General features: G+C 33.6%; 4 protein-coding genes and 1 long non-coding RNA gene across 6 annotated transcripts; 2 read left to right on the top strand and 3 right to left on the bottom strand.

Moving 5' to 3' along the window:
• Positions 1–6,072: 6,072 nt before the first annotated feature.
• LOC7494405 (SCY1-like protein 2 B) lies at positions 6,073–18,734 on the top strand. Its single transcript, XM_002319860.4, has 14 exons — positions 6,073–6,773; positions 7,717–7,821; positions 8,215–8,325; positions 9,124–9,306; positions 10,633–10,759; positions 11,537–11,598; positions 11,741–11,827; positions 12,158–12,244; positions 12,939–13,052; positions 14,057–14,185; positions 16,486–16,548; positions 16,833–16,994; positions 17,099–17,217; positions 17,414–18,734. Exons 1-14 carry the CDS (start codon positions 6,279–6,281, stop codon positions 18,363–18,365), a joined length of 2,796 nt encoding a protein of 931 aa, XP_002319896.3. The 5' UTR covers positions 6,073–6,278; the 3' UTR covers positions 18,366–18,734.
• A 7,222-nt stretch (positions 18,735–25,956) lies between these two features.
• On the bottom strand, positions 25,957–113,875 carry LOC18104369 (TMV resistance protein N). Its single transcript, XM_052446414.1, is given in 8 exon segments — positions 25,957–26,149; positions 26,331–27,295; positions 27,384–28,421; positions 37,104–37,373; positions 37,478–38,570; positions 112,846–113,200; positions 113,203–113,419; positions 113,548–113,875. Coding segments are annotated over 7 exon segments (4,008 nt in total). The 5' UTR covers positions 113,348–113,419; positions 113,548–113,875; the 3' UTR covers positions 25,957–26,007.
• LOC112323764 (uncharacterized) lies at positions 47,547–49,580 on the top strand. The gene is made up of 2 exons (XR_002977222.2): positions 47,547–47,749; positions 49,345–49,580. It is a non-coding gene; the product is annotated as an uncharacterized LOC112323764 (long non-coding RNA).
• LOC18104367 (uncharacterized) lies at positions 57,349–105,699 on the bottom strand. Of its 2 annotated transcripts, none has more exons than XR_008057097.1 (3): positions 105,342–105,699; positions 87,013–87,069; positions 57,349–57,365 (listed from the first exon to the last, which is right to left on the bottom strand). XR_008057097.1 is itself a non-coding variant. In XM_052446418.1 (3 exons), the coding sequence occupies exons 1-3, from the start codon at positions 105,491–105,493 to the stop codon at positions 85,564–85,566; spliced, it is 252 nt and encodes an 83-aa protein (XP_052302378.1). In that variant the 5' UTR covers positions 105,494–105,699; the 3' UTR covers positions 85,444–85,563. The 2 variants fall into 2 exon arrangements, 1 of the variants encoding a protein (XP_052302378.1); XM_052446418.1 differs by lacking the exon at positions 57,349–57,365 and adding an exon at positions 85,444–85,606.
• A 3,253-nt stretch (positions 113,876–117,128) lies between the features above and the next one.
• On the bottom strand, positions 117,129–122,158 carry LOC18110815 (TMV resistance protein N). Its single transcript, XM_052446419.1, is given in 6 exon segments — positions 117,129–117,605; positions 117,691–118,710; positions 118,812–119,087; positions 119,200–120,292; positions 121,154–121,784; positions 121,941–122,158. Coding segments are annotated over 5 exon segments (3,381 nt in total). The 5' UTR covers positions 121,684–121,784; positions 121,941–122,158; the 3' UTR covers positions 117,129–117,143.
• Positions 122,159–133,275: the final 11,117 nt, after the last annotated feature.

Here is a 133,275-nt window from a genome sequence, read left to right as displayed (position 1 = left end):
TAAACATCAAGAGGGGGTTGATTTTAAAGTGGTGAGTGCATTGGAGGAAGGATTTTAAAGGGTTTCAAGAGGGAGAAGAAGAAAACTTGATTTTTCTTGCATTCTTCCCTTAAATCCTTATCAAAGTGAGGTAAATAACATGCTTCAAATGATTAATTCCTTTGATTTTATGTTTGATGAAGGATTATGCAAAATTATGATTATGTGAAGTTGTGGATTTTTGTTATAATTTATAGGAATAATGCAAATTATGTTTGAACCATGTTAGAAAGCATGAATTATAATTGGGTAAGTGTTTAATTTTAAATAAAAGAAACAAAAATTATTTTTCTCCATTTTAATTGAATATTTGGCCAAAAGAGGAATAATTTAGGGGATTTGAGGTTTAATACAATTGTTTAGAAAATATGGAAAGATGAAGGTTTATAAGTGTTATTATATGAATGGAGTAAGTTCAAAGAGAAAAGAAAAATCTTCACTTCCTTCTCTAGGTTGTTTTTGGCTAAATGGAGAAGAAAAATTAGAGAATGAAATTTAAATGATATTATTGAGGAGTTAATTATTGAGGAATCTTAATAAATTGAAGACAATTGATGTTGATAGGTTAAATTGAATAAGGATTTTTGTGAAAAAAATAAGTAAATGTTTCAAAAAAGAGGGTTTTATCCTCCTTGAATTAAAAGTCAATTAAACTTAATTAAGGGTGTTGTATTTAATCAAATAATATGTAATGGGTATTAGAATTTTACCGGTTCGAATGAATGAACAATGACAAAGTAATTTTTTTGGTACAAAGGAGGACGCATGACCTAATCAGCAACAAGGGACCTCTTCCCACGCATATACACCAGGTAGGTGTTCGACACCTTGGAGTAATTAATTAGTTTATATTTTTTTTTATTGTATAAGGAATTTTAGAGATTGTAAATTCTAGTGTTGGTTACTGGAAATAATGCCCTGGTAAATGGGCAAGCCTTGAAAATTATTTCCTGGTTACTAGAAATAATGCCCTGGTGAATGGGCAGTTACTGGAAATAATGCCTTGGTGAATGGGCAAGTCTGGAAGATTATTTCATGGTTACTGGAAATAATGCCTTGTTGAATGGGCAAGCCTTAAAGATCATTTCCTGATTACTGGAATTTATGCCTGGTTGAATGGCTATGTTAAGAAAATTAATTTACAAATTAATGGGATAATCATTCGATGTAAAATAGATTAATTGTAGAACTTTGAAGTTAAATATGCTGGTTTGTGGGAGACACTCTTGATATTTTTATTTTAGTAGATTTATCCCTATGTCTAGAAAATAATTTATGAAATTAGAAATTTCAAAAAAGAAAATAACACAATTTATTGTATGATATGAAAGTCACTTTAATGTATATGAGTAATTAGTCCTTAATTAATTACTTATTGAAATGTGAAATTTTTTTAATCATGTTTAATGCAATTATGTTTTTAGGTACATCGCACCCTCGATCTGGAAAGTAGATGCCTGGATAAATAATTTTGTTATGTGATTAATGTAATTGGAAGAACTAATATTTTGTTGTAATATACTTCCATATCTAAAATTGTAATGCTTAACTTATTATCTTGTGTATGATGTAATTTATAATGTTATTATTATTATTAAGTTGAATTATGGTTGGTTGTATATATATTTGAGCACAAATACTTAAAAAAAAAGGAGAGATGATGCATGTTAAGAATTTATTAGTTTTATTATAGTGTTCTATTGAAAATAGAATTGAGATATTGAAATATGCTTGAGTTTTGGAAGTCCAAATGATGGGACGAATATTGTGATTGATGTTATAGGTTGAGAAATGATTGAGTCGATAACTTGGTATCTAAAGAATACAAAGGAAACTCTGCCGAAATTTCAGGAATATATATATATTTATTTATTTTGGTAACTATGAATATATATCATTTATTTTGAGTTTACAAGTTGAGACTGTTACAGTTAGTATCAGAGCCCTGGCTTGGGTTCAGGAGTGGAAAAAAAAGTTTAATAAATTTTTGACTTGTACCAGGATGGTTCGCACAAGGAAGGGTACAATGATTGGAGAAGGGTTTGAGGAGAGACAAGGAGAGGATCCATTGGAGGATACTGCCTCTTATATGCCCCTAGAGTCTCAGCAGTCAAGATTGGGAGAGTCGACTGGACTCATTCGTGACACCGACTTGAGACAGATTGAGGGGTTACAACTCGAGGGTTCAGACCAGCAGAGACAGGAAGTCGTGCCTCCAGTTATGGCTCCAGCTACGACTCCAGCACCTGCAGCAGTTCCTACACTACATGTCGATCCTTTGTTCATAGCTTAGATAGTGAGTTGCAGGTTTTACATGTTAATTTAGTTGACTCAATTTTCTTTTCTTTTATTTTTAATTGATTTTTCCCCAATTTCATCATTTAATATTGTGTTTGATTGATAATTGAGTTTAATAATTTTTTTATGTCTTTTTTTAATTAAAAAATTAACAAATTTCATCGTTCAACATTGTGCCCGACAGTTCCTTAACCAGAGTCTCATATTTGAAAAGTTAATCCGAGTTAAATCGTGTTATTTTTTTTTATTTTTTCTATGAAGTCATCTCGATCTCATAACTCGGGTCATGAGTTTGATCGATTTTCTTGAGTCATTTTTCTGTTTTTTAATTGAATTCTTTTTTAGTTTCATCATTCAACATTGAACTGTTTGAGAATTGATATATTTGTCACATTTTTAGATTTTTTTAATTGATTTTTTTTTCAATTTCATCATTCATTATTAGGTTGATTGAGAATTAAACTTTATAATTTATTTTGATTTGTCTTCTGTAGGGTTATCATAGTCTCATAACATGGATCAAATATTCGACATGTTAACATGGGTTGACCTAGGTCAATCCAATGTTAACTCGTCAAACTATATTTTTATGGATCGTCCAAGTTTTTTTGGACCCGTAAAATCAAACGGGTCACATCAAATCAACCGTATAAATATTTTTCCACTAAAAAAGCATTAACAATATCTTAACATGTTTTTACGTTTAAGAAAATTTTGACCCAACCTGTAATGTAACGTGGGTCAATAATGTAGTATTAACAAATACTCTAAAATGTATGGGGAAAGTACTGTAGCTTTCCCTACATGTTTTTTTTGTTTTAATTTTTTTTAATTTTTTTTGTTTTTTTTGTCTTTCTTTTTTTCCCTTTTTTTGGGTTTTACATGTATTTTTTGTTTTTTTTCTTTTCTTCCCAAGATTGTCTTCTTTTTTTTTCTTTTTTCTTTTTGTGTTTTTTTTTCAAAATTATCTTTGTCGATTTGTTTTTTGATATTGAACTTGTTGAAAATTTAGTTCTGTAGTTTTTTTTCTTTAAAACATTATGGAATACTACGATGTTTCCCTACATGGTTAATTTTTTTTATGAATTTTTTTCTTTGTTTTTTTTTTCCAAAATAGTCTTTGTCGATTTTTTTTATATATATTGAGCTGGTTGAGAATTGTGCTTTGTAGTTTTTTTCTTTAAAACACTGTGGATTGTTATAATGTTTCCCCACATGGTTTTTGTTTTGCTACAGTGTTTCCCCATATGTTTTTTTTTAAATTATCTTTGTCGTATTATTTTTTTAATATTGATCTGGTTGAGAATTTAGCTTTAACTTTCTCCACATGTTTTTTTTTCCATTTTTTTCCGCAAAATTGTCTTCATTTTTTTCATTTTTTTGTGTTTTTTTTTTCCAGAATCGTTTTTGTTGATTTTTTTTTAATATGGAGTTGGTTGAGAATTTAGATTTGTAGTTTTTTTTCTCTTTAAAACACTGTAGATTGCTACAGTGTTTCCCCACATGGTTTTTTTCACCCTTTTTTTATGATTTGTTTTGTTTTTTTTTCCAGAATTGTCTTTGTCGATTTTTTTTTTCATATGGAGCTGGTTGAGAATTTAGTTTTGTAGTTTTTTTTTCTTTAAAACATTGTGGATTGCTATAGTGTTCCCCCACATGATTTTTTTTTTGTTATGAATTTTTTCAAAATTGTCTTTATCGATTTTATTATTTTTAATATTTAAGAATTACAACTGTAAATTACCTCATGAAATACTATAGATTGCTATAATGTTTTCCTGCATAGTTTTTTTCCTTTTGTTTTTTTTGTTATGATTTTTTCCAAAATTTTCTTTGTTCATTTTATTTTTTAAATATTAAACTGGTTAAGAATTTAGTTTTGTAGTTTTTTGCTTGAAAACATTGTGGATGACAATAGTTTTTCTCCATATAATTTTTATTTTTTTTATTTTTTCCACAAATCTACGACAACACACAAGCATGCCACAAGCCCGCGCATCGCGCGGGCATTACATCTAGTATAAAACTAAAACACTTGGTTTTTTTATTGTTCATAAAAATATTGTTTACCCTCTCACATTTTACTATGGATTACAATAGTGCAATTTTTAAAAATTTTCCATTTGGTCCCTAAACTTTTTTTTTGCACAATTAAACCCTTTTGAGACAAAATTAGAGTCCAATTGCATGTTGTTTTGTAAGGGAGGGTTGGATTGAAAGAAAGAGGACTAAAATAACAAAACAGGTAATATAGGTGGTGGATTGAAAATTTCTGTCAAAAATTCATTCAAGTCCCTCATCTTTTTTATCTATTAGGTTATTGGTCCTTAGACTTTTACAAAATTTAATTTTGGTACTGAATTTTATTTTACTGATTTTCAGTTTTTTTTATTGGAGGAGAGATAGGAGGTCACCAGATTCTGGCTTAGACAGAAAAACTGTCTGTTGGTGAGGAATCCAACCACCAAAACGGTTGTTTTTTTTTGTGTCAAATAGTTTCATATGAGAGGGTTAAGATTAAATATTTTTTTTTACATGGAAACACCTAAAAAAAATCATATCTGAGCTCGAAAAGTTTTTTTTTGGTTTATGGTTAACCAGTTCATAAGTTTGACGAGTTCATCCATTTACTAGATATGATTTTATGGTTTTTGATCTGTTAATTGTTTTTAATAGTTTTTCTTGATTTTATCATTTAATATTGGATTAGTTATGAGATAAAATACATGCTTTATTTCTTTTTTGCTTTCTTTATGATTATCACCGTCTCAAATAAGTTTTTATTTTTAAGATGATGCTCAATTTTGTGACCATATATTTTTATTATATAATTAAAAAAATATTTTATAAAAAAATTTATTAAACTCAATGGAGTTCATGACACAATTTACTTGGAGACTAAAATCGATCTAATATGTCATTGTCTTAATAGTTTTTGTAAAAGAAGTTATCATCTTGAAGCTTTGTTAAAACGTAAGCCATGTTTTTATAATTCGAGCTAACTTCTACACGATTTAGTTTGAAACTCGAGTTAGGTAAAAAACTAGATTGTGAGATTTTAAAATTGACCCATTAAATCAGGTTTAATAATAACATAATCAAAAATTTGTTTTGCACATTTAATATTTTTTACATTTTAAAACATTTATGTAATCTACGATGGAGTGCAGCTAATAGACTAATACCTATGCATTTTAGAATTTCGTTAAATAGTTAACAGATTCTGTAAAAATACAAGTCTCACGCACAAAAATTCTGTAGAAAAAAAATTATAACTAGATATCACTTAAACAGGGGAAAAATATAAAATATAAAAAATAAAAAGAAATTTCGATTTAGTTTGAGAATAATATAGTAGTTATATTTTAAAATGTTTTTTATTTAAAAATATATTAAAATAATATTTTTTTATTTAAAAATTATTTTTAATAATAACATATCAAAACAAAAAAACAAAATAAACGAATTTTAAATAAAAAATTTAATTTTTTAAACAATGCAGCTTCAACAGTGTATCCAAACAATTCCTTATCCAAGTCATTTTGTTTACAGTTTTGACTTTTGAGAGTGAAAAAAATAATAAAAATAAATAATTAAGAAACACACAAGACAGATATGAGAATGAATCCAACTAATTCGAAATAATTCAATTATTCAAATTAATAAAAGCACGAAAAACAGCTAATTAACCAAGGAAAAAAAATATATATAAAGAGGTCAAAAATACAAAGAGAAAACAATCAAAACATTTTTCTTGGAGACCTAAACCACCACCTGACTTCACCACCACCACCACCACCACCACCACTACCACGTCTCCTCTCCCTCCACCGACAAATCCAAAAACACAACCGGATGTTGAAAAATCCACAGATAAAAACTGCGTGTATAATAAAATTTGATTGATTGATTAGAAAAACTAGTCAATTCACGAAAACAAAATGTCTCTCAACATGAAAACATTTACACAGGCGCTAGCCAAAACGGCAGCGGTCATTGAAAAAACCGTACAAACCACCGTCCAAGAAGTAACCGGTCCCAAACCCTTGCAAGACTACGATCTCCTTCACCAGATCGGCTCAGCTGGACCCGGTCTCGCTTGGAAGCTCTATTCTGCCAAGGCAGCGCGTGAGTCAACGCGCACACACCAGTACCCGACGGTTTGCGTGTGGGTTCTGGATAAGAAGGCGTTGTCGGAAGCACGAGCGCGTGCGGGTTTAACGAAGGTGGCGGAGGATACGTTCTTGGACGTGATTCGAGCGGATGCTGCGAGGTTGGTTAGGATTAGGCATCCGGGAGTGGTTCATGTTGTGCAGGCTTTGGATGAGAATAAGAATGCGATGGCGATGGTGACGGAACCGCTTTTCGCGTCGGTGGCGAATGCGATTGGGAATTTGGAGAATGTGGGGAAAGTGCCTAAGGAGCTCAAGGGAATGGTGAGCTTTGATAATGAATTGTTTATTTTTGTTAATTGGAACTCCATTTTGTTAAAAATAATGTGCATAGTGGAGTGATTAGAAATAGGCTTAGGTTGTGGGTATCCCTAATAGGATTGATTGCATTACCTTTCGGATAGAAGATGAAGTTTAAGGTTGCACATGAAGGCATTTGTAAGGTTAATTTGCATTTTTGCTACCAAAACAGTTAAAGAATACCTCTCGAATATGATTTTAAGTGCCTCCACTCCCTTTTGACTTACTACAGGCTGGGATGCAATTGATGTAGGTTACTTGGAAAATAATATTAATGACTTTGAATGGTTTGTGCAATAGCTTTGTATTGTGATTAGAACTTTAAAGCTGAAATGAATTAGTCATGGAATTCACTAAAATATTAAAAGCAAGTGTTAAGAGAAGTGGATAGTGGAGAAAGGACAGTTAAATCTCATTAAAAGCTTGTCCGCTATGACATGGTAGAAATGCATTATGAGATGTTACCATGAAATCTAGGAACTCCTTCAGTAAAATGCTAGCCTCATCATGAAGGAAATCAAACTAGACTCTATAAAGTTTGGAAGTCTCTCTAGGTACAATTGCTGGGGCATCATCTCTTCTTCCTTACCATTTCAAAAGTTTCAATGACTTAAACTGTTAGACTCTTCCAAGTTGGTATGGTTCCAAAGGAAAAGACTTTGGTGGGAAAATAATTTCTTATGGTACATCAGCCTATATCTTCATCTTGTTTAGACCAATGGAATTTATATATTCAAAGATCTTGTTATCATCTTATGAGCAGTGCTTGCTTTTGGGCTCTTTATACATTCAAAGATCTCGTTATCATCCTATGAGCAGCGCATGCTTTTGGGCTCTAACTCATCATTCTACTGTTCCTATCAATATAGGTGGTAAGCATTGCATTACGAAAGTTTTTGTTTTGTAGGAAATGGGCTTGTTAGAGGTGAAGCATGGCTTGCTACAAATTGCAGAATCCTTGGACTTCCTCCATAACAATGCACATCTCATTCACAGGGCTATATCTCCTGAGGTAACTTCTCATTTTGCTGGCCCCCTTCTCCTCCCCCTCCCCATCACATAAAGGTTTTTTAAAGTGATAGTCCATGTAAACATAAAGTTTTTTTTTGAAGGGATGGGCCATGTAACATGACTTCAGTATGATAATACGTTTTGTGTAATCCCTTTACTTTTCTCAAACTTCTCTTGGTATGATAAAAAAAACTTGGGAATTTCTTGAAATATCTTCTCAACTTGGAAATTGTTGTCTGGAAATTGAAAGCTCTTGTTTTTATGAACACCCAACCGTAAGTTTTCAATTTCACAATCAAGATAACAAATACATTTTTGACTATCTTAATTGAACCTGTCACTAATCCTTGTGATTAGGGGTTAATGTATCTAACAATAGATTTATAACTTGCAGAATATTCTAATTACTTCAAGTGGAGCGTGGAAGCTTGGTGGATTTGGTTTCGCAATAACAACAGATCAGGCTTCAGGCGATTTGGCTAGTTCCCAGGCCTTTCATTATGCTGTATGTTGAATTTTTCGTTAGGTTATGTTGCAAGAATTATTTTTATTTTGCTCCTGCTTGCCCTTCCCCAAATAAAGACAATTTAGGTTTTCCTCTAAATCATTTTGGCCACCTATTTAAAGGTGTTTTGCACATGACACAGCCATCTTAGATTGACCTATCCTCAATTTTCAACTTCGTGTTTTTCAAATAGGCTTATTCCTTGTCGTGCCATTTCCTCTATTATCACTCATTTAGACACCATCCTTTTCCAACCATGGTTATTTTATGAACATTTTATCCATACAGCTGGCCCTATCTCCATCCTATGTACTTCACATGGTCTACTTATTGATTACTATGACCAGCCTACAAATCGCACCTCTTTCCTCTTTCATATCCCACCATATTGGCTCTTAAATAATGGTTACTGGTGGCAACTTAAAAGGTAAAGCCACTTCTCTAAACTCCCTTGAAGCAGTGTAAAAAGAAAGACAAGTTCCACAGCAACTGCTTTTAGAGGGATGAATTGTTAAAGTTCTTGCCTTTTGCCCCTCCATCCAAGTGTCCCAGATCACTTCAAAAATAGCCCATTTTCATATCATATCGAGATCCTTCTTCCCTAATACCCACGAAAAATGTGAGCAGAAATCCTCTATCCTCACCAGGGGCCAACCACTGCTCATCATCAAAGGCAAAGAACCTGTTTCCCATATGCCCCTTTTCTGAAGTTCTTTATTCAGTTTCCTTGTGGAGTATCAGAAAACATACTTTAAGCGGAGATTTACCTGTTATTTCATGTTTTACCTGGATTTCCAGGAATATGATGATGAGGACTCTATGCTGCCCCTTCAGCCATCGCTGAATTACATTGCACCTGAACTAGTTAGGAGCAAAGCACCTTCAGCTGGATGCTCTTCTGATATTTTTAGTTTTGGATGCCTTGCCTACCAACTGATTGCTCACAAGCCTTTGTTTGACTGCCACAACAATGTGAAGATGGTAATTTAAATATTTTACTTTCTCCGAGTTATTGACATTGAATGTATCTAAATGTGCTTCTATTTTCTCTAGAAACAAAGAAAAACGTTTTAAGTTATATGCTTATCTAATCTAAAGGAGAGTTCCCCTCCAACTTATTGCTTGATCAATGGACTCTATATGACCTTAGCAAGTGCATTGGATTTTATTATTTCTTAAAAGAATGTAACAGTGCCTGTAACAAATTGGTCATTGATATGCATTTCCACCGAACTAGCCAGTTGAACCATTGATACTGCGACCCCTTGGTTGCTTTGTCTTGTGATATCTAAGGCATTAGAAACACACATACATCCTTCTATGATCCTGTAAACTAAGCTGCCCCTTGGTTGGTTTGTCTTGTGATATCTAAGGCATTAGAAACACACATACATCCTTCTATGATCCTGTAAACTAAGCTACATCAGTATAAAAAAGCCCGCATTAGTCCCCTTATGCAGTTTCTTTTTGTCCTGAAGTTGTCCCCTTTTGAGTTGAAGTCATTGAAGTGCAATTTGAACATGCAGCTTAAAAATGTTCTGATTTCTTTTCCAAGGTTGGAAAGCATGGAAACAACTGATATGGGACCTAATGAAAGCAAAGCTTGTCCTAGTGAGGAAATAGGCGTATTAGGTGTCATGTTGCCCAAGTCCTTGTTAATGACTGTCACCTTTAACAATAACACTTCTACCTTCGCATTTATCATTTTTTTTTCCTGGCGGGGTGTGGGTTCTTTTATTTTTCTCTTCTTGTGAAATTAACTCTTATAAGGGATGTTCTATGGAGAATGTCCATTACATTTTTTTATTTTATTTTAGAATGTCTTGGGAAGCATATGTTTGTTTTCTCTGGTGGGATATGATTTGGGAAAACAATTAGGATGCAAAGCACTTCATGGTCAGGCACTTTGTGGGTTTCTATTAAGAGAAAATGGAGGCATAGCTAACTGGAAGATAAGATTTTTTTCCTGCAAAACATGAGAACCTGGAACCAAAACAAAGAAGAAAACTAGAATATCAATGCTCTCCAATCTCTCTTCAGTCCTTTTGGATTTGTTCTTAATTTGTTCTATTCCATATTGTTGTAACAAAGGTGACACAGAACACAGGTTTGAGAACAGGAAGATTTCAATTAGTCTTTAGGACTGGAGCATCGGACAGTCATAAACTGTTTTTAACGTCATCATCCACATTATATCCACATTATTTTTGTGCTATTGGACCCCATTTCAGTTTCAGATTATATTTTATCAACTCTGTCACAAGCAAAGATAATGGATTTTAATTATTTTTGTTTCCTTTTCTGCAGTACATGAATACCTTGAATTACTTATCCAGTGCAGCTTTCTCCTCTATTCCACCAGAATTAGTTCCTGACCTGCAGAAGATGCTCTCTGCAAATGAATCTTTCAGGCCAACAGCTATGGATTTTACAGGTAAAACATGAGCCTTTAGGATTCTGTCATTTGTGTATATGCATATCTATCTGTCTATATATAGAGTATCTCTTTTCACACATTAATGTTCAAGCTTTGGTGGGGAATGTAATAACATGCTAGAACAAATTGATGTGTACGAAAGAAACAGAAAGTTGGAGAGATGTGGAGTGTAGTTTAATGTAGTCTGCTGTTCCTTTCTGTTAGTAAATTTTCATGAGAACCCATAACAAAAGTATTAAGGATTTAAATCCTCTCAAACCTATATGTTCGATTCAGCAAATCTTTGAATTAGTTAAGATATGTCATATAAATACAATTCCACTTAGATGCTCATGGATGGATTGTTTTTGTCCACATAGTTAAATTGAATGATATGGTGATTACTATTTATATAATTCTGGTATGCGCTTGCCTTTTTTAAAAGTCCAAGGCACTTGTCGATCATCCATATCAATTTTCTGCTGCCATTTCTTGTTTTCTCATTCTATATCATTCCACTTTCCACTTTCTTGTAAATCTTTCAAGTTTTAACGGAACATGGGGAATTCTCTGCATTAGAATTAACAATATATAGTGTTGAGTATAATTTTTTTTTTATCCAATGGACTGGATGGAATGTTAACCATTTTTGAGTGGCTGTCTCAACCCCTGCAACATGATAACATTGCAGTTTGTGTCAGTTATTAGAAGTTTTTTGTAAAGAAAGAGTTTACCTTTCTTAATTTTTCTTGCTTATTTCATATTGTTCTTAAGATCTATGTTCTCTTGTTGCAGGTTCTCCTTTTTTCCGGAATGACACGAGGCTGCGTGCTCTTCGCTTCCTAGACCACATGCTTGTATGCATTAAAATTTTTTCTTGAGTAGCACTTATTCTGGGATAAATTTTTCCTTGGGGATGCCAAGCTTGAGAATAATTAAATTTCATTGAGAACATGTGTGGAAATTATATACTTCTCTGACTGATCCTATTTCTTACAGGAAAGAGATAACATGCAGAAGTCTGAGTTCTTAAAAGCATTATCAGATATGTGGAAAGACTTTGACACCCGTGTGCTGCGATATAAGGTTATAGTTTTTGTTATCTACTCATATTATCTCTTGTTCAATTTTCTAGTTGGGTTATATAGCTATATTTTTGAGGTTATATGTTCAGTATAAACATTACTTTTGTACTCAAGGAAGCCCATTGAAAATTTTAACCACTCACAGATTTTTATATGAACATTGCTTTGTTTTTACCTGCATGCGTATAAACATCCATGTTTTCAATCACGTGGTTGAGCAATGCTAATTTTAGGATGCTGGATTTATGCTTTACTTCGATCTTTTATTTCATTCTGGTATTTCTTTTGTCACAACAAGAGGTCAAGTTCACTAAAAAAGATTTTCATGCAGGTTCTTCCACCCTTATGTGCTGAACTTAGGAATATGGTCATGCAACCAATGATTCTCCCCATGGTTCTCACCATTGCAGAGTCCCAGGTACTGCTCATAATCCCTAAAGTAGGGAGGTGGTGGTAATGGTTTGGGGCAAGATGGTTTGGTGATGGTATAGACAAACATTTGATGGCCAAATTACAGTCTTAGGTGGCAATATTGTGTGCACATTGATAGAGGCATACTGCCTACTAGTATAAAGAGATATAATGCCTACATTTCTAATTGTAAATGATGTTCCATTGTTACTTCTGTTGGTTCTGAGAAAAATATTCTAATTGGTGTTATTTTGGTAGAGGTAATAGCTCTCTCTCCTCCTGTCCTCCTCACCTTCTTTAGCTTTTTATGCTTTACAAAGTACAAATACATCTGAAGTAGAGGTTGTGTAAATCTTGTACTGGAATTTTTTTGTCATGTTGATATGGCATTTGCTTGAATGGCTGAGTCTGAAATAACTTTTATATTAGTTTCTTTGTTGAGAATGTTATGCTAATTTAAATTTTTACTTTGGCAAGTTTCATTAGCTTTCCAGACAATATTAATTTCCAGTCATCCATTCTCTCTGATATGGAAGTAAAACAAGGGATTGTTCTTCATACAATATATATATATATATATATATATATATATATATATATATATATATATATATTTTTTTTTTTATCTTCCAGTTATTATTAAGATTCACTAATGTCTTACAAGCTGGAAAAGCAATTTGATTTCTTAATATCTATTGTAGGATAAAATTGACTTTGAGCTATCAACACTTCCAGCTCTCATTCCTGTCCTCAGTACTGCTGCAGGCGAGACACTACTGCTGCTTGTGAAGCATGCTGAACTTGTTATCAACAAGGTAACTATATGTGCTGTTCTTGTGCATGGTGGATTGAAGGATGTGTTGCATATGGTGTTAAGTTGCTTCTAGTGCTCAAAGTATTTTGATTTTATCTATATTTTATTGGGTTCAGGAAAATGAAAAAATTGCCAAATTGAAAGGTTTATAATCATCTTCATGTTCACCTAGTAATTGCGCGGAGTGCCCAAGAATAGTATTTAGTTCATTAGACCTGCTCATATGACTTTAGAGGTTTGTTTTGGAAGGATTTATTAGTTGGTCATATGATATTTATTGGAAGGATTTATTCATATTTTTTTCCTGTCCAATTAGTTTCTTTTATCTAGTAAGAAAATCATTAAGCAAAAACTTCCTGTTCTTGTGGTTATCTCCTTGCAAAATGCAAGGGGATTGTGGGGTTATGGTCTCAGGTTCAAGTCCAAAGTGCAGGTGGGGCAGCACATGGGTATCTCTCAATGGAAAAAGGAGCAGATTTATTTGAATGATGAAAAGCTTCTTGTTGAACAAGTCTCAACAAATTATTGTTCTAAGTTCTGTTACTCTTTAGCCACTTATTTTCAGTGTCGTACTTTTTCTTAGTTGAAAGGGGTTAGCAGTACCTAGAGCACTAGGTACCTAAAAAATTTGATCCTCTCAACTAGCTAGTTAAGAAATGTATATGTAATTCTCATTCATGGGGTTGGAAACTTTAATTGAAACCTTTATAAAACACTCACTTGTTGATGCTTTTATCTTTTATTTTATTTTTTTATAAATGAAAAACACCAAAATCGTTTTGAGAAGAATCTGAATTTTAGTTAGGCATGGTGCTAAAATTTCTTGATAGAAACTTCAATCAGAGTATTGAGTTTCCTTCTCCCTTTATGGCCTTAGCCCATTCCTTATAGCCTTTTTGGTTTTTGGTTTTTTAAACACATGACATTGAGAGCCATTGTTAAAATACCTTGCTTATTTCAATAAAATATTTGATACTAATATTGTTTGTTATGCAATTATTGTAGACTAGTCAGGATAACTTAATATCCCATGTTCTGCCCTTGCTCGTTCGAGCTTATGATGATACGGATCCGCGCATTCAAGAGGAAGTTTTGAGAAAATCATCCTTTCTTGCCAAGCAACTAGATGTTCAGGTGACTGCCATCTGTATGAAATTATGAATGTGCACACCCACACACACCATATGTGGCATTTATATACTTTCATTTTCATTTGATAATCATTCTTATGGAGTCTTTTATTTTTTATTCTTTTTCCTGTAACCATTCTTTTACTTTGGAGTTGTTTTCACTTCACACATATGTTCTCTTTCAAGTATGCCTTTCTTGCTTAATATAATGTATGCCATCCTTTCCTAGGAAAACATAAATTTTGTTCGTTTTATTGGTAGAAGTTTTCTGATACCAAATTACTTGATGTATTAGACTGTTATAACCCAAAACACATGCAGGTTGAGGAGGGCAGGTCCAACTAGGAGAGCATGTGAAATATAATAAATTCATGAACATCTAAATTTTTGTTGGCCATTTAAACTCTGCAATTCATTAAGCCCATATTCAATTTGTGAGGAGTTCTTCTGTATCATTTTGTTCTTGTTTCCAATAGCTATCATTGTTGTTACTGGTAATTGTGATTGAGGATCACCACAATGTTATTGAGAAACTCTATTTTTCCTTCCTTCTCTCTCTCTCTTAGTAATTTAAAGTGTTTTGACATCAGTTATAGATTGTTTCCAGCCATAACCATAGAAAAGTTGCTTTAAATTTGCATTTTAAGAAAAATACTTAAATTGAATAGAACGTTTGGTGACAATGTTATAGAATTCATCAAGCCACTCTTTCTCTGTATTTTCTAAATTCTGTAAACCATCAAATCAAAATGAATAATTGAAAGATAGTTTTGACTTTTGAATAAAGCAAAATTTCACTTTAATCAAAGACTATTTCAAGGATTTAAGTAAAAAAGAAGTCCAACCAAACAATTTTCAAGTGATTGCAATTTTTCTCTGGGTCAAACATCAAAAACCAACTTAAATCATATGTTGTCAACACTCTTAGTTTAGTAGGACAAATTTATAAGTTGCTTGAGGCTACTAACAGTGGTTCACCTATAAGAAATATTGTTAAGGATTGAAATGGAGAAAAAATATGTACAAAACAACTGATAGTTGTTATAGAGTTCAACAAATAAAAAAATTCAAACTGATATGGATGGACTGCTAGAACAAAGCTGAATGTGGATTTTTGCCTCTTTAGCTGATATGACAGGTTAATTGAGTTGTATAAGCTGGTATAGTTTGGAATGGCTCATGTTATCAAAGATGATGATTATGAAGTTGGATCTGTTATGTGCTTTCTCTAGGTTTGACTAATGGTTATATTTTGAGCTCCACACTGAAAGATAGAATTTTATCCACTGCTGATATTAATGACTTGCATCCTTGTTTAGCTTACATAATACCCTCGTGCAAATAGATTATGGAAGAACCCCATGCTTCTTATCACCTCTCTCTCTCTCTCTTTTGTGACACGTGTGTGTGTGTGTGGCGTGCTAAACATGGAATCTCTATTAGTATGTGTGTGCATCTGTCTTGTCTGCTATAATAAGTGTGGTTTTTGTGTTTTGTCTGTTAATTAATTCTAGATATTGTAGTTTGGTCAGGATGCCCTGGAAGGTTTTCTTCTTCTTTAGGTTAAACACAGAATGTTAATAATAAGTTTCATTGACAACTGGTTGGTTTATCTGATAAAGAAGTTCCTCGGTGCAAATTAGGGGGAAATGGGAGAGTCTGGCAGGCAGTCTAATAAGAGGGAGTGGTTCACTTTATTTTTTTTGAACATCTTGCTTACTCTATTAGAGAAAGGTGTATATTTTATTACTCTCACATGCATGCCTTGAACCAGCCTCATGGCAAGTTCAACACATGGAACTGATAATTTTTAAGAAATCTTGTGGATAGCTTATTTTCTCCAGAAGCTTAAGCTGTGGCTTTATTTTGCTTCATTAATTTAATATGATATTTCTTTATTTATTAAAACACCAGTTTATGCCAACTCCCAAATAGTTCCTAACCATTAATCCTTTCCCCCCATGGGGAATTGAATTCTTTAATTAATCTCAATGTTGTGGTAGCATGGCATTGTGAATAATCAAAGTTCCTTGTTACCTAAATATTCCAGTCGCGTGGACCATGGAGGTTATATAAATAGAAGCAAGTCCACAACTCATAAATTTACCCTAGTTGCTTATATATATATATATATATTGTGTGTGTGTGTGTGTTTGTTAATAACTTGCTGCATGACGGGGTAGAAACATTTGCAAAATGCTACTTAACAGTGGTTGGTAACTTTTTAATGGCATGCCTTACTGGAGAGGTGCTGAAGTTCTTACATACAGTGTCTTAATATATACTCATTTTAATTATTTTCAGCTGGTGAAACAAGCAATTTTGCCTCGTGTTCATGGATTAGCTCTCAAAACAACTGTTGCTGCGGTATGTATGTTTTTGTGTTTACAAGTCAATTCATATTAGATTAATAGAGTTGAATTTAGTTAATCTTTTGTGGAGTTTCCCAGCAAGAATTTACTAGAGCATAGGTTAATTATATGCGTCTAGTAGACAATCCTCAGTGTGAGGTCATATCACCACATTCTTCTAGTATTTGAAAGTCTATTCAGTAATTAAAGTAGGTTTTTAACTGTTCTCTGTTTCAATAGGTGATCCTTTGGGCCTTGGGGGTATATAATCTGAAACTAACTGTATGTTTATATTGGCAGGTAAGAGTCAATGCTCTGCTATGCTTTGGAGATCTTGTTAGCACACTCGATAAACATGCTATTTTAGATATCTTGCAAACAATTCAACGTTGTACGGCAGTTGATCGTACTCCTCCAACCCTTATGTGTACCCTTGGTGTTGCAAACTCAATTCTCAAGCAGGTAATGGTTCTGGTAGTTGACTATCTTTTGCAGTTATATTAGTGTTCATCTGCAGGTGGTATGTATAGAAATTATATCTCATTTTCCTGGTTAAATCTTGTCAGCATGGAGTAGAATTTGTTACGGAGCATGTTCTTCCACTTCTCACACCTCTGCTCACTGCTCAGCAATTGAATGTTCAGCAGTTTGCTAAGTATATGCTCTTTGTGAAGGATATCCTCAGGTATTCAGCATTTTGTTACCCCCACAGACCACTAAACCCTTCTCTACTTATCCAAAGAATAAAACCACTGTTCTTTCATCATCTGAATTCTCTTTTCCTAAGTAATTTATCTATTAATGTTTTCTGCACGAACATGCTAATGAATTTACCTTTATATATATATATATATATATGAAACTTGGGGTTTTTATCATAGGATGATAGAAGAAAAAAGAGGAGTTACAGTAACAGATTCTGGAATTCCAGAGGTGAAGTCATCATCTTTTCCCAATGGGATTCAGCCTCAAGCCTCAAGCAAAACAAGTGGTACTGTTGCACCAGCAGCAAAGGGTAGCGCCTCATGGGATGAGGATTGGGGTCCTGTCTCAAAAGGATCTGCCACTGCACATCGGGCTTTAGCAAGCAACTCATCACCTACTCCATCTATTTCTGCTAATCAGCCAGTTCAATTAACATTTTTGCAATCAGAATCTCCCATGACATCTGCAGTTTCCAGTAGGCAAACAGCTGTATCATGCCCTCCAATCGATATAGAATGGCCTCCACGGGCATCTTCAACTGTAACTCAGTTAGATATTGGAAACAAGCAAATGGACGCAGGAGCAACATCCACTTCAAGTTTTAATGAAATAGATCCTTTTGCTGATTGGCCTCCAAGACCAAGTGGCACTTCTAGTGGTTCTGGGGCTTCTAACAATGGCACAACAGGACTGCAGCCAAATAGTTACAGTTCGAATTTGATCACAAACACACCCGACATTATGAATTTCCAGAACAAAGGAAATATCAGCTGGGCCTTCAACAACCAAAGTTCATTGGATCCATTGAAACCAAATCAAGGCACCTCTGCTGTGAATTCTGGTAGTAGTTTGAATAGTGGTCCTAATCCCCAAAGCTCTATTGGTTTCTTGAAACAGAACCAGAATACATCAACTCTGGGTTCTTATAACCACACAAAGCCAACGGATCTCGGATCCATATTTGGTTCCAGCAAGAATGAGCAGACTGCAATAAAACTTGCTCCACCCCCATCAAGTGCCGTGGGCAGAGGAAGAGGAAGAGGAAGAGGGAGGGGTGGCACATCAACCTTGAGATCTAGCCATGCAAAGCCACAATCTGAACAACCCCCTCTTCTAGATTTGCTATAATGAGTTGGATTGCCTTTACCATATGAGAAGAGGAAGAGGAGATCTGGGAAGTGCACTTGTGGAAGTAAAATCATCCAATGCGCAGAGACGGCTGTGTGACGTTAAATGTTGAAGTTTAGAAATGCAGCCACGGTAGGTATTGGAGATTGTGTGGTTTGTTATTGATTACTGGTTGTGGCTGTGAGTTGTTTGTAGTATGTTGTGATTAAAACTGTAAACAATATTTCTTTTCTTCACTTTGTAATTTTGTACCATGCCGCTGTTCAGTTGAGATTTTGATATCGGGAATAGCTTTGGCAGGAAAATTGTATTCTTCAAACACACCCAGTTCCAACTGGTAAAAATAATAAAGATGGAGTCTGTTGCCCATTCTGGCCGCGATGTAGAGATTGGTATGCATTCTATTTAAAACTGATTTTTAATTGAATATATATATCTATTAAAATAAAACTTTTTAATAAACCTAAAAAATATAAAATTCATTTATAAATATTTAATTTTATTTTTTTTATAACTTGTATTTACATGAATTATTTTTTAACTTAATTTTTTTAACGTGCAATAACTATGTAAATTATATTTATATAAATTATTATTTAACTTTTTGATATGTATTAATTAAACCATTACACTTCATGTTTTATATTTTTTTCTTCTTATAACCTATATCTATATAAATTGTATCTGTAACTTTTTTATTTTTTTAATAGGGTAAATATTATTAACTTCATGCCTGATATTTATTTTTATAATCTATATTAACATGTATTGTTTTAAAATTTTTACACGTGAAATATTAAAACCTTAAATATAGTTTTTTTTTCTAGGTTGATCCGGGTGAACCTGCATGATCCGAAACCCAACCTCTTGATCGAGTCTAACCTCATATCAGATTTAATAATTATGATCAAAATCATTTAAAAAATTTAAAAAGCGAAAAGTAATTTTAAAAATACTGTAAAAACAGTTTGCTTTTTTAAGGAGCTGAAGCATGCGATATCAATAATCAGAAAGCTCTAGTGGGTCTTCATCTCTAACTCTTTAAATCCATACCTCTGGCGTATGTCTTTTACTTTTTATTTGTTTGAAATGAAGGATTTATGTTGATCTTTCCATTTGGCTCGAGTAAAATCTTTCTTGTTCAAATCTAATCGAATAGCTTGAAAGCTGAAAAATGCCGTCGTCAGTGTCACTGCCTCGTAGCCATAGCCAGGCCGTTTATAAAAAAAATGAAGGCCTTCTTCTGATACTGCCAGCATTACCTCTAACTTCTTGTTCTGTACTTCTTCTCTGCCATATGCTCTAAATTTGTAATCTGTTTCTCCCTTATAAATGGCTGATTTCATTTTCCAAAATAACAAAAAGGTCTGAAGTACGGTGATCATAACAACAGATTTGTGACATTGAAGTCTGATTCAATTTTTCCAGGAGCAGATTAAACAAAAAAAACTTCTAAGCAAATGAAATGCATAAAAATATGAAAAGAAATGATTAGTTTCATTCATTCATGCCCTGACTTGAGAAACGCGGGCATGAATTATCCATATATCTAGTAACATCTTCCATCTACCTGACTACCCATATATATGTCTATCTTCTGCTTCTAATCTTTCTCTCACTAGCTTCATGGAGATAATGGACTACTTGAAACGTACGCTTTTCTAACTCAATCCTATATATACAATGATACCCTGTAAATCATCATCATTGTTTACTGGCACTCCTGTGGCTTTAGCCCAATTCACATACTATGATCGTCGTCCTCCAAAGTCATGGTGATTGTTTCTTAATGTCAAGATCAAGCGAATTCCGTACTTTCTTGCCTCAGGAATAACGAAATCAAGTCCCTGAAAATTACAAAACAATAGTTAGCATCGCGTAATTTATTTGAGCAATTCTTGGCAACTTTTAGTATTCATCAATCCCTCTCTAGGTGTCAAAACTCAATTTTGGTGACAAAAAGAAGAAGAAGCATTATACCTGAAAAGACAGGCCCGCTATAAACCCACGGAGAAACCTGCAGAGCTTGATCAACTCCATCGCTAAATGCCCATGTTCGAGAGACAGTGAGACCTGCAGCAGCAGCCTAGCGAAAGATATTGGATATCTGTACCATGGACTTGGCCGCGCAGCAACATTCATCATCCAGTAAAAGTTGAACCCATTAAAAAGGAATGGGGAACCATTTAGAACAAATTAGGTGTTTCTAGTTTGAATGAATCCAGTGATAGGAATCCCAGCTTCACAAGTAGCCAAGGCTAAACGCAATAGAACAGTACCACTTAATGCATAGCCTGCATTCATAAAGTTTGCCATTTTGCTTGAAGTTTATGTTTTGCCTGTGATTGATTGATAGTGGGAGTACTTGAAACTTGAAAGAAAGAATGGATGTGAGGAGAAGTTGGGAAGGTGTGGTGCCTATTTATAGAAGTGTAGGGCGAGGAGGAGCATATGGAGGTTCATTAATAAATGTATGTGTGAAAGGGTTTCGAGGAATAATTTGCATGCCAGAAAAAAAAATGGATAGAGAGAGAAGTTATATAAATGTCTGGAGAGAAGTTATATATATAAATGTCTATCTTGTTTGTGGAAAATGTTGGAAATTAGGAAATATAGTGTTAGAAAAATAAATTTGGATAAAGGGAATTTGGAACTGGGGAGGAAATTTAGGAGTAGCAGCAGAAATTGTTGAGGATCATTCTTATTTTAAGATGATGGTCACTCACAGGTGCGTTCATTTTTCTGTCGTTGATAGTTAAAAGAGGCCGCCCTCACGACTTATTACTCCATAAATAAATAAAAACTGCGGTTACTAACAGGTGAAGAGTTAGCAGATGTTTTTTAAAGTAATTTTTATTTAAAAATATATTAAAATAATATTTTTTATTTTATTTTTTAAAGTTTATTTTTGATATCAGTACATTAAAATGATATGAAAATACAAAAAAATTAATTTGAAAATATAGAATTCGTGTTAATATCTCACATATTTAAAACTTTTAGACTCGTGCAAATATCTTCCCATCAAAACAAGATCCTGATATGACTGTTAATTAGAGAATTCATGTACGCGAAGAGCACCTCAAGAGAGTTTCCACTTTTTCTTGTAATCAAATTTATTATTTTAATTTTGTTATCATATTAGTGTATTTATAATATATTGAAATTTTGTGTATAAATGGAAAATATAAAGCATGTGAGCCATTCTCCAATCAACTCTCAAGATGTTGAAGTTGATACCTTACCAGCCACTCACCTAAAGACTCAATCTAGAAAGTCCAAGTTGGTCTTTCCACTGAGAAAATTCTCAATGAGAAGGAAAAAAAACAATTTTCTCTAAACTTGAGTTTGGAGACTCCCTTTTCATATCTGTAAGAAGAGATTGAGATTCCACCAACTCAAGCATGAGATCGAAGTCTAGATTTCGTCCTATGATTTCATCAAGACAAAGATGAGGAAATTACTTATCATTATCTGACTTTGACTCTCAAATGCCAGTCATGGTCATTGAGACATCACTTTTTGATAATAGTATCCATTATATGTCTTTTGAAATGGAGGAACTGAAAAGATCTATGGAGAAAAGGGATGCTTAGATTGCTATATTGATGGATCAACTAGAAACTCAAAATCCACCCACTAAAAGCACTTAAAGGATCGAATATCCGTCTAGGAATAATTCTCACCAAGATCCTTTAGAAAGTCAAAGTGCTCTTGAAAAGCAACAGAAACAAGAGCAACATGATTGAACAATAGTGTAAAATACCCTTAGGGACAGTACTGGATGATCAATGGGCTTACATACTCTTCAACAACTACAACATATAATTGTAGACATTATATGCGCTTAGTATGAAGGTACTCCCTAGTTTTTACTTGTGCATGCCAAGCTATATGCTAAACACATTGATGAAATGAGGATGCCACCAAACTATCAACCTCTAAAGTTCCAACAATTTGAAGGTAAAGGTAATCTAAACCAACATATAATTCATTTATTGAGACTTGTAACAATGCATAAATATGTAAAGACTTGATGGTGAAGCATTTTGTCTATAAAAAGAGTTATCTTTGATTGATACACTAAGATTCTAGTTGGAAAACTAGATAGTTAGGACCAATTAGAGCAAGAATTCTTGACACGCTTCTACAACACTCGATGACTTGTAAGCTTACCAAAACTTGCATGCATTAAGCAAAGGAAGGAAGAGCTAGTCTTGGACTATATTGAAAGATGGAGGAACTTAGTCGTTGGCTATAAGGAGAAGATAAGTGTAGCCTCTTTCATAGACATGTGTGTACATCAAATGCAATGAGAGTTTTATATAGTCTTCAAGGGAATATGTCATTCACTTTTGAACAACTCCCTACAAGAACCTATGACTTAGAGATCCAAATATCAAGGCATGTAAGCTATTTTCTAGGTGATCCTAGTGACAAGAAGGAAGCAAAGAAAGAATTTAAGAAAGATACAAAGCCTACAAGATCAAAAGAAGCCATTGTTATCTCCACGAAACCTATAAAGGTTTCTAGCCAACAAGCCAAACCAAAACCAAAGATTGAAGAAAAATTCTAGAAAAACCAAAGCTAAGAAAGAAAGAAGTCCATTTTAAAACAATTACAAGAAAAATAATACATTTTTTTATTTTAAAATCAAAATAAGCCATGAAGCTCAATGAGCACACCCCCTTCCCCTCTATTTTATCTTTTAAATTGCTGTTCAAAATGTTTGTTAGGCATTATTTGAAGTTTTTTTGTTAGTTTAAATGTAATGGATGTTTGTTTTTAACTGTTTAGTTATGCCATGGTTTAATATGTATATGCATGTTTAATTTTTGTTTGATGTTTGGTTTGATGTTTATGATTGTTTATTGGAGTGTTAAATGTTAGTTTGAGATACATTTTTGTATGTTTTAATGTTTAGTTAATTAATTTTGAAGTCATGGAAAGATATGTTAAGTATTAATGTTGTTGTTGGATTATGTTGTTTTGAGTAGTTTGCTAGGTTTGTTTGAAGTTGCTAGCATGATGTTTGAGTTTAGAAATAATGGAAATAATCAATGAAACAATGTTTTTGCATAAGAAAATGTTATTTTTTTGTTTACTATCATTATAGACTTCACTTGCTGTTTTGGTCTTGATTTTTTTTATTGTTGTTTTGATGGTTCAAACAAGTCGTGTTGAGCATGCATAAGCTATAATTGCAAAGCTTTAGTTGTTTTTTCTGGGTTTAAAGTCTTTGCTGCCCTTGTTTGGGTTTCATTGCTTTTCTAGGTCATCTGTCTAACATTACCTTAGGTCCCTATTTTCCATGTCTTTTTGATTTTTTTGTTGGCTCTTACACATGTATTTTAGCTTGTTGATCATTAATCTAGGATCCTAAGGATTTAAAAACACTAAAATCATGGCATTTGATTTTCGGTTCTTTCATTTTATTCTTCACAAAGAATCAAATAATCATTATATTAGGTTGTTTATTGTGTTAATCCAACCTCAAAATCTTGTTTGAATGTTTTTTTTATATGCCTCTGTGCCTTCAATTTGACGTGAATTGGTCTAGTTTTGAATATACGTTTTTGATTAAATTCAAATGTTTTCCCCCCTATTGATCTTCATTCTTTCTTTTTTGATTTTGGGTCGTGTTTATGGGCTTGAGTTTTGGGTCAGGAAGCTTAACCCACATGACAGGGCTGAGTTCATTTTTAATAAGACAATGTTTGGAAAAAGGAAATAGATAAGAAGGAAAGATTAAAGAAGTAACTAAATCAGTTTTGGTTAATATAAATCATGAATTTTTTTTCTTTAAATATCTCATTTTCTTCCTTCTTTCTAATTTTTACTCATTCTTGTTCATAATTTTATTTGATTTCTTAAGCATTACCCTTGTCAAATAGCCAATCCGTCTTTACTTTTAACAACTAGTATTTAGCAAATTTTAAAAATTGCTAGGTATAAGTGCATCGTATCATCTCCAAGTGGTTATATTATATCATCTCTAAGTGGATATATTATTAATAAAGTTGTTAGCGATATTTTAGTTTTTATCGGGTTGAATTAATTAAATAAGATGTTGGCTATATGTGTCATGTCAAATTTGAGTATGGATTATTGGATCATCAGGTCAACCTCTAAACAATATCATTTTGATGTTTTTTTTTTAATAAAATGATATTGTTTTGGATAAAAAAACTGAAACAATATGAATTTAATCTTCTTTTCTATTATCATTTGATTATTACTCAAGGAAAATAAATGAAGTGAACGTCGAATCAAGGTAATGACCCCATGTGTTATGGGTGTTATGATGGATATATGAAATCAATGATTAAACCAAGATGTGATCACAAATAAATAAAGGAAAAATGAAATTTTAAATTATTTTTGTCTATGAACTAAAAGTATTTGTGATAATTTTATGGAAGTGATTGAATTAAAATGTAAATGATGATTATAATGGAAATCATGGTACCGACACGAAATTTGATGAAAGAATACTTGTGTTATATTATACCTAGAGTTGATAAAGTGATCAACTGGAATGAATATTTGTATACTGAAGATTTTATTTTATGTTTCTAGGTGTTCTACATGTGTTTTACTTATTCGTCCAATGTATCTTAAAATTAGATTTAGGTTCAGATCTTTAAAGATTAATTTATTTTAATAAAAAAATTATAAAAGTAGTTAATATTATAGAATAAATTATTATATGTGTATTATGCTAGCAATGATGTATAGATTGAAAAATAATACAAAAAGAATAATGAATACCTTGTTATGAAAATTATGTATTCGAGAAGCTCGAGTTCGGTAGAGATGAGAGAGGGAGAGGAGGACACCTCAGTTTAGTCGTTGCCGAGCCGAGCTTCAACGAGTGTGTGTGTGTTGTATTATCAATTTCCATCCCATTTTAAAAAATTTAGATGCTCATACAAAGAAATTAAAAACTATGAAACATTCTTTTAACCATCAGATCTACCTCTCGAGATTGATTTGTTTTAAAGTGAGAATATTGCTAGCATTGAACATGTTGTTTTGATAGAAGTAAGTACACGCATTTTGTAAGTCTCCCAGAAACTTGAATTCGTGTTACTAATTTATTTATTAAAAATTATTATTCTATTTTTAGAGAATTTATATGTTAATTAATCAAGATTAAGAAAAGAACATAAATGATTAAAATTGGAAACATATAGCATAATTGTGTTATGAAAGCTTTAAAATTCCTAATTAAATCATGGTTGTATCAAAATTTATGTTCAAATTCATATTCTACTACTCTGAAATATATCTAGATTTTTATCTATATGTATCATAACGTATTAAGAATCTGTTTGAGATTGTGGTAGCGATAATAATTTGAAATATTTTTTATTTAAAAATATATCAAACTGAAAACATAATTTTGTTTTCATTTAAAATTTTTAAAAACGCAATGCAAACCTCCTTCCGAATACTCTCCCCTGTGTTTCTTTATCAGAGCAATAAAGGAAACACCTACGTGTAATCATTAAGGTAATATTTCTCAATCAATTAACGCTGTCATTTTTTTTTTGTTTGTTAACAAATTAAATTGTTTTGTCATTCTCAATGAAAAGAAAAGAAAGTATTGTAAAAATAAATAAAATTTAAAAAATCATGATTAGTTTTCCTCAAGAGTAACATCAAATTCAAAATCAATATCAAGCTCGTTTTCCTCAAGGACCTTCTTCCGGAAGTTCAGCAGAAACTCCATGTCAGTCCCGTGAAACCTATTCCCAACTGGCCAATCCATGCCATTCACCCTGAAACAAGATTTCTTTGTGACTACCAAACATTGAATTTAAAACTCTCTTCACTGTATACATGGTTTTGTGTCTGTCTTTTTTTCTTTTTAATACAAGCTTATAATATAATTAATAAAATGACTAATTAAGTAGATGAAAAAGAAAAGAAAAGAAAAGGGGGGAAGTAATGATTAATTACCTTTTCGATGATTCCGACCCAGATGAAATGGCGACCTCGGTGAGAATATCCATCCACCTTCGTACCTTCTCCATATCTTCACTGAAATCTTCTTCATCCTTGTCGAAGACAATCGTGTAACTCTCTGCTTGTGCATCTACCCTTGATTGCTCGACATTATAAGAAACTGCTGAAACTGGAAAAACAGTGTCCGATTTCATCTTTTTCATGAATCCAACAATCTTGACAAGTTCGTCAAACCACCAAGCTGAACAAGCATAATCTCTTGCAAATTTAATAATTGACAGCCCCGACTCTTTGATGTCCCTTAGGAGACTCGATTCAATTACCCTTAGATACTCTAGTTCTGTGTCACCTCGGATAATGCCTCTCTGGACTAGAGCTGTATACAAATGGGTGAAATTATTGCTAGTGTGCTCACCTCTGAAGCTAAAGAAGACATCATGCATCCATTGACAGTAAGATGAATTAGCCAAAGAATCAATATATGAAGAAGCTGCTTCTTTGCTTGCAACAATAAGACGACCAGTAGGTGATTGCCATGATGGAGTGTACGGAGAATTTACCAAACGGACACCACAATTCTTCACCTTTACTCCTCGCTCGTAAGAATGAAACGACAACTCTAGTTCGGTATAGGCTTCATTCTCCCGTTCTTTAAGCTCTTTCAGATAATCAAAAGATAAATAGAATAACCACAGATGATCTGACAGAGCTTGCATAGAGTTACAACCTATATACATGGGCGAAGGATAATTCTCTTTTCCATCGACTTTGAAATGACAAAAGAGAGGGCTTTTACCATATGCACTGAATGCAACACATGCAGCAAACCCCATCCACCCATCTATATAATTAGAAGGCACCTGCACCCTAATTGAAGATTCCTTACTTTGATGAGTAAACCAACCTGGGATTTCATTTCCAGGAACAACAATACTAAATCCAGGTCTTGGAGATGAGCCCTGTATCATAAAACAAAAATGTTTCAGAGAGAGAGAGGGAGAGAGGGAGAGGGAGAGAGGGAGATATTGGGTATGGTGAAGAGAAGACCTGGAGGTATTTTTCAAGCATGTTCAGACCCATGTTGTTTTGGCCATTATGCTTGTACAATTCCCAACAGTTAAGACATTTAAACTCTGATCTTTTCAGACTGCTTAGCTTTATTGGATCTGGAATTTCTTTTAGTCTTAAACAGCCATCCAATTTTACTTTTTGAACTTTCAAGGGAACCTCAGGCAATGATTCAAGCATCACGCAATCATTCAAGGCAAGCTTTTCAAGCCTAGAAAGCTGATTTATGCTTTTAGGTAGGCTAACAAAGTTATTTCTGCTCAGATTTAGACTCCTCAATGATGATAAGCAGCCAATATCTTCAGGAACTGCTCCTTCTCCTAGATTACAAGCGCGTAAATCCAGTTCTTCTAAAGAACACAAACCAGACAAAGAAGGCAATACTTGATCCGTGAGATTCACAGCTATTCTTTTGCATCCATTAAAAGACAATACTTTAAGATTCTTCAGAAGAAAAATAGACGCTGGCGGCTGTCTAATTGAAGTTCCACTTGCATCAAACTCCTCCAAACTTTCTACTTCCCCCAAATTCTCTGGTATGTTCGTAAGTTCAGAGCAGTCAGACACATCAAGTCTTTTGAGGGATTTCAAACCACTTATGCTACTGGGAATACTTTCAAGGTTCCCACAACTGTTCATGCTCAATAGAACTAAACCAGCCAAACAATGAAATGATGAGGATAGTTCTGCAATAGCAGTCCCATCTAAACGAAGCTCCCTTAAGCAGTTCATGTTTCCTACTATATCAGGAAACTTGTCAAGTTTCGAGCAGCCATTGAGAGTGCAAACTTTTAATGATTCCATTTCAAGGTGGCTTGGGAGAATCCTAAAACTATTGCAGTTCACTAGATTCACAAATTGAAGCTTCTTGTGACGTCCAAATGATGGATGGACCTCAGATAAACTTGCACAACCTTCAAGAATCAGACTCTCGAGATTTGGAATTCCAGTAAAATCCGGAGTATTGGTCAGGTACAGTGAGTTGCTGAGATTGATAATTTTCAGATTAACTGAAATCTGCAATCAGGACAGGAGAGAAAGAACAAACATTAAATGGTGGTACTATACATTCAATATGATTTAGTTTTAAATAATAATATTTGACAAAATAAGATAATTTAGTGATTTTTAAATGTATTTTTAGATAGTGTCTTGTTATTGACCGAATACAATAAATATGAAGATAATAAGAATAAAAAAAACAAGACAGAAAAAAATAAAAATAAAATTATGTTCGGTAGTGATTTACAAGATATAATAATTGAATGGTGTTACTACACATTCATTATGTTTTAGTTTTAAACAATATTTGACAAAATACAATAATTTAGTACTTTGAAAATACATATTTTTAGGTAGTTTTAGGTTACTATTCTAATATAGAAGAAACATAAACAATAAGGACAAAGGAAACAAGATAGAGAAGAAGACACAAACACAATTATATTTGGTAGTGGTATACAATACAAAATGATTGTCTATATATCCCATTTGATTATGGTAAACAAGATATATATATATATATATTACCTTTAATATGAATTATTATCAGACTTATATATTTAAAAGACTAATTAGATGTTATTTTTGTTACTTTAATTTATATTAAGAGTTAAAATTAATAATATTATAATAATCCTAGTTATAAAACTTGATCTGACTCGATAGGTCGACCCGATCCTAGTTGACATTGGGTCTAAATTGATCTGAGTTTAAGAAAAAAATAAAAGAAAGTTTGACCAGACCTAGCCTAGTAAAAAACCAGGATACAATATGAGTCAAAATCCTGCTGACTTTTTTTTCTGAAATTCTTTTGGTCAATGTCATAACTCATTTCTGGGTTATTCTGCAAATTCACTTATTTTCAAAATAAAAATAAAAAAAAATAAAATAAAGACTGGCAACGTGAAGAAATCATGCCAAGGAGGATAAAAATATGGGTCAAAATCCTATTGACTTTTTTCTGAAATTCCTTTGGTCAATGTCATAACTCATTTATGAGTTATTCCTCAAATTCACTTATTTTCAAAATAAAAATAAAAAAATAAAATAAAGGTCAGCAACGTGAAGAAAGCAAGCTAGGAAGGATTTCAAAAATACATAAAAATCAAGCTGTAATTTTAAAGGGAATTTGAGACCTACTTTTACCCCATTATACCCAAAAAAAGAGAAACAAAGCAAATTCAATGTCAAATTAAAATATTATTGGATGAATCTGCATAAAAAATTAAGTCCAAGAATATAATTAAATTTTTTATAGACTTGATTTAATCATGGGTCAAATTAAATTTTAATTATGTTTAAGAATTAATTTGGGTCCAATTGAAGGATTTAATTAGATGCAAAGATTTAATTATATTTTAAATAGGTCAAATTAATTTTATAAGGGGCTTAATTGGTGAAAACTTAAGTTTGACAGCCCAAATTAGGCTTAATTGAGAATATTTGAATTTTAAGACACTAAATTTAATTTTTTTCAAATTAATTGATTGAAATCAGGAACAAAATTATAAGAAAATCAAAGTTTTGGGGTCCATTAGGGGTTAAAATGAAGAAATTCACAGCCAAGGACTAATCTACAAAAGATACCAAACTATAGGGACCTAATTGAAAGTTTAATGGTCATTTAGGGGTTAAATTGAAGAAATCCGAGACTAAGGACAGAAAAGAAAAGGCAACAAAATCCGGGGATAAAATTGAAGTTCGGCAGGGGCTAAATTGCCTTTAATCAAAAGTTTATGGTCAATTAGGGGTGCAATTAACATAAATCAAATGGTAAAGGACTAAATTGAACTTTGACCAAAATCTTTTATTCAAGCCCAAAACGACGCTGTTTTGCATAAAAAAAGTAACAGGACGCCACATCGTCTGGTACTGTTTATTATCTTCCCTGTTTTACCAGAAAAGATGTCTAGGTTGCTACTTTTCAGGTGCATTTAATGCTTTATATCTCCACTAAATTTGACAACACGTGCACGCAAATGATTACCTGACATATCTCTACAACCCCATGTGGTCCGTTCAGGCTGATTAAGACCACAACGGTCGTGACGCCGACTTAAAGTGGCCAACTCATGCAGCCTTCAACTAACAGATTTGTCAATTCATGATGTCTACTTTGAACCAACGGTTGAGATCCTTCCCAACCGAACCAAGGGTCAACATTTGACACCATTAAATACAAAACTTTCCTCTTCCTTCCCCTATAAGTAGGGGTGGATTTCATGGCCTAAGCATGAAGAAAATCGGTTCCAAAGTCGGCCAAAAATCAGCCCCTTCCACTGTCTTTGCACATTTTCTCTCCCTTTCTCTCTCTACTGCTCCAGCCGCCGACCGACGCCACCATCAGCTTGTCCACCACCAGCTCCACCACAGGCAATTAGCCCAACTACCAGTCTACTACCAAGAGCCACCGTTGCTCTCTCTCTCTCTCTCTCTCTCCCCCCTGCAGAGCTGTTTCATCTTCTTTCTTCCTCTACCACCAACCGCCAACTCCTCCATCAACGTTACCACCAACCTCACGTCAACCGCTTCATGTCACAACCAGCCAGACCTCGTGGTAGGCGCTCCGGTGACAGGTAGCACTGCCCCTCTATTGCTGCAACCGGGTTACTACATGCAGAACGAGAATTCATTCTGCATGCAGCATAATTAATTAGCATGGTTGCTGGGCCGGGCCAGAAACTATACGGGCCTAGGTTGGACAAGTTTTAGTTAGGCCTGACCAAAAAAAAAGAGATCTGTTAGGTCGAGATCAACCCAACCTAATCCTTTCTTGGGTTGGGCTCGACCCATTTATCTAGACCGACCTATCCCATATATATATATATATACATATATATATATATATAAAATTAAAAAACAAAAAAACAATAATTCAAAAACCCTTTTAAAAATTTGTGATTTTTTTGTATGTTTTTCTACTAATTTTGTTTAATATTGGGTTGTATTTTTACACTGTAAAATACAAATCCGGTATTAAAATACTCGGTTTTTGTCAAAATATTTCTAAAAAATCTAAAAATTTCAAAACAAAATCTTAAAACTTTTAAATTAATTTCTCTTTTTGAAAGAAATAAAAAATATTTTGTTTTCATGCATACAGTCAAATCCTAAAATTTTTCCAAGCATATCTTCATGAAAACAAAATTTGCATCTTTCTCATATTTTAAAATGCAAAATGAATATCGTAACCAGTTTATGATTATCTATTAGGGTTTGACTAAAATATCAAAAAAAACCTTTTACTAATCATTTTTTTAGGGTTTAGATATAGACTTTAATATTTGTAGGGTGTAAATTACACAATAGAGTACATCCTCAGGTATTAAAGATACAAGGTATAAAATAAATGCGATGCTAAAATTCAGACTTTAGAATGGTTAGGATTTAACCCGATAAGGTAGAGACTCTCTCATGAAGAGAGATCTACCTTGAACCGTAGACGAGACCAACAAATAGAAACTTGGCCTAGAAAAAACAATCAAACAACAATGCAACTTACCTTAGGTAGGGTGTACTGGGGTGATATGTCCTTTACACAACTAGTCCCTTACCTAGATTCTCGTAGACTATAGGTTCCTAGTAACTATAATACTAGGTGGTGACTCTTGAACCTTAATCATAATTTTATTATTAAACCTAAAACATTTTCCTTCCCAACACATGTATACCTTTCAGGAGGCACAAAAAGCTTGTCGTTGCCCCGACATTGCGACCCCTGTGACAGGATGGCGACTCCGCTGTAGATAGTCTTGTTTGGTTAGACTACGCTTTGTTTGTTTGATTATGTGTCTATTTTTGTGGTATGTTCAATTTTAGCTCGCATTTTCACTGCTTTAGCATTTTTACTTCATATGCATGCATAGGTACATCGGATATGGATTAATACCATTATACATTTTAATTTTGCAAATAAACTCAATTTTAAGATAAGTGAGGAGTAACAGTCTGCTTCATGACTTTTAGTCAGGGTTTAGATTCGTGAAACATCTAACTATAAACAAAGTGTTTACTTGGTAATGACAGTCACACTATGCCACAACCATTCCTTATAAACTCCTATACTACCTTCATGTAAGGTGGTCACTGGGTAGTTCATAGACCTTTTGAGACAAGATAGAAAGCTTACTCTCATGAAATTACCTAGAAGCTTCCCTTAGAGCATGGACTCCCTACCCAATGTGCATGTACATACATTCATCCATTATAAATAACATACATACATGCACCAGGTTAAAATATAGGTCCCTAAAGAGTCTACAACACTCGACTTCGAGTGAAAAACATGGAAGATGAAGAGCACGTTCACTGTGACACCCATTTTAAAGAAGAGTTAGAGTTTCTGAAGACAAGCATGACTAACCTAACTAGCTTACTCGAGCAAACACTCAGAAATGCCTTTGGTGAAAGTCCTTCTAGATGACCTGTTATTTTTGTTTAGACTCTAACAACAGCTCAACTCGAAGAAAGAATGAGTGAACATGGTCAAGAGTCTCAACATAATCCAGTATTTGTACAATCAGGAGCACCAACACCAGCCCTTGCAGTTATGGACGCATTTGCCAATGAGTCCCACAAGACCAAGTCATCAGATGACATTGATCAAGATAAAATAATGGTGCTGGAAGCCAGAATCAGATTCATTGAAGGGGTAGACTTATATGATCCAGTACAAGCAGCAAAAATGTATCTAGTCCCAAATATGGTTGTCCCGAGGAAGTTTCATGTTTCTGAATTCATCAAATACATTGAAACATAATGTCCTATGACTCATCTCAAATCCTACTACAACCAAATGACAGAAGTAGCATACGATAAAAAACTAATCATGCATTTTTTCAAGGATAACTTAAGTGGGGCGACTTTAAGCTGGTACATGAGATTGGACAACACAAAGATCCAAAAATAAAAAGACTTAGTAGATGCTTTTGTACAACAATACAAGTACAATATGGATATTGCTCCTAACATAAACAGTTTGTTCAATCTAGAGAAAAGGGACAAGGAAAACATAAGGAAATACGCTCAAAGATGGAGAGATCTAGCTGCACAGATGCATCCCCCACTCTTGGATAAAAGAATGGTGACTCTATTTGCCAACACGCTCAAGACGCCGTACTACGAGCATGTGATGGGTAGTTCGACCCAGCAATTTACTGATACTATAGCAATAGCTGAGCGCATAGAGCAAGGAGTTAGAAGTGGAAGAATTTTCGTACCTATTGAGAAAAGAGGGTTCGAAGGGAAAATGAAAGAGGGTGACCATGTTGAAGGTGGCTACAAGGGTAGGACAAATCAATTTCAAAACTATCACGCCCCATCCCAGATTAGCAACATCAATCTCAACTCTTCATTTCTCACCAAAAAACTGAAGCCCCAAAACTTTCAAGTCAAAAACCAAGTTGAAAATTTCCCGAAGAAAAATTATCAAAGGATCCAGGAACAACTACCCCTATTACCATTGCCTTTAAATGAGATGTACCAAAAGCTACTGAGGGTCGGACATATAGCTCTAGAACCCCTCCCGCCTCTGCAGCCACCTTACCTCAATTTGTGCAAAACAGACCTCACCTGCGAGTACTATGCTGATGCTGCAAGACATAACATTCATACGTGTAGTGCATTCAAGAAGAAGCTCTTGCAATTAATTAAAGCTGGGTGGATAACATTCGAAGAAACTTCAAATGTGAGTGCGAACTCCCTACCCAATCATGTTTCAAGCAGTGGATCAGTAAACGCACTAGAGACGGAATGCCCGAGAAATCTGAGAGCACCGATGGTCAAAGCAGGGTGTGAAGAAGGCAACGTGTATTCTCGAGGATGTCCATGATAGAGGATGAAATTTTGTACCATAATTAGAAAATGGATCCTGCCCCTATTGTGTCTAAAATAATTGTCTCAGTCTAATCATGTCGGCAAAGTTATTTTGATTTTGTCTTATTTCAACTTTTTTTAGTCTTGTTGGCAATTTGGCTCATAATTCCACAAGACTTTTTGTCAAATGAGTTGTTCTTTTTAATAAAATCATATATTTTCTTGTGTTCAGTTGTTGTTTCATGCAAATAACACACCTGCACAAACACACCCTTTACTCACAAAACCATTGTATCAAGAATTCTTTGATGTGTTCCTCTTTTCTCCAAAAACTACGCATGATCCCATACTTTCACAAAGATTTTTGGGAAAACAAAATTTAATACAAAACAGAAATCAAATTGGTGTATATTCTAACGAACAAGTTCTAGAAATTCAAGTGATCACCTAAAAAAAAAAACCCTGAAGAACAACCCAAACACCATAAGTTGACTTCAAAGCCGAGTTTTAACTGAATAAATAATGAGAAACCATTTTGCATATTCGCTTGGGAGAAAGCAAGGCTTTTTCGATTCTGAATGCATGCGTTTGAAATGAGAAAAGATAATCGCTGATAATCATTTCACAAGGCTAAAAAAAATCCTTTGCGATTTGAGCCTAGCAAATCTTTCTTGAAAATTAACTTTGGCTAGAATCACACCCTACACTAGGGGCATAAAAAAATCCTTAATGATTAAAAGTGCTCAAACAAACTGTGGGCATAAAAAAACCTCAATGATTAAAGATACCCAAACAAAGCTTCAGAGCATGAAGGAATTCAAATGGTTCAAAGAATCGAGCATTCCAGTGTTGGGTTCACTCCATGATTCTCTTTCTAAAAAAACAAAAAACGCAGGGCAAAGTTGTTAACCTTGAAATTTAGTCTAGGTTACAGCGTAGTATTGGCCACCAATTCAGGTATATACTAGGAGGATATAAAGGGTGGAGAGATTTATCCAAAATCGTAAAAAACTTTCAGTAATTTTAATTGGAATTTTTCGATAGAGAAAATCTAAGAAAACTATTCTTATTTTCATATATAATATATACTAGGCATAAGCCAATGTTTTTTCTGTAAGAAACGATGTTTAAGAGTAGCAAGTGCATTTTAAAGAAATAAGAGAAATCAACGACTCAGGTTATAGCACTAACAAAGTTTAATAAGTTGAAATTATTTTAATTCAATGATAACAGAACATGCAACGATAATAAACAAATAATTTTTTGTTTTAAAAGATCACATACCTTAGAAAGAAATCTATGTAAGTAAGAAATTATATTAAATAAAGAACAAAAAACTTAGCTCGAGTCAACCGAAGATAGTGTAGCAGACATGTAATCTAAGTAATAAGAGCCAAGCCAACCTGAGTTAACTTATAAACCTGTAGCTTAGGTAATGAGATCGGGATAACCCGACAGAAAAAAATTAAATAAAATCACTAAGGCAAATTCTTTTTCTAAAAAAAATTAATGTCGAACAATGAAAGAAAATAAATAAAGAAAAAGAATGTCGATCCGCATTAACTTTTAAAATTCATGACCTAGGTCATTAAATTAGAAATACCATACATAGAAAAAATAGCGAAGCATATTACCCAACATATTAAATGTCGAAGAATGCAACGGGAAAAAAATTAACCACACAAGAGAATCTAAAATAAAAAAAAATGGTAATTAAAAGAATGATGGTGAAAATAAATTAAAGGGCAACTAAAAACTTATATTGGAGGGTAAATTGAAAAATAAATCCAATAAAAAAAAATTAAGGGACAAATTGAAATAATAACACCCCATAAACTTGGATTGAAGTGTGAAATTGAAAACTAATAAAACTTTTATTAAAGACCCAAGGAAAAAATTCAGAATAAAAAAAATATGGACCAAATTGAAAATAATAATATATAAGAAATTGAAGTTAAATGACTAAATTTAAAAGAAATAAAAATTTTACAAAACAAATTAGGAAAAAAGAAGAAGAAATTAAACGAAAAAGGATAGAAGTAGAAAATTAGAAATATAAAAAACAAAAAAGACCAATATGTAATTTATAGGGGGGCAATAAGGAGAAAAAAGAAAAGAAAAGTCCACCCACGATAAACTGCTTAATTGCCACTGACACACGTTACAACATGAAAAAGAGGACACGATAATACATTCAACGACACGACAAAAGAGCAATTTTTACAACGTGGAGGTGTTGCAAACGTTGCTCGAAGTGCATAAGCGCCTCATAAATGCTGACACATGCAACAAACATGTCAACAACTTTTTAAAATTTAATATTATATAATTTTGGTTAAAAAATTCATAATACCCTTGACAAAATAGTAAATAACAAAAAAATCAATTTAAAGAAAAAACAAAAATAACCTTTGACCGAAGACTTTATATATATATTATACTTTTTATTTCTTTCTTTTACAACACAATAACTCATTGTATTTAACTTTTTATTTTAAATTAATTTTTCTAGTGCTTTTGGATAGTTTTAATATATTTATATAAAAAATAAATTTTAAAAAATTAAAAAATAAAAAATATTATTTTAATATATTTTTAAATAAAATATCCTTTAAAAATCAATTGTCACGTAGTTCTTTGCTTGCTTGCACGCACTTGTCTATTATATGTTTTTTTTTTGTTCTCTCTAAATTGAAATCTCACATGAGAGCCGAGAGTGCAAGGGAATCCTATCACAATTTGTCACGTATCGGTGTCCTTGTCCTATGTCTACTATACTTTTGCTTCATGTTCTCTCTTGTTTCACCATTCCCTTTGATGCCCTCTGTGGTTTATGATGGCTTATGAAAAGATAGAAATAAATACAGAGCTAGTGGGTCTTACCTTACACCCGCACCATAATTGCTCAATACTGCTGCAAGACATGTAGAGTTCAACAAGGTCATCCAGACGGAAACAAGCTGGCAATGACTTCGAAGGGTAAGCATGCCATTCAAGGAATCGTAACTCGTTTGAGAGATACTCAGGTCCTTCAGAAAGATCCACGTTGTGAATTTTGAGCAATCTTAGTTTGGTCATTTTTGAGAAGGCTGTCATGTTCCATGGTGCCTCTTTTGCTTTGGGCAAGTCCACGAATATACTTTCTATTTTTCCCTGTCGACCAAGAGGAAGGAGAGGTAAGAAGCTATTACAGAGTAGAGATGGAGCATGAAATCTTATGGATAATGAATGTTCTGTATATATCAGCTACTACTCACTGTGCTGTCCTTCAGTGCGTCGCAGACATCCTTGTACGTGCACAATCTACTGCGTCTTCCAGGCTCTTCAGGGGATTCACAACGAACAATTTCTTCACCCATTTTCTGTAATAAATTATGCATCCTTATCTCATCTCGTGAGACTCTTATAAGGGATTTCTCAATAAGAGCCTGCATCCCAATATCTGCATGGAACCCACAACTGTCAAGTAGCCTTGTTATACGATCCTTTTTCATCCCCTTCAAGAAGCAAGCGATATCTAAAAATATTTTCTTCTCTAATTCATGGAGGCCATCAAAACTAATGCGAAGAACATCAATAATCTTCCTGTCAGGAATGTCATTCATTCTATCAATTGCACTTTTCCATTCACGCAGACCTCTTTTATGCAAGAACGAACCTATGACTTCAAGAGCTAGTGGAAGGCCATTAGCATAACCCACAACTTGCTTGGACAGTTCCGATAAATCTTCGGCAGGCTGGTCTCTTTTGAAAGCTTTCCAGCTAAATAAGATAAGAGCATCTTTATCATTTAATTTCTCAGCCTCGTATATTCTAGTAACACCATGGCTATCCAGCACATGTTTATTTCTGCTCGTTATGATAATCCGGCTCCCTGGACCAAACGTTCCATGCTCTGCAGCCAACATCTGTAATTGTTCTTCATCATCTACGTCATCGAGAATAAGAAGAACCTTTTTAAGCCGCAGCCTGCGCTTTATCAAATCAATCCTTCTTGAAGAATCCCGTGCAGTGGGAAGCTCCATTGAGATTTCCGAAAGAAGTTGTTCCTGTAAACGACACAGTCCATCTTTCTCTGCAAAAACTTCTCTCACATTTGCTAAGAAGCAGCTGCCACCGAATTGCCAACGAATCCTATCATACAGGACTCTTGCAACAGTTGTCTTTCCCATGCCACCCATTCCACATATCCCTATAAAGAGAGTATCATTTGCTTGTTCGTCTATATATTCATTCAATACCTTCAGACGAGAATCTATTCCAACTAGATTTTTGCTAATTGTTGGCAAAGTGAAGCTTAGTTTGCACTGTATATATTCAACAATCTTTTTAATTGATTGTGACTCGTCCCTGCGTAAAAGGGGCAAAAACATTAAGCATGCAGTGTGCGAAAACATGAAATATTGTTACTTGAAATATAGAATAGCATGCATGTAAGAACACAAAAAGCACTAAGTATGGTTTTGACAGGCAAAAAACCAATCACTATCAATTTTTGTTGGCCACTAAGTTATCCTCTAATTGTTTTCCAAGAAAAAGCTCGATCACTTCTTAAATTGCCATGTCAATTGATCAATTTATCTTGCAATGATATGCTTTTATAGAAGAACTTTTTAGATTTTAAATTGTTAAGAGTTCTTTTTCGAAAAGATTATTCGACATAACATTTCTTTTGTGTATTGTCATTTGTCAAGCTCGCCATGAAAACTCAATCACTTGCCTTCAATCATAGTTATTAAACCCGGCCCGGGGGTTGACCCGGCAAAGGGACCGGGTCCCGGGTTTCATGGGTCAACCCGGGTCAACTCGGGTCAACCCGGATTAACCCGGAAAAATTAAAAAAAAATTAAAGTTTTAATATTTCATATGAAAAAATCCATGTAAATATAGATTATACATATTATGAAGTTTAAAAGAATATTTTAAAAAGTTTTTTATCCTACATTAAAAAGATATTATGTTAAGTTTTTAAGTTAAAGTATTTAAACTAAAAAAGTTTTTTATCCCACATTGAAAAAACATAACTTTTTTCTTGGAAACATAGAGTATATATACTAATGAGTTTCAAATCCCACATTGAAAAGATAATATATTATCCTTTTAAGTTGAAATATTTAAACCAAAAGGTTTTTTATCCCACATTGAAAAAACATGATTTTTTTCTTGGGAACATAGAGTATATATACTAATGGGTTTCAAATCCCACATTGAAAAAACATGGTTTTTTTCATGGGAACATAGAGTATATATATGAAAGGGCTTCAAATCCCACATTGAAAAGATACTATGTTATCCTTTTAAGTTTAAATATTTAAACCAAAAGGTTTTCTATCCCACATTGAAAAAACATGGTTTTTTTCATGGGAACATAGAGTATATATACTAATGGGTTTCAAATCCCACATTTGAAAAAAAAAAAAAAACCGGGTTCGCCCGGGTCACCCGGGTCTCCCGGGTTTGGCCGGGCTGTTGCCACAGCCGGTCTTTTATTAAACCCGGACCGGTCCAGCCACCGGGTTGACCCGCCGGGCTGGGCCGGGTTTAATAACTGTGGCTTCAATATTAGTTTTTCGATATTATATTTTTCTTTTTTTAACAAACAATTTGGTAGTAAACATTCGAAGAAAAGGATAAAAAGATATTATTAGATAACATATTCTACATCAAATAAAGAAATGATCAATTACTAATAAATATCACCCACCACAAGGATATTAAGTCTTTTAGGAGGTACATAAACTCAATAATAAAATCTACAAGGATATCGAACTAAGACATGTGAGACACAGTAATAACTCCTTCCAAAATAAATATAAACAGGTTTAGTTTACCTGTTCCGTACATCCCAACCAGATAGATTGGCCACTGTGGAGAGACAATCACTCCAGCATTTTACCTTGTCCAGATTTCCCGAGTGCTTTTCCTTATGCTCAATGAAAGCCTTCTTATAATTCCCTTTCTGATCGGCTACCTCTGATGGATCCACATCATAAAAAACTGGTAGAACAGTGTGCCCCATCTCTTTCATGCACTGAACAATCTTGACAAGCTCATCTAAGCACCATGGTGAAGACGCGTAATCTCTTGAAAACACAACGATTGAAAATCTTGAATCTTCGATGGCCTGCCAGAGAGCAGGTTCGATGGTCTTTCCTCTCTCTAGCCCCCTATCATCCAGGTATACATCGATGCCTCTTTGTTCCAAATTAGAATATAGATGGCTAGTAAAGTTATTCCGTGTGTCTTTGCCTCTAAAACTAAGGAAGACATCATACTTCCATTGGGGAGGAGAATAAGAAGATGAGGCTGCTTTCTGCATGCTGGATGAGGCCATGGGAATCCCAGTAGCAATAAATTAATACTGATTGATTCCTTCTAGTCTTCTTAACTCTTAACTAGCCTTCTCCTGAGTTCAAACATGAAACAAAAAGTTAAGAGCAAGAGATTTGGCAAACTCAAGCTGGAACATAATTCTACTAAGAAACCAAATTTCTACTAGTTGAATACGAATGCACGTAGCAGAGACAAACCGTGTGGGAAGAGTTGAGTAGAGAGGCGACAGATCTAGCCAAAGCCCAATTCTTTCTTCTTCTGGCCTCTTCCAACTGTGTAACTTCCAGATCCCCCTCTCCCTCTCTGATTTTTCTCCTCTCTTACACCCTCGATCCTTCACTCTCTGTTTTTTATCCGGTTTCTTTAGAGCAGAAACTCGTACTGGTAAACGTCCTGGATTTTTTCTTATGAGATTGTGAAGAAGATTACTTTCAATGCAAGTGGAATATGACGCGCATTGGACAGCTGGCAGCCTGGCACCTTCCTGTCAAAAGCCAGGGTAGGGCCTCCGAAGTCAGAAATGAAACATCGAAGAATTTTCACATGCTATGGCAAGATTATTATCAACAATCATAAGGAATTTTAATTTTTTTATGATTTCTTGGAGAAAATTTTGTTTTAAGCTGGACATTTACGTTCAAAAAATAAAATACCATACATGCCTGGTTATTTCCACACTAACCAAACAGGTCCTTAATATTCTTGTTCCAACAATCACACCTATTCAAAAAGAAATAATCATAGATATAGAAAAGTGAGTTTTCCGTCTTCTGTTTCTTTTACAGCCATGTAATCTACTTTATTTTGCCTGCCCTAACTCCGGGCTCTTTTGTTGACAGCCATATAAATTAGCTGTCAATGATAATAATAATAATAAAAAAAAAAGATAAAGAAGAAGCATGTAAGTCTTCTTCTTTCTCAATAGTAATAGTTTTAGTGCGAGGGAAAAAAAAAACTAGTAATGCATATGAATTAATTGTTACTTTAATGAACACAGCAGTACATTTTTCTTTGCCTTTGGTTACTTCGCCTCCTCTATCCAGCTCGGGAGAAGAGAGAGGGAGAGAGGAACAGCACATGATGCTCTTTCTCTTCAGCAGAGCAGAGTAGGTAAAGAAAGCAATGGGTTTGGCGACTCAAGACCCACCATTTCCACACCTGCATGCTTCTTCTTTATCTTTTTCTTTTACAAACTTAATTTTGTAAAAATGAGTAAACTTGGTCCAAGTTTATTGATTTTATCAAGTTTGCCTGATTTTAATCGAATTTAATCGAGATTGTTGATTTTTAAATTTTTTATTTAATTTCACATGTTATATCTTAATTCATATGAATTTATAAATAAACTCACGAGTTTGACATTGTTTTAAATTAATATATTTTTTTTGTGTTTTCAGATCATTTTGATACGCTAATATCAAAATGATTTTTAAAAAATAAAAAAAATTATTTTGATGCATTTCCGAGTGAAAAGCACTATGAAAAGCAACCGGAACCACACTCTCAAACACACCTAATTGGCGTAGCACATGATAGGGGGAAAGCTTACATCATGGATATTTTTAGAGAATAGGTATAAGCAAGCAACAAAGCAAAACTAGGACTTTATTTAAATTATATGATACGGGTGGAAGCTAAAGATAATAATAAACAAAAAACACATATTTTTTTATGAGCAAAAAGGGCGACAGATATGAACCCTAAATTCACTGATTTATTCTCTCTAATTAATAATACTGAAGTCTGCCTCTTTAAAAGGTTTACAAAGCCTTAAACAGGCTAGAAACCCTATCTTAACAACGAAAAAAAACAAAAACTTGAAATTACAAATGAAAGGATAAAATCCGAAAGAAATAGAAAATCCAAAAATAACAAGGAAAATCACAAAAATTATCAAAATCAGGGCCTCAGACGAGATTCTTGAAATCTAAAGATCTGACACTCAGAGTAGCGATTCCATATTATTTTGAGGAAAGCAACCTCAGGATACTCTTGTAAATATTTGAGCACGATCCAATGATCAGATTAAAAGTTTTGGTCTCTTGAGCCTAAACCTGTCCCACGGGTCCATAAATGTATTTGCTGCACCATTCATATAATCTGTCCAGATCCAGATCCTCATCTAATTATTGCAGAACCACACCTGACTGCTCGAAATCACCTATTATCGTAATCCTAACTATATCATTATATCCACAAAAACATGTGCATATTGGTAGAGCAGTCTCAAGTTTTATTAGCAAAAGTGAGGACCATCATGCGATCCAACTTTTTGTTTAACAAATATGCTTCATTCTTTTCAACTAAACATCCTGTTTGAATAAACATCGTAAGTTTTATGTGTTCTTGCATGGTAGAAATGCGAAATAGCATGTTCTAGAAATTGTAGTTAAATTCATAAATGTTTGTATGGTAAACGATGGTGTGTCTAATTGTGGAAGGAGGGCGGGGGGTGCAACTATTCTTATGGTATTGAAGCACAGGGTGATATGTATGGAACATTTGCAAGAAAATTTAAAATTGATAACTAGTGCTGGAAACACATGCAACCCTAATCTAGTTTGAAGGGGGAAAAGAACAAAGAATAGCATTTGCATGAGGATCGGTAAGAAAAATGAAAAACTTTGGGTTGCTCAATACATTTAGAAATATCCATGAATCAGCAAGTAAAATGAGAATCAGAAATTCCATGAATCTATTTTGCTAATTTAAACACTGAGCCATTAATTAACAGCTTAATTGAGCCATTTGATTTTCTTAATGATGATATATATTATTGATAAGGTTTCATTCCTCAATAAATTGATCAAAACCAGAAAGTTAACTACACTTCAAGTGAGCTTCCAATACCTTCATATGGTGTCTTGTTGTGCAAAAATCATTCTTTTATAAGATTACAATCAGCTTGAAGGTCTCTTATAAGACTTGGAGTACTCTTCTTCGAGATTTTAAAACAGAAACAGTGCATGTTTTGTCATCACAAAATGTGCAATGTAGTTGATAAGTTCATTTACAATAGATTCGGGAAGCATTTGAAGATATTCAAGTGTTTCTATGGATGCTTTGATGCATGATACATTTGAAGATATTCAAATTATATGATTTCTAGCATAACAAATGGATGCAATATGGGATCAATGATAGATAAAATGATGCTGCAACAGTAGCATCAAAGTTGCAGACGCAGGTGGAATGGTAATTTAGTGATAAAGCATGCATGGGAAAGAATGTGCCTCTGATCAGTGCAATGGCTCCTTACCACGCTATTTTTTAACTGATTGGCTAACTTCCTCATGTGCACAGGGCTGAGAGGACTTGGTTGAGGTTATTTGCTTTTCTTTTTTGATCAAAGGTAAGTAAATATATATCAGATCAAAAAATATACAAGGCTGGAGAACTAGCAAGTTCATATAAGATTTACAAAAGAGGGAACATATTCCTTGAACATGTTAGCTGAAAATGGTTAGATGAGGAACCTAATCAAGGACAAGATGCCAAACCTAACACATAACACAAAAAATATAAACAGCGGGAATAACTGAAGCTTTTCTGTTTCGCTGTTAGGTACATCCTCAACACTGTGGACACCAAAAAAATATTTTGAGTAATATTTAGCTCAGCTATATGAAGCAGTTTGGTTGCAAAGTTAGAATTGCAGGTTGAACGAAGTTATTTTCAGCTGCCACATTTTGATCCACTCTTTACTCTTTTCTTGTCTGATCTTTCTCTCTTTTCACCCTACTTAATAAATTGTGGTTTCTTTTCTCTCACAATCAGGCCCCGTGATGAGCTCTGATACGAAATTGTTGTAAGCTCTAAGCACAAAGCAATCCACTCAAATTATCTGAATTGATATTTATTGAATTCAAAGTAGACTGTTGGCTTATATAAGCTTTATATAAGCTTTACAAAGAGATATGATTGAAATAACACAACCGACACTTTATGTGGTAAATAGTTAAGGAAAACAGTTAGACTCCACCTACGTGTCCAAACCAGTAGCAATTATTAACTGAATGAAGTTTGACAATTTCAACAATAACTCCAACACCCCAACACTAACAACATCTTCCATCTACCTGACTACCCATATATGTCTATCTTCTGCTTCTAATCTTTCTCTCACTAGCTTTATTGAGATAATGGACTACTTGAAACACTTTTCTAACTCAATCCTATATATACATTCAAGTTCAGCTTCTCAATATGAATTTGTTCGAGAGTCGTTGATAAAGGAATTTTTAGCATGTATATTTTTCACTATTCATGCTTGATTTTGAAATATTTTGGATGTGTTGCACAAGTTAATTAGAATTGTGGATCCCTTTTTGAACTATTGACCTCGTGAGGAAATTAATGTGTTTTCAGATACTAGATTACTGACTAGGCATAATCCGACAGTAAAACCAAACATTGATTGATTTTGGGCTGCAAAGGAAGCTATACAACTCAATTCCAGGCATTTGTCATCATTTTCAAATATCTAAGATTAAGGTCTACAAAACATATGAAGGGCATATATATAACTCATTTTTGCTGTTTCGAAGCCCAAAGAGCGAGTCGAAAAACAGGGATTGAATCAGACCCGAACTTCTTGCACTCGAAATGCTGTCTCGGGTTATGGCCCATATCTCAAGTCTCAGAGGTCCAAAAATTGCAAGATTGGTGTCGTTGGAAAGAAGATTTGAGCTTATACAATTTCTCCAGAAATAGAGATCTTTGAATTCTCACGTTTCCTGCCTCAAATCTAGCTCGCAATATCCGGATAGGAAAGGAATACGAAATAGAGAAGGAAATTTTCTTCTTTCCATCTGGGGGTAAAAAGACCAGAATATAAAAGAGAAAATTACAGGGGTTCAGGAGGAGACAGAGAGACATATAGAGACCTTAGAATACACCAAAAACAAGAGAGGAGGCGTCACAAAGTAAGACAAAAACAGAGACAAATAGGGGGATGAAAATCAAAGAAGATTGGAGGACACCTATCTATTCTACTATCATTCTCTGCTTTTGAGTGATGTTCATCGTATCAAGTTTGTTTCTCTTTAATTTAACTATAGAGTAGACTTTTATTCCAGGATTTTTTATGTAACCTTACTATGAATATGTGGACAATTTCTTTGATTGAATTATTACATTAGTTGTTGAGTATTTCATTCTATATTTAATGCTTGTGTATGTTTAGCCAACATCTGCATGATTTGGAATTCAATTTGAAACTGAGAAGTGATAATTGTTTTAGCCATTGTTTGAAATACCTTAAGAAATCTATAGTATAGAGATATCCTAGAAACTTTTGTAATCATTAAAGGTTTTACAGTACTTAATAAATTTTAACAAGTTCAGAAATTTCATAGAAAACATAAAGTTTGCTTGTCGAAATAATTCATTGATACTCGAGAGAGATTAATGTTTAAATTAGAAAAACCTGATTATCAACGTTAGGAGTAATTAATTCATTTGAGGAAGTTCACATATGAATAGTTACGGTAAGTCAGAAATCCTAGAACAAGTAGAATTGAATTCAATTGTTGTTACCCATTTTTGGGTTCCCCACAAAAAATGAAAAAAATACAAAAAAATACATATCAAAAAATATATTCGGAAGGAATAAAAAAAAATAGAAGTGAGAAAATGATGCTGGAACTCCCATAAAATGTCTAGGAATTGGTTGAGGAGGTTCAGAAATACAAGAATTGAAATTTGACATTATAAGAGCCCTGTTGACAAAGAAAATTCAAGTTCAGAAAAAAAAGTCTAAAATCAGATATTTATGGACTCAATTAAATTTTATCTAAGGTTTAATTGAATTTATGAAGGGTTTGATTGCAAGAAAAATAGATTTTTAAGTCAATTTAGGCTTTTACTGGATGAAATTAAAGTTCTGGAGTCCAATTATAATTTTAAAGAGTTGATTTGGCCAAATCAGTGGCTTAATTGCATAGTTATTGAAATTTGATAGCCAATTAGGGACTTAATTGAAACAATCCGAAACCAAGGACCAAACCGGAAAAGGCGCTAAAATCAAAGAATCCAATTACAATTTTTCCGGGGAGGGCTTGATTACAAAATAGTAAAAACATCCAAGGACCAAATCAGAAATATCATTTTGAAATTGAAACGGCGCCGTTGCATTAAGAATTACTGCACACTGCTCACTGTCTTCAAGCAACGGTTTCTGCGGTAAAAAACGGGAGCGGTGGAGCTGCAATCAAGGGCATGTCTCGCGGCTGATTTCCTCACCACCATAATGCACGCCAGCCGTTACCATATGCCTGCCATAACGCATGCATCGTCTGGCTATAAAAGCCAGAGGAGGGACCAAGCAAAAGGGAGGGAGAACGACAGAAGGAAAAAAGAGAACAAAGGGAGAAAGGAGAGAGGAGAGGTGACAGTGAGGAGAAAGAAAAGGAGGAGGAGGAACGGGACAGCAAAGAAAAAAAATAGAGGAAGCAACAGGAGGAGAGGAAGCAGTGTTGGTGGAACAGCCCTTCCACACTGTCATCTTCGTCTGCAACGGCGAAGCCACCACTGTGAACCAACGAGAGCAGCAGCACCACCACGAAGCCAGTGCAGAGGGGAGGAAAAAGGAAGGAGACAGCAGAAAAAGAAAACAGGGGAGACCCGGGGTGGAGAAATGGAGAAAGCATAAGGAAAACAGAGGGAGGGAAAAAGATTTAAAAATACACAGAAAGCAAAAAACAGAGAGAGGGAAGAATAGAGGAAGAACTGAAGAAGAGAGAGCTTCGACCTATCAGCTTCACCATCGTCTTCGTCCCCAAGCAACAGCTTCGCCTCCAGCTGCACCAGGGAACAGGAAAAAAAAAAAACAGAGAGGAGCCGGGAAGAAGAAGGAAGAAAACAGAAGGGGAACGCGACAGAGAAGGAAAAAAACAGAGGGAGAAGGGGAAACACAGGAGGAGGCAGAAAAAAAGAAAGGGAGCGGGACGGACGCAGAGAAGTGAAAAACAAAAGGCAGACATAATCACATAACGAACCGGCTTCAGCGACTACTGTAAACCGAGCATTTCAGAAAACCAGAGGAAGAGGCTAAAGAGAAGAACGAACAGCTGACAGAAGGAAACACCAACAGAAGGATAACGAATAAACATAGGAGTTTTGAGCTAAAGACAGATGACCGAGACGAACGCAGACGAGGAAGACTGAAAAATACAGATCGTCACCTCCAGCACCAGGTATACACATTTCCTCTCTTATTCTTGCAAATGAGCTTTAGTTACTGTGCGAAGGTAATTTAATTACCTTCGCACTGTTGATGCACGCGTGAAGAAATTCACGCGTGCTTTCGGTGGCCCAGCCAGGTCACTGGGGGCCGGGCTGGGCCCAGCCCAAAAAAAATTAAATTCTCCAAATATTATTTTTTAAAAAATATGATTTTCTGCAATTTTTTTTAATGCATTTTGATCCATACTGGTTTGTATTTTTATATTGTAAAGATACAAATCCAGTATTAAAATACTTGGTTTTTGTCAAGACATTAAAAAATAAATAATAAACATAAATAAAAAAAATATTTTGTTTTCATGCATACGGCCAAGTCTCTCAAAAATAAAAAAAAATCATATTGTATTTGAATACAACAAAGAAAATTTCAAAAATATGTTTTTGACATGCATTTTGGCTTTAATAACCAGTTTATTAAAGTCGCGAGAACTAGGCCAATATTTCAAAAATTCTAAAAAAATTATTTTGTTTTCTTTTAATATCTAGGGTTATGATCTTATATGTAAGACGTATTCCGGATATTAAATTCTTTTTGTTGACGTCAGAATTACCCGATAAAATAAGGATCTCCTTACCGAGGATGACTTTTCTTAAACCATAGACGGACCAACAACTAGAAAACACGACAAGACCTTAGATTTTATCAGACAATAAAACAATGCAGCTTACCTTAGATAGGGCGTATTTGGGGTGCTTATACCTTCCCTTTACGCAACCAGTCCCTGTACCCGATCTCTGAGACCAGTTAGGGTTCCTAGTGACCAAAATACTAGGTGTCGACTCCCATTCCAATTTTTCGTTGATAAGAGACAAGAATTCCTTGTCTCCTCACATTTGCCACATAAGATAAATTTTGAAGGTGGATGTTTTTGCCGCGACGCCACACACGTGCGACATCAATAATATTTAATTAGTTGGTTGTTTGTTTTTAATCATTAATTTTTGTTCCGTAAACTATCTCATTCGATTTCTCAAATAGATAATAATTTAAAAGATTTTGAAAATTAGTAGTAATTTTTACAAATCCTCGGGGACGATACTCTACTCATCATTTTATTACTTGTTACGATTCGTGCACTTGCGAAATTAACCAACAATCGTCATCTTATTAGATTGTAGAGCAATGACATTGCTTGTTGGTGGATTTTTAGATAAAACAATCTCGTATCCATCATAATATGATTCCAAGCATTCAGCCAAGATTTGCCAAACCAAGCCACCACCAAACGTCCTTCCATTTCTAGCAAAGTTGTAGATGCTTGTATAGACTATATTTAAGAAAGAATCCCTCACACTTGTACTGTACCCTGGATCTTTCCCCAAATTCAGAAAAAACCAAAGGCTTCTTCAATATTTACTTCGAGTCTATCCAATGACTTAACATCCACCTTTGCATGAATGCCATTTGTGCATTATCATGCTGCCCAAATACCCAATAAATTTAACAATACAGTACCAACCATGTTAATGCAACCTGCCTTTTTAAACATGCAGTATGAACTATCATTATTGATTATTTTTTCCTAATGTGCTTACCATATGCCAGGGTATGCATGTATTGTAGCAAAATCAATCTCCCGAACAAGATGGTTGCTAATAAAATCTGTGCTGACTTGGTAACCAGGAATGTATTGCTTCCTGTCAGGAATCGAGTGCCCATAAAGGCCTTCCATGCCTATTGACAACAAATGCTTGTTGTCAATGGATTTAACATACGGTGTCATCTCTTGAACTCATCCCTGTTATATTTAAAGGAGATCATTAGCAGATGATATTATAGTTAACTCGATGTCTACCTGTACTTATTCATGGTTGCTAGCATTGTTTCTTACATTTACAGTCTTTCTTGAGTAGTCAACCTGGCAGCATGGTTCATTCATTAATTCCCATTCTATGATTGTTGGCTCATCCTGATAAGAAACTCTAGTGATTGTGCTGATCCCTATTAACACTCCCTGTGTGAAAAAAAAGGACAAACTTTACAGCATTAGCTTGTGGCTAATATTTACACTAAATTCATTTAAAAGCATACCATTCATATCTGCTTAAAATGTGCACCTTGAAACGGTACTTGTAATAGCCCTTCACAACTGCATTTGTGTAAAAATCATCATCATTGTTTATTGGCACTCCTGCAGCTTTAGCCCAATTCATATATTGTGGTTGTCGTCCTCCAAAGTCATGGTAATTGTTTCTTAATGTCAAGATTAAGGGAATTCCATACTTTTTTGCCTTAGAAATCACAAAATCAAGTCCCTAAAAATTACAAAACAATAGTTAGCATTGCTTAATTTACTTGAGCTTGAGCAATTCCTGGCAAGTTTTAATGACAAATTGGATTTTGAATCCATGATTAAAACATTTCTTAATTGATTAGATATTGAATAAACTATCATTGTCTAGTATTACCAAAATCATTTTCTTGTCACATATTGTATGTAAACAAGTCTTGGGAGATATTGCTTCTTAACAAGTGAAATAACTACTTTCTCTATCTCATAGAAAATATTCACTTTTATATATAGAAATGTTATATAAATAATCAGTTATTTTGTATAAACTGATAAAACAAGTATATTTTCATGTTTATGAAAAGAATTTAGTGTTTCTAGGAAATATGACTTGATCATCAATTATCATTTATTACATCAATTTGGATAAATATTCTTATAATTTATTATTTATAAACTGTTATCTCTCTCTCTCTCTCTCTAATGGAACATTTTTGTGAAAAACCCATAGTTTTGAAACCCGACCCGGTCATCAACCCGGTCAAGTGATCGAGTCACGGGTCAGATGCGTTGACCCGGGTTGACCAAATAAAAAACACCTATAAAAAAAAACATCATCACACCTTTCGAAAGTGACTTCCACTTTTTTCAATGTTCTGTCTCTCTCGCTTCACTCAAATGAAAACACCATCTTTCTCTCAATACTCCCATCTTCCAGCCTAATCCTTTTGTCGCTGGATTCTTTACAAATCATCTTCATCCTTTTATCATTTTCTAACATTATTTGAAAGTGAATTATTTATTTAACCATATTATCTTTTCCCAAATGGGATTTCCTCATCCATTGGTATTAACTGTGGACAAAAACTAAATCTAACAGATCAAGATTCAAGCTTTAACCACACAATTATTTATGCTTCAAAAGTTCCAAGTCTAACAGTGATATGAGACAAAAAGAATGAAAGAAATAGTAGTTGAAAACTTGAAATACTAACCAGAAGAGGCAGCCAGTGCAATAGGCCGGGACGCTGCGTTTCAGAAGGAGATTCAAAGACGTCCTCAGCTCCTCAGCTCCTCAGCTGGGCATCTGGGTTTCAAAGAGTGAGTAAATTAGGTTTGCCAATTGTAACTGATTTTGCTTCGTTCTTCTACACACTGTCTTCAACGTTTTGGCATTTTAGAAGGATAAAAACGACGTCGTTTAATGACTGGCAATAAAAAAAAAATTGTCCAGGTCTCACCCGGGTTTGACCGGGTGGACCGGGTCCCGGGTCGACCCGCCGGGTCGACCGGGTTTCACCGGGCCAATTCCCGAGCGGGTTTTTGCCTCCACCCGGACCGGTCCCAGGCCCGGGTCGGCCGGGTCGACCCGCCGGGCCGGTCCGGGTTTTAAAACACTGGAAAAACCCAACTTGTTTTAAACTACACAATAGAATAGGTCTCACTCATTACTTCATTATACTAATTGGGAAAATTGCGATCACTTGAAAATCGATCCTTGTAACTATCGGTTTAATTCATTTTGATTCTCTTAAAAGAAGAGCGATTAAAGAGAAAATCATTTTTATTATGTAGACTCTAAAATCTCTATAAGTCTAATCTATTATCCAAGTTCTTTAATACCAAATAAATTAAATTCTTTTGTCTCACATTAAATTAAAAAACTTAGTCCAATTACATTTCATGATTCTTAATTTAATATCCCTCTAGTTAAAGGTATTTTAAGTAGTTTTCATATCATTTTTTCTAAAATACCCTCTAGATAAAGGATATTTGAGATAAATTATACTTGACCTGTGTATAAATAGACAACAAAGTCACCAAATCAAGAGGGAAGACATATAAAACAAAAGAGAAAACGCAAGAGAAGAAAAAAAACAGAGACTAAAGACCACACACAAATACTTGAATGTTCTTTAAAAGAAATTAAAAAAATCAAGGAAGCAAGGGATCAAAATCATTTTCTTCAATAAAGTCAAATAAAAAAAAACAAGGGATCAAAATTAATTCCTTTATCAAATCAAATCAAGTTAAGATCTCACACGGTTAAAGTTTCTACGCTTGTATGATACTCTTCATGTTCATCAAATCAAGCTAAATTTATACATCATAAAGTTAAAGTTTTGAAACTTGTGTTAATACTCTTCGTTTTTATTAAATCATGTTAATATCTCACACCTTTAAAGCTTTTGGGCTTATGTGAATATCTTTCCATCCAAAAAAAAATCCTGATATGATCGTTAATCAGAGAATTTGTGTACGTGAATAGCACCTCAAGAGAGTTTCCACTTTTACTTGTAATCAAATTTATTATTGTAATTTTGTCATCATTTTAGTGTATTTATAATACGTGAAATTTTGTGTGTATAAATTTTTGGCGTGCTTGGTGGGACATTTTCTTCCTCTTATCTCTTGACTTAACGTATCTACTATCTAAAAGGGAAAGTATAGAAAATGTGAGCCATTCTTCAATCAACTCTCAAGGTGTTAAAGTTGATACCTTGCCAGCAACTCGCCTAAAGACTCAATCTGGAAAGTCCAAGTTGTTTTTTCCACTGAGAAAATTCTCAATTAGAGGGAAACAAAAAACAATTTTCTTAAAACATAAGTTTGAAGACTCCTTTTTTCAAATCTGTAAGAAGGGATTGAGATTCCACACTTAAGCATGAGATCAAAGTTTAGATCTCATTCTATGATTTCTTCTAGACAAAGATGAGGAGATTACTCATCTTCTTCTGACTTTGACTCTCAAATGCCAGTCATGGTCACTAAGACATCACTTTCTGAGAATAGTATCCATCATATGTCTTTTGAAATGGAGGAGCTGAAAAGATCTATTGAGAAAAAGGATGCTAAGATCATTATATTGATGGATCAACTAGAAACTCAAAATCTATATGCTAAAAGCACCTAAAGGATCAGAGATCAGTCTAGGAATAATACTAACCAAAATCCTTTAAAAAGCCAAAGTGCTCTTGAAAAGAAACAAAAGCAAGAGCAACATGATCAAACAATAGTGCAAAATACTTTTAGGGACACTACTGGATCATCAATGGGCTTACATACTCTCTAATAACTACAACATTTGATTGTAGACACTATTTGCGCTTATTACGAAGGTACTCCCTAGTCCTTTCTTGTGCATGCCAAGTTATACACTAAAAACATCATCGATGAAATGAGGATGCCACCAAACTATCAACCTCCAAAGTTCCAATAATTTAAAGGTAAAGATAATCTAAACCAACATATAGCTCATTTATTGAGACTTGTAACAATGCATAAGTATGTAGAGACTTGATGGTGAAACATTTTGTTTGTAAAAGGAGTTGCCTTTGACTGGTACACTAAGATTCTAGTTGGAAAACTAGATAGTTGGGACCAATTAGAGCAAGAATCCCTAAGACGCTTCTACAACACTCGATGAGTTGTAAGATTACCAGAACTTGCATGCACTAAGCAAAAGAAGGAAGAGCTAGTCTTGGACTATATTGAAAAACAGAGGAACTTAGTCCTTGGTTGTAAGGAAAAGATAAGTGAAGCCTTTTTCATAGACATAGGTGTACATCAAATGCAATGGGAGTTTTATATAGTCTTCAAGGGAATATGCCGTTCACTTTTGAACAACTCGCTATAAGAGCCTATGACTTGGAGATCCAAATAGCAAGGCATCTAAGCTATTTCATAAGTGACCCTCGTGACAAGAAGGAAACAAAGAAATAATTTAAGAAAGATATAAAGCATGCAAGATCAAAAAAAGCCATGGTTGTCTCCACGACACCTATAAAGGTTTTTAACCAACAAGCCAAACCAAAACCAAAGATTGAAGAAAAATTCTAGAAAAACCAAACCTAAGAAAGAAAGAAGTCCATTTTAAAACAATTACAAGAAAAATAATATCTTTTTTTTTTAAATCAAAAGAAGCCATGGAGCTCAATGAGCACACTACTTCCCCCTTTATTTTGTCTTTTAAATTGCTGCTCAAAATGTTTATTAGGCATCCTTTGAATTTTTTTGTTAGTTTAATTGTAATGGATGCTTGTTTTTAGATGTTTATTTATGCCATGATTTATTATGTATATGTATGTTTAATTTTTGTTTTAGGCTTGGTTTGATGTTTAAGATTGTTTATTGGAGTGTTAAATGTTAGTTTAAGATACATTTTAACATGTTTTAATGATTAGTTAATCAATTTTGAAGTCATGAAACGATATGTTAAGTATTAATGTTGTTGTTGGATTATGCTATTTTGAGTAGCTTGTTAGCTTTGTTTGAAGTTGCAAGCATGAGGTTTAAGTTTAGAAACAATGAAACAATGTTTTTTGCCTAAGAGAATGTTGTTTTTTACCTAAAAGAATGCTATTTTTTACTTACTATCATTATGAATTTCGCTTGCTATTTTGGTTTTGATTTTTTTTCTTGTTGTTTTGATGGTTCAAACAAGTTGTGTAAGCATGCTTAAGCTATGATTGCAAGGCTTTGGTTGTTGTTTTTGGGTTTAAAGTCTCTACTATCCTTTTTTAGGTTTCCATTACTTTTGTAGGTTGATGTTCATCTGTTTAACATTGCTTTAGATTCTTTTTTTTTCATGTCTTTTTTATTTCTTGTTGGCTCTTACACATGCGTTTTAGCTTGTTGATTATTAATTTAGGATCCTAAGGATTTAAAAACACTGAAATCATGACATTTCATCTTCTGTTTTTTTTCATTTTATTTTTCACAAAGAATCAAATAATCATAATATTAGGTTGTTTATTTTGTTAATCCAACCTCAAAATCTTGTTTGAATGTTTTTTTACATGCTTGTGTGCCTTCAATTTGACGTGATTTAGTCTAGTTTTGAATCTACGTTTTCTAGGTTTTTCTTCATGTTCTTGAGTAAATTCAAATGTTTTTCCCTCTATTGATCTTTGTTCTTTCTTTTTTGATTTTAGGTCGTGTTTGTTGGCTTGGGTCAGGAAGCCTAACCCACGTGGCAGAGTTAAGTTCATTTTTAATAAGATAGTGTTTGGATGGTTTAAAATTTTCAAAAGAAAAAAACACCATATTTTGCCTTAAAAGGTGTTTGCCAAACACAACCTTAAGATATTTTTTAAGGCTTTGATTTTTAGTTAAAAGTGTGTTTGGCAAACATGCCCTACTGATTTTCCAGTAATGTTTATTTTCTCCTCTTTTGTGATTTAGCCAAACAACCTCAAATAATTTTCAAAAATTCTAAAAAACATTTAGAGACCATTTTAAAATTGTTTGTGGCTCCCTCACATATTTTCCAACCATTTCATTTAATATTTGGGTTGTAAACTTACATTGTAAGATATTAACCTAGTATTAAATATATTTGTTTTAAAAAAAATAAGAAAAGTACAAGAAAAATAAGAAAATTCATTGTTTGAAAAAAAAACATGTTTTTACTTGTGTGCATATGACCAAGTTCTAAAAATTTTAATGCATATTTTATAAAAAAATAAAACTTGTATTTTTATCATACTTTGAAAAACACAAAAATCAATTAATGAGTATCATAACAAGTTTATGATTATCCATTAGCATTTGACCAAAATTTCAAAAACACCTTAAAAATAATAAAAAATTATTAATATTTGGGATGTGAATTTTACAATGTAATGCATATTCTCGGTATTAAATTAAATGAATTGAAAAAAAAATGTTAGGAGTTAATTATAGACTTTAATATTTGATGGTATAAAATCACACTATAAAGTATATCTCCTTGTATTAAAGATACAAAAATAGAAATAAATACACCATTAAAATCTTGGCCTTAGAATGGTTAGGTTTTAGCTTGATAAGACAGAGACCGCCTTATCAAGAAAGACGTTTCTTGAACCTTAGACAAACTAACAAATAGAAACATGACTTACAAAAACAACAACCAATTAATAATGCAGCTTACCATAGGTATGGTGCACTAGGGGTGATGCGTTTTTCTTATGCACAACTAATCCACTTACCCAGACTCTCGTAGACTATTTGGTTTTCTAATGATTAAAATACTAGGTGGCGACCCATGAACCCTATTAATCATAATTTTATGATTAGTCTCAACACATCTAAAATGAACTCGATCCAAGAGACAAATCCACCATTCAACGTCGTCCACACTACGATGATGATGATGATGATGATAATAATAATAATAATAATAGAGTGGAATTATAAATAAAATAATATATGATTTTATTCATGAAAAACACTCATCGCCAATATAAGCTCATCGTACAATCACACTATTTTGACCAAAAGTGATGAATACTATGAGGAAAATCTTAATTATGATTATGGATGAGAGTGCCCAATGAATTAATTCAAAAATATTGAGGATCTAAGTAAATAAATTAATATGCAAATTTGAATTTTTGCATAAAACTACCTACTATCTAGTTTACGATATCAAACATAAATCTCAATTTAACTATTAGATCGGGTTGAAATCTTATAAGAAGTCTCCTAATATATTTCTCTATCTTCAAATAAAGTTCAAGTCAATCGGAGTTCAGGAAGGTCTTGTAATAGTGTCAACAATAGAACAAAAATACAGAGAAATATCATATAGATATTTAGTAATGGAATTGTCATAATTTATTAAAACAATTTCCCACGGTACTTTTTGGGTACTATTTTAGTTGAAAGCTCTTTTAAGGGAGGAATTGACAAACACTCATTCAATTGAGTTTTCTAATAAAGGTAAAAGACTTTTTCTCAACTAAATCCTAAGATACTTTATTTTATGGGGAAGAAAAAAAAATTTAAAATTTTTAGTTATATGTTTCATGAAATTTTTTGAGGAAAAGGGTGGTTTGTAGGATTAAGATAATAACCTAAACCGGACTCAAAATCAAGCTCGTATCTTTCCTCGAGGACCTTCATCCGGAAGTTCAGCACCAACTGCATGTCAGTCCTGTGAAACCTATTCCCAACTGGCCAATCCATGCCATTCACCCTGAAACAAGATTTCTTAGTGCCATTGAATTTAAAACTCTCTTCACTGTATACATGGTTTTGTGTCAGTCTTTTTTTTTAATATAAAATAATTAATAAAATATCGCTAGTTATTTACCAAATACTATAAAATTATGCACGAAAAAGTAGTTTTTAATCTTTCATAAATGCCAAGTTTCTATATGTAGATAAAACAAGACTAAACTTCCAGAAAAGGCTTGAATACGTAAGAGTTTTGTGAACTTGGGATTTTGAAAGGATTATAGTGTATTTGAGATTATTATAGTGGTAATGATCGATTCAAATTATTTTTTTTAAAAAAAATGTATTAAAAAAAAAATTAAAAAAAGGGGGAAGTAAAGTAATGATTAATTACCTTGTAGATGATTCCGATCCAGATGAAACGGCGACCTCGGTGAGAATATCCATCCACCTTCGCACCTTCTCCATGTCTTCACTGAAATCACTACCAGAAAATTGATAAATACAAACGGAAATACCGAGGGAATATTTCCGTCGGTAAATTTCCGAGGGATTTTACCGACGGAAATATTCCCTCGGTATATACCAAGGGAATTACCGTTGGAAAAAAAATTAAAACAAAGCAAAAAAAAAATGATGACGTGTCATTTTTACCAACGAAATTACCAACGGAATAAATTCCGTCGGTGATTCCGTTGGTAAATTTGTTGGTAAATTGTGAACACTGTTCATCATGTTAATTACAAAGAGAATCACCGACGGAATATTCCGTCGGTATTTTCCAGAGAGTAAATCACCGACGGATTGAAAAGTCGTCGGTGTTATTTGACGGTTTTCTGAAAAAATTCAATTAATTTAAATTTTTCATTTAAATATTACAGACGGAATCACCGACGGATTGAAAAATCATCGGTAATTTTTTGGCGGTTTCTGAAAAAAAATTACGAAATTGAAAATTTAAATTAAATATTATTGATGGAATTACCGACGGAATAATTAAAAAATATTAATATTTAATTATCCGTCGGTAAATCCGTCGGTAAAGCGTCCCAATAAAAAGCCTGAATGCCCTTATTTCACAAGAGACAGACCCGTTTCTTATTATTATTCTTCTTCTTCTTGTTCTTCTACTTCTTCTTCTTCTTCTTCTTCTTCTTCTTCACTATATGTAAAAAACATCATTAAGGTATGTCTTCTTCTTCTTCTTCACTTTATGTAAAAAACATCATTTCTTATCTATTTCTTTCTCTTCTTTTCTCTCCTCATCTCCTTCTCTTTTCCTCCATGCTTGGGCATGTCTTCTTCTTCTTTCTTCTTTTATCCTCTTAGTTTTTTTTTTAATTAATATGCTTAATGAAATTTTTTCTCTCTCTTTAGCTTCACTTGCAACTACATTAAGGTAAGTTTTTTCTTTTTTCTTCTTTTTTCATGATTTTTTTCACTATATTTGTTCTTTATTTTATTTTTAATTGTTTTTGTTCTTAATAATTGTATAAATGTTGTTGTGAGATTTTTTTTTCATATGAGATCAATTTTTAGTAGATTTATTTATAGGATTTTTAAATTTTTAGCAATTGCAACTTCATTTTTTTCATATGAATTTTTTTAGTTGAATTTATTTTTTTATTTTATTTATTTGTTGCAAATTTATTTGAATTGATTTTCTTATTCTTTTTTCCAAGCATTTTGAGTATATATTATACAGTGTTAATTTATGTTAATTTAATTATTTTATAATTTTATAAAATGAATTTTTTTAAAATGTTTTTCAATAATTACCGACGGTAAATCCCTCAGTAATTCCGTTGGTAATAAAAAAATTATTACCGACGCGTCTATTCCGTCAGTAAATCCATCGGTAATTCTATTACCAACGGATTTACCGACGGACAAAACATTACCGACGAACGATTCATCGACGGATCATTTCCGTCTTTGATTCCGTCGGTAATATAATTACCGATGGAATATGTATCTTACACCGACGGAAAAATTCCATCGGTAAAACTATTAAATCTTGTAGAGAATCTTCTTCATCCTTGTCGAAGACAATCGTGTAACTCTCTGCTTGTGCATTTACCCTTGATTGCTTGACATTATAAGAAACTGTTGAAACTGGAAAAACAGTGTTCGATTTCATCTTTTTCATGAATCCAACAATTTTGACAAGTTCGTCGAACCACCAAGGTGAACAAGCATAATCTCTTGCAAATATAATAATTGATAGCCCCGACTTTCTGATGTCCCTTAGGAGACTCGATTCAACTGCCCTTAGATACTTTAGTTCTATGTCATCTCGGATAATGCCTCTCTGGACGAGCTGTATACAAATGGGTGAAATTATTGCTAGTGTGCTCACCTCTGAAGCCAAAGAAGACATCATGCATCCATTGACTGTAAGATGAAGAATTAGCTAAAGAATCAATATATGAAGAAGCTACTTCTTTGCTTGCAACAATAAGATGGCCAGTAGGTGATTCCCATGATGGAGTATACAGAGAATTTACCAAACGGACACCACAATTCTTCACCTTTACTCCTCGGTCGTAAGAATGAAACGACAACTCGAGTTTGCTATAGGCTTCATTCTCCCGTTCTTTAAGCTCTTTCAGATAATCAAAAGATAAATAGAATAACCACAGATGATCGGACAGAGCTTGCATAGAGTTACAACCTATATACATGGGCGAAGGATAATTCTCTTTTCCATGTACTTTGAAATGACAAAAGAAAGGGCTTTTACCATATGCATTGAATGCAACAGATGCAACAAACCCCATCAACCCATCTAGATAATTAGAAGGCACCTGCACCCTAATTGAAGATTCCTTACTTTGATGAGTAAACCAACCTGGGATTTCATTTCCAGGAACAACAATACCAAATCCAGGTCTTGGAGATGAGCCCTGTATCATAAAACAAAAATGTTTCAGAGAGAGAGAGAGAGAGAGAGAAGGGTGAAGAGAAGACCTGGAGGTATTTTTCAAGCATGTTCAGACCCATGTTGTTTTGGCCATTATGCTTGTACAGTTCCCAACAGTTAAGACATTTGAACTCTGATCTTTTCAGACTGCTTAGCTTTATTGGATCTGGAATTTCTTTTAGTTTAAAATAGCCATCCAATTTTACCTTTTGAACTTTCAAGGGAACCTTAGGCAATGATTCAAGCATCATGCAATCCTTCAAGGCAAGCTTTTCAAGCCTAGAAAGCTGATTTATGCTTTTAGGCAGGCTAATAAAGTTATTTCTGCTCAGATTTAGACTCCTCAATGACGATAAGCAGCCAATATCTTCAGGAACTGCTCCTTCTCCTAGATTACAAGCGCATAAATCCAGTTCTTCTAAAGAACACAGACCAGACAAAGAAGGCAATACTTGATCCGTAAGATTCACAACTATTCTTTTGCATCCATTAAAAGACAATACTCTAAGATTCTTCAAAAGAAAAAAAGACATTGGCGGCTGTCTAATTGAAGTTCCACTTGCATCAAACTCCTCCAAACTTTCTACTTCCCCCAAATTCTCTGGTATGTTCTTAAGTTCAGAGCAGTCAGACACATCAAGTCTTTTGAGGGATTTCAAACCACTTATGCTACTGGAAATACTTTCAAGGTTCTTACAACTGTTCATGCTCAATAGAACTAAACCATAGCCAAACAATGAAATGATGAGGATAGTTCTGCAATAGCAGTCCCATCTAAACGAAGCTCCCTCAAGCAGTTCATGTTTCCTACTATATCAGGAAACTTGTCAAGTTTCGAGCAGCCACTGATAGTGCAAACTTCTAATGATTCCATTTCAATCTTGCTTGGGAGAATCCTAAGACTATAGCAGTTCACAAGATTCACAAATTGCAGCTTCTTATGACGTCCAAATGATGGATTGACCTCAGATAAACTTGCACAACCTTCAAGAATCAGACTCTCGAGATTTGGAATTCCAGTAAAATCCGGTGTATTGGTCAGGTACAGTGAGTTGCTGAGATTGATGATTTTCAGATTAACTGAAATCTGCAATCAAGATAGGAGAGAGAGAACAAACATTAAATGGTGGTACTATACATTCACTATTATTTAGTTTTAAATAATAATATTTGACAAATTAAGATAATTTCTTTTGAATATATATTATTATGTGATGTTTTGTTCTCTCTTAGTGCAAAAAAAAATAAAATTGAAGATAATAAAAAAAAAACAAGACAGAAAAAAAATGAAAATAAAATTGTGTGTAGTAAAATTATGTTTGTTAATAATTTACAAGACATAATAATTAAATGGTGTTACTATGCATTAATTATTTTTTAGTTTTAAACAATATTAGATAAAATATAATAATTTAATACTTTGAAAATACACACTAGCTACTTTTTAAAGTAGCGTTTAGTTATGGTTCTAATACAGAATAAACAAAAATAATAAAAACAAAGGAAACAAAATAGAAAAGGAGATGAAGACAAAATTATATTTGATAATATTATGCAAGATATAAAAAAATATAAATTTTTTTATTTTACCCTTAATATGTATTATTATCAAACACTTTGGACTACGCGTGCAACACCTCCATGTCGTAAAAACTGCACTTTTGTTGTATCATTGGATGCATTGTCGTGTTCTCTTTCTCATGTTGTAGTGTGTGTCAGTGGCGATTAAACGGTTTATCATAAGTGAATTTTTCTTCTTTTCTTTTCCTCCCGCCCATAAATTATATATTGATCCTCTTTATTTTTTATATTTCTACTTCTATTTTTTTTGTTCAATTTCTTATTTTTGACCTTCGTATTTTTATAAAAGTTTTATTTCTTTTAAATTTAATCATTTAATTTCAATTTCTCATATATTATTATTTTCAATTTAATTTTTATTCTTTTAATTTCTATTTATTTTTCTTAGTTTCTTTATAAAAAATTTATTAGTTTTTATTTTTACATTCTAATTCAGGTTACAACAAGAAAAAAAAAAAGCATCGGAACTTGAAATTACCTGTTAATGGTTGCTTGCTTGTCAATTGAATATCGTAACTATTAAATACTTGTTACAAGATTAGGGTATAAATGATAATGGACAGCAAAATTTTTGAGATTTCCTTTTTTATATAACAAAATAGACTACAAATGGAAGTGGTGAGAATACTACCTCTACTATAGCACCAAACTCATGGATTACAATAAAATTTACTATTTTGCCCCTCAAACAAATAACATGTAGGCTTGATGGTGAGGGTAAGATGGTCTTTCTACTTTTTTATAAAGAGTAAAACTACTAAAATGCTCTCGGAAGCAAAATATACATATGCATGGGTTTAGGGGCAATTTTGGTTTTTCACTCTTGCTTGTATAGTAAATTTACTTAAATACCCTTATAGTAAAAAAAAGTCTTCAGTCAAGGGTTATTTTTGTCTTTTCAAATTGATTTTTTTGTTATTTATTGTTTTGTTAAGGGTATTATGGTTTTTTAACCAAAATTATATAATATTAGATTTTAAAAAGTTGTTGGCATGTGCATCGCACACGTCAACATCTAGAAGACACTTGTGCACTTCGAGTAACGCGTGTAACACTTCCATCTGGTAAAAATTGTTTTTTTGTCGTGTCGTTAAATGTGTTGTCGTGTCCTTTTTCTCGTGTTGCGATGTGTGTCAGTGGCAATTAAACACTTTATAGCAGGTGGATTTTTTTTTCTCTTTGCCCCTCCTAAATTACATATTGATCTTCTTTGTTTTTTATATTTCTACTTCTGTCCTTTTTCATTTAATTTCTTAATTTTTTTACTTGTTTTTTTTTTTGTAAAAGTTTTATTTCTTTTAAATTCGCTAAATACCAACGGATTTACCAACGTAATATTTCTGTCGGTAATTTGAGGTCGAAATTACTGACGGACACTTTTCCGTCCGTAATTCAGTCGGTAACTACCGACGGACTATTTTCCGTTCGTAATTCAGTCGGTAACTACCGACGGAAAATTTCCGTCGGTAGTTACCGACTGAATTACGGACGGAAAAGTTTCTGAATTAAAAAAAAAGGCGGGTCGCTGACGTGGAGGTTTTGGCGGGTTATTTTTTTCCGACGGATTCAAAAAGACAGCCCGTACAGTGACGTGACCAGTTCGCCGTTTAAATTGCCGACGGACTCACCGAGGGATTTGAAATGGCAGATCCATACGGTGACGTGTCTATGTGTCTGTTAGAATCACCGACGGAGTTTTCGTCGGTGAAACCGTCGGAAAAAGTTAATATATGTCAGCTCTGTTGACCCTCTCCTCCCCTATTTCTCCTTCTTCTTCCTAATCCCAACTCTCCCCATCTGCAAACAACCAGCCCCCCCTCCCCCCCCAAAAAACAATCTTCCTCATATCAGCACAACAAGTTATATTTCTTGAAGTTTTGTGGTCACAGCATCCGTGTTCTGATTTACCGACGGATTTTATCATTTTTTGTAAGTAATTCTATCTTTTTAAATTTTAACATTTAATTAAATGTCAAATTTATTGTTTTTTTAGTATATGTATTTTGTTAGTAGATGTACAATATGTTTTATTGTTATTTCTCAAACAAACTTGTAGTATATGAATGTATAATTTTATACCTGTTATGGTTTGTTTTAGATTTTGTAAGATTGTATTTGTTTGTAAATTGTTAAAACTTTATCGAACTATCGAATTACATGTGCTATTTTGAAATAATTAATAGCTTGCTTAATGGGTCCGTTTAAAGTTTTATCAATGGTATTGCGGAGTGGTAATTTCTGTAAATTTATATATTTTAATTCGTATGGACGTTGATAAATGATAATGAATATTTAATATTTATGAGAAGTTGTGATTGGTTTGTTGGATAATCTCGAGGTAAAGTAATATTTTTGCAAGTTTATTTACCTAACTTAGTTAATTAATACATGATGTCATCATAATTTTATAGAGGTTCGATATAAGTCATGGATGATCGTTCATGGATGTATCGAGATTCACCCCAAGGATTGCGGAGGATGGATTATTGTAACGGGGTTCAGGGTTTTATTAATTTCGCAACATCTATTCCCAGAAATTTTACTGGAGGCGGTATTAGGTGTCCATGCAGGAAGTGTGAAAATAAAAAGTATTTGCATCCAGATGTTGTAATGATGCATCTTCTACACAAAGGGTTTATGGAGAATTACCAGTGTTGGTATGCACATGGAGAAGTATTTGGTAGTAAGAGGAGAATGGAAGAAACGGTGGTTGGGTCTACTTATAGTGCTAGCAACGTGCATGAAGCGGTAAATGACAACACTAATCCTTACAGAAATATGGTTATGGATGCAATGAGAATGAATCAAGGTAATGACAGTCAATGTCCAATCGTAGAAGAAGAACCTAATGCAGATGCAGCTAGGTTTTTTGATTTGTTGAAAGATTCTGACGAACCATTATGGGATGGCTGCACGAACCACAGTAAATTATCGGCCGTAGCACAGGTGTTCACCATCAAGTCAGATCATGGGTTGAGTGAGGCCGGGTATGACAAGATTATTGAATGGGCAATAAGCATTTTACCTGAAGGGAACAGGCTGAAAGAGAACTTCTATGCTACGAAGTCCATGATGGAACCCCTCGGTTTAGGATACCAAAAAATTGACATGTTCCCTAATTTCTGCATGTTATACTACCTTTAAAATGCTGAGATGACCGAGTGCATGACATGCGGGCATTCCCATTACAAACCTAGAATTGGCAGGGGAAAGACTCTAGTGGTATATAAAAAACTTAGATACTTCCCGATCACACCTAGACTGCAGAGGTTATTCATGTCACCAAGGACTGCTGAGCACATGACATGGCACCAAGCACACTATGCGGTTGATGGAGTGATGGTTCATCCTTCTGACGGCGAAGCGTGAAAACGCTTTAATAGTGTTCATCCTCACTTTTCAGCTGAATCAAGGAATGTGCGTCTTGGGTTGTGTACAGACGGATTCAACCCATTTGGGTCATTTACTGCTCCTTATTCTTGTTGGCCGGTCATACTCACAGTTTATAACTTGCCACCGGGAATGTGTATGAGGCCGGAGTTCATGTTTTTATCTACTGTCATACCCGGTCCAAGAAGCCCGGGGCGGAATATAGATGTTTGTCTTCGATCGTTGATTGATGAGTTGGCGCAGTTGTGGTCCTCCGGAGCTCTGACTTATGATATATCGAGGAAACAAAATTTCCTTATGAGGGCGGCTTTGATGTGGACTATCAATGATTTTCCAGCTTATGGAATGCTTTCTAGTTGGAGCACGCATGGGAAACTCGCATGTCCATACTGCATGGAAAACAACAAGGCATTCACGCTAGCAAATGGAGGTAAAGCTTCTTTTTTTGACTGTCACCGTCGCTTCTTGCCACTTCATCACAGGTACAGAAAGAACAGAAAAGATTTCTTTGTTGGCAGAGTTGAAAAAGATGTTGCATCCCCGCGTCTTTCTAGTGAAGAATTGCATGATGTTGTCTCAGAGTACGGTGACATTGTGTTTGACCTTCAATCAGGTAAGCAAAAGTTTCCTGGTTTTGGTTTGACCCATAATTGGGTAAAGCGAAGTATCTTTTTGGAGCTTCCTTATTGGAAGACCAATCTACTCCGTCATAACCTTGACGTCATGCACATCGAAAAGAACATGTTTGAGAACATTTTCAACACCGTCATGGATGTGAAGGGGAAGACAAAGGACAACATCAAGGCTAGATTGGATATAGCTTTATACTGTAACCGTAAAAATATGGAGTTGGTTTATGATGAGTCACGGGTCGCAAAACCAAGAGCAAGCTTCGTGTTAGAGAAAAACGCACAACTGCTAGTCTACAAATGGCTTAAGAGTCTGCGTTTTCTGGATGGATATGCATCGAACATATCAAGGCTGGTTAATATAGAGGACTGCAGATTGTATGGAATGAAGAGTCATGACTGCCACGTGTTTATGCAAACACTCATCCCATTAGCTTTTCGTGATTTGTTGCTAAAGGGAATATGGGATGCACTCACGGAGATCAGTCATTTCTTCAGAGATATATGCTCCAACAAGTTAAATGTTGATCACATTGAGAGGCTTCAAACAAATATCGTCGAGACACTATACAAACTTGAGATGATATTCCCTCCATCATTTTTTGACTCAATGGAGCATCTCCCTATACATCTACCGTTCGAGGCAAAAGCTGGAGGTCCGGTCCAATATAGATGGATGTACCCATTCGAATGGTTAGATATTACAGTTGCAATGGAATTCATATATAAAAGTATTTTATATGTTTTTCTTAATTGAAAATACTTGATTATTATTTCAATGCAGGTACTTGTTTAATCTCAAGAAAAAGGTTAAGAACAAGGCGCATGTTGAGGCTTCGATATGTGAGGCCTATATTGTTGAGGAGATCTCAACATTTATCTCGTACTATTTTGAACCTCATCTGAGAACGAGAATCAATCGCGTTCCACGGCATGAAGATGGCAGTGAAGTGCCATCCAGTGGGAACTTGTCAATATTCTCCAATACTGGACGACCCACACCTAAAAATGTCGTAAGAGGAAGATATTTGTCGGAAATAGAGTTCAAACAAGCACACAACTATGTTCTATTTAACTGTGATGAGCCGAGACCTTTTATTCAGTAAGTTTAAACTAATTAAACTTTGTTAGTAATATACTGTTAATTATTTATTGTAATATCATACACTCATTATCACTTGCAGGCAACATCGTCAATATTTGCTCTCCAATAACTCATAGTTGACCGAATCCCAGATCTTTCAATTACAAGATGAGCAGCTTGCCACGTGGTTCAGAACACATGTAAGCACTATCACAAACTCATTCTAACTTGCAAAATTACTGTACGTATGCATGTCATTACGAGATTCTCGTTCATTTACTGTTTATTGATGTACATTACATACAAGGTTTATCAAATGGGAAGGAGTGCACCTAAGTCATTGTCTTCACTAAGCCTGGGGCCTGAAAGAAAATGTAAGTGCTACAATGGGTATTTTGTCAATGGATATGTTTTCCATACTGAAGAATACGGGCAAGGAAGAAAGACATACAACAACGGTGTTTGTGTTAAGGGATCCACTAGTAGTGAGTTAGAAGTTGACTACTATGGTAGATTAGAAGAGGTCGTCGAACTGCAATATCATAACGAGCAGAATATAGTGTTTTTATTCAAATGCTATTGGTATGACACGACTGACAGAGGAATCAGAGTTGATCCGCAAGCTAGACTCCGCAACATAAACGATGTCTTTGTTTTCGCAAAGCAATGTCAACAAGTTTATTACACATACACCCCTTCATTTAGAAAGGATCGATCAAGAGTGGATTGGTTGTCCGTTTTAAAAACGAAACCCCGGGGTCGTGTCGAGGTTGTTCAGGATGAGAACGAAGACACAAGTGTGCGAGATGAAGTCTTTCAAGTTAGTGAGGTGGTTGAACCATATCGAGTTACTCCTTCGATTGAATTGGAAGAAAATTCAAATTTTCAGTGTTTTTGATGATAGTCTTGTTGATGTTGACGCAGAGGAGTTGAATTTTGTTTTGAGCTCTAGCGGACAAGCAAATGTCGATGAAGAAGATGATATTCATATTGAAGATTGCGATGAAGGTGATGACAATTCAATTGATGACGAAGAAGAAGAAAATTCTGACTAACTACCAAAATGAAGCCCTATGTAAAACCCTTTTTTTCATGTAATTTAGATTATGGATGATATATTTTGAAACACAAAATATTTATTACTTGAAATAATTAGTTGAAATGTCACAATTACGAAATAATTACTTGAAATAATTATTGATCATGGATGATATATTTTGTGACATGAAATAATTACTTGAAATGCCACCACATCACCGACGGACTTAATTCCGTCGGCATTTCAGAGAGAGTTCAAAAATAATTATTGGTAATGCCACCAAATCACCGACGGCCACACCGACGGAATTAATTCCGTCGGCATTACTTGAAATGCCACCACATCACCGACGGACTTCATTCCGTCGGCATTTCACAGAGAGTTCGAAAATAATTACTGGTAATGCCACCATATCACCGACGGCCACACCGACGAACTTAATTCCGTCGGCATTTCACAGAGAGTTCGAAAATAATTACTGGTAATGCCACCACATCATCGATGGCCACACCGACGAATATATAGCCGTCGGTACGTTGTCAATTTTACCGACAGAATTCTCGACGGACTGCGCGAATATCAAAGGGTTGTGCATTAAATGCATCTCTGACCGCGTCAGATTGCCGACGGATTGACCGACGAACTGCGAAAAATATGGAGGGCCATTAAACAATTTGGTGCGAAATTCAAAATTCACCGACGGATTTTTAACACCTCACCGATGGAATAAATTAAAATAATAATTAATTTTATAGACGTCGGTGAATCCGTCGGTAAAAATGGCATTTAAACTCCCCCGACCGCCTCTTCAGTTCATTTTCTCTTCTCCTCAGTTTTTCACCATTCTTTTCCTCTTCGTTCTTCAGGCGATCTCAAGCCTTTTTTATCGTGAATCTCCATCAGTTTAAAAGGTTAGTGTTTCCTCTATTTCAATTTACTTTAATGGTTTTGTTTTGCTATTTTTTTGGTTATTGTTTTTGTTTTGGTGTATTTTTTGTAATGTAGATAAAGTCTATAGTTTTTTTTGCATAATTCATTGCTAAAATCTATAGTTTTTGTTTGAATTTATTGAATATTTTTTATTGTTGTATTGGCATAATTATTATTAGTTAATTTGTTGAATATTTATTGTTAATGTTGAATTTACCATAGAATTAGTAATTGAATATGTTGGAATAATTATTAATTTTACTTTATTATTGCATGATTTGTGTTTAATTTTTTCCATTTATTTTGATTGTTATTCTAGAGTTTTTTTTTTAATTTATTGTTTGGTTGTATTGGCATAATTATTGAATAATTTGTTGAATTGTAATTCTTAATGTTGAATTTACTTTAGAATTAGTAATTGAATATGTTGGAATAATTATTACTTTTACTCTATTATTGCATGCTTTGTGTTTAATTTTTTCCATTTATTTTGATTGTTATTCTAGAGTTTTTTTTTAATTTATTGTTCTGTTGTATTGGCATAATTATTGAATAATTACTTCAATTGTAATTCTTAAATGTTGAAATTACCTTAGGATTAGTAATTGAATATGTTGAAATAATTAGTATAGATTGGGTATGGTTGTGGCTATTGTTAATATGTGCAGGTTTGTGGATTTGGGTAGTATCCGGTATAGGGGAGGTGCTGTCGAATTTTTTTTTTACATTTGAATTTAATTATATAATTATTTGTATCAAATTGTGTAGATGCGTAAAACGAAAACCAGAGCTGGTCGCTCAAGTACGGTCGCAGCTAGTTCGTCTAGCAGCGAGGATGATATTTCCTTAGGTGCCTCTCAAGAAGAGGCACCTACACCACCTGCGCCGTCAACTGATGCTGCCTCTTCCAGCGGTACTTCACAGCGCAAAGGCGACGTGCCTTCGCAGCGGAATCAATTTACGCGCAAGTACGAGGCACAGTGGAAGGACGACCTTTCAATGTAAGTTTGTTAAGGTTTTAGTTTTTTTTTTAAATTACAACATAATTTATGAAGTAATAACTATTGAATTTATTTCATTTATTTTCAGGTTCACAAACATTGAAGCCGCCCGAGTAATATCATCGGCGTTTAAATCGTCGATGGAGATTCCATTGTTTCAATGGAGTCAGATATCCAAACATCCTGAATGGATGCCTCAAATCAATGCATGGTTTAACAAGTTTGAGGTTGGTATTAATTTATAATTTTCAGCTTATTAATATAATTGTAAATAAATTATTATTTTTATTTAAACTTGTTTATTTATACACAGCACAAATTCTGCTGGGACAATGAGCATAACACTGTTGTGAGGAGGGTGTGGGAAAATCACGCGGCAACTAGGTAAGATCGAAAACAATACAAGATTTTTTTAAGACAAAAATTTATGTTTCGAAATGTAATTTTTGGTTGCGTGAAGTAGGTTGCGTGATTTTTGGTATGAAGCACAAAAAAAGGCAAAAAAAACCACGAGGGATAGGGGTTTCCAAGGCTGAAACGATGTTGCGGTTTGGAGGGATTTCAAACTGATATACATCCCGGAAGATATATGGCCGCACTATCTTGAGCACGTGACGTCTGAGCGGTTCACACGACACTCACAGTCCGGTGCTGGCAACCGGAATCGGCCAATTCATGGCGGGGTGACAACGTACACTGGCGGCTCCGTTTCGTTTGCTGCACATGCGAAACGGATGGTAAGATTAATTTAAATGAAATATATCGTTAAATTCAGTTGTTGTTAATATATCTTTTTTCATTATAGGCTGCGTCTCTTGGACGTGAGCCGAGCCCGATGGAGCTGTTTGTGAAGACGCACGTGCGGAGTCAAGACCGCCAGAAGGGGGCGCAACATTTCATTGATAATCGTGCTCAACATTTCGTGGTATGTTTGTTCAACCATTTTATTTTGTAAGTTATTATGTAAGTTATTATGTTTATTGTATTGAATATGATGATTACTTTTTATTTTTATTTTCAGGAGACCTATAATAATCGGTTGAGGGAGAGATACAGGGACGATATTTTGACTCCATCCGGATTTGTGGATAGAGGTTGGCTCGTTAGGTGGACCCGATAAAAATCGGGTTTACGGGCTCTCCAATACTACGGCCGACAACTTGCGGTCGACCCGTAGTGTTTCAACCGTTGGGAGCTCCCAATCAATATCGAGCTCCCAATCTAAGGAGTTCGTGGCCTTGAAGCAACACACGGCTCAGCTCACCGAGAAATACAATAACCTATCAACGGAGTACGCACAACTCAAAACGTCTCATACACAACAAAGAGCGGAACAAAGAGCGGAGTCTGAGCAAATCAAAGCGTCTCAAGCACAACAAATAGCGGAGTATGAAGCGGCTTGTGAACAACAAAAAGCGGCTTATGAACAGCTTCGCGAAATGATTATGAACATGACAAATAGTGGAACATGTGCGCCTGATCTTTTTTGGCCGTATAACCACCAGCCTCCTCCAGGATCTCCTCCTCCTCCTCCAGCTCCACCTTTATATTAATTTGTAATCAACATTATTTACCTTTAAAACTTCATTTAATATGTTTCTTGAAACATATTCAGTTTGTAATGAATATTATTTAACTTTGTTTTTTTTTTATGTTTAATATAATTTTATTTGCATAATTGGTTTGTATTACAATTAATTTATATAGTTTTATATTATATATCCTAAATATCACCGACGGAATGAAAATCCAATATCACCGACGGAATGAAAATCCGTCGGTATATTTCAAGCGGGAATCTTTTTTTTTGGCGCGCAAATTCCGTCTGTAAAACCATCGGCAAATGGTTTTTTTGTTTTTTCGACCGATATAGCGACGGAAGGGGGAATCACCGACGAAGGGAAAGCCGACGGATGTAATCGGATTACATCCGTCGGTGATGACGTCGGTAAAAAAATCACCGACGAACTTCTAATCACATACCGACGGAATTGGTCTGTCGGTAAAACTGTGAAATCTTGTAGTTAATTTAACTTCAATTTCTCATAAATTATTATTTTTAATTAGTTCTATATTCTTTTTATTTCTAATTTTTTTCCTTAACTCTTTAATAAAAGTTTTATTGGTTTTCAATTTCACACTTCAATCCAAGTTTATGATGTGTTATTCTTTCAATTTGTTCCTTACTTTTTAATTTTATTTTGTTTTATTGGATTTGTTTTTCAATTTACCCTCCAATATAAATTTTTAGTTGCCCTTGAATTTATTTTCACTATCATTTTTTTAATTATTATTTTTTTATTTTAGATTCTCTTGGTTAATTTTTTTTCCCCTTACATTTGAAAATAATAAAATTTGCCAAGTTAAAAAAGTTTGGTTTTGACAGACAAAAAACCAATTTCTATCATATTTTTGTTGGCCACTAAGTTATCTTCTAATTGTTTTCCAAGAACAAGCTCGATCACTTCTTATATGAATAACGATTTGTGAGACAGTAATAACTCCATCCAAAATAAATATAAATAGGCTTAGTTTACCTATTCCGTACATCCCAACCAGATAAATTGGCCACTGTGGAGAGACAATCACTCCAGCATTTTACCTTGTCCAAATTTTCCGAGAACTTTTCCTTATGCTCAATGAACGCCTTCTTATAATTCCTTTTCTGATCGGCTACCTCTGATGGATCCACATCATAAAAAACTGGTAGAACAGTGTGCCCCATCTCTTTCATGCACTGAACAATCTTGACAAGCTCATCTAAGCACCATGGTGAAGACGCGTAATCTCTTGAAAACACAACGATTGAAAATCTTGAATCTTCGATGGCCTGCCAGAGAGCAGGTTCGATGGTCTTTCCTCTCTCTAGCCCGCTATCATCCATGTATACATCGATGCCTCTTTGTTCCAAATTAGAATATAGATGGCTAGTAAAGTTATTCCGTGTGTCTTTGCCTCTAAAACTAAGGTAGACATCATACATCCATTGGGGAGCAGAATAAGAAGATGAGGTTCCTTTCTGCATGCTGGATGAGGCCATGGGAATCCCAGTAGCAATAAATAAATACTGATTGATTCCTTCTAGTCTTCTTAGCTCTTAACTATCCAGGGATCGATGGTTCAGCAACTGGTTAACTTCCATGCCATTTTATAGTGCATAATAGCCTTCTCCTGAGTTCAGACATGAAACAAAAAGTTAAGAGCAAGAGATTTGACAAACTCAAGCTGGAACATAATTCTACTAAGAAACCAAATTTCTACTAGTTGTATACGAATGCACGCAGCAGAGACAAACCGTGTGGGAAGAGTTGAGTAGAGAGGCGACAGATCTAGCCAAAGCCCAATTCTTTCTTCTTCTGGCCTCTTCCAACTGTGTAACTTCCAGATCCCCCTCTCCCTCTCTGATTTTTCTCCTCTCTTACACCCTCGATCCTTCACTCTCTGTTTTTTATCCGGTTTCTTTAGAGCAGAAACTCGTACTGGTAAACGTCCTGGATTTTTTCTTATGAGATTGTGAAGAAGATTGCCTTCAATGCAGACAAGGACGTACAGGTGACCGTTGTACAGGGGGCTCACGAAGTGGCAAACTTGTTTACGTTCTCAAACCTCTACCACAAATCATAATAATTACCACAATATCAAAAACACTATATATATATACTTTCACTTGTTATTCTAACCATCAAGTGCTCCATGTATATTTTATTAAAAAAAAAGTAATTTTAGATAGAAATTGAGAAAATGTTAATCTCTGTTTCTCTAATTACTAAGATCAGAGATAACCACATATATATACAATCCTTAGAGAGTACGTTACAAGGAGGAACGGTTATAACAAGAAGAGGTTAACTGCCAGTACAGCTGGCTTAACTAACATAATTGTATAACTAACTTTCTGTTATATGTAACTGACTTTAACTAACTTGCTAGTTACGTAACGAACTCTTCCAGTGCTGGTTTATCATCCCCCCGCAAGTGAAAGGGTCTGGGGACGATGCACAGTTGAGACTTGAGGAACAAGAACCTTGCACTTGGTAGATGCTTGGTTAATAAATCAGCTGGCTGCTCGTCAGTAGGAACAAACTGCAGCTGTAATTTTCCTTTGAGAACTTGGTCACGAATGAAGTGGAGATCAATCTCTATGTGCTTCGTTCGGGCATGGAAAACAGGATTCTTCGCCATATGATAAGCACTGATATTGTCATACCAAAGAAGAGGAATAGCAGGAGGAGAAACACACAGCTCCTGTAGTAAAGCCTGCATCCAGATGATTTCAGCAGTAGCTAAAACCAGTCCCCGATACTCTGATTCTGCACTGCTGCGAGACACTACCTTCTGTTTCGTTGAGGACCAGGAGACTAAGTTATCCCCTAAATAAACTAGATATCCACTCGCACTTCGTCGATCATCAGGTTGAGCCCCCCAGTCTGCATCTGTGAAACCTTCAACTGTCAAATGAGGTGAAGGACGTAGCAACAAACCATCATGTAACGTGCCTTTGAGATACCGAAGGATCCTTTTGACAGAAAGCCAGTGAGCTGTGGTTGGTTGTTGCATGAATTGGCATGCCTTATTAACAGCAAAAGCAATGTCAGATCTGGTAATGGTAAGGTACTGAAGGGCACCTACTATACTGCGATATTGAGTGACCTCTTCCATAGGGGCACCATCAAACTTTGACAAATTTTGCCCAACAGCGCCAGGAGTTTTGGCAGCTTTGGTATTAAACATTGCTGTGCGATGCAGTAAATCAGAGGTATACTTGGTTTGGCTTAAATACATACATCCTTCAAGATAAGAAACTTCTATTCCCAAAAAGTAGGAGAGCTGCCCCAAGTCGCGTAACGCAAAGACAGAATCAAGTTTGGTAATGAGTGAAGAAATCTGTTGAGATGAGCTGCCGGTTATGAGAATATCATCCACATAGATTAGAACTATCAGAGTTGTGGAAGCACCAAAATGAAAGGAACATGGAACTGTCGGTCCTAGAGTTACTGAATCCCCATTGTAAAAGGGCAGAGCTGAGCCGTTGGAACCAAGCTCGTGGAGCTTGTTTCAAACCATATAAAGCTTTCTTCAATCGACAGACTTTGGTGGGAAACTTAGGATCCTCGTAGCCTGGAGGCTGTGTCATATAAACCTGCTCCTTTAACTCACCATTTAGGAATGCGTTATGAACATCAAGTTGACGAATTTCCCACTGAAAACTGATTGCAACAGTTAAGATGATTCGAATAGTGGCAGCCTTAACAACTGGACTAAATGTTTCAAAATAATCAAGGCCAAGAGTTTGATGATACCCTTTAGCCACAAGCCTGGCTTTATACCTGTCGATGCTTCCATCTGGCTTGTGCTTCAACTTATAGACCCACTTACAACCGATTATATTAACAGCAGCAGGTTGGTCAACAAGATCCCAAGTATGGTTTTTATGTAGAGCAGCTATCTCTAGATCCATAGCCTGAGTCCAATTTGAGTCTTTGAGGGCCTGACTGAGAGTGGATGGTGTTGAGATTTTTGTAGCAGAGAGATCAAAAATGGTCTTTTTCTTGGTTATACCATGCATCAATCGTGTGGTCATTCGTGGAGCTGGGGCAGAACAAGTATCCTGATCCTCAGGAATTGATGCAGGTTCAGAATGAGAGACAGGAGTGGATGTGGAACCACTCATAGAACGTGTACTGTCACTTGGGAAGGGTAAAGCAGACTGTGGTGGTGAATGACTGATGTCTGTAGGTAGTGAACTGGGGAAAGGTAAGATAGCTGGAGTGAGGATCTCTGCTGGGGAATCTCTGGTAAGGGAAGGTGTAGTGTCAAGGAATTTGGTTTCATCAAATACAACATGGGGGGTGACATATACACGTCCAGTTAGAGGATCAAGACACAAATAACCTTTGTTTTGGAAGTTATACCCAAGAAAAACACATTGAAGAGATATGTACTGCAACTTGTGACTGTTATAGGGACGAATGAATGGATAGCACAGGCAACCAAATACTCTGAAAGACTTGTACTTAGGAATTTTATGAAAAAGAGTGTAGTAAGGTGAGTCATTGTTTAGTACCTTGCTTGGCATCCTGTTGATGAGGAAAGTGGCTGACTGGAAGGCATATTGCCAGAACTGCATTGGTAAGGAGGCGTGAGCTAGTAAAGCCAATCCAGTTTCCACAACATGCCTATGCTTCCTCTCTACTCTCCCATTCTGAGCTGAAGTATAAGGGCAAGAAAATCGATGCAAAATGCCAGATTGTTGGAGAAATGTCATAAAGGATCGATATTCACCACCATTGTCAGATTGTAGACATTTTATTTGTGCATCAAACTGATTTTCTACTAGAAGTTTGAACTGTTTGAACACTGAGAGAGCTTGATCCTTGGTTTGCAGAGGGTAGAACCATGTATAACGTGAATAATCATCGAGAAAAAGAATGAAGTATTTTGCCCCTGATGTAGACTTGAGCATGGCAGGTCCCCAGAGATCAGTGTGAATGAGTTCCAAAGGTTTGGAAGCACGGGAAGGTGAAGGATGAGCAGGCAACCTGTGACTTTTGGCCATTTGACAAGAAGGGCAAACAGAAGAGCAAACAACAGTTTTATTCCTTTCACAAGAGACATTACAACTTTGCATTACTTGAACTACAATGTCAGTGGCAACATGGCCTAGTCTGTGATGCCAAAGTTCCACTTTATCATGAACAGGATTGAGTCTATGGGAATGAAAAGTGGAAAGATTACGAACGCCAACATATGCCATTTTCTTGTTACTGTGCAGTACTGGAAATCTGTAAAGTCCATTCTCAAGTCTGCCTCGCGCTAGCACCTTCTTCGTATGCAAGTCCTTCACAATGAAACTATTAGACCGAAACTCAATTAAGGCATTATTGTCTGAGCAGAATTTAGCAACACTTATCAGATTGGCTGAGATAAAGGGAACATGAAACACTTTTCTAAGCTGAAAAGAATGTGACTTAGAGACTAGCCGGTGGGAACCAGTGTTGGAAATGGATAGATGCTTACCATTACCAACTATGACTCTGTCTGTGCCTGTGTAAGGTGCAGAATTGTTGAGGTTCCCTTCGTTCTGAGTCAGATGGTGACTTGCTCCAGAGTCAAGATACCAATCGTCACCTGCAGAATTATGAGAAGATGCAACCATAGCAGGTATTGTGTTTTGATTTCCAGCATTCAAAGAGGAAGTACCATTGTTTTGTGAGTTTTGATATGAGATATCAAAACGATGGTAACAAACATGAACAGTATGACCAAACTTGCCACACAACTGACATTGTGGCTTTTCAGGATTGGTTGAATTGTGTCTCCCATTATATCCATATTTGCCCCCACGACCACGACCTCTGTAGGTGTAGTTGCTGGTATTGGAAATATGGCTGTGTCCTCGGCTGCCATTGTATTTTCTTCCACCACCTCTGTTATTAGAGGAAGAGGCATAACAGGCAGATATAGGGGAGATATGATCAAGTGAGCTTTGTTGCTCAAGACGATGCTCAAATGCTAGTAGCATACTATGAACTGCTTCAATAGAGATCTTGTCATCTCTAATGTTGATGGCAGTGACTACTGCATTATAGTCAGAACCAAGGCCTCCAAGGAGATTCATTACCTGATCTTGTTCTAAAACAGGTTCTCCAATAGCTGCTAGATTATCTGCAGCTCCTTTGACCTTCATAATGTAATCTATCATGGACAGAGATCCTTTCTTCGTGGATTGTAATTCAAGCCATAGTTGCATGATTCTGGCTTTTGAGGAAGATGAAAAAGTTTTCTCCAAAGCATTCCAGGCAGTGTGAGATGTATTGTAGCCAATGATCTGTGCCATGATAGCAGATGTGAGGGATGAGTATATCCGCTGAGGATGGTGCGATCTTGTCTTCTCCAAGCGACAAAAGATGGATTAATCACTCCTGGACTCAACTCCTTCTCTGGACAGATGGCTGTGCCATCTATGAAGTCCTCAAATCCATTGGCAAAGACAACATTATCAATCTGAGACCTCCACAAGACGTAATTTGATCGATCAAGTTTCACAGGTAATGTATGATTGAGCATCTGATGAGTGGGGATGGACGCCATTGTTGTGCTTTGTCCAGAACCAACCGGACCAGAGGTGGATGAAGACTGATTAAACGCAGAAGCCATGGCTAAAAAGAAAAAGGAGAACGCAAGCTCTGATACCAAGATAGAAATTGAGAAAATGTTAATCTATGTTTCTCTAATTACTAAGATCAGAGATAACCACATATATATACAATCCTTAGAGAGTACGTTACAAGGAGGAACGGTTATAACAAGAAGAGGTTAACTGCCAGTACAGCTGGCTTAACTAACATAACTGTATAACTAACTTTCTGTTATATGTAACTGACTTTAACTAACTTGCTAGTTACGTAACGAACTCTTCCAGTGCTGGTTTATCAATTTTAAATAAATATTTCAAAAATTAAACAATACTTAATAGTTAATTGGTCCATGTATATTTCTCTGTTATGATCTCTGAGCAAAAATCAATGTATGATTGATTGATTTCTGCCAACACATGCCAAGTCTACTTGAAAATTTCCAAACGAGAATTGGATTTTTCTTTCTTATTGCTGGCAGCCTGGCACCTTCCTAGCAAAAGTCTTGGGCAGTGCCTCCGAAGTCAGAAATGAAACATCAAAGAATTTTCAAATGTTATGGTTTTTTCAGCTACATTGTGATTTATGGGAAATTTCCTGTGATGTTTAATGAATTTTCTTGGAATTTCTTCCCTCCCTCTCCGACTCCAATATGGTAAATGTCCTGTGATTTAATAGAAATAATTGTGTTTAATAATTATTTCTATTAAATAAAACAAAATGATATAAAAAACAAATGACTGTTGACAAATAATGCATCTAGATGTGAACAAAAGATTCTTATAAGGTAAGCCTAGTTATGTGGCCCGCGCTATACCGCGGGTTCACCTTTTATTTTTATTTAAAGTTTGGGTTGTGGTGCTGGCACGACCCATCGATTTTTTGGGTCATGCATATTGCCGGACTTCTTACACTGGCAGCATTAAAGTCTATTTTGGGTCTTGTGCTGCCAATGACCCAAGGTTATTTTGGGTGCTGCAGCCTACGGGACCCAAGGATAGTTGGGTCTTGGCGCAGCCCAAGCGCCACGTGTGCGCTTGTTCTGCCAGCACACAGGCAGGCAATCCAAGCGCCACGTATGCGCTTGGTCTGCCCAACACACAAGCTAGGCAGACCGAGCGCTAGGTGGCCAAGGCCGGGGGCATGGCCAGCGGGTGTGGTCTGCCCAGCGCTAGGTGTCCGCAACCCCAATGGACGAGCCTCCAGCTTGGCGCTTGGGTCCTGCAGCTATAGCCTCTCCACATGCCCCTACCAAATAGTCCAAGGCTATTTTGGGTCCTATTTTTAATCATTCTTCAAAAAATGTATGGTGTCTCTTTGATGGTATTAATAATTTTTTTTCAATTTACTACTGATAATAATAACACTAATAATAATTTATAATTCTACCGTCCAAATCAAATCTATTATTGTTTTTTAATAATAATAATAATTATGATATTAATAATACTATTTTAAATTTTAATACTTCTAATTATAATAAAAAAATATTTATAATACACATAATACTATTTTTAAATTTAATACTTTTAATTATATTAAAAAAAAATATTTATAATACAAATAATAATATTTCTAGCACAAATAATAATATTTTTTAGATGAATTTTTAGAATTATAATAAAAATAATAATAGTTGGCACCTGCCACCGCAAGCTAGCGCGCAATGTGTGCGCTTGGACAACCCAGCACACAGGCAAGTAGCTTAAGCGCCACGTGCGCGATTGGTCTGCCCAGCACTCAGGCAGGTAGCCCAAGCGCCAGGTGTGCACTTGGTCTTCCCAGCACTCAGGCAGGCAGCCCAAGCACCACGTGTCCCCACGTAGTAATTTTTAATTTTACCTTTCAATTCAAATCTATGGTTGTTCTTCAATATTAATAATATATTTTTTCTAATCTAGTAATTATTTTATTAATAATATTAATTATTATAAAAATAATAATATTTATAACACTAAAGATAATAATATTAATTATTATAAAAATAATAATATTTATAACAATAAAGATAATAATATTAATTATTATAAAAATAATAACATGGAGTTGGTCATGGTCGCGTCCAGGTTTAACATGGCGTTGGACGCGGGCGCGTCCAAACCCGACATGAGGTTAGATGCAAATGTGTCCAGGTCCAACATGGGGTTGGGCGCGGACGCGTCCAGGTCCAACGTGGGGTTGGGCACATGTAAAAATATTGATATTTATAACACAAAAGATAATATTTTTAATATTATTACTTTTGATTATAGTAGAAATAATAATATTCATAACGTTTTTAATTCCAAGAATATTGATAACACAAATAATAATTTCTTTTATATTAAACTTTGAATTATTATAAAAATAATAATATTATAACACAAACAATAATTTCTTTGATATGAATACTTTGAATTATAAGAAAAATAATAATATTTACAACGCAAATTATAATATTTTTTATATTAATACGTAGAATTATTGAATATTTTTAATAATACTACGTCGTGGGCTCACTTTTTATTTTTATATAAGATACCATAAAATTTTATAATAGAAATAATAATATTTTTTCAATATTAATAATAATATTTTCTTTCAAATTTATTAATTTTTTTATTAATAATATTAATTAAAATAAAAATAAGAATATTACTAAAACAAATAATAATATTTAGAATCCAAGGACTCATGAACCTTGAGTCTTGATGAAGGACCCAAACCACAGGCAGGCAGCACAGCGCCACGTGTGCACTGGACTGTGACCAACACTGAGACAGGAGCTCAAGTGCCACGTGTCCCCACGTGGTGTTTCTTCGATTGTAATAACAGTAAGTTTGGATGGCGTTGTTATGTGTTAAGGGTCCCCTCGATGTTGTCTGATGCAACTTTGCAACGATTACTACAACTACCAGAAATTCAACTAAAATCAACGGACTTATTGATAGAATTTTTCTATTGGTTATTTGCGTTGATATATACCGATAAATGTAAATCTCTCGGTAATTCTGTCAGTATACACCGACGAACTAATTTTGTCAGTATATACCGCCAAAATTACCGAGAGACTATTTAGAATTTTGAAAAAAAAAAGCAGGTCGATGATTTGAAAGTTTTTGCGGGTGCTTTTACCGATGGAATCACCGAGGGATTCAAACCGAGATCTCCGTGCAGTGATGTGACCCCCTCACCGACAGAAACACTGATATAATCATCGAAGAATTCAAACCGGGATCTTCGTACAATGATGTGACCCCTTTACCGACATAAGCATCGATAGAATCACCGACAGAAATATTCCATCGGTGATTCCATCAGTAAAAGTGAATATATCACCCCTCCCCTCCCCTATTTATCCTTCTTCTTCCCCCACCTCTGTATCTAAAAAAGCTGCCTCACCCCCCAACTGCAAACACCCACCCCCCTAAACTATCCCCATCTTCTCAACACAAGTCATCATTCTTTAACTTTTCTAGTCACAACATTGGTATTCTGATTTATTGTGGATTTTATCTTTTTTTAATTTTAACATTAAAATGTCAATTTTATTATTATTTAATGTGTTTTGGTTGTTTTTCAATACTAAGAATACTTTTTTTCTAATTTAGTAATTATTTGATTAATAATATTAATTTGTATAAAAATAATAATATTTATAACGCAAAAGATTATATTTTTAATATTAATACTTTTGATTATAGTAAAAATAATAGTATTCATAACACAAATAATACTATTTTTAATTCCAAGAATATTTAGAACACAAATAATAATATTTTTTAAATTAAAACTTTGAATTATTATAAAAATAATAATATTATACACAAATATTAATATCTTTGATATGAATATGTTGAATTATAAGAAAAATAATAATATTTAGAACACAAATAATAATATTTTGATATGAATAGCTTGAATTATAAGAAAAATAATTATATTTAGAACACAAATAATAATATTTTTTATATGAATACTTTGTATTATAAGAAAAATAATAATATTTACAACACAAATTATAATATTTTTTATATTAATACTTAGAATTGTTGAATATTTTAAATAATACTACGTCGCGGGCTCACTTTTTTATTTTTATAAAAAAAATCATAAAAATTTAGAATATAAATAATAATATGTTTTCAATATTAATAATAATATTTTCTTTCAAATTTATTAATAATAATAATAATAATAATAATATTTCTCACATATGAATCATCCCAAGCGCCACGTGTGCGGTTGGTCTACCAACACACTAGCAGTCACCCAAGCGCTACATGTGCGCTTGGTCTGCCCAACACACAGGTAGGCAGCCCAAGCGCCCAAGGCTGGGTAGACCGAGCGCTAGGTGGCTACAGCCTGTAATGCGGCCACCGGGTGTTGTCGGCCCAGCGCCCAGGCTTGACAGCCAAGCGCCAGGTGTCTGCAGCCCAAGCGCCTCCAGCTTGGCACTTGGGTCTTCGACCGGATCGGACCTAGTCAAGTCAAAAACCGGATAAAATATGGATCAAAAACTTGTTGACTTTTTTTTGAATTTTTTTTTGTCAAAATAAGGTTGCTTTGGTTTTATTTTTATAAAAGATTTTGGGTCAACCTAGGTTGACACTCCCAACCCGTGACTTAAGAATTATCCCGTGTCGACTCTCGAGCCAAGTTTTTAAAACTATGATAACAATTATTTTTATTCATATATTGACTTGTGTTAACCCAGATTAACTCTCTCGATTCATGACATTGGATTTGCTCTGGGTCAACCCTTGAATCGAGTTTTAAAACTACGATAATAACAACTTTTATCATTATGTTGACTCGGGTCAATGATCAACTTGACTCGTGATCTATGCCTTGTCCCGAATCAACCACCTAGTTGAGTTTTAAGACTTTAATAAAAAAATTATTCTTATGTTGACTCGAGTCCACCTAGGTTGATCTTCTTAATCGGTGACTCGGGTTTTATCCCGGATCAACCTCCAAGTTGAGTTTTAAAACTATAATAATTATTATTATTTTTATCCTTACATGTTTTAGTTGAGAATTTTTTTTAAAAATTAGAGTTTTTTACAAGAATATTTTAAAAATAAAGATAATAAATATTGTCTCGGGAAATATATTCCCATGACTTTGAGTTTTTTTTTCTTTCTTTCTTTTTTCCAGTTTCTTTGGATCAAGGACTCGTAGCGGTAAAGTTTCAAGGATGTTTGAAGTTGGACTGTGAAGAAAGACGACTTTCAGTGGAGAAAGTCCAAAGAAAATGATATCATATGGCACCACCCCTCCTCTCGTGGAGCTTCTTGCATCAGGAAATGAAACATCAGATAATTCTCTTATTTTATGGGAATTTCAGCTAGCTTATATTAATTTGATGCATTAAGAGAAAATTAATAATTTTTTTTAGAGTGAGAATACTGCTAGCATTGAACATATGTTTTGATAGATAATTCTCTTATTTAATGTTTTTTTAGTTTATGTATTTTGTTAGTGTATGTACATGTTTTATTGTTTTTTCTCAAATAAACTTGTAGTATAAATATATAATTTTGTACTTGTTATGATTTGTTTTAGATTTTGTAAAATTGTATTTGTTTGTAAATTATTGAAACTTGTGTCGAATTATCGAATTAGATATGTTGTGATGAATTAAATTATAGCTTGTTTAACAGGTCCGTTTTAATTTTTATCAATGTTATTGCGAAGTTGTAATTTCCGTAAATTTATGTGTATAAATTTGTATGGACGTTGATAATTGATAATGAATATTTAAGAGAAGTTTTAATTAGTTTGTTCCCCCTCTTCTCAACACAAGTCATCCTTCTTTAACTTTTATAGTCACAGCATCCGTATTCTGATTTATTATGGATTTTGTCTTTTTTTGTAAGTAAATCTATTTTTTTTTAATTTTAACATTAAAATGTCAATTTTATTATTATTTAATGTTTTTTTAGTTTGTGTATTTTGTTAGTATATGTACATATTTTATTGTTTTTTCTCAAACAAACTTATAGTATAAATATATAATTTTGTACTTCTTATGGTTTGTTTTAGATTTTGTAAAATTGTATTTGTTTGTAAATTGTTGAAACTTATGTCGAATTACCGAATTAGATGTTTTGTTATGAAATAAATAATAACTTGATTAACGGGTCCGTTTTAATTTTTATCAATGCTACTGCAGAATTGTAATTTTCATAAATTCATGTGTATAAATTTTTTTACAGTTTCTTTGGATCAAGGACTCGTAGCGGTAAAGTTTCAAGGATGTAAGTTAGACTGTGAAGAAAGACGACTTTCAGTGGAGAAAGTCCAAAGAAAATGATATCATATGGCACCACCCCTCCTCTCGTGGAGCTTCTTGCACCAGGAAATGAATTCTCTTATTTTATGGGAATTTCAGCTTATATTAATTTGATGCATTAAGAGATTAAAAACTATGAAACATTCTTAACCATCCGATCAACCTCTCGAGATTGAAAGTGAGAATATTGCTAGCATTGAACATGTTTTGATAGAAGTAGACGTATTTTGTAAGCCTCCCAGAAACTTGAATTCGTGTTACTAATTTATTTATTAAAAATTATTATTCTATTTTTAGAGAATTTATACGTTAATTAATCAAGATTAAGAAAAAAACATAAATGATTATAATTGGAAACATATAGCATAATTGTGTTATATATGAAAGCTTTGAAATTCCTAATTTAATCATGGTTGTATCAAAATTTATGTTCAAATTCATATTCTATAGATTCTCATCAGTATATATCATAACATGTTAAGAGCCTGTTTAAGATTGTAATAATAATAATAATTTAAAATACTTTTCGTTTAGAAATATATTAAACTAAAAACATAATTTCTTTTTCATTTTAAATTTTAAAAAACACAATGCAAACCTTGGTTTCTTTATTGTTTGTTTATCAGAGCAAACAATAAAGAAAGTATTGTCATTTTTTTTTTTGTTAACAAATTAAACTTTTTGTCATTCTCAATGAAAAGAAAGCATTGTAAAAAAAAAGTAAAATTTATATTAGTTTTCCCTTGAAAAATAGATTATTGAAAAATCATATTATTAATGATGGTTGAGAAGTTGGTTGCATGATGCAATAAGAGTGTTTTCAGGTGTTTGAAGCAAAAAAATTGTTCAACTTAATTTTCTAAGCATCTATAAGCTATTTAATTTTGGGTATAAAGACCATATGTAAGCTATTTAATTTGAAAAAAAAAAAAATTAGGCATTGATGGACCCACACACATAGGCTTATTTTAAAGTACCGACGTCTGACTTTTTTTTTTAATTTTTAGTATTTAGTTTTTTGGAAATTAAATTATTAAAAATATGATATATAATTTCTTTTAAATTCTTAGATTAATTAAATATTATTTTATTAAATTTCATTTAATTCTTATTTTGTTTGTAGATAATCATTCTATTTTAAAATCTACCGTAATCAATTATTTTTTTAAAATTTTATTTGATGCTTTACTACTGCAGCCAATCTTTATTATCATATAATTAAATAAAAAATATTTTTTAAAAAAAAATAAATTTTTTAAACTTTATTACTATAATCTAGGTTATGGATTAATTTAACAAATTAACTTGGATCAATATAATATTATATTGTCTTAATATTAAAAAAAAAAATATTATCTTAAATTTATTTTAACTTAAGCCATGTTTTTGACTATCTTTCTAGTTACTTTTAGACTCATTTAGTTTCATTTATTGATACTACACACAATAAACACTTTAATTATAATATTTTCACACGTCTAAATCAACTTCTTATTTATTTCTATCTTGAAATATTTCTAACAACATCGAATTCAAAATCATTATCAAGCTTGTTTCCTTCCTCAAGGACTATCATTTCCGGACGTTTAGCACAAACTCCAGATCAGTCCCGTGAAACATATTCCCAATCCATGTCGTCATTCACCCTGAAACAAGACTTCTTAGTGAAATTTAAAACTCTATTCACTATATACATGGATTTTGTGTCTGTATCTTTCTGCAAGGTGAGCTTATAAAATATATGATCACCATAAAATTAGCACGAGAAATTAAGTAGTTTTTAATCTTTCATGAATGCCAAGTTTCTAATATAGATAAAACAAGAATAAAATCCTGTTTATTTTTACGTTTCAAAAATATTTTTGAAAAAAATTAAAGTTTTTTTTTCACTTCAAATTTATACTTTTTTTGTTGTTTCAGATCATTTTAATACATTGATATTAAAAATATTTTTTTAAAAAATAAAAAATATTTTTTAAAATAAAAACATTTTAAAAAATAACTACCACAACTCTTTAAAAAATACATAAGAGTTTTATGAATTGGGATTTTGAAAGGCTACTTAGTGTTTGGTAATTAAGTAGATGGAAAGGGTTAGTTACCTTCCCGATGATTCCAATCCAGATGAAATGGCGGCCTCGGTGAGAATACCCATCAACCTTTGTACCTTCTTCTTATCTTTACTTTAAAAAATAACCACAGCAACACTTTAAAAAAATACCTAAGAATTTTGTGAATTGGGATTTTGAAAGGCTACTTAGTGGATGTTTGTTTACGCGGGAGCTTCTGCTTTTAAAGCTCATCGCGTAAACATCAAGTTTGGTAACATAAAAACTCAACTGCTTTTCATATGAGACCCATATATATTTTTTATGAAACATCATTCCGTGAGAAGCAGTTGAGAGCTGCTTCTCATGTCTACAACCAGATGAATATAGTTCACCTGAACACTGTTCACTTGGAGTGAACAGTGCTAGGTGAATAACTATTTATATTAAAAAAATTAATTTTTTAAAATTATATTTTGCTTTAAAAACTAGTGTTTAATATTATTTAATAACACTACATAAATTAGAAGGAGATCGTTTGATGACGTAGCATTTACAGAATTTAATCGCAAGTCCAATTATGTTCTTGCCGGGTCCGACCTAGTTAAAAAAAATTCAGTTTTTATTTTTATTTTTATTTTTAATTGTATTTTATTCAAAAAATTAAAAGGAGATCGTTTGATGACGTAACAAAAAATTCAGTTTTTGTTGTTGCACGCTTAAGAAACCATGGAAAATATAGTCCTTGTTGGGTAGATTTCATACATGATAAAATTGCACATAGTTTAATGGAATAATAAAAAATATTTGATATCAATATTATTTATTTTATGATATAATAATAGTAGTTAAATCTATAATATTTAAATTAAAAACCATTAATATTAAACTATATATATATATATAATTATTTTGTAACCTCAATTTAAAAAACATTCTTTTAATCAATCCTGTACCAAACACACTTACTGTTGGTAATTAAGTAGATGGAAAGGGTTAGTTACCTTTTCGATGATTCCGATCCAGATGAAATGGCGACCTCGGTGAGAATATCCATCCACCTTTGTACCTTCTCCTTATCTTCACTGAAATCTTCTTCATCCTTGTCGAAGACAATCGTGTAACTCTCTGTTTGTTCATCTACCCGTGATTGCTCGACATTATAAGAAACTGTTGAAACTGGAAAAACAGTGTCCGATTTCATCTTTTTCATGAATTCATCAATCTTGACAAATCCGCCAAACCCCAAAGTTGAAACATAATCTCTTGCAAATATAATAATTGACAGCCCCGACTCTTTGATGTCGCTTACGAGACTTGATTCAATTTTCTTTAGATACTTTATTTGTCTCTTATATCGGATAATGCCTCTCTGGAATAGAGCTGTATGCAAATGAGTGAAATTATTGCTATTGTGCTTACCTCTGAAGCTAAAGAAGACATCATGCATCCATTGACTATAAGATGAAGAATTAGCTAAAGAATCAATATATGAAGAAGCTGCTTCTTTGCTTGCTATAATAAGATGGCCAGTAGGTGATTGCCATGATGGAGTATATGAAGAAGCTGCTTCTTTGCTTGCAACAATAAGATGGCCAGAATTTACCATACGGACACCACAATTCTCCACCTTGACTCCTTGATCATAAGAATGAAATGACAACTCGAGTTCGCTAGAGGATTCATTCTCCCGTTCTTTATGCTCTTTCAGATAATCAAAAGATAAATAGAATAACCACAGATGATCCGACAGAGCTTGCATAGAGTTACAACCTATATACATGGGCGAAGGATAATACTCTTTTCCATCGACTTTGAAATGACAAAAGAGAGGACTTTTACCATATGTACTGAATGCAGCACATGCAGCAAACCCCATCCACCCATTATCATCACCATCCAGATAATTAGAAGGCATCTGCACCCTAATTGAAGATTCCTTACTTTGATGAGTAAACCAGCCTGGAATTTCATTTCCAGGAACAGCAATACCAAATCCAGGTCTTGGAGATGAGCCCTGTATCATAAATCAAAAATGTTTTAGAGAGAGAGAGAGAGAGAGAGAGAGATAAAGATTGGGTATGGTGAAGAGAAGACCTGGAGGTATTTTTCAAGCATGTTCAGACCCATGTTGTTTTGGCCATTATGCTTGTACAGTTCCCAACAGTTAAGACATTTGAACTCTGATCTTTTCAGACTGCTTAGCTTTATTGGATCTGGAATTTCTTTTAGTCTTAAACAACCATCCAATTTTACTTTTTGAACTTTCAAGGGAACCTCAGGCAATGATTCAAGCATCACGCAATCCTTCAAGGCAAGCTTTTCAAGCCTAGAAAGCTTATTTATGCTTTTAGGCAGGCTAATAAAGTTATTTCTGCTCAGATTTAGACTCCTTAATGACGATAAGCAGCCAATATCTTCAGGAACTGCTCCTTCTCCTAGATTACAAGCGCATAAATCCAGTTCTTCTAAAGAACACAGACCAGACAAAGAAGGCAATATTTGATCTGTGAGATTCACAGCTATTCTTTTGCATCCCTTAAAAGACAATACTTTAAGATTCTTCAAAAGAAAAAAAGACGTTGGCGGCTGTCTAATTGAAGTTCCACTTGCATCAAACTCCTCCAAACTTTCTACTTCCCCCAAATTCTCTGGTATGTTTTTAAGTTCAGAGCAGTCAGACACATCAAGTCTTTTGAGGGATTTCAAACCACGTATGCTACTGGGAATACTTTCAAGGTTCTTACAATTGTTCATGCTCAATAGAACTAAACCAGCCAAACAATGAAATGATGAGGATAGTTCTGCAATAGCAGTCCCATCTAAACGAAGCTCCCTCAAGCAATTCATGTTTCCTACTATATCAGGAAACTTATCAAGTTTTGAGCAGCTACTGAAAGTGCAAACTTCTAATGATTCCATTTCAAGGTTGCTTGGGAGAATCCTAAGACTGTAGCAGTTCACAAGATTCACAAATTGAAGCTTCTTATGACGTCCAAATGATGGATGGACCTCAGATAAACTTGCACAACCTTCAAGAATCAGACTCTCAAGATTTGGAATTCCAGTAAAATCTGGGGTATTGATTAGGTACAGTGAGTTGCTGAGATTGATGATTTTTAGATTAACTAAAATCTACAATCAAGACGAGAGAGAGAACAAACATTAAGTGGTGGTACCATATATGATTTAGTTTTAAATGGTAATATTTGACAAAATATGATAATTTCTTTTGAATATTGATTATTAAGTAATGTTTAGGAAAAAAGACTGAGATAATAAAAATAAAGAAAATAAGATATAAAAGAAAAGGAAAAACAAGATTAAAATTGTATTTATTGAGAAATGATATTTATAATTTATTTCTCCTCACTTTTTATGGGACTATTATAGTTTAACAAAACATTGCATTATTTAGTTGGTTCTCAATCTTGTAAAAACTTATTTGATTTTATTATTTGTACAAAATTAAAAAACAAAAATTAAAGAAGAAGAAACAAAGACTACTGCCTTTTAGTTTAATTTTTCCTTGGAATTTTTCCAAAGCTCTTTTTTGATCCTTTAGTTTAGGGCATAGTTATTAAACCCGGCCCGGGGGTTGACCCGGCCAAGGGGCTGGGTCCCGGGTTTCATGGGTCAACCCGGGTCAACTCGGGTCAACCCGGATTAACCCGGAAAAATTAAAAAAAATTAAAGTTTTAATATTTCATATGAAAAAATCCATGTAAATATAGATTATACATATTATGAAGTTTAAAAGAATATTTTTTTAAAAAAATTATCCCACATTAAAAAGATATTATGTTAAGCTTTTAAGTTAAAGTATTTAAACTAAAAATTTTTTTTATCCCACATTGAAAAAACATAACTTTTTTCTTGAAAACATAGAGTATATATACTAATAGATTTCAAATCTCATATTGAAAAAACATAACTTTTTTCATGGGAACATAGAGTATATATATGAAAGGGTTTCAAATCCCACATTGAAAAGATAATATATTATCCTTTTAAGTTGAAGTATTTAAACTAGAAAGTTTTTTATCCCACATTGAAAAAACATGATTTTTTTCTTGGGAACATAGAGTATATATACTAATGGGTTTCAAATCCCACATTGAAAAAACATGGTTTTTTTCATGGGAACATAGAGTATATATATGAAAGGGCTTCAAATCCCACATTAAAAAGATACCATGTTATCCTTTTAAGTTGAAGTATTTAAACCAAAAAGTTTTTTATCCCACATTGAAAAAACATGGTTTTTTTCATGGGAACATAGTGTATATATATGAAAGGGCTTCAAATCCCACATTGAAAAGATACTATGTTATCCTTTTAAGTTGAAGTATTTAAACCAAAAGGTTTTTATCCCACATTGAAAAAACATGGTTTTTTTCATGGGAACATAGTGTATATATATGAAAGGGCTTCAAATCCCACATTGAAAAGATACTATGTTATCCTTTTAAGTTGAAATATTTAAACCAAAAGGTTTTTATCCCACATTGAAAAAACATGGTTTTTTTCATGGGAACATAGAGTATATATACTGATAGGTTTCAAATCCCACATTTGAAAAAAAAAATTAAAATAAAAACCAGGTCTCGTCCGGGTTCGCCCGGGTCACCCGGGTTCCGGGTCGACCGGCCGAGTCGCCCGGGTTTGGCCGGGCTGTTGCCACAGCCGGTCTTTTATTAAACCCGGACCGGTCTAGCCACCGGGTCGACCGGATCCCGGGTCGACCCGCCGGGCCGGGGACAGTGGTTTAGGGATTAGATATTTTAATCAGCTTAACCAGCAGCCGCTGCTGTGCATTAGTTAAGTGCCGTCGACTTTATTTTGGCGGCCAAAATGGCATTCCTGGTTGTTATTGGAATCGTTTCAATGGAACCTCCCTCTCGAGATGTGTAGCTTGCTTACCTTTGATTTGGTACCGACATTCTATATTTTTCTTTACTCTTCTCTTGAATTTTCGCTTCCATTCCTTCAAATTCCCAAATACAATTGTTTTTACTTTATATTTGATTTATATTCTTTTAATTACTATTTATTTTATTTAAAAAAATTTATCAAATTAATTTTTTTAATTTCATCCATATATATATATATATATCAAATTGTATTTTTACTTTTTTATTACTATTTATTTGATTTAAGATAATTTTTAAAATTGAATTAAGATTTTATTTTTCTTTAGTTTTTTTTAATAGATTTAATCTTCATTCTTTTAATTGCTATATTTTTTAATTGATTTTTTCTAAGTTATAAAAGATTTAATCTAGCTCGCGATATAGCATATACCATCAATAAGTACATACTAGAAGGATATGAAGAGTGGAGAGATTTATCCAAAAAAAAACTTTCAGTTATTTTAATTGGAAGTTTTTGATAGAGAAAATCTGAGAAAACTATTTTTATTTTCATATATAGTATATACAAGGCATGGGCCCACCTTTTTTTTTTTTGTAAAAAACATGTCTAATAGCAGCAAACGCTTTCCGAAGAAATAAGAGAAATCAATCGCTCAAGTTATGTATAATAGCATTAAGTTTAATAAATTGATTTTATTTTAATTATATTATAAAAAGATGCAACAATAATAAATAAATATTAAAAAAAAAGAATCACGTACCTTAGAAAGAAATATATGTAAGTAAAAAATTAGATTAAACAAAAGATAAAAAACATAACCCAAGTCAACGTAAGAAAGTATGGTAGACATGTAATCTAAGTAATAAAAAGCGAGTTAATTTGAGTTAACCTATAAAACCTGCAGTTTAGGTAAAGAGATCAATATAACCCAATAGAAAAAAATTAAATGAAACCATGAAAGTAATTGTTTTTTAAAAAAATAATGTCAAACAATGAAAGAGAATAAATAAATAAAAAAGATGTAGATCCGCATTAATTTTCAAAACTCATGATCCAGGTTATTAAACTGGAAGTATCATACATAGAAAAATAGTAAAGCATAATCCCCAACATATCAAATGTTAAAGAATGTAATGGGAAAAACAATTAACAACACAAAAAAATCTAAAATAAAAAAATGATAATTAAAAAAATAAGGGTGAAAATAAATTAAAGGATAACTAAATTTTTTTTTATTGAAGGGTAAAATGAAAAAAAAGTTCCAATAAAATATAAAAAATAAAAAATAAAAAACAAATTAAAAAAAATAACACATTATATTTCTGATTTCTTATCATGGCTTATGAAAAGATACAAACAAATTTACAGAGCTAGTGGGTCTTACCTTACATCCGCACCATAATTGCTCAATACTGCTGCAAGACATGTAGAGTTCAACAAGCTCATCCGGACGGAAACAAGCTGGCAATGACTTTGAAGGGTAAGCATGCCATTCAAGGAATCGTAACTCCTTCGAGAGATACTCGGGTCCTTCAGAAAGATCCACGTTGTGAATTTTGAGCAATCTTAGTTTGGTCATTTTTGAGAAGGCTGTCATGTTCCATTGTGCCTCTTTTGCTTTGGGCAAGTCCAAGAATATACTTTGTATTTTTTCCTGTCGACCAAGAGGAAGGATAGGTAAGAAGCTATTGCAGAGTAGAGATGGAGCATGAAATCTTATGGATAATGAATGTTCTGTATATATCAGCTACTACTCACTGTGCTGTCCTCCAGTGCGTGGCAGACATCCTTGTAAGTGCACAATCTACTGCGTCTTCCAGGCTCTTCAGGGGATTCACAACGAACAATTTCTTCACCCATTTTCTGTAATAGATTATGCATCCTTATCTCATCTCGTGAGACGCTTATAAGGGATTTCTCAATAAGAGCCTGCATCCCAATATCTGCATGGAACCCACAACTGTCAAGTAGCCTTGCTATACGATCCTTTTTCATCCCCTTCAAGAAGCAAGCGATATCTAAAAATATTTTCTTCTCTAATTCATGGAGGCCATCAAAACTAATGCGAAGAACATCAATAATCTTCCTGTCAGGAATGTCATTCATTCTATCAATTGCACTTTTCCATTCACGCAGACCTCTTTTATGCAAGAACGAACCTATGACTTCAAGAGCTAGTGGAAGGCCATTAGCATAACCCACAACTTGCTTGGATAGTTCCGATAAATCTTCAGCAGGCTGGTCTCTTTTGAAAGCTTTCCAGCTAAATAACATAAGAGCATCTTTATCATTTAATTTATCAGCCTCGTATATTCTAGTAACACCATGGCTATCCAGCACATGTTTATTTCTGCTCGTTATGATAATCCGGCTCCCTGGACCAAACGATCCATGCTCTGCAGCCAACATCTGTAATTGTTCTTCATCATCTACATCATCCAGAATAAGAAGAACCTTTTTAAGCCGCAGCCTGCGCTTTATCAAATCAATCCTTCTTGAAGAATCCCGTGCAGTGGGAAGCTCCATTGAGATTTCGGAAAGAAGTTGTTCCTGTAAACGACACCGTCCATCTTTCTCTGCAAAAACTTCTCTCACATTTGCTAAGAAGCAGCTGCCTTGGAATTGCCAACGAATCCTATCATACATGACTCTTGCAACAGTTGTCTTTCCCATGCCACCCATTCCACATATCCCTATAAAGAGAGTATCAGTTGCTTGTTCGTCTATATATTCATTCAATACCTTCAGACGAGAATCTATTCCAACTAGATTTTTGCTAATTGTTTGCAAAGTGAAGCTTAGTTTGCACTGTATATATTCAGCAATCTTTTTAATTGATTGCGACTCATCGCTGCGTAAAAGAGGTAAGAACAATAAGCATGCATGCAGTGTGCGAAAACCGGGTCATATAGTGATAAGGGGAAAAGAAACATGAAATATTGTTACTTGAAATATATGGTTTTTAACGAGAAATTAATCAATCAACCTTCGATAATAGCCCGAAGATCAGGAGGAAAAGGAAAGAATAATTGGAAAAGGAACTAGGATTCTGTGGATGCACAGAATGATCGATTCTTGTAATAGCTCTAGCTTATTGCACATAGAATAATAGCATTCATATAAGTTGTCATTTGTCAAGCTCGCCTCGAAAACTCAATCACTTGCCTACTATTAGTCACCCCTTCAATATTAGTTTTTCGATATTATATTTTGCCACTTGTTAAATTGATGATGAAAACTCAACGACGAAATGAATGCATAGCTCGATCTCTTCAATATTTCTTCAATCATCAATTTCATAAACTTCGAGTTGATCTTTTTGCGCATAAAACTTAGAGAAAGGTTGTGCAAGTCTTCATGGTAAAAAATTAATGGCAAGAGAGTTGCAAAGTTGGTTTTTGTTCCCAACAAAAAATTACAAGTGGATTTTAAGGAGTCCAACATGGCATGTCCATTTTGTCTAGACAAATATATCATTATTCTAAATAAATAAAAAGATGTATTTCCCAAAAACTAGTAAAAATAACTATTTGTGAGACAGTAATAACTCCATCCAAAATAAATATAAAGAGGCTTAGTATACCTATTCCGTACATCCCAGCCAGATAGATTGGCCACTGTGGAGAGACAATCACTCCAGCATTTTACCCTGTCCAGATTTTCCGAGAGCTTTTCCTTATGCTCAATGAAAGCCTTCTTGTAATTCCCTTTCTGATCGGCTACCTCTGATGGATCCACATCATAAAAAACTGGTAGAACAGTGTGCCCCATCTCTTTCATGCACTGAACAATCTTGACAAGCTCATCTAAGCACCATGGTGAAGACGCGTAATCTCTTGAAAACACAACGATTGAAAATCTTGAATCTTCGATGGCCTTCCAGAGAGCAGGTTCGATGGTCTTTCCTCTCTCTAGCCCCCTATCATCCATGTATACGTCGATGCCTCTTTGTACCAAATTAGAATATAGATGGCTAGTAAAGTTATTCCGTGTGTCTTTGCCTCTAAAACTAAGGAAGACATCATACATCCATTGGGGAGCAGAATAAGAAGATGAGGTTCCTTTCTGCATGCTGGATGAGGCCATGGGAATCCCAGTAGCAATAAATTAATACTGATTGATTCCTTCTAGTCTTCTTAGCTCTTAACTATCCAGGGATGGTTCAGCAACTGGTTAACTTCCATGCCATTTTATAGTGCATAATAGCCTTCTCCTGAGTTCAGACATGAAACAAAAAGAGCAAGAGATTTGACAAAATCAGCTGGAACATAATTCTACTAAGAAACCAAATTTCTACTAGTTGTATACGAATGCACGTAGCAGAGACAAACCGTGTGGGAAGAGTTGAGTAGAGAGGCGACAGATCTAGCCAAAGCCCAATTCTTTCTTCTTCTGGCCTCTTCGCAACTGTGTAACTTCCAGATCCCCCTCTCCCTCTCTGATTTTTCTCCTCTCTTACACGCTCGATCCTTCACTCTCTGTTTTTTATCCGGTTTCTTTAGAGCAGAAACTCGTACTGGTAAACGTCCTGGATTTTTTCTTATGAGATTGTGAAGAAGATTACTTTCAATGCAGACAAGGTCGATAAAAGAAAACGCAAGTGGAATATGACGCGCATTGGACTGCTGGCAGCCTGGCACCTTCCTATCAAAAGCCAGGGTAGTGCCTTCGAAGTCAGAAATGAAACATCGAAGAATTTTCACATGCTATGGCAAGATTATTATCAACAATCATAAGAATTTTTTTTTTATGATTTCTTGGAAAAGATTTTGTTTTAAGCTGGACATTTACGTTCAAAAAATAAAATACCATACATGCCTGGTTATTTCTGTTAAAATAATTGAGATCAAATACAAAAAGGAGACTAGAATTCTGAATAATCTGTATATTATGAATGCTTAGTCTTAACCTAAATACAAATAATGTATATATAGGTTAAACTGAAAGTACTATTCTACCCTTAATAAATAAGACTACATAAATATTATTTAACATCTCCCCTCAAACTCACGATGCGTCAAAGAACCATCTCAACCTAAAAGCTTAAGCTGTTAGGTGAGGTCCCAAGATATGATTTATATTATTCTCTAACACACCCCCTCAAGTGAAAGCCCTTTGGGCTTTGAAACTTGCACAGGTCCACATTACCTTGTGCTTAATTTTTATCAAATAATGGGGATGGTGAGATTCGAACTCGTGACCACTTGGTCATCAAGGCTCTGATACCATGTCAAAGAACCATCTCAACCTAAAAGGTTAAGCTGTTAGGTGAGGTTCCAAGATATGATTTATATTATTCTCTAACACGGCAGCTACAAGCATCGAGAGTTTGTCAACCAGAAAACAAAAACGAGAGATGGAATGCGCCTTGGTAAAGAAATCTGCAATTTGCAAGGAAGAAGGAACAAAAGGCAAAGCAATGGTGTCATGTTTGAGATGATGACGAGTAAGATAACAATCGATCTCAATGTGCTTAGTGCGCTCATGAAAAACCAAGTTATGAGCAATCTGAATAGAACTCTGGTTGCTACAATACATAGGAGTAGGATGAGAAAAGGAAATTCACATATCAGCAAGTAACCAACGTAACCAAACAATCTCTTTGGTAGTAGATGCCATGGCACGATATTCTGCTTCGGTGGATGATTGAGAAACAATAGATTGTTTCTTACTCTTTCAAGAAATAAGAGAATCACCGAAAAAGATACAGAACCCGGTAACAGACTTGCGATCCGTGGGATCACTACCATGATAAGCATCAGAGTATGCACGCAACTCCAAGGAAGAGGTGGATGAAAGTAAAAGACTCTGAAAAACTATACCCCGAAGATATTGTAAAATACAAAGAACAGCTGCTCAGTGAACAGTAGTAGGAGAAGCAACAAACTGACTAACAACATGAACAGCATATGCAATATCTGGACGAGTAATGGTGAGATATACCAAACTCCCAACAATAGTGCGGTATAAAGTAAGATCTATCAAAGGTAAACCATCAGAAGAAGAGTACCTTGCGTTAACCTCAATAGGAGTATCTACAGTCTTGTTATCAGTAAGTCTAGCCTGCTCAAGAATATCTGCAACATATTTCGACTGAGAAAGACGGTAACCTCTAAGTGAGTATGCTCCCTCAATACCAAGGAAATATCGAAGATAACCCAAATCCTTCATTTCAAATCGTCTAGCCAACTCTGTCTTCAAAACTGAAATACCATCAATATCATCACCAGTAATAATCATGTCATCAACATATAAAGACAGAATGATACGACCTGCATCAGTGCACTTAATAAAAAGAGCAGAATCATGACTGCTAGAAACAAAGTCAAGAGACGAGATCACAATAGAAAATTTCTCAAACCAAGCACGGGGTGCTTGTTTGAGACCATATAATGCTTTCTTAAGCTTACAAACATATCCAAAGTCATGTGAAATACCAGGAGGGGGTGTCATATAAACTTCTTCTTGAAGATCTCCATTCAAGAAGGCATTTTTAACATCAAGCTGAGAAATATGCCACTAACGAATCGAAGCTACGGCAATAAGAGTACGAATAGTAGTCTTTTTTGCAACCGGGGTAAATGTCTCCTCATAGTCCATACCATATTGTTGAGAGTATCCTTTTGCAACCAGCCTAGCTTTGTATCGCTCAATAGACCCATCAGAATTAGTCCACACTAACCAAATAGGCCCTTAATATTCTTGTTCCAACAATCACACCTATTCAAAAAGAAATAATCATAGATATAGAAAAGTGAGTTTTCCGTCTTCTTTTTCTTTTACAGCCATGTAAATATCTACTTTATTTTGCCTGCCCTAACTCCGGGCTCTTTTGTTGACAGCCATATAATTATTAGCTTTTAATGATAATAATAAATAATAATAAAAAAGATGAAGAAGAAGCATGTAAGTCTTCTTCTTTCTCAATAGTAATAGTTTTAGTGCGAGGAAAAAAAAACTAGTAATGCATATGAATTAATTGTTACTTTAATGAACACAGCAGTAAATTTTTCTTTGCCTTTGGTTACTTGGCCTCCTCTATCCAGCTCGGGAGAAGAGAGAGGGAGAAAGGAACAGTACATGATGCTCTTTCTATTCAGCATAGCAGTGTAAGTAAAGAAAGCCACTGGTTTGATTTAAAAAGTCTAAAAACCATGGGTTTGGCTACTCAAGACCCATCATTTTCACACCTGCATGCTTCTTCTTCATCTTTTTTTTTTTTTGACAAACTCAATTTTGTCAAACTCGGTAAACTTGGTCTGAGTTTATCGAGTTTCATCAATTTTAATCAAATTTGATCAGAATGGTTGATTTTTGAATTTTTTATTTAATTTCACATGTTATATTTATATTAACTCATAAATTCATATGACGAGTTTGACAATGTGATAGGATTTCTTCAGCCACTTTGTGATTTTTACTGAATTTTAAAGTTAAGCATTAATGTTTAAAATAAATCTTCTTGGGATTTGTTCCCTCCTTCTCCGACCCCAATATGGTAAATGTCCTGTGATTCAAAAGATATAATTGTGTTTAATAATAATATATAAGATAAAAGACTGTAAGTATTCTGTACCTTGATATTCACCATCTCCTCAGCTATCGCGGTGATATTTGTGGTCATGATCAGGGCCGGAACTAGAGGAGGTAAGCAGGGGCCCGAGCCCTGCAAACATTTTAAAATTTTTATTATTTAGTATTTAAATATCAGTGTAGTTAATTGATTTTACTCACACTGTTCACGTAAACGTGAATAGTAATTTGTTTTTGTTTATTTAAAAATTAGTTTAAGGTGAATTAAATTTACTCGTATTATAATCTTAATTTTATTCCTGATAATATTTTACTTAATTTTATTGCACACTCAAAAAATCATGGAAACTGTAGTTCTTGTCGAATGAATTTTGTACGTAATGAAATTGTAAATTTGTTTTTAAAAAAATTGAGTTTTACTCGAAAAACTAGTATTTGATATTATTTAATAACACTACATAAATTAGAAGGATATCGCATGATGACGTAGCATTTATAGAATTTGATCGCAATTCTAATTATGTTCTTGCCGGGTCCAACCCAGTTAAAAAAAAAATCAGTTTTTATTTTTATTTTAATTGTGTTTTATTCAAAAAATTAGAAGGAGATCGTTTGATGACGTAACAAAAAAATCAGTTTTTGTTGTTGCGCGCTTAAGAAACCATGGAAAATATAGTCCTTGTTGGATAGATTTCATATGTGATGACATTGCATATAGTTTAATGGAATAATAAAAAATATTTGATATCAATATTATAATGTAATAACAGTAGTTAAATCTACAATATTTAAATTAAAAATCATTAATATTAATATATATATATTTTAATAATTTTATAACCTCAATTTGAAAAGTATTTTTTTAACCAAACACATTAAACTACTTTTTGTTGAACCTCAATTTCAACCACAGTTTTAACCAAATATATATTTTTCCAAACCAACCTCAACTAAAAGTACCTTTTTATAAAACAACTTTTTTAAAACCATAACCACAACAACAACCTCAATACCAAACACACTAGTAGCAAAAACCTAATGTAAATTGGTTAATTTAATGTACTTTCATTGAAATGACCATAATATTTATACCCCATTTATTTTTGTGTTTCAAAAGTACTTTTGAAAAAAATTTAAAAAAATTATTTTTTTATTTCAAATTAATATTTTTTAGTGTTTTTAGATCATTTTGATGTGTTTACGTCAAAAATAATTTTTAAAAAATAAAAAATATTATTTTGATATATTTTTAAATAAAAAAAACTTTAAAAAAACAACTACAACTACATTTCCAAACATCCTTTTCTTAAACTGAAGTTTCTTATTTGTGGACACATAATGCATGCAGTTATGGACAGAAGATTCTCCTTAGTAGGATTGGCATATATATGCCCTAATTAATTATCCTTTAAACTAAAACTAGATATGGATTGAGCGGGCAATTAATCTTTAAATTTTCATACTAAGATATCCAGAGCAAATGACTAATAAATGGAAAACTGATTGGGGAAAGCTTACATAATGGATATTTTTAGACAATAGGTATAAGCAAGGGTAATTGCTTATGTAAATTAATAACCATCAACATCTAGCGTGCCTGATGTAGAAACTTTATGTAAATTATTTTATACGGACGGAAACTAAAGAAACAATAAAAAAAGCACATAATTTTTTATGTGAAAAAGGCTGCTTTGAACTCTAAATTTGTTGATTTATTATCTTTAAAATAATAATATTGAAATTTGTCTTTTTAAAAGGTTTGTTAAAATTTTAAATAGACTATAAACCCTACTTAACTAGGAAATAAAAACAAAACTTGAAATTACAAAGGAAATAATAAAATATGAAAGAAACAGAAAATCTAAAAATAACAAGGAAAATCAAAGAAATTATCAAAACCAGGGTTTCGGGAAGAAATTTTTAAAATATAAAGATTCGACGATCAGAGTCGTGATTCCATATGGCTTTGAGAAAAACAATTTTTGAAAACTCCTGTAAATATTTGAGTGCTATCCAACAGTCGGATAAAAAGTTATGATTTTTTTTAACAATTATTCTGGTATAGTACGACCGGACCTCCTCTTGGGTCTAAACTTGTCTACTGGTCTATAAATATATCTGTTAGGTCATCCACATAATTTATCAAAAACATATCCTAATCTAGTTATGGCAAATCACATCTGACTGCTCAGATGGTAAGCATGTCTATATCATTTATCTCCACAAAAACATGTGCATATTGGTAGAGTAGCCTCTAGTTTTATTAAGCAAAAGTGAGGACTGGCAGGCATGCGATCCAACTTTTTGTTTAACAAATATGCTTCATTCTTTTCAACTAAACATCCTGCTTTGAATAAACACCGTAAGTTTTGTGTGTTCTTGCATGGTAGAAATGCGAAATAGCATGTTCTAGAAATTGTAGTTACATTCATAAAAGTTTGTATGGTAAACGATGGCGTGTCTAATTGTTGAAGGGGGGAGGCAACTATTCTTATGGTATTAAAGCACAGGGTGATATGTATGGAACATTTGCAAGAAAATTTAAAATTGATAACTAGCTAGTGCTGGAAACACAACCCTAATCTAGTTTGAGGGGTGGGGGGGGGGGGGGGGGGGGGACAAAAGAATAGCATTTGCATGAGGATCGGTAAGAAAAATGAAAAACTTTGGGTTCCTCAATACATTTAGAATCCATGAATCAGCAAGTAAAATGAGAATCAGAAATTCCATGAATCTATTTTGCTAATTTAAACACTGAGCCATTAATTAAGAGCTTAATTGAGCCATTTGATTTTCTTAATGATGATATTATTGATAAGGTTTCATTCCTCAATAAATTTGGAGATAAAGCATGCATGGGAAAGAATGTGCCTCTGATCAGTGCAATGGCTCCTTACCACGCTATTTTTTAACTGATTGGCTAACTTCCTCATGTGCACAGGGCTGATGAGAGGACTTGGTTGAGGTTATTTGCTTTTCTGTTTCGCTGTTAGGTACATCCTCAACACTGTGGACACCGAAAAAATATTTTGAGTAATATTTAGCTCAGCTATATGAAGCAGTTTGACTGCAAAGTTAGAAATAGAACAACATCTAAGCAAGAGTGATCTTAGCAGACATGAGAAACTGGCCTTTGATGAGAAATGCAAGAATCAAAATCCAGTTTGCTTCTTGCACTAGTTGACACGGCATGAATGTGGATTCAACTCTGTTTCTATGGCAGTGTCTTCGAAAGATACAGGAGCTATAGGCGCTGCGGAATAATATTTGCTGGATGGATTTGATGTTGCTGTGCTTGATGAGGCAGAACCTGTACCAGCTTTTGAAGGCCTGTCTGATGCAAGTGGCTGGCGTTGTTATGTGTTAAGGTCCCCTCAATGTTGTCTGATGCAACTTTGCAGATATTACTACAATTACCAAAAAAATTTCTATCAGTAATTTACGGTGATATTTACCGACGGATATAAATCCCTTAGTAATTCTATCGGCATACACCGATGGACTAATTTTGTCGGTATATACCGCCACAATTACGAAGGGACTACTTAGAATTTTGGGGAAAAAAAAGGACGATGACGTGGAAGTTTTTGCAAGTGCTTTTACTGATGGAATCACCAAGGTATTCAAATCGGGATCTCCGTACAATGATGTGACCCTATCGACGGAATCACCGACAGATTCAAACTGAGATTTCCGTACAGTGATGTGACCCCTTCATCGACAGAAGCACTAATAAAATCACCGACAAAAATATTTCATCGGTGATTCCATCAGTAAAAGTGAATATATCACCATGCTGCTAACTCTCCCCTCCCCTATTTCTCCTTCTTCCCCCACCCCTGCATCTAAAAAAGCTGCCCCACCCCCAACTACAAACACCCACCCCCCTAAACTATTCCCCTCTTCTCAACACAAGTCATCCTTTTTTAACTTTTGTAATCACAGCATCTGTATTCTGATTTATTATGGATTTTGTCATTTTTTATAAGTAAATCTATCTTTTTTTTTAATTTTAACATTAAAATGTTAATTTTATTATTATTTAAGGTTTTTTTAGTTCATGTATTTTTGTTAGTGTATGTACATGTTTTATTGTTTTTTTCTTAAACAAACTTGTAGTATGAATGTATAATTTTGTATTTGTTATGGTTTGTTTTACATTTTGTAAAATTATATTTGTTTGTAAATTGTTAAAACTTATGTCGAATTACAAAATTAGATGTGTTGTGATGAAATAAATAATAGTTTATTTAACGAGTCTGTTTGAATTTTTATCAATGCGCGCTATTGCGGAGTTGTAATTTTTATAAATTTATGTGTATAATTTGTATGGACGTTGATAATTGATAATAAATATTTAAGAGAAGTTTTAATTAGTTTGTTGGATAATCTCAAGTTAAACCAATATTTTTTCAAATTTATTTACTTAACATAGTTAATTAATACATGTTGTCATCATTATTTTATAGAGGTTCAATAAAAATCATGGATGATCGTTCATGGATGTGTCATAACCCAATTTTTGACCATTTTATTTTATTATTATTATTATTACTATTATTTTATTTTCTGAAAAATGATAATTAAAAAAAATGAAAAAAAAATGATGATGAAAAACAAATAAAAATAAAGAATAAATTAAAATTTGGGTTAAAGACAACATGATTGGAAGTTTTGAGACTTAATTGAGCTTGGAATTAATTTAATTAATCAAATCAAGGGTTTAATTGGAGAATTGATAAGTTTTGAGACTTAATTGACCTTGTAATTAATGTAATGAATCAAATCAAGGGTTTAATAGGAGAATTGATAAGTTTTGAGACTTATTTGAGCTTGGAATTAATTGAATTAATGAAATCAGGGACTTATTTGAAGAAATACCAAAGTTTGGGGTTAATTGGGGGCAAAATTGCAATAGATTAGAGTCCAAGGACTGTGTTGTAAAAGGCGCCGAATGCAGGGGTTCAATTACAATTTAACTAGGGGCTTAGTTACAAAACTTTCAAAACTTCAAGGGCCAAAATGCAAATGGCCATTTCACATCTCAAAACGGCGCCTTAGAAATGGTAAGGGGAAAAATGCAAATGGCCATTTCACGTCATATTCTAGTGTAGCAATATCTGTGGATTTTATGTTGTATAAGTGTAGGGGAAATCATGGATGTGAAATTTGGTATGATTTTGTGATATGCACATTCATGGATTTATATGGAAGCCTTGGAAATGGTAATTGAAGTAGAATTTTTAACTTAATGGATATTGACATGTTGTGATACATGATGGAAGTTTGGGGAAATAGAGAAATTGAATGGAAATTAGAGAAATTGTGTGTTAATTTCATTTGCATGTGAGAGAAATATGATGTGGGAACATGGTTTGCATGTTATGGAAATAGGGAAAATTAAGTGCTGAAATTATATGGATAATTGTTAAATACTAGATGATGATTTTTATTTTTTTATTCTATTGATAAAAAATAATAATTTTTTTTATCTTTTTTTTTATATTATTTTTAATTTAAAAGAATAATCGTGACATAGACACGTGAGAGCATACACAAACCGTGTGGAAAGCATTGACTCGAGAAGCGCAGGATGTTGCAAAGCCCAATTCTTTCTTCTTTTGGTCTCTTCATAACTATATAACTTCCAGTCCTCTTTTCACTCTCTAATTATTTTCCCTCTCTGTTTTCTTTCCCATTACTTTTGGGTTTTTTTTTTACAGTTTCTTTGGATCAAGGACTCGTAGCGGTAAAGTTTCAAGGATGTAAGTTAGACTGTGAAGAAGGACGACTTTCAGTGGAGAAAGTCCAAAGAAAATGATATCATATGGCACCACCCCTCCTCTCGTGGAGCTTCATGCATCAGGAAATGAATTCTCTTATTTTATGGGAATAAAGAAATTAAAAACTATGAAACATTCTTAACCATCAGATCGATCAACCTCTCGAGATTGATTTGTTTTAAAGTGAGAATATTGCTAGCATTGAACATGTTGTCATAGAAGTAGACACATCTACATGTATTATAATGTGTCAACATCATGTTTGAAATTATAATAACGATAATAATTTAAAATATTTTTTATTTAGAAAAATATCAAATAAAAAATATTTTTTTTTTATTTTAAAAATTTAAAAACACAATGCAAACCACTCCCGAATACTCTCCCCTATGTTTCTCTTTATCAGAGCAATGAAGGAAACACCTACGTGTAATCATTAAGCTAATATTTCTCAATCAATTAACGCTGTCGTTTTTTTATTCACCAAATATTATAAAATTAAGCACGAAAAAGTAGTTTTTAATCTTTCTTAAATGCCAAGTTTCTATATGTAGATAAAACAAGACTAAACTTCGCTTGAATACGTAAGAGTTTTGTGAACTTGGGATTTTGGAAGGTTACTTGGTGTTTAGAGATGAGGTTTCAGTTTTTTTAAAAATATTTTTTATTTAAAAATATATTAAAATAATATTTTTAAAAAGTAGTTAAATGCCAAGTTTCTATAGATAGATAAAACAAGACTAAATTTCCATAAAAGGCTTGAATACGTGAGAGTTTTGTGAACTTGGGATCTTGAAAGGCTACTTGGTGATTGAAAAAGAAGTTCAGTTTTTTAAAAAAATATTTTTTATTTAAAAATATATTAAAATAATATTTAGTTTTTTTAAAAATATTTTTTATTTAAAAATATATTAAAATAATATTTTTTTTATTTTTTTAAAATTATTTTTAACATTATTATATTTAAATAATCTAAAATTATTAAAAATATTATTTTAAAAAAAATTAAAAATATTTAAAAATATTTTTAAAACACAAAAATAAGAAGAAAAAAAAGAAAGGAAAGGAAAGTAATGATTAATTACCTTTTCGATGATTCCGACCCAGATGAAATGGCGACCTCGGTGAGAATATCCATCTACCTTCGTACCTTCTCCATATCTTCACTGAAATCTTCTTCATCCTTGTCGAAGACAATCGTGTAACTCTCTGCTTGTGCATCTACCCTTGATTGCTCGACATTATAAGAAACTGCTGAAACTGGAAAAACAGTGTCCGATTTCATCTTTTTCATGAATCCAACAATCTTGACAACTTCGTCAAACCACCAAGCTGAACAAGCATAATCTCTTGCAAATATAATAATTGACAGCCCCGACTCTTTGATGTCCCTTAGGAGACTCGATTCAATTACCCTTAGATACTCTAGTTCTGTGTCACCTCAGATAATGCCTTTTTGGACTAGAGTTGTATACAAATGGGTGAAATTATTGCTAGTGTGCTCACCTCTGAAGCTAAAGAAGACATCATGCATCCATTGACTGTAAGATGAAGAATTAGCTAAAGAATCAATATATGAAGAAGTTGCTTCTTTGCTTGCAACAATAAGACGGCCAGTAGGTGATTGCCATAATGGAGTGTACGGAGAATTTACCAAACGGACACCACAATTCTTCACCTTTACTCCTTGCTCGTAAGAATGAAACGACAACTCGAGTTCGCTACAGGCTTCATTCTCCCATTCTTTAAGCTCTTTCAGATAATCAAAAGATAAATAGAATAACCACAGATGATCTGACAGAGCTTGCATAGAGTTACAACCTATATATATGGGTGAAGGATAATTCTCTTTTCCATCGACTTTGAAATGACAAAAGAGAGGGCTTTTACCATATGCACTGAATGTAACACATGCAGCAAACCCCATCCACCCATTATCATCACCATCCAGATAATTAGAAGGCACCTGCACCCTAATTGAAGATTCCTTACTTTGATGAGTAAACCAGCCTGGGATTTCATTTCCAGGAACAGCAATACCAAATCCAGGTCTTGGAGATGAGCCCTGTATCATAAAACAAAAATGTTTCAGAGATAGAGGGGGGGGGAGAGAGAGAGATTGGGTATGGTGAAGAGAAGACCTGAAGGTATTTTTCAAGCATGTTCAGACCCATGTTGTTTTGGCCATTATGCATATACAGTTCCCAACAGTTAAGACATTTGAACTCTGATCTTTTCAGACTGCATAGCTTTATTGGATCTGGAATTTCTTTTAGTTTTAAACAACCATCCAATTTTACTTTCTGAACTTTCAAGGGAACCTCAGGCAATGATTCAAGCATCACGCAATCCTTCAAGGCAAGCTTTTCAAGCCTAGAAAGCTGATTTATGCTTTTAGGCAGGCTAACAAAGTTATTTCTACTCAGATTTAGACTCCTCAATGACGATAAGCAGCCAATATCTTCGGGAACTGCTCCTTCTCCTAGATTACAAGCGCGTAAATCCAGTTCTTCTAAAGAACACAGACCAGATAAAGAAGGCAATACTTGATCCGTGAGATTCACAACTATTTTTTTGCATCCATTAAATGACAATACTTTAAGATTCTTCAAAAGAAAAAAAGACGCTGGCGGCTGTCTAATTGAAGTTCCACTTGCATCAAACTCCTCCAAACTTTCTACTTCCCCCAAATTCTCTGGTATGTTCTTAAGTTCAGAGCAGTCAGACACATCAAGTCTTTTGAGGGATTTCAAACCACTTATGCTACTGGGAATACTTTCAAGGTTCCTACAACTGTTCATGCTCAATAGAACTAAACCAACCAAACAATGAAATGATGAAGATAGTTTTGCAATAGCAGTCCCATCTAAACGAAGCTCCCTCAAGCAGTTTATGTTTCCTACTATATCAGGAAACTTATCAAGTTTCGAGCAGCAACTGAGAGTGCAAACTTCTAATGATTCCATTTCAAGGTGGCTTGGTAGAATCCTTAGACTATTGCAGTTCACAAGATTCACAAATTGAAGCTTCTTGTTATTGTTTTAATAAAAAAAATATAGATAATAAAGACAAAAAAAAAAAAAACAAGATAGAAAAGGAGATGCAAAAAGATTTATGTTTGGTAATGATATATAAAACAAAATTATTATCTTTGTATCATGTTTGGTTACGGTAAACAAGATATAATAAAACATATAAAAAATCTATTTCACGCTTAATATCTATTATTATAAAATTTGTATATTTAAAAAACTATTTATATTATTTTTTTACTTTAATTTACGTTAAGAATTAAAATTAATAATATTATAATAACACTAGTTATAAAACCCGAATTGACTCGGTAAGTCGACTCAATCCCAGTTATCCCTGAGCCTAAACTAGTCCATGTTTAAAAAAATAAAAGAAAGTTTAACCGGACCTAACCTAGTAAAAAACCTGTATAAATTAAGGGTAAAAAAACTGTTGATTTTTTTTTGAAATGTTTTTGGTCAAAATGAGGTTGTTTGGTTTCATTTTTATGAAAGATTTTAGGTCAACCCGAGTTGACAGTTCTAACTCATAACTCAGGAATTGCCCCGGGTCGACTCTCTAGTAGGGTTTTAAAATTATAATAATTATTATTTTTATCTATATATTGACTTGTGTCAACCCAAATTAACCCTCCCGACTCGTGACCTGAGATTTCCTTTAGGTTGATCCTTTGATCTTGTTTTAAAACTACGATAATAATCACTTTTATCCTTACATTGACTTGGGTCAATGATTAACTCAACCTGTGACCCATGCCTTGTACCAGATTGACCCTCTAGTCGGGTTTCAAAACTATAATAAAACTTTTATTCTTACGTTGACTCGGGTAAACCCAAGTTGATCTTCTCTGTGACCCGGGTCTTATCGCGGGTCAACCTCCAAGTTAAGTTTTAAAACTATAATAATAATAATCATTTTTATTCTTATATGTCTAAGTTGAAAAATTTTAAAAAGAGAGTTTTTTATAAGGATATTTTAGGAATAAAGATAATAAATATTGTCTTGGGAAATATATTCCTATTATATCTCTTGTTTTGAAATTTTAGAAATTCACTCTGAAATTATCTTAGAAATAAATTTATTTTTATTTCTATGTCTTTATCTTTCTAACCAAATATATTTTTATCTTTATTATCTTTACAATTAAAGCTAAAAACCCTTAATTATTTATCTTTTAAAATCCTAATTTATAAATTTTATTATTTCATAACACTGGATCTAGGATGACAAATTTCATCGTTTAACTAAGTTCACGAAATTCGTATTGAAAACATGTGCTCTTTTTTAACTTTAAATCTATAAAAGTAATACAAAACTTGATAATATTCATTTTCTAATTTCATATAAAAGTTCTAAAACTAACAAAATTTGATAGGGAGAGTCGAGATATTTTAGGCAATATATTTAATTTCATTTAATCCTCCAACTCTAACTATTAAATTTTTTTTATTAGCAGAGACATTAAATTAAAAAGAACTTGAAAACTTTATAGCCCCCTCACACCTTTGTCATTTTTTTAGTTTTTAATTTAGTCTTTTAAAATTATATTTATTGAGAAATGATATTTATAATTTATTCCTCCTTGTATTTTATGGGACTATTATAGTTTAACAAAACATCGCATTATTTAGTTGGTTCTCAATCTTGTAAACACTTATTTGATTTTATTATTTGCATAAAATTAAAAATTAAAAAACAAAAATTAAAGAAGAAGAAACAAAGACTACTGCCTTTTAGTTTAATTTTTCCTTGGAATTTTTCCGAAGCTCTTTTTTGATCCTTTAGTTTAGGGATAAGATATTTTAATCAGCTTAACCAGCAGCCGCTGCTGTGCTTTAGTGCATTAGTTTAGTGCCGTCGACTTTATTTTGGCGGCCAGAGAGGCATTCCTGGTTGTTATTGGAATCCTTTCAATGGAACCTCCCTCTCGAGAGGTGTAGCTTACTTACCTTTGATTTGGTGCCGACATTCTATTTTTTTCTTCACTCTTCTTGAATTTTCGCTTCCAACCCTTCAAATTCTCAAAGACTTTATATTTGATTTATATTCTTTTAATTATTATTTTATATATATATATATATATATATATATATATATCAGATTTTATTTTTATTTTTATTTTTTTATTGCTATTTATTTGATTTAAGATAATTTTTAAAATTGAATTGAGGTTTCATTTTCCTTTAGTTTTTTTCTAATAGATTTAATCTCTATTCTTATTTTTTTATTGCTATGTTTTTTAATTGATTTTTTAAAAAAAATAATATTTTTTTTTCAATTTTATCATTTAATATTTTTTTTTAAAAAAACACTACAATCAGCATTATTTTTCTAAGTTACAAAAGATTTAATTTAGCTCGTGGTATAGCATATACCATCGATCCAAGTATTTACTAGAAGGATATGAAGAGTGGAGAGATTTATCCAAAATCATAAAAAAAAAACTTTCAATAATTTTAATTGGATGTTTTTGATAGAGAAAATCTGAGAAAACTATTCTTATTTTCATATATAGTATATACAAGGCATGGACCCACTTTTTTTTTTTTTTTTCCTGTAAAACACATGTCTAAGAGCAGCAAACGCTTTCCGAAGAAATAAGAGAAATCAATCGCTCAAGTAATGTCTAATAGCATCAAGTTTAATAAATTGATTTTATTTTAATTATATTATAAAAAAGATGCAACGATAATAAACAAACATTAAAAAAAAAAGGATCACGTAGAAAGAAATATATTTAAGTAAACAATTAGATTAAACAAAGGATAAAAAACTTAACCCAAGAGAGTGTGTCAGATATAAAATCTAAGTAATAAAAGGCGAGTTAACTCTACCTAACTTATAAAACTTACAGTCTCATGAGATCAATATAACCCAATAGAAAAAAATTAAATAAAACCACGAAGATAATTTTTTTTATAAAAAAAATAATGTCAAACAATGAAAGAAAATAAATAAATAAAAAGGATATAGATCCGCATTATATTTCAAAACTCATGATCCAGGTTATTAAACTGGAAGTATCATACATAGAAAAATAAAAAAGTATAATCCCCAACATATCAAATGTTAAAGAATGTAATGGGAAAAACAGTTAACAATACAAAGGAATCTAAAATAAAAAAATGATAATTAAAAAAATAAGGGTAAAAATAAATTAAAGAATAACTAAATTTTTTTATTGGAGGGTAAAATGAAAAAAAACTCCAATAAAATAAAAAAATAAAAAATTAAAAAAAATTAAAAAATAACACATTATATTTCTGATTTTTTATCATGTCTTGTGAAAAGAAAAGAAAAAAACAGAGCTAGTGGGTCTTACCTTACATCCGTACCATAATTGCTCAATACAGCTGCAAGACATGTAGAGTTCAACAAGCTCATCCAGATAGAAACAAGCTGGCAATGACTTTGAAGGGTAAGCATGCCATTCAAGGAATCGTAACTCGTTTGAGAGATACTCAGGTCCTTCAGAAAGCTCCACGTTGTGAATTTTGAGCAACCTTAGTTTGGTCATTTTTGAGAAGGCTGTCATCTTCCATGGTGCCTCTTTTGCTTTGGGCAAGTCCAAGAATACACTTTCTATTTTTCCCTGTCGACCAAGAGGAAGGGGAGGTAAGAAGCTATTACAGAGTAGAGATGGAGCATGAAATCTTATGGATAATGAATGTTCTGTTTATATCAGCTACTACTCACTGTGCTGTCCTTCAGTGCATCGCAGACATCCTTGTAAGTGCACAATCTACTGCGTCTTCCAGGCTCTTCAGGGGATTCACAACGAACAATTTCTTCACCCATTTTCTGTAATAAATTATGCATCCTTATCTCATCTCGTGAGACTCTTATAAGGGATTTCTCAATAAGAGCCTGCATCCCAATATCTGCATGGAACCCACAACTGTCAAGTAGCCTTGTTATACGATCCTTTTTCATCCCCTTCAAGAAGCAAGCGATATCTAAAAATATTTTCTTCTCTAATTCATGGAGGCCATCAAAACTAATGCGAAGAGCATCGATAATCTTCCTGTCAGGCATGTCATTCATTCTATCAATTGCACTTTTCCATTCACGCAGACCTCTTTTATGCAAGAACGAACCTATGACTTCAAGAGCTAGTGGAAGGCCATTAGCATAACCCACAACTTGCTTGGATAGTTCCGATAAATCTTCGGCAGGCTGGTCTCTTTTGAAAGCTTTCCAGCTAAATAACATAAGAGCATCTTTATCATTTAATTTCTCAGCCTCGTATATTCTAGTAACACCATGGCTATCCAGCACATGTTTATTTCTGCTCGTTATGATAATCCGGCTCCCTGGACCAAACGATCCATGCTCTGCAGCCAACATCTGTAATTGTTCTTCATCATCTACATCATCCAGAATAAGAAGAACCTTTTTAAGCCGCAGCCTGCGCTTTATCAAATCAATCCTTCTTGAAGAATCCCGTGCAGTGGGAAGCTCCATTGAGATTTCCAAAAGAAGTTGTTCCTGTAAACGACACAGTCCATCTTTCTCTGAAAAAACTTCTCTCACATTTGCTAAGAAGCAGCTGCCACCGAATTGCCAACGAATCCTATCATACAGGACTCTTGCAACAGTTGTCTTTTCCATGCCACCCATTCCACATATCCCTATAAAGAGAGTATCATTTGCTTGTTCGTCTATATATTCATTCAATACCTTCAGACGAGAATCTATTGCAACTAGATTTTTGCTAATTGTTGGCAAAGTGAAGCTTAGTTTGCACTGTATATATTCAACAATCTTTTTAATTGATTGTGACTCGTCCCTGCGTAAAAGGGGCAAAAACATTAAGCATGCAGTGTGCGAAAACATGAAATATTGTTATTTGAAATATAGAATAGCATGCATGTAAGAACACAAAAAGCCACTAAGTATGGTTTTGACAGGCAAAAAACCAATCACTATCAATTTTTGTTGGCCACTAAGTTATCCTCTAATTGTTTTCCAAGAAAAAGCTCGATCACTTCTTAAATTGCCATGTCAATTGATCAATTTATCTTGCAATGATATGCTTTTATAAAAGAACTTTTTAGATTTTAAATTGTTAAGAGTTCTTTTTCGAAAAGATTATTCGACATAACATTTCTTTTGTGTATTGTCATTTGTCAAGCTCGCCATGAAAACTCAATCACTTGCCTTCAATATTAGTTTTTCGATATTATATTTTTCTTTTTTTAACAAACAATTTGCTAGTAAATATTCGAAGAAAAGGATAAAAAGATATTATTAGATAACATATTCTACATCAAATAAAGAAATGATCAATTACTAATAAATATCACCCACCACAAGGATATTAAGGCTTTTAGGAAGTGCATAAACTCAATAATAAAATCTACAAGGATATCCAACTAAGACGTGAGACAGTAATAACTCCTTCCAAAATAAATACAAATAGGCTTGAGATTGTTTGGTAATGTTGTTGCGGTTGCTTTTCAAATAATTTTTCATGCTGAAATGCATGCCAATGATATTTTTTTATTTTTTTAAAATAATTTTTGACATCAGTACATCAAAACGATACAAAACATATAAAACATATTAAATTTTAACAAAAAAAAATTAAATTTTTTTGAAAACACGGTTTACCTGTTCCGTACATCCCAACCAGATAGATTGGCCACTGTGGAGAGACAATCACTCCAGCATTTTACCTTGTCCAGATTTTCCGAGAGCTTTTCCTTATGCTCAATGAAAGCCTTCTTATAATTCCCTTTCTGATCGGCTACCTCTGATGGATCCACGTCATAAAAAACTGGTAGAACAGTGTGCCCCATCTCTTTCATGCACTGAACAATCTTGACAAGCTCATCTAAGCACCATGGTGAAGAAGCGTAATCTCTTGAAAACACAACGATTGAAAATCTTGAATCTTCGATGGCCTGCCAGAGAGCAGGTTCGATGGTCTTTCCTCTCTCTAGCCCCCTATCATCCATGTATACATGATGCCTCTTTGTTCCAAATTAGAATATAGATGGCTAGTAAAGTTATTCCGTGTGTCTTTGCCTCTAAAACTAAGGAAGACATCGTACTTCCACTGGGGAGGAGAATAAGAAGATGAGGCTGCTTTCTGCATGCTGGATGATGCCATGGGAATCCCAGTAGCAATAAATTAATACTGATTGATTCCTTCTAGTCTTCTTAACTCTTAAGTAGCCTTCTCCTGAGTTCAAAACATGAAACAAAAAGTTAAGAGCAAGAGATTTGGCAAACTCAAGCTGGAACATAATTCTACTAAGAAACCAAAATTTCCAGTCAAGTTGTACACTAATGCACGTAGCAGAGACAAACCGTGTGGGAAGAGTTGAGTAGAGAGGTGACAGATCTAGCCGAAGCCCAATTCTTTCTTCTTCTAGCGTCCTCGCAACCGTGTAACTTCCAGATCCCCCTCTCCCTCTCTGATTTTTCTCCTCTCTGCCGCCCTCGATCCTTCACTCTCTGTTTCTTTTTTCCGGTTTCTTTAGAGCAGAAACTCGTACCGGTAAACGTCCTGGATGTTTTCTTATGAGATAGTGAAGAAGATTGCCTTCAATGCAGACAAGGACGGACAGGCAATTAGATTTTTGGACCCTTGTACAGGGGACTCACGAAGTGGCAAACTTGTTTACGTTCTCAAACCTCTACCAAATCAATCAAATCAACCTTTGTACTTTTTAACTATTTTTCAAATTACAATAACTGTCAATTCCGGTTTCGATATATGTTTTATTTTTTCAACTGGAGTAGAGTATTTCTGTTTTGAAGTGGTTTAACGTGCTGTTTCAGAGTTATATTATATATATAAATAAATATAATTTAAATTTAAGATAAATTATGCAATACAAACATAATGCTAAATAAATATAATTTTAAAATTTAAAATATTTTTAAATAGTCAAGATTAAATTGATCTTTTACTTAAAGTAATTTAACTTAAACAAAATATCAAAATATTATGAAAGTAAAATATTTTAACACAAATATTTTAAATATGAAGTTAGGTCAATGTTATCAAAGCTAATGGAATCTAAAGTATCCCTTGTTTTGCTCAAATTCCTACAAAGTATAAACATGAAAAAAAAAACATAAATATAAACCATATGTATTAGTGATAAATCTAATTTTAAAAAATTAATATCATTGTTAATGAAAATAGTAATGAAAAAGAGCTTTTTATACTTGGATGGTTTAATTAATTAAATTGAATAAGGTTCAATTTGATTCAATGGCTTTTCAAGAGCGGAACAGAACATGTGGAATGAAACCGGAACATTCCGGCAAAAATTTAGCCAAAACATTCGGAATGGACCGAGATTTAAAATGAAATGAAAATTGTTCCGTTTTATTCTGTTTTTTGAATTGGTATAGAATGTTTCGGCTATTCCGGACGAAACAGAACATAATTAACAACTTTGCATAATACCTAACATACTTTACATATAGAATTTCTAACTATCAAGTAGTCCATGTATATTTTGTTAAAAAAAAGTAATTCTAAATAAATATTTCAAAAATTAAACAATACTTAATAGTTAATTGGTCCATGTATATTTTTCTGTTATGATCTATAAGCAAAAATCAATGTATGATTGATTGATTTCTGCCAACACATGCCAAGTCTACTTCAAATTTTCCAAACGAGAATTGGATTTTTCTTTCTTATTGCTGGCAGCCTGGCACCTTCCTAGCAAAAGTCTTGGGCAGTGCCTCCGAAGTCAGAAATGAAACATCAAAGAATTTTCAAATGTTATGGTTTTTTCAGCTACATAGTGATTTATGGGAAATTTCCTGTGATGTTTAATGAATTTTCTTGGAATTTCTTCCCTCCCTCTCCGACTCCAATATGGTAAATGTCCTGTGATTTAATAGAAATAATTGTGTTTAATAATTATTTCTATTAAATAAAACAAAATGATATAAAAAACAAAATGATTGTGGACAAATAATGCATCTAGATGTTAAAAAAAAGATTCTTCTAAAGTAAGACTAGATATGTGGCCCGCGCTATACCGCGGACTCACCTTTTATTTTTATTAAAAATTTGGGTTTTGATGCTGGTAGGACCCATAGCTATTTTGGGTCCTGCATATTGCCAAACTTAAGGCTATTTGGGTCTTACACTGGCAGCATTAAAGTCTATTTTGGGTCTTATACTGCCAATGACCCAAGGTTATTTTGGGTGCTGCAGCCTACGGGACCCAAGGATAGTTGGGTCTTGGCGCAGCCCAAGCGCCACGTGTGCACTTTTTCTGCCAGCACACAAGCAGGCAATCCAAGCGCCACGTATGCGCTTGGTCTGCCCACCACACAGGCTAGGCAGACCGAGCGTTAGGTGGCCCAGGCCGGGGGCATGGCCAGTGGGTGTGGCCTGCCCAGCGTCAGGTGTCCGCAACCCCAGTGGACGCGCCTCTAGCCTGGCGCTTAGGTCCTGCAGGCTACAGTCTTTCCACATGCCCCCACCAAACAGTCCAAGGCTATTTTGGGTCCTATTTTTAATCATTCTTCAAAAAATGTATGGTGTCTCTTCGATGGTATTAATCATTTTGTTTCAATTTACTACTGATAATGATAACACTAATAATAATTTATAATTCTACCGTCCAAATCAAATCTATTATTGTTTTTTAATAATAATAATATTTATGATATTAATAATACTATTTTTAATTTTAATACTTCTAATTATAATAAAAAAATATTTATAATACACTTAATACTATTTTTAAATTTAATACTTTTAATTATAATAAAAAAACATTAATATTTCTAGCACAAATAATAATATTTCTAGATGAATTTTTAGAATTATGATAAAAATAATAATAGTTGGCACCTGCCACCACAAGCTAGCGCGCAACGTGTGCGCTTGGACAACCCAGCACATAGGCAAGTAGCCCAAGCGCTACGTGTGCACGTGGTTTGCCCAGCACTCAGGCAGGTAGCCCAAGCACCACGTGTCCCCACGTAGTAATTTTTAATTTTATCTTTCAATTCAAATTTACGGTTTTTTTTCAATATTAATAATATTATTTTTCTAATCTAGTAATTATTTTATTAATAATATTAATTATTATAAAAATAATAATATTTATAACACTAAAGATAATAATATTAATTATTATAAAAATAATAACATGGAGTTGGTCATGGTCGCGTCCAGGTTCAACATGGCGTTGGACGCGGGCGCGTCCAGACCCGACATGAAGTTGGACGCCGACGTGTCCAGGCCCAACCTAGAGTTGGACGTGGTTGCGTCCAGACCCAACGTGGGGTTGGGCGCGGACGCGTCCAGGTCCAACATGTGGTTGGGTGCATGTAAAAATATTGATATTTATAACACAAAATATAATATTTTTAATATTAATACTTTTGATTAGAGTAAAATAATAATATTCATAACATAAATAATACTGTTTTTAATTTCAAGAATATTGATAACACAAATAATAATTTTTTTATATTAAACTTTGAATTATTATAAATAATAATATTATAACACAAATAATAATTTCTTTAATATGAATACTTTGAATTATAAGAAAAATAATAATATTTACAACGCAAATTATAATATTTTTTATATTAATACGTAGAATTATTGAATATTTTTAATAATACTATATCGTGGGCTCACTTTTTATTTTTATAAAAAATACCATAAAATTTTATAATAGAAATAATAATATGTTTTCAATATTAATAATAATATTTTCTTTCAAATTTATTAATTTTTTTATTAATAATATTAATTAAAATAAAAATAAGAATATTACTAAAACAAATAATAATATTTAGAATCCTAGGACCCAGAAACCTTGAGTCTTGATGAAGGACCCAAACCACAGGCAGGCAGCCTAGCGTCACGTGTGCACTGGGCTGTGCCCAGCATTGAGGCAGGAGCTCAAGTGTCACGTGTCCCCACGTGGTTTTTTTCCGATTGTAATAACAGTTTTTAAAAATGGTGATGTAATATATACAGAAGATAACAAACAGACACCACAATTCTTCACCTTTACTCGTTGCTCGGAAGAATGAAATGACAACTCAATGTTGCTAAAGGATTCATGCTTCCATTCTTTAAGATGATCAAAAGATAGATAGAATAGCCAAATATGATCTGACAGAACTTGGATTGAGTTACAACTAATACACATCGGCGAAGGATAATTCTCTCTTCCATTGGCTTTGAAATGACAAAAAAGAGAAGGACTTTCACCATTTGCACTGAATGCAACACACGCAACAAACCCCATGCCACAACTAGGCACTTGCACACTAATTGAAGATCCCTTTCTTTGATGGTTAAACCAGCCTGGAATTTCATTTCCTGGAACAGCGATACCAAATCCAGGTCTTGGATTAGACAAACCCTGTACCATGAAAAACAAAAATGTTAGATAGATAGAGGGAGAGGGAGAGAGATACAAAAAGGTTGGGGTATGATTAAGAGAAGACCTTGAGGTATCTTTCAAGCATGGTCAACCCCATGCTGTCTTGGCCATTATGATTGTACAATTCCCAGCAGTTAAGACATATAAACTCTGAGATTTTGGAACTGCTTAGCTTTATCGGATCTGGAATTGTTTTTAGGCTTATGCAACCATTCAAATATACCGTTTGAACTTTAGACGGAACCTCAGGCAATGATTCAAGCATCGTGCAATCCTCCAATACAAGCTTTTCCAGTTCATAAAGCATATTTATGCTCCTAGGCAGGCTAACAAAGTTATTCCGGCTCAGATCTAAAGACGTCAATGAAGATAAGCAGCCAATATCTTCAGGAAGTGCCCCTTCTCTTAGATTGCAAGCGCGTAAACCGAGTACTTCTAAAGAACACAGACCAGACAAAGAAGACAGCACAACTAGTCTTTTGAATCCATCCAAAGATAATACTTTAAGATTCTTTAAAAGAAAAAGGGATGCTGGCAGTTGTCTTATTGAAGTTCCACTTACATCAAACTCCTCCAAACTTTTTACTTTCCCTAAATTCTGTGGTATATTTTGAAGTTCAGAGCAGCCAGACAGATCGAGTTTTTTAAGGGATTTCAAACAACATATGCTACTCGGAATGCTTTCAAGGTTCTTGCAGTTGTTCATGCTCAATACTTCTAAGCCAATCAAATGACGAATTGATGAAGATAGTTTTGTACTACCAGTCTCATCCAAATGAAGCACCATCAATTTGTTCATGTTTCCCACTATATCTGGAAACTTCTCAAGTTTTGAGCATCCATCAAGAATGCAAACTTTAAGTGATTCCATTTCAAGGTTGCTAGGGAAAATCCTAATACTTACGCAATCCGTAAGATTCACATATTGAAGCTTCTTGTGACGTGCAAGTGATGGATGGACCTCAAACAAACTTGTACAACCTTCAAGAATTAGGTTCTCGAGATTCGGAATTCCTGTAAAATCTGGAGTCTTGATCAGGTTTAGAGAGTTGCTGAGATTGATGATTTTCAAATTAACTGCACTCTGCAATCAGGTAGGGGAGAAGAAATATGGATGCTACTATCATAAATATATTGGAAAACGATAAAAAGAAATACAAAGGCCCTTAAATTAGGTGATCTCACCTTGCCACCATACCATAATTGCTCAATACTACTGTTAGCCATGTGAAGTTCAACTAGCCCATCCACCTATAAACCAGCTGGCAATGATTTTGAAAGGTAAGAATGCCATTCAAGAAATCGTAACTCGTTGGAAAGATCTTCAGGTCCTTCAGAAAGCTGCACGTTGTCGATTTTGAGCAATCTTAGTCTGCTCATTTTAGAGAAGGCTTTCATGTTCCATTGTGCCTCTTTTATTCCAGGCATGTCTAAGAAAATGGCTTCTATTTTTTCTTTTCCCTATCAACCAAAAGGGAATACAAGTTAAAAACAAATACAAAGTAAAGATGGAGCATACATTAAAATAAACTTTATGAAATCTTATGGATAATGTTCTCTATCAGCTACTCACTGTGTTGTCCATCAGTGCAAGGCAGACATCCTCGTATGTCCACAATCTACTGCGCTTTCCAGGCTCTTTATGGTCATCACAACGAACAATTTCCTTACCCATTATCTGTAATAAATTATGCATCCAGACTTGATCCTCATAGACACTTATGAGAGATCTCTCAATAAGAACTGGTATTCCAATACCTGCATTGAATCCACAGCTGTCAAGTATCCTTGTTATTCGATCTTTTTTAAACCCCTTCAGGAAACATGCAATGTCTAAAAATATTTTCTGATCTGATTCATGGAGACCATCAAAACTAATACGAAGCACATCAATGATTTTGCAGTCAGGAATCTCATTCATTCTATTAATTGCACCTTTCCATTCAGGGATACTTCTTCCATACAAAAACGAACCTATAACTTCAAGAGCCAGTGGAAGGCCATTAGCATAACCCACAACTTGCTTAGATAGTTTCACGAAATCTTCAGCAGGTTGATCATTTTTGAAAGCTTTCTGGCTGAATAACATAAGAGCATCATCATCATTCAATTTCTCAGCCTCATAAATTTTAGTATCATCATTTCCAGTAAACACATTTTTATCTCTGCTTGTTATGATAATTCTGCTCCCTGGACCAAACCATCCAGGCTCCGCAGCCAAAAATTCTAGTTGTTTTTTGTCATTTACATCATCAAGGATAAGAAGAATCTTTTTAAGTCATAACCTCCGCTTTATCATCTCAATCCCTCTATAAGAATCACATACAGAAGCACGTTCCATTAAGATTTCAGAAAGAAGTTGTTCCTGTAAACGGCGTGGTCCACCTTTCTCAGCAAAAACATCCCTGACATTTGCTAAGAAGCAGCTGCCTTCAAATTGCCAACGAATCCTATCATATAGTACCCTTGCAACAGTCGTCTTACTTATGCCACCCATTCCGCAAATCCCTATGAAGATTGCTTTGCCTACTTCTTCACCTATATAGCCATTTAATACCTTTACACGATAATCTATTCCAACTAATTTTTTGCTAATTGTTGGTAGAGTGACGCTTAGTTTGTACGATATGTATTCAACAATTATTTTAATTGATTCCGATTCATTCCTGCATAGAAGGGTGCAAAACATTAATCATGCAGTGTGCAGAAATCAAATCAGATAGTGATAATGGGAAAATAGACATTAGCATATTGTAGCTCGAAAATGTATGGCTGTTATTTTATTGCACCCTAAAAAGTGAACAATCTTAAAAGAGCCCTATAGCTAATTTATTTATTTTTGCTTTTAAAGACAATTAAGTAATTATATCGTAAAAAAAAAATCTAACTACCCCTATCAATTCTATAATGACTATTGGCCCTTATAAAAATACCCTAATAAGTAGTGTATTGTTTTTAGAATGAAAAATAAGTAAATTTATTGTTACAATCCATTAGTAAAAGAAAGACACCTATCAAATTTTAATTCCAAATAAAAAAAATAAAAATATTCACAAAAAAAATTATAAATAAATTTGTCTCTTTGATTTATAAATAGTTTGAATTTTTTAATTCAAGATGGAAAATCTTTTTATTTTATTTTGAAAAGCTAAAACCAACATATTCAAAAACTTTGGTCAATTTTTTATTTCTTATGATGAATTTGTTGTCATTTCTTCCAATTTTTAATTTTTTAAGCTAACTTTTTATTTGTTCATGCTAGATTTGTTTTTCAACATTTTTATACATTTTAATTTTTCTGTTTAATATTTTATTTTATTTTCAAAATATAAAGAAAAACCTAACAATAGAAAGAAGTTTTATATAAAGATTAGAAATGCTTGATCACATCAGTTCAAAATATCATAAAAAAATAAAAATAAAAAATCATGCATATGAAAAAAATACACATTTACTATCATGCTTGTTCATCATTGAAACAATACAGGGAGGATTTGAGAATAAGAATAAGTAGATAGATGATTTACCTATTCCGTATGTCCCAGCCAGATAGATTGGCCACCATAGAGAGACAATCTTTCCAGTTCCGGACCTTCTCCAAGTTTTCCTTGAAATTTTGTTCATGCTCAACGAAGGCTTCCTCATATTTCCGTTTCCGCTCGATTACCTCTGAGGGATCCACATCATAAAACTCTGAGGGATCCACATCATAAAAAACTGGCAGAACAGTTTGCCCCATCTCTTTCATGCACTGAACAATCTTGACAAGTTCATCCAAGCACCATGGTGAAGAAGCGTAAACTCTTGAAAATATAATGACTGAAAACCTTGATTCTTCGATGGCCTTCCAAAGAGCAGGTTCGATGGTCTTTCCTCTCTCGAGCTCCCTATCATCCATGTATACATCGATGCCTCTCTGTTTCAGATTAGAATATAGATGACTAGTAAAGTTGTTCCGCGTGTCTTTGCCTCTAAAACTAAGGAACACATCATACATATATAGTGGAGGAGAAGAAGATGAAGATGAGGTTATTCCTTGCACGCTGGTGGAAGCCATGAAAATCCCTATAGCGATAAACTAGTACCGATCCCTTCTGGCCTCAACTAGCTCGCTTGGTTCAGCAATTGCTTTCCACGCTATTTTCTATAGGCCTGCTCCTGGTCAAACATGAAACAGAAGGTAAGATCAAGAAATTCGGCAATTAAATCTACCACTTAGCAATTTCAAGCTGGAACATGTATAATTAAATTCTACTTGGAAATCAGAAAACATCAAATTTCAACAAGAATTACACGAATCTAGACGAAACAAACCGAGTGGTAAGTGTTGACTAAAGAAGCACAAGATCTAGCCAAGCCCAATGACTTCGAATTTTTTACGGTTCCTTGAGGTCAAGAACTCGTACCGGTAAGTTTACACTGTAAAGAAGATGGACTTTCGGTGGGGAAAAGCAAAAAGAGAAATGAAAGGGATATCGAACGCGCATTGGGCAGCAGAGGCACCTTCCTGCCAAGAGCAGGGGTTAGGCCACACACATCACAATTGAGTTGATTCATATTTTTTAATGAATTCTCAAGTCAAGCATTCCAAGAACTTTTGTCAGGCTCTGCCACACACATCACAATGGAGTTGATTCGTATACTGCTTGGAGTTGTTTAAAATACATATTCTTTAACTACTTTTGTCTCTTTTCCAGCGCATAAAGCTTTTGCATTCCGAGAACTTTCCAACAAAATTTTTAAAACTGACCTTGAAATTAAACAAGAAAAAAACACCATAAACCGTGTATTAATATTGTAAAATTGTAACCATCTAGGTGGTGGTCTAGTGGTAAAAACTTGAGACCAAGAGGTTTGCTCCCTCTGTGGTCTCAGGTTCGAGCCCTATGGTTGCTCATATGATGGCCACTGGAGGCTTACATGGTCGTTAACTTCAGGGCCCATTAATATTGTAAAATTGTAACCATCATGGTGCGCGCAAGCTGGCCCGGACACCCACGTTAAACTAAAAAAAAAATATATATATTGTAAAATTGTAAGAAATATTTAAAAATTTGGCGATTTTATAGGAACATGTTCTAATACATATAACGCCCTTAATTATTGTCTAGAAAAAAATAGTTAAAATGAAAATAATAAGAATTTATAGAAATATTTTTAAGAAAATAAACTCAAAAACAAAATTAAATTAAATAATCATGTTTATTTCTCTAATCTTTTAAGTTTTTCCTATGACTATCTTTTTCAAAAAGTAAATTAGGACATTTTAGATACAATAAAAAGTTTCTATGATATTTTTTTAAAAAGGAGAAATTACTTGATCATTGTGTAGTTTAGTTATTTTATCTTTATTTTTTCAGAAATTATAGTTTATGATGACAATTTATGTCCTCCCTAACACACGTAATAATTTATATATAAAATTATTATTATTTTCAAAAATATCAACAAAAAACATCTAATAATTTACAAAATTATTATTATTATTTTCAAACTAATAATTATAAAGCTCTTATATTAAATATTATAAATTTTACATTGATTTTTTTTATAAAAAAAAAACTGAGCCACCACCCTCTTAACCGAGTCTAATTATCTAAAACTCAAAGGTCATGTTTTCAAAATTGAACATTCATCCCTCATCACCGTGAGTCAAACTATAACTCCATTCTTAAATACAATTAATGAAAATTACGGGTAGACTTTTTGATAGAGTTGAAAGCCGTACAAGGATAACAATAAGCACATAAAGATAAAGAATTAGCCAAAATAAGATTAAAACACGAAGAATCCTAACTCCTAAGATCTCATTTTTATTTCTGAAATAATGAATTGATAACTTTTGTCTCTCTAGATATTTACAAGCTTAGTCTTTATATAGGCGTGAAAGTAACCTTAACACAGTAAGAAAAATTATTATCCTAAAACAAAACAGAAAGATAGCAAAAATTCAAAAATAATATAAAATCCAAAATAAATCAAGGAAAAATAATAAAATTGAATCAAACAGTATCATTGAGGCATGATTTGAGGTCTTCCAGGACTCGAATGGTTGCCGCAAGCGCAGCAACTTATAAAACTAAGCCTTAGAAATAATCTATAGAAATTTTAGTCTAATTTAATAGTAAGATAAAAAATTATGATCTTTTATTATCATTTTGCTAGTTTGGTGTGATTCATCAAGCATTCTTTTAGATTTAGCCTTATCTCACTTGTTTATAAAAGCATTTACTAATAAAATTTGTTTGTGATAAATCTCTATTTAGCTCTGAAAAATTGCTCAAAACCCTTAATTTCTATTACCTCTGCCACATCACTTTTTCTATAATTCATCAGTGTTGCGTCAAACGCCGAGTTAGGTGGCATCACCTCCTAATTGATGAATTATTTGCTTTAATGAGATCTACCTGCTCTCCATGTAACAAAAAAAGGAAAAGAAATCGATGACCTATATTGCTTTTTTTTCCCCTTTTTTAAATAGAGGGAAAAAGTTTGAAAATTTGGTTGTTTTTTCTTCTTTTTAGATATTCAAACATATAAAGATTTGATATTTGAGGGTTTTGTTCAGGTTTTTAAGTGACTGAATCAGTTATTGGGATTCTCAATGAATTGTTAATGAGGTTAGAGGAAAATAATTTCATGAGAACAACTGGACAGTATGGTGCTTCTTATAATGATTCAGGAGTTGCTTAGAGTTCTTGAAAACGGGCACTTCTTGCATTGATGGATGTCTGCTGCACATTTGTTTATGGCATTTTATTCTTTTGTGTGAATAGCCCCTTATTCACAAAAGCCTTAGCCCTTATGTAATGTTGAATTAATATGCATATCAAAAGATTAAAAAAAAAAAGAAAGAAAGAAGGAGAATATGCTTTGTTGAAGACATTCTCAGATATAATGGTAGAAAACAGGTGTATCTGTGGGAAGTCCAGAACATGCTGATTCATTGCATTTTTGCGTGTATGATCGCTGTCTTTGACTTTGTCAACCTTCATTCGACTTCATGTTAGGTAACAGTAATCCTTTTGTTTTCACCTATATGAACATCCAACTAAAAATACTTTAAATGAGTTTGAACTATCCAAAAAATAGTATTTTAATGAGTTTGAACTATCCAAAAAATAAATGGGTTTCGTGTACAAAATCTTTCAAAAAGTTATATGGTTTACTGTAATTTTTCAATCTTTTATAATGTTTTTATATGCTTTTCATGTTAAAAATAAATTTTTAAAAATAAAAATAAAATATTAAAAAACAATTATTACTAAACTGAATCTATATCAAATATACACTTTGATTACTTTGATATTTATTTATGTTGATACGAACAAGCTCATCAATAAATAGTTTATGCGCGCGCTCTTGTCTAGACTTTACCTTTGTTTTTTCTCGGTTTCGTTGCGTCCAAATACGGTAATTTATTCACAAGATTCGCTCTTTATGATTGTTTTTTTTTTCTCTCATTTGAAATGACTAATCTTTGAATTTTTTTTTTTATTAATGTAGGTGTCCGGGCCAACTTGTGCGCACCTCGACTAATCCCACAGGCCCTGAAGTTAACGACCATGTAAACCTGCAGTAGCTATCATATGAGCAATCACAGGACTCGAACCTGAGGCCACAGAGAAAACAAACATCTTATTCCCAATTTATTCACAAAAGAACAAATTTAACCAGTTTCAGTTCAATTCACAAAAGAGTAAAAAAGCAAAAGAAATTTTTTCAAAAGTGAATGACCACTCTAAATTGATCAATGTCAATATTTTTTTTCAAAAGCTTCGATGTAGAAAAATCTATAAAATAGGAATTAATAATGGGAATATAATAATAATGACCACTCTAAATTGATCTAGCTTTTAGAGTTTTAAAACCAAAACTCTAAATAATAAGAATGAAAAGAAGTAGATTTTTTTTTTTTTGAAGAGCATTTGATGTGCGGCGTTATATTTAACTCCCACTCTTATCACGTTTAATTAGTATTTAAATTAAATATAAATATAGAAGTTCTTATGATTGATGCTGCTATCCACTGAGAGATTACTATGAAAAGAAAAGAAATTAAACTTCGTCGTATTATAGAAATACTGGGCACAACACTTGTTACCCATAAATTATTATACAAGCTCCACTCACCATTAACTCATATTCATCCATGTAGGCTTATGGTGAGCTGGACTCATCTAATATAAATATTAACATAAAATCTTAACCGAATAGGCTCTGGACCAAGGAGATCAATTTCATTTAATTGGGTTCCTGTTCATAGTCAAGGGGTGAAAGCGAATGCAACCATGAATAATTCAACCATGTGCCTGATGTGATTGTAATTTTTTTTAATTAACATGGATACGTGGGACAGTTTACAGATACCTTAACTAATCCCACGAACCCTGAAGTTAACGACTATATAAATCTTCAATAATCTTGAAATTTATAAGACTCGAACTAGTAATTTCTATTTGAGATAATTAGTTAAAGTTAAAGCTAAGATGATTATTAAGAGTGTTTATTGTCCCATTCATTTCATGAGAAAATAATCTAAAATGAACTAAAAATCAATTCAAATTTAACCAAATTCAATTCATTTAAAATCAAGAAATCAAACAGCTTGGTCTTGATAAGACCTGTAAAAAGCAAAGAGATAATTTGATATTAAGGATAATCTAATTAAAGAAAGTTTACTTTTCAAAAATAAAAATAAAATAAAAATGAGATGAAACAATTAGAACATGTAATATAATTTCAACTCACAAAAGAAAAAAAAAAAGGTCATCTAAGCGGAACATGTATATATGGATTGTGTTTCTCTTGCTTTTTTAGTTAATGAAAGCAAATACAGACCCTTGATAATTTGCTTTGCTGAATCAGCTCTTTTTTTCTTTTTCTTTTTTTGTTATGAATATATTTATGATGAAATCTGATGTATAAATAAGTATGTTTTTTTAAAAAAATATAATAATATTCTAGAAAAAAATACTCTGAAATTATATATGTAGTAGAAAATAAAGATTGTGAACCTCTATTCTGAATGTTTTATTGTGTATTTATAACCTATAAGTATTGTTCTTCTATAAAGAAACTCTGATAGCATTTAATGAAAAATAAATATCTCTTATATCTATATTAATATTTGATGGAAATATGGTGAGTTCTTGAAAGATTTTTATACACCTAAAAGGTGTAGAGAAATTAGAATCTAAATCATCAAATACACTAATGCTCATAGAGATTGAGTTATTCCCATAATTAGACCCAAGAAAAGATTGTCATTCTCTTGGACAGGAAAGCCATTCCACATTGTTAGACTCAGCATGGCCGGGACTTGGTACACTACCACGTCAAATGTGCCTAGATCTGCCTAGATGAACCTCCTTTTACGTTCAAAAATTCTGTTTGTGTGGAAATAAATCTCTTTAAGCACTCTGCAACACAAACCATTACGATTATACTTGAGATGCCAACACTACTTTTATAGAAGGGCCTTATTGAAAGACTCAATTTCTTTAAAATTCATGCCTCGACAAGCTTATTTTGTTTTATTATTTTTAATTTGATTCTTAATTTTTTTTATTCTTAATTTTTTTTAGATGACCCTTTTATGACAATTTTTTTTTTCAATTTCAACATTCAATTCAAGTTTATTTTGTTTTATTATTTTCAATTTGGTCCTCAATTAATCATTCCAAACTCCTATGCGGCTATGCCCACACGTGCCAAACTCAACAATAATTCCGGAAAATCACTACTAAATCACATTCATATAATCGATTTTTCTGTAATTACTTTGCTCCTCTTGCATAAACAAAAAGAGAAAATCGTAAAATAATCGACAATATTTAATGAATTAATTGATTCAGGAACCTTTTAAGCAATTAAAAAACTGATTAACCACGACATTAAACGCTTAATAACTTGAACAACAGAATAATTGAATGAAGAAACAAATATAGGTGGCGACTCCAAACGACCCCCTCCGCGCGTCCACGTGCGACAGCATTAGTGAGGAAAGGGCTAATGATATGGATGGACTAATAGAACAATGGTTGGGTTGATAAATCTCACAGATGAGAGACCTTAATTATTAAAACAAAATCAATAACATAAGAACTCTAAGCTCATTAACCCCAGTATTACTAAATAACGAAAGGAAATCCCAGCCATTTTTTATGTAAAAATGGAACTCTCGTAATTAAGGCCGCTATTTTCATCAGATGAGCGCACAACACATCAAAGTTGGTTGGAAAGGACTGCCAAGGAGTGATTCTGAATAATTATTTTGCTATGCATCAAATAATTGTGGCTGCAGCTGATAATCCACCTGGTTTGACATCAAATGATAATTCACATCGTTTTTTATGAATTGTGCTGCAACTGGTAGCCGACTTGGTTAACCGAGTAGGCTGTGGAACAAGGAGATCAATTTCCACTTTCTTTATAAAGGTTGTAAAGCGCATAACAATCCTGCACATTTGAAGAGTTATAACCTTTAACGGTTATTGTCAGGATGTAACTTTTTATCTTGTTTTCTTATATTAATTTATTAATATAAATAATATTACCCAAATCCATTTTTTCCTTCATTTACACTAACAAGAGTTTTAGTATTAATTAAGAGTTTTATTGTGACTTTTTAGCATTTATTAGGAATTATTTTCCAGGACACTCTTACCAACTAGCATATTATGTTTTAGAAAGGCTTTTGACAATCGACATTTAAAATCTGAATATCAACTCCTACTGCTCTCCTCCCCGCATTCTTCAACACTATTCTCCTCCTTCATCTATTCTCTCCCTCGTCTTCTTTCCTATTCTACATCAATAGAAAAACTGACTAGTTTAAACACAAATATGAAAAATTGAAGCCTAAATGGAGAATTGAGTCATTCGCCCATCTATTAGATACTGTTAGAAAATAACTAGGGGAGGAGGTAAGAAGAAAAGCACGGTGAAAATAGATCTCTTTCATACCATATACCATATTATAATTATAATTATATAAAAAAAACAAAAAGAGCTCATGAAAACACTGTATATCTACTTTATTTTTATTATTTTACTATGAATTTTAATAGTATTGTTTTTGTTTTTATCGCAGGCTTTTTCACATGTTTTTTTTACACTCTCATCTTTTTTGTTTTCTAAACTTCTGTTGCTTGAAAAGAGTTGATGGATATCCACTACATTTATTTTTTCAACTTTGTATCCTCTCTTTCCTACCTTTTATTTTTGAATTTTTTTTTGTCAGACAAAGAAGAAGAAGAAGAAAACTAATAGAAACATAACAGAATGAACAAATACATCAAGTCTTAGCCCTTTTACATAAAGGAATGTGAGTTAGGGAAACACTTAGTGGACAAATCAGTGTTCACTGGCCATATTTCGAGTTGGAGATTGATCTTGAACGCTGAAGGCTGAAGGCTCAACGTGTTATTTTTTTCCTATGGCATTGAAAGATTAATTTTGTTTGATTGATTGAGTTTTTGTATTGAAGAATCTTTTTATTAATAAGGGATTTTTGGGTTTTTTTTATATTTAATGAATCCGTCAATTTCTTTCAGTAGAATGAAATAAATAAAAAACTATGAGAAATTAGCTAACAAAATCAAACTCTAACTTTCTCCCCAATTTCTTCACCCTTTAACATAATATTTGTTAATTAGCAAAAAGTTGTCTGCAACTTTTCCAAATCTGAATTTGGGATCTCGAATTTTCAGTGTTGTGCGTTTTTGTCTGTGACAAATTTTATGTGATAGAGAGATAGAAAGAGATGGCGAAATTCGAGTTTCTTCTTCTTTTGCATTTGTATTTGAAATATATAGAGAAATAGGTAGAGATTATTAACGTGGTTGTCATTTTTGTGCTCTAAAATAGATGTTGGGTTTGTTATTTGTTGCAGGTGATCATGGGTGATGTTGAGGCTGCTATGGCCATGCGAGAGAAAGGAGAGAGGAGGGCAACTGGATAGAGGAGTTATTGAATGATGAGTTCTACATTAGACTTAGGCATAACATTAGACTTAGACATAGGTGGGAAACTGGACAGGTAGAGTAATTTTACTTTCTTCCATTTCCAGTAGACTGATATTTCCTCATTTCTTTTCTCTCTTTTTTCCTAGATTTTAAATTATTCTAGGTCTGAAGATTTGTGTCATGCTATCGGTTGTGGTTTAAGAATATACAGAACTTCCAGATGAGTTTTAGACTGCAGTTAAGATTTGTGTCCGGGTCAGTTTGCGCGCACCTCGACTAATCCTACGGGCCCTGAAGTTAACGACCATGTAAGCCTCTAGTAGCCTTCATATGAGCAACTACAGGGCTCGAACCTGAGACCATAAAAGGAGCAAACCTCTTGGTCCCAACTATGGGGTGCTTTTGTTTTTGGCATTGTGTGGTTTCCTGTTGTGCTTCTTGCGTTGATTACTGGTGCATTGTTTTCTCTTCTTTTTTTTGCTTCTGTTTTGTGTGCTGTGTCTGTGGTTTTTGTCTTTTTCAGTGTTTTGTCCTTTGTGATATTTTCTACTACTGTGGGTTTTGCTAATTATTATGCTTATTTGGTGCTGCTTCTTGCAACTTTGGTGCTTTTCTATGTGTGCTCCTCTTCTAGCTCAACTCTCTCTCTCTCTTTTTCATTTTCGTCTTTTATTCATTCTGGTTTTAGCTAGTATGATTTCTTATATGTTTGTTGTTTCTTTTTCCTTACCTTACCAATATTTTTTCGTGTCAAAGAAACTAATCCTATCATCTTCGCAACCTTTTGTTTTGGTAGAGTGTGATGTAGAGTGTCGTGGGCTCATTATGTTTTGACCATTATGATGTGTGTTTTACCAAACATTGATACGTGGATTCTAAGAGGGTGGTTGATTAATCAAATAATGAGTTTCATCGATGGGATTCTGTTTTCAATCACTCAAAAATAGGCTCCGGTGCAACTTCCCAGCTGCTTTAGTTTTTTGCACTTGCTGGGATTGCATTAATGGATTTTTTGCTTTGCGTATGAATATGTTCACGCGTAGTTTTTGCTTATGTTCATGCTAATCTTTATCAACCTTTGTAGCTTTTATGAGCTCCTGTTGGTTAGCTTTTGGTGCACTCCTATTGTTTTTAACAAATTTAAAAAAGAGGACATTATAATAAGCATGGTTATCAAATTAAGCAAGGGTTTAAGATTTTTATACATGGTTGTGAAAGCAAACAATATCGTAAATAGAAACTAGCAAAGGGAAACCCAAGATCCTGAAGGATTTTGTTCTTATGAAATTGTTGCTTAAAAATATTGAAGGCAGAGATAAGTGATCTTCAATATGAGTTGGTTATGCCATAGATTTCCACATTGTTGATGCCAACTTTATAAGTATGTAAATGAATCCTTTATAGTGTTAGTGCCATTAGGTTTTTTATCCCCTTTAACCTATTTTTGGGAATCATATATTGTTTAGATGAACATTGAATTACCGATCGATTTGCTAATTAAAATATCACTTTTGTTTATTGATTTATTTGACAGGCAACGCCAAAGTTCTTGCCGGTAAAGTTGGAGGACAAGCAATAACTCAAAGTTGCTTAACTAAAAGATTTTTATCTTAAGGAAGGAATGATCCTTGCAAATACCACATCTGCTGGAATGGAACCAAGGATAGCTTCTGAACACTATTCATTAATCTTCAAAACAATTTACACTCCAAAATTAGCTTCTCTCTTAATAGAAGCACAGGAGGCTGGAAGCACCATTGTTTAAGGGTCAGAGATGTTCATCGACCAAGCAATTTTTTTTATTATTTTTTTTGCATTTGTCCATTTATTTGAATCAATTGGGATTTAGAGCTCATCTTTCACTGCTTAATTTTTTTTTCTCAATCACATCATGGTGGAATTTTAGAGTTTCTTAGTTGTTAATATTTGACAATCTTTGCTGTCTTTTTCTTTGAATATGTAATTACGAACAAAAGACTGAGTCTGATACTTTCTGATTTTTTATCATCTTCTGTAATAAGATCTTACACAAGTGGAGCAACTAACAAAATCTTCTTCGTGGTTACAGCTAAAAGATCATCCAAGTATTTACCCTTAATGATTGTTCCAAGTGTTGAAGAATTCAGTATTTAAGGGAAAGAAAATCTTTTGTGAGCTCTTGAAGGCATGAACTACAACAAAATTTTTCTTATTGCCAATAACCGCAAATTGAACGGTTGGGATATTCAATGACAATGTCAGTGGTGACAATCAAGCATGATGAAGAATCATGTCATGTAATTCAACAACATGATAGTGCAAAATGGCTATTTTATTTGAGAGTCCATTCTCCTCTATTTATATTTTTTTTCTTACTTATCTATTACTGTATAACAAACATATTTATAAAAATGAATAGTTAAAATCTTTGATGGTTATAATTAAATAATATTACCCAAATCCATTTTTCCTTCATTCAAATTAACAAGATTTTTAGTATTAATTAAGAGTTTTGTTATGACTTTTTAGCATTTATTAGGGACTTTATTTTCTCTTACCACCTATCAAACCTTATAAGAAGAGCTAATAAGAAATTAGTAGCTGGAAAAACCTCTTGGGATCTACGGTCACAGAAACACCGAGACGCCAAAATAAATATATTACCCCAAACCAAAACCATGTGCAAAAACAAGGACCTGTCCTAGCATGATGAAAATCCTTGCTATGTTTTTTCCCTCGTGTTGGCTGCTTTGATGAACATGCAAACAAGAAGGAAGATCACATGATGTCTTGCAATCACTACTCACTGTACTTTGATGGCAATTAACAAGGAAAAAGAAAATCAAGGGCTGATAAGAAATTAGATCCATGGAAAACTGACGATGATCTTCAAGCTAAAGCAAGTTAGATTCCAAACCAAAACTCAGCTGCAGCTGCTTCCGCTGCAGCTCCAGCGGCAGCTGCGGCAGCTGCGGCAGCAGCGGCAGCTGCTCCAGCAGCCGCAGCTCCATCAGCCGCAGCCGCAGCTCAGGTAAAATTGTCATAAAAAAATAGATTGGATAAAAAAGACGTGAAAATTAAACATTCTTTTTCCCATTAAACTATAAAGTTTAAATTTTTCATTTATGAAATGAATAATTTACTATATAATTTAAAACTCATGTAAGTATTTAACTTTCAAAAATATATTTCCTAAATATGGTCATAAAAATAAATAGATTAGATTTGTTAACATTAAGTTCTAAAAGCAACACTATATTTCAGCATTCCCAGTTTCATTTACTTTTTTTTTTTTGGCAATTGAGATATCATCTGGCACAAAAAAAGAAGAAGTAATTATTACCTTTTTAATGATCTCGTTCCAGATGATATCTCAACTGCACTAAGAATATTCATCCATCTTTGTACCTTCTCCTTGTTTTCCCTAAAATGTTCTTCATTCTTATCAAAGACAATTGTGTAACTCTCTGTTTGATCATCTATCTTTGATTCTTCGACATCATAAGAAACTGGAAACACAGTGTCCGATCTCATCTCATCCATGAATCCGACAATCTTGACAAGCTCTTCAAAGCACCAAGGTAAAGAAACACAATCTCTTGAAAATATAATAATTGACAGCACTGATTCTTCAATGGCCTCAAAGAGTCTTGATCTAATTGCCATTACTTTCTCTGGTTCTTTCTCGACTGGCATAATGA

Source organism: Populus trichocarpa, chromosome 13 (assembly GCF_000002775.5).
Source record: "Populus trichocarpa isolate Nisqually-1 chromosome 13, P.trichocarpa_v4.1, whole genome shotgun sequence".
In the NCBI taxonomy this organism is placed as follows: Eukaryota; Viridiplantae; Streptophyta; class Magnoliopsida; order Malpighiales; family Salicaceae; genus Populus; species Populus trichocarpa.
The sequence above is the reverse complement of the archived record's forward strand: the minus strand, read 5'-3'. Positions and strand labels throughout refer to the sequence as shown.

Coding starts and splice junctions, on each gene's coding strand:
- LOC7494405 (XM_002319860.4), top strand. CDS start 6,279: ATGTCTCTCAACATGAAAACATTTACACAGGCGCTAGCCAAAACGGCA. Junction 10,760..11,536: donor AACAGCTATGGATTTTACAG/GTAAAACATGAG, acceptor CTCTTGTTGCAG/GTTCTCCTTTTTTCCGGAAT. Junction 11,599..11,740: donor GCTTCCTAGACCACATGCTT/GTATGCATTAAA, acceptor TATTTCTTACAG/GAAAGAGATAACATGCAGAA.
- LOC18104367 (XM_052446418.1), bottom strand. CDS start 105,493: ATGAAAAAGATGAAATCGGACACTGTTTTTCCAGTTTCAGCAGTTTCT. Junction 87,070..105,341: donor GATATGGAGAAGGTACGAAG/GTAGATGGATAT, acceptor GAAGGTACAAAG/GTGGATGGATATTCTCACCG. Junction 85,607..87,012: donor GGATCGGAATCATCGAAAAG/GTAACTAACCCT, acceptor GTCTTGTTTCAG/GGTGAATGACGACATGGATT.